Source organism: Copadichromis virginalis, linkage group LG10 (assembly GCF_057382275.1).
Source record: "Copadichromis virginalis isolate Kocher_CV1m ecotype Utaka linkage group LG10, C_Virginalis_male_GT1.1, whole genome shotgun sequence".
Classification (NCBI taxonomy): Eukaryota; Metazoa; Chordata; class Actinopteri; order Cichliformes; family Cichlidae; genus Copadichromis; species Copadichromis virginalis.
Window position 1 is genome coordinate 11,786,499 of NC_140627.1, and position 144,179 is coordinate 11,930,677.

Sequence of the window (144,179 nt, forward strand, 5' to 3'; positions counted from 1 at the left end):
CTGATGAGTCTGGATTTCTGCTGCTACACTTGGATTGTAGCATCTGAATTTGGTGTGAAACAATGTGGATCCACTCTGGTGGGGGGGTTCATAGCACACAGCCTCCCTGGGTATTGTTGCCGACCATGTCCATCCCTTTATGACCGCAGTGGACCAATCTTCTGAAGGCTACTTCTATGCTGCAACGTCACAGAGCTAAGATCAGGTCATACTGGTTTCTTGAATGTGGCAATGAGTTCACCGTGCTTGAACAGCCTTCACAATTACCAAACTCAGGCCAATACAGAACCTTTGGGATGTGGTGGAAACCCACTAAAGGGATGTGTCCACTGAGTGTATGAGTCACATTTTCACAAAAGAATGGGCTTGACTTCTGCATACATAATGCAACGATGTAAAACATCATCACGTTTTATCTTCATATTATAATATAATTATTTTATTTCAATAACACTTTCGAATACTTGGTGTTTTGTAGTTGTTTATTTCCAATGTAGTTTACTGTGGCACCACATTTTAAAAAACAACAACAACAACAACAACAACAAAACAAGACACTGTAAAAAACGCTTTTACGCAGACATTCTTTGAACAAAGGCACTGATATTTATGGATTTGTTTCTGCCGTCCAATCAGTATTTAAGTCATATTTGTTTTTCCAAAGAGATGTGGAGCGCAGACGCTAGTCATCTTTGTTTCACTGAAAATAGATTTACATGAAATTATTGCTAGGTTTGTGTTCAATAAGTTGTACGGCAGTTCAGATCCCTCTCCTCCACATCTTCTTTTCTTCTTAGTATATATAAGGGAAAATCCTGTAAGGCACACGTCGGCAGTATGTGTCCCAAGCCAGCCCGTATTTGGCTCTACACTGTCTTTCATCACGGGCCTCTCGGTGAATCAGTAAAACGGTGAAGTATATGACGTAGAAATAAGGCAGAAGATATGAGAATCCTATAAATAAAGAGGCACATATGACAAAAAACACAAGACAGTATTATATGATTCAGTAATGAATGGTGAAAAAAAACTAGTACCTTCTTTTGCTACTGACATCAGCATTTGTGATTTGTATAAAACAAGCTGCAATCAAGTGTACATCCTCCTCTGCAAATAGCAGTTTACTTTCTATTCAGTCTTTACTGTACAAAAGCCCTGCAGTGAATACCAGTCTAATTAAGCTCTTAATATTCAGTGTTGAGTCATCACAGTAATCAGAGCAGTACCCCTTGTCCCTTTAGTCAGCGCTTCCTCAGTCCAGGTTTACAGGGGACCACTGAGCTCGTTTGTTAGGGCAGCTTTCATCTGTCATCACTTTTTTTTTGGAGTGCATATTTTTGCAGTTTGTGCTACAGCGATAAAAAAGGATAAAAAGCAGAAACTAAAGAATGCGTCTCAATTACAAAAGCAGAGAGACAAATGAGTCACATAATGTTGAATACCAATGAGAGTGTCAGCTATACAAAAGTCTGACAGTCACTATTTCAGGAAGTGGGTTTTTGAGAGAACAGGGCAATTTACAGAAGAACAAAGAGAACAGTTTCCTGCTGCCTTTGTTGGAAGCACACCAGTTGCAAATGTAATGCAAATATTTCATAAGGACATGGAGGTAGTCTGAAAAAAAATATCACAGTGCACAAGGCCATTAATACCTTATATAACCAAAACCACATCAAACTGTACTGAGAGCACACAAAATGTGGCATTAAATGCTTAGTTAGATTGAGGCTGTTTTCCATCCGGTATTTACCACAATGCAAAAAAAAAAAGAAAAAAGAAAAACAATAGTGGCTCGGTGAGGAGGGGTAAAACAGGTCTTAACTGCTGTTTGTTCCTTAAGTGCTGAGCAACAGTTCAGGGTACCCCTGCCATTAAGACTCCACCGTGGGCACCGAACATGTCATGGTCCCCGTATCTGCCTGGCTGACTCAGGTTGGCTACATATGTTTCTTGTTTACATCTACCTCTCTCACGCTTGCCGTGTCTCGCCGGGGCAGAGCTTATTGCGGGCTCCCGCCCCTGGCCCTCGCACCTGAGGTTAATCACACACCTGTGGCTCATCGCCTAAACTCATCCACTACTTAAGGCAGTGGCTGGAAGCATCTCGTCGCTGGACTACTGAGTAACCTTGGTAGTAAGCTCCGGAGTACTAGTCTCTTGTTGCCTTTTCGTATCGCTGACCCTTTGGATTAATCACTGTTGGACTTCTGTGCTAAGTACAGTTTGTCAAAAACAAACACCATGTTCAAGAAGAAGGGTGTTCGTAAGCAGGGTCCTGGACAGGTGTCGTGTACCCAAATGTACAGTGAGGACCATTTTGCAGAGCCCCCAGTCTGTGAGTGAGATTTTCATCCCAACCTCCAGCACAACTTCTGAAGCACTCAAAGGAAGGTTGGGTTAAAAAGAGGAACATGCTGCACGAATCTGCAGCTGCAAAGTGGCTGGTGTCTGTTCTGCCAGCAAAGAGTTCAGCCCTGTTAGTAGCTGAAGGAAGGTCAGGGAGGACTGGGTGAGAGCAAGAAACAAGACTTTTGGACAGCCTTGAAACGATTCAGGGATACTGTCGTGTGACAGAATGGGAAAGCAGCTGACCTCAACTTAATATAATCAAGCAGTGGACGGAATACTTCCACTGAGGACCCCCTCAATCTTATTATCAAACCCAGAGGAAGAGAAGAAGTGAGGGGGATGACCAACCCATCACTGGGGGTGAGGTCACTGAGGTAGTTTAACAGCTCCTTGGTCACAGAGCCCCTGGGGTGGATCAGATTCTCTAGAAGCATCTTAAGGCTCTTGATGTCCTCCAGGACCAATTACACAAGGATCACACTTTTAAGCCTCGCTGGAAATATTAAGCTACTAGATGTACTAGAGAAGAAGTTTGTCCACATTGGTCCTCCTGAAGCTCAGTTAAAGAAGTTGTATGTAGTGTATGTAGTAAAATCTAGTTTTCGTCCTGGTTGTGGAATACTGGACTGCTTCTTTATCCTGCTGAGCATGTTTGAGGGTGTATAGGAAGTTCTTTTACTTATGTATTAATCACATTATTTTATTGTAATGCCTTGGTGCCACTGGATTTTAACATGTCTTAAGACAAATGGTAGGGGGTGTAGTAAGGATCTTGGGGGAAACAGGAACTCCACAGGAAGAGTCTTTTGTCTCTTCGAGGACTCTGGGAGGTAGCAAGGGAGTGTGAACCTTAAGGTGTGAAACAGCTGTGTACTGCCTTTTGTTCCTGGAGAAGGTATTTAACTGAGAGCCATGTTAGACTCAGGGAGAACTCTGCTGACCGTCTGTCCCGCGGACATGCAGGGGCTCCATCAAGCTTGGTTGTCTGTTCTTTGTGTGCTTTGATTAAAGAATGTTAGCTACCGCTCATCTGCAGGCTTTATTTAAATGGAAAACTTCCACAACAAGGGTGTGTGGGAGTTTGCACAACCAGTCATGTTCTTTGTGGACTTGAAGAAGGGGTCTAACTGTAACCCTCATGTGTATGTGCTTCAGGAGTGGGGGTATCTGACCCATTGCTATGATCCATTTGGCCCTCATTTTGCAGTGAGAGCTTGGACTTACTGGCAATTATTTGCTCCTGGTGTTGGACTTGGCCAGGTTTTCATGGTTAAGTTTAAAATATTTGAAAATCCTTGGATCAGCACCCCATACAAAACGCTATTTAAATACCAAAAACACATCTTTCCAATCATATTATAAAGGTAGATAAACTCAAAGGAGTTGGAGCACGTCGCAAACACTCCCCTACTGGCCATAGATCTGTAAATCTCTACTTGTGCGGCAGCGACACACCCATTCATTCTCCCTCTCCTGTTTCTTCTGTTGGTCAGTCTTTCTCAAAGCGATCAGTTGTATATGCCAGGCTCACGAGTCACCCCTGATCCGATAAAGGCTTCCTCATACCGCAGCTTGCTGCTTCATTATCAATAAATGCATTTGGGGTTGGGGTCCTTGCAGCTAAATACAAACGTAAAGATTTTCTTAAAACGACCAATTTGAGGTATAATGACAATAAAAATGAAAGATTATGACTTTTGCTATGAGTTACTTTGCTATGAATGTCACTAATCCAGGGATTAGTGACATTCATAATGAGGAGGTCAAAACTTTCGTACATGCATACAAGTAAAGTTTCCGAGAAAAAAAAGAACCTGGATTTCACAGTGGATCATTAACACAACCAGCCATCATTATCCATACTAATAATAAACAAGGCTGAAGATGATTATTACTCAGCCTGACATTAATCTCTTATCCATGACTTCACCCACATATGCTAAAAAAAACTGTTATGTCAGCGTGGCCTTCTTTTCTAGCAAAAAAAAAAAAAAAGGGCAGAGAGCTTTTAAGATGTCTTACCACACGGAAGGGACCAGGCAAGGGCCATGAGGAGGTCCCCAAGGTAATTGGGATGACGAACGAGACCCCACCAGCCGGACACCAGCAGCCGCTTCCCTGTTGCTGTGGCAATGGTCTCCAGTCCTGTAGGGAGTCGTAAAACGCACCGATATTTCTGAATAAGATTTACCAACTCTCTGTCTCCCTCCCCACTTTGATGTGAGGAGGAAATCAATTAAAAAAAAAAAGACTTTATCTGAATGCATTAAAAGATAAAGATAAAAACGGAGGGAAACAAACTGACTAGTGACACTTGGATGAGTGGGGTCCCGCCTGAACTGATTCTTCTGTGAGTTGGATTGTCTGAAAATGTAATATCCAATACCTGACAGCAAAAAAACCCCAAAAAACAAACAAAAAAAAGGTTCATTATTCATTTTCAGCCACTTTTCAGCAGAACAGCAGAAAAGAGCTGACAAGCGATTACCATTCAGTGCTATTATGGCTGCAGCCTTGAGTGAACTTAGGGTCTGGGGGTGCACAACCAGGAAGGCCGCCTGCAGGCCGTACGTGAATGGAACCCAGGCCAGATCACCAAAGACCAGCATGAAACCAAAACCATCGTGTACAATGTCCATGGTGGTCAGGACAGCCTCCTGTTACAGCAAAATGAAGCAGACATTAAATAAAAGCAGTGATCAAATAAAGTACAAAAAAAAAAAAAAGTGTGACTCTCACCTCATTCCACAGAGCGTCCGCCACGTACAGCAGCTGGAAACTGTTGACCAGAATCATGGCAAGGGAGGGGGATCCTCGGAGCTCCACCTCCTTCATCAGCATGCCGAGGTTAATGACCACCTGAGGGGGTCGTGAATAATGATGAACACAAGTGGGGCTGCGTGTGTTCATTTGCACGGGCAGACAAATTCCTTCTGTGATCATGAGATTGCCAACTAAAATAAATGGATGCTGTCATTATTCTACTATTTATTTTGCAATAAATAAAAAGCTTCTTTTGGCTGGTCACTTATTCTCGTGTGGATGGATCCACATATGCGATTTTTACAGATGATGCCCTACCTGATGCTACCCTCCCAGGGATTTTCATCTCCTCCCAAACTCAAACAGGGGCTCTTTCATGTGTTAGGCAAATTAACCACTACACTACAGAGCCACTGTTTTTAGGATTAATAATCTGCCAAATAATGTCTCACTTAATCGAGTCTTTCATTTGTGCGTGAAATATAAGACACATGTCCCATTTTCTGTCTTTCTAAATAAGAAAATTCCTCCTGTGATGAATTGATTATAAACATACAGTAAAAACCTACTCTGTATTTAGGTACATTTAATCTAACATAACATGAAACAGTATAGACTTCATTAAAAGTCAAGTCTTAGCCTTATCCATCCATGAGATCATTTGCAGGTCTTGTTCCAGTTTTCTTGAGTGAAAATTAAGAATGAATCTAACTTTTGGCAAACCGGTCATGTCGTCAAACAAGTCCTTGATATCTTCTTCACCTCCTCTGAATCACCTCAATCTGAATGACAGCTTGCAGTCAACTCTGGGTCACATGTGAGGTCTTTTGCGTAAATGTCCAATTTACATTTGAACTATTTGTGATTCAGGGCGACACGTTTAACCGTATCTTTTCAGTGCTCGAATGAAAGCCCAGACTAGGCGCTGTGATCCATCATTTTATGTCAAATGGAATGAGCTGGAGTGCAAAGTCTAGAGAACAAAAAAATGTGCAAATAATTACAGCATGCACGCCAATCAATTGTCTGCCATTTGGACTAATCGAATAAATGATTAATAAATGCATTATCACACTCCAAATGCTTTCTGAGTGAAGGATATTCTGCAGCTGCATTCATTCCCCAGACTGTTGTCATTTATGTTCCCAGTGGGAAAAAAAATCCATACATCGTGTACATTTTTCCGACTTGATGATACACGAGAATGCAGAAACAAAATAAATATTTCACACTCGAGCTATAAACACTTCCATAACTCAAACTGAGTTATTAAATATGAAGCTGATTTAGATCTAAGAAGCAATATTTGGCACCATTATACCAAAGTCCAAGGAATCCATTAAATTATTAAGAAAGCCCATTGTGCTTTAATATTTGAGACTTTATCAACAACTGTGAAATGCTGAACGTTAAAAGAAAGTAGTTTGGACGTTGAACAGGAAATGAAAATATCCCACACAGTGTCTGTAGCCAGTTGGTGGAGGCTTTTTCTGGGCTCTCCCACGCACATGGCTTTAAAACATTCACATGTGCAAAGGTTTTTCCTTTGTACACTGTAAATACCAAAGGAAAACGGCTGCTCGCATCAGTGCTTTACCGAGACGCTTCAACCTTCTGCAGTCTCGGTGCTGTCGTTTTTGTGACCGGCGATGACACTGAGAACCTCGTGGTCATTTTAGGGATCTTGTTTGAGGTTCTACAGCACATTTAGTCTAATTTAGTCTGATGACTCAGACACGGATAGCTGCGCGCACCCCAGTCCTCCAGCAAATGTCTTACTGTGTCAGGTCAGCAGGGAGAAAAGCTTTTGATTGTGACTGTGTCAAACTCACAGACTGCAAATTATTATGGAAGCTCAGAGGAGAGCAATACCGCCACCTGTTGGTTATGTTGGGCTCTTGGACAGAAATGACCATCAATGTTATTTAATGCAACGTGAATCTGAAGGTGTTTTGCACACTTACAAATACATCCGGGTAAGACTCTATTATCTGGCCGGGTCTTTCTGTGCAGAGTCTGAATGCTCTCTCTGCGGCTGTGTCGATTCTGTCCGAGTACTCTGACTTCCCCCCACAGTCCAAAGACATGCAGTTAATGGGGTTAGCTTAACTGGTGATTCTGGTGTGATGCGAGTGTGAACGGTTGTTTGTCTCTTTGTGTTAACCCTGAGACATAGTGGTGACCTGTCCAGGGTGTACCTTGCCTATAGGGATAGGATAGTGGAGCCACTTGGATAAGTGGAAGAGAATGAATGGATGACGACTAACTTAAAAGGACCTTGTTATCTCATTAGAGACAGTTTTCAAATGTGTCTCTTATAGAGTACTGTATTTATAAATCTTTGAACAGTGTTAAGGTGAGCCAAGTAGTTTGCTACTCTGGGTAAACTCACCCAGCCAATCAGACCCGGTCTGAGCTCGCAGAAATATTTCAGGTCAAAATCTCCAATCCGGGGGTTTAGCTCCCGCCCGATGAAGAAGTCATAGAGCGGGTTTCCTAAATCATATCAAAGAGAAAATCACAAAAATCAAATGCTATAATTACATGCTGACATAAAGGTAGCAGAGTAGCAAGTACAGGAGCGCTATCTCACTTAACAGTTTGCCTCATGCATAATGCCTACAAGCTCCTGTTGAGCGTGGCAGTTAGATAATTACCCACAGGAACACCCAAATCCTCCAGCAAACAATACAACAAGCCTGTGGACGCACTGAATGCTGCCAGCTGCCGGGTTCAAACCGTGTTTTAGCATGGATTCAACCTTTATTAATGATCCTCAACATCTCACCTGTGTTTCCCCCCAAAGCAAGCGCATGGGAAGGAGCCCAGAAGGAGCGGATGTAGAGGTAGATGGAGAACAGGAACGACACTGCTATTGCACATACTGCCAAAGGCAACAGCAGCTCAAACAGATACCCCAGAGGAGCCCCGAGCCCCAGTAACAACATCAGGAACACACCGCTGATGCACAGGCCATGAAAACCTGAGGGAGGGAAACAAACAACACAAAATGTTGTCGCCTGGAGGAGCGAGATAAGCAGGCTGACAGAGGCTTGCATGGAGAAAAAGGTAAAAGTTGGAAGAGCTGAGTATTATGTAACTTCAACTTTTAGATCAGACCTGTGGATTTTAGATTTTCTTTTCTTTTTTTTTCAAATACACTACAGTCAGCAACACAACTGTGAACAACACATTTGCAGTCAAAACATGTATAATACTAAAGAATAGCTGTGAAACATTGCAGATAGTGCAGCAGGATTACAAATTATTTCACACTTAGGTTTAATATTTAAATCTGTTTCTTGAAGGCGCACAGATTCTGTCCTAAACAGAAATGCTTGTAGTTATATCGCGCCCTGCTCAACGATACCATTTATGGGATACTTGAGGCGTGTTCCATCTCTGAGCACCAGCCCCTCAGACACCTGCAGGCAATAAGCAGAATACAACACAAATCATATGCTGCATACCTATTACAGTGTCATAAGGTCAATAATTCAACCCATTCTTTCTCATTTCTTCATAATTGTGCAGCTTAGAAAGTTCCTCTGTAAAAATGCTGGACTCTATAGGCAGAGAGCGCCTATAGCCACAGATGAACTGTATTATACAGGTCGCTGTATTTTATAAACTTCTCAGTATGTAGCAAAGGAGAAGTGTTGAGGCGTGTAGCTCTGAAAGAACTCTAATTGCAGAGTACAGTCATTTAACCAAGAGGATGATCACACCGACTGGAACTTAACAGACAATAATTATCTTCTGATTTATTAGTATTAATTATTACACACAGCATGTTATAAAGCTATGTTTACAGCTTCAGTATACACATAAGCTAGATCACAAACCCACAGCAGATTTCACTGTAAGTTTCACATTGAATTGGGCTGATGAACATGCCGTACCTTTCCTAATGGCATCAAATAGATGACTGCATGCAAAGCAAACCACCCAAGAAGAAGCACGGGGGCCAGCGGGTCCCACAGCTGGTCAGCTGAGGGGAGGGGGGGCGGCCATTGGAACAAACTGGCCTCAGGAGATCGGCTCAAACAGATCAGGAACAGCACCGTTAACGGAAGAAAGATGGGAATGCACACGGCACCTGAAAGATGAATACAATTAAAGAATCAGACAAAAGTATGATGACAGGTTAGGTGCGTGTTAAGACAGCATGGCTGAGACAACATGTAGAGAAGTGAAACAGCATCTGTGGAGATTTGGCATTGCAGCACATTAATAATGCATATGCAGGTAAACTGTGATAACTCTAATAACTGCAGAGTAGCAAAACAATTCAGTCAGCTGACTGTAAACATCAGTAGTGGCGGATGTGAAATCTGTAGTTAGCTTAACTGGAAAAGCACGACATGAAGCATCAAGCACATTTCACTTCAGCAATGATGAATCTGACATAGGAGGCTGCCTTGATTCTTGATTAGAGGTGTAATGACGGAGATGATGCTGTGATGCCAGCGATCATTACTACAGTGCAACATCCTACATCCTATTAGTTTTACTGAGGCATCAATCTTATGGTCCACCAAACAAACTGCTCAATTTAATAAAACAACACATCTCTAGGCAGTGTCAGCATCATAAATAGCGCATTAGTGTAAACGTTCTTTTGTATGTCAGCTAAAATGATCACCACCGCTTATTTCTTCCTTTTATAAAATCAGGATCCTCTTAGCTTCTATCTAATTTGTATATAAAAACAGCATTTAGCTGCAGGGAAATGCAAGTAATGTGATAGCACTGCATTTGCAGACAGCAGCTTGAGCTTCAGAATGCATGAATGAATCAAAGGAAAGAAAAGTTGCTGTTGTTTTTCTAGTTTAGTGCAGCAATGGCACATGCTGCATCAATGCTCAGCACTGTGATCATGGCAACGTGACATCAAACTAAATCAAAGATGTCTACTAGCGCAACATTAAGACACACTGCTGTGACTTACCCAGGGTTCCTCCAAATTCCCTCTCTGAGTCATGTGACAGTTTGTGTTTGAGTGCTTGACTGTTTGGTCTCATTATTGTGCTCCTGTTTAAAAAGAAGACAATAAATACAATAGGTTAAAAGGTTGTAAGAATGACAACACAAACCCCTCAGAGACTGTATTATTATTAAGATCTTGAAGCTTGAACTTTTTCCCTTGAGTATTTCCATTTTATTGGGCACTTTTTACCAACTACCAGCAATCAGTAATGATTATCTAAAACCGGAGATTCAAAGAGCATACACACTGCAATACACTTATAACTGATTTAATAAACCCTGTAAACCCACAGAGGCCCTCCTCAGGTTAGACAAACTGAGATTTCCACCAGACTGTACCAACAAGACTGTCAGCGTTTGAACTCTTTCTGTAACAAAGCTGTCAGGAAAGTGAAGTTGACTTCAAAGGCATCTCTCCTCTTTCAGTAAAATCTAAAGCTGAGGGCTTCCGCTTGCAGTAGAGTAATTTTTAAATGATTCTATTTGTACTTTTACCAGAGTAGATCCAAGTACTTCTTCTACAGGTGCATACTTTTCAGACTATATTTGATGTAAACCCCTCACACTGAATGGCGAGGCCACAATAATGATGCATTCAAATACTCAAAGGGAATTCTAAATGTGGGCTAATAATCAAACTTGACAAAAAGCAAGAGAAATGGTCAACGAGACGATTAAGAGTCATCAAAAAGTCATTATGGTTCGATTTAAAAACCTTTTTCTTATAAAATGTTAAATTGCTGCTTATTTCTGCACACCCGTGCTGGACTGTTGCCATGGGTGCCATAAATAAATAAGGCAAAGTTCAGGTCAAGCTGCTGTCAGTTCCTGAGCAGTTCTGCTGTGGACAGTGAAACACGGGTCGGACCAGTTACCTGTGAACGAACTGAAGGCTTTCCGCAAACACGAAGAGTGCAAATCTGTAGTCCTGTTTAGCTTCTTACCGGTTACTGCAAAATGGGATGTTTGCATCAAGGCAGCTCGTGAGCGTCCATCCAGCAACCTGCACACGGACACGCCCCCACTACGTTACCGCAGCACGAAATCCTCCCCGCGCCAATCAGGAGGCTCCGCGGTCATCAGAAGAGGGTGGGAGAAAAAGGCTTAGCCAATCAAATGCGATCGTCAGGTGGCGACAGTCAGCTGTACCCTCCAGATAGTAGAAAATGTTGTGAAATTCGCCTCAGTCACTCTCATGTTCACAAGTTTAGATCAGTGCAGAGCGCAGTGCTATATCTACAAGCTGATTTCAACAGGGACAGCACAACCTCCGAATCCCACATTCATACACTTTTATTGCAGACAAGCTACATTTAAACATTCCTTTCATGGAAACAAGCCCAGAAAACAGACTCAAACGACCTGAAGGTAGCAGGTAGACACACATGGATTACATAATCAGAAAATTATTATTCAGCAAAGCACTCTTAAAAATTATTTATTAATACATGTGATTTTCACAGGACACAGCTTCTCTCTGTAGTCATTAATATTATGTACTTAAGGTCAATATTTTATCCTTCAAGTGAAACAGGTGCTAAAAGCTTCAGCTTGTACAGTGGATTATTCAACTCTATCTTTGTATAAGGAGGAGATGGAGATGATTTTGTTAGTTTGTAACAGTTACGATATCAAACCAAAGTGGTACAGGCTCATTTGGACTTTAATGACAAGCACTTCGATTTAAATCTGCCACAAATTTGCCGTCAGTTAACAGCTACTACTGTTTGATTTAGTGTTGAAAAAGTAATCATTCCTGACTCGTTCGATCTGGATCAACAGACTGAACAGCAAGTGTTGAACAGAACAGAAGTGTTTAAATTTGGATTCATGATTTCGGTGTAAATCTTTCCATCCCTCGAGCCTTAGCCTCTTTCACAGATAACTTCGATAACACTCTGCTCCATTGGTGCAGGATCCAGGCAGCGGTGGGCGGCGCTTCCAACGATCTCATCTAGCAGGAAGTGCACGAGATTCTCGTCGGAAACAAAGCGCCACAAGTACATCTGCAGGTAGTGGCAGTCCACCTGGATCTGCTGCAGCCCGTATCGGCCAAAAGTGCGCAGGCGGACACACTCCAGGAATGTTTTTAAGCTGATTTTGATAATTCCCGTCATCACGGACACCTGAGGAAGCAGAAAGACGTGCAAGTGAAAATCTAAGATTTTTCCTTTTTCATTTTGTTAAATGAGGACCATCTGCAGATCTGCACCCACCTTGTTGAACTCCACTGAGCTAAAGATGTCGATCCTTTCAGAGAACAGCTTGTGTATGTTGCTCAGCAGATTGGTATCCATGGGAGCACTGAAGGTAAACAGAAGACAAGTGTTCAAGTAAATGCGTTTAAAAATAAAATAAAAAAGTTAAAGTATGATTAAAAATGCCTATGAAACAACTGACATCGTACTTTCAAGGATAATGTAACACTGTATCTGTGCCTTTTATTTATAATATTTTAATAACCACTCAGTGGTTATTAAAATGTCATTACAATGTCATTACTTTATGCTGACATTTCCAAAATCACTCACTGTACTCTACCAAAATAAATAAATAAATGAATCAAAAATCAAAAATAGGGTGTCAAACATAAGGCCCATGGTCCAAAATCGGCCCAACAAAGGTTCCAATCTGGCCCTCTGACTGGCATAGAAAAATGTGAATGCAAGCATCCATTTTGGAATTTTTATTGTGTTTTCAGAAGTTTTAAAACTTTTCTTACTTATAAAGAGCTTCCCTGTGGCCATTCACAGCAAAGTAAAATAATTAAGAAAAGTAAAGTAAGATGGGCAAAGAATTACAGAAAGATTCCTGTTTTTTCACTGTATATTGTAATTTTTACTGTGAGTCAAAAAAGATTTCAGCCTTATAATTATAGGACGGTATGGTAACAAGCTACCAGATCTTTCTCTGTAATTTTACAAATTTATTTCTCACAGTTTAAGCCCAATGAGTCATGCTGACAGTTTTCTTTCATTAACTGCAGCAGCATTTCTTCATCACGTAGAAAAACCGAGATGTAGTGGTGAAATTACACTTCTTTTTCTTATATTGGGATATATTAGGGATTAAATGTTTGGTTAAACTTCCGGGGCTCTTACGGTCAAAATAGGCTGCATGTGGCCCACAATATAAACAAGTTTGACATTCCTGATTTAAAATTTGCTTTCGCCCCATTTATAGGTAGCTCTGCACCACTGCTAGCACTATTATTAACTATTTTAAGGTCAATTGCTGAAAATCCCATTCTGTCCACTTGCACTGGTGTGTTTGCAGTGCACACTGGATCACATGCTCTGTGGTTAAGAGGACAAAGTTACAAGCCAGAGAGCCATAACTTGTAAACAGGTTGAACATGTGCTGCATGCTTACACACCAGTCAGTTAGTTTCTACAGAAATATTTATCTTCAGATACCTCTAGACATAGACCGTTATGACCTTGGAGACAAACTCGCAGCACAAAACTGTGTAAATGTTGCAAGTAAACTACACGAATTATGCATTTTCACCTTTGACCTAATGCACGGCCTCTGAGCTTGAACACTCCAACCTTTTCCACTGAAAACTCCTGTTTGGGAGTTGGTATTTGTTCTCTATGGAAGTTTGAAATCACAGATGTTCAAGAACATCCAAGTGCTGATTGAAAATCTTGACGGGAAACATTGGACAAATTTATAAAGGCCCTTCTATTGTTTCATTTTCTACACATTAGACTCTACTTACTCTACTTTTGCGCAGTGGTGTCCAAACCCAGGCCTCAAGGGCCGGTGTCCTGCAGGTTTTAGATGTGTCCTTGATCCATCACAGCTGATTTAAAAGCTAAATTACCTCCTCAGCATGTCTTGAAGTTCTCCAGAGGCCTGCTAATTAACTAATCATTTGATTCAAATGTGTTGACCCAGGGTGTTATCTAAAACCTGCAGGACACCGACCTTCGAGGCCTGGAGTTGGCCAAGCCTGGTGTGAACAGAACCAAAAAAAACCCCAAAACCACAACTGCCACCAGCTGAGCAGTGTGTGTAGAGCTATGGTACCTTGGGGTGTAGCTGGCAGCATAGCGGGCTTGCTGCCTGGAGCTGCTGTAGACAGAGAAAGTCCTTTTGCTGGAGTCGCTGCTGTGCGCTTTCCTCACGCCCTCTTCATACAAGAGACCAACCTATCATGCAGAAGGTTAATAAAACACCCCGTTCATGTGGGATCATGGGTGCATGAGGACATTGGGACAGTTGCAAAAACTCTCACCTGCACATCAATGGATGTGGTGTCCTCTACTACTCTCTTCATGACAGCGCGGACATTTCTTGGCTCAATAGTGTTAACCCAGTCTCTGGTTTCAACGCTTTTTCTTAACATTTGGGAAATAATCAGACCCTGAACCTGAAGCAAAACAAAAATAAAGCAACTAAATAAAAAGGTTGTTTCGCTTTTGTGACTTTTAAAGGTTGTTGATAAAAAGCCTACCTTGACATAATGGTTGAGTAGTTTCTGTGCTGCCTCCCTGGCTTCTGCACATAAAGTTGTAACAGGTGTTACGGGACTGTGGTGCTGAGACAGAGAGCAAAAAGCACATTCTTGTCATTACCTTTGGCAGAGTGACTGGCTGATAAAAGAGATCAAAAACATAATGAGAGCTAGTTCTCCTTGTTTTGTGATACCTGTACAAGGAACTGTTCATCTGTGAGAGTAAGTATGTAGGAGATGGTTGAGGTTTCGTACTCCAAGCAAAGACGAGACAGCAGCAACAGAAGGGCTGGGGGAGTTGAACCTCCTTTGTCTCCGGCGGTCTCACAAAACTGCCGAGAAGACTGGCATACAAACTTGATAAAGCTCACCACCAGGCTCTCACGTACACCCTGGCTGCAGAATTCACCCTAAAAGGGGGGGGAGACACACACAAACCGGTATCACTCGCACAATGTAGAGACAACACGCAGGGTTACAGTAACACATGATGTCACACATTAGTTCAAACAAATGAAAATTATAAAAGGTAGTTTGGGAGCAGAAAATGTTCACCTTGAAGTACGGCTTGTTAGAGAATGTGATGTCCTTAGCTGTAAAGAGATGCACTGATGCCAGCACCGACTTAATCTGATTGAGAATTGAGGCTGACAGGGAGGAGAGCAGCTCTGGTAGGCTGGTTGGAGCGTCTCTGCCAGAGGCTGGCCCAGCCACAGAAGTGCCAGCCACAGAGAGACGAGGAGTTGCCAGAGCCTGCCTCACGTCTGTCAAGCTGTCCATGTAGAAGCTCTGCAGAGCGGAAAGGTACTGCTTGACTCGCTCCGTCGCCGCCCGTATCACAATCTCCGTCCCCTTGTTTGGCACAGCTGAGCCAGGCAGAAGTTTGGCCACAGCCTGGAGTCTGCGGTGGAAGCGGTCCAGCGCACGTACAAGTAGGGAGTTATCCCCAACCCCTTTCTCCTCTTGTATTCTCCGCTCGACAAGCATGAAATATCGAGCAGCCAAATCATCCACAAAGGCATGCAGCTTGCCATTTGCCATCTGAGGAATATTTTTGGATGCCAGCTCGCCCTTTTGAGCATGGTTGATAAACAGTTCTTGATAGGAAGTGATTACCAAGCATAAGCTGCTCACAAACTCATTGCAGCCTCTGTCAATGAATTCCAGGATGTCAGTATTTGATGCGGGGGAAGGCAGAGAGCTGTTTTTGGGGGAGCCGTCGGTCGGCGATCCGGGGGCTGTTGCAGACGACAACCCGTGCGCGGAAGCATCTTTTGTGGCTGTGGACGGGTACGGCCTTATCTCTGCTTCCAGGCCCTGAAGATCTGACTCAAGGCGAGACCGCGCGTGGCTCAGGAATTTATCACAGAGCTCTTCTGCAGGCTCATCCAACTGCAACAGAAGCTCCACACACTCTGATAAATCTTTGGCACTTGACCCACCATCCCTATGATCACAAGAAGAAAAGACAGAAGCAGAAATGTAATGAAACGTGTGATTTTTTTCCATGAAGTTTGGTCAGTCAACTCAATTTGTGTTTATTTATTTGTAATTTTAATATATATGCAGTTGTGTCAAACATGCTGTTTATCCTAATTAAAATTATTTTTCTTATATATTGTAATAACTAGTCATTGTCACCTGAACTTCTGTCGAAGCTCCTGGGCCAGCTTGTCCATGATGGCGTGACAGTCATCCTGAATTCCCTTGAAGGAGGGCAGGTGGCTGTACTGCTGCAGTACGCAGCGGGCACGGCGGTGGGTGTTCACCGCCTGAGCGTAGGCCTGCAGCTCCAAACATTTATTCAATCTTGCGGGGAGTTCAAACAGAAACTGCAGCTTCCTCAACAGAGTGTGAACACCTGGAGTGAAACATGGTAAGACCCCCAAAATAAATAAATAAAATATGAATCAACCTATTAAAAAGTTTAATCCAAACAAACAGTCAGGTTAGGTCTCACCAGAGAGTTTGGTTATCTGCGCGTGCTGGTCTTGAAGAGTGCCGCTGATCCGAGCGCTGAACTCTGTGATCGCAGCCATGTTAGCAGACAGACAATCCATTTCATCTTCCATTTTCTTGAAGTCATTCTTCATCTTTCTTATGGTGTCTGGCAGAAGGAAAGAAAGAAAGAAGGATATTTCAGCTATCCAGGTTTGCACAATTTAATGTCAGCTTACGTTAGGGCAGCAGTGTGTGTGTTTATGATGTTCCTTCACCTGTAGCAGATATAAACTTGTTGTAGTTTTCATACACCAGGGTTTGCATGTCGCTGTCCAAAGAGCGGATCTGCCTGACCATACAGGTCTCCTGGTCCATCAGCTCCGTGAGAGAGCACTCCCTCCTGAGCTGGATTTGGATATTTAAAATAAAAAAGTTACTGTACGTATGCTCAGTGGTCATTTGTGTTTTCTAGATATAGTGTGATATAGCATTAAAACTGATTCATTCCTCACTGTTTGGCAAAGACAGAAGCAGATTTTTAAAAAGTGTTTTAAAATTCACAGCCATCTACATCTTCACCTGTAGTGACATTACAACTGGGACAAATGAAGGGAGTAACATTACTGCAATCTGCACTGTGTATAGTATTGTCGATTTCAGCATTTCATTTTCTATTATCTGGCATCAAGCTTCTGAAGCAGTCCAGCTTTGTGAGCCACTGAGCGGATTACAATGACAGTAGCAGTTTCGCACCTTGTTGAGATAGAGCTCCGGGTCGAAATGAGGCCCATTGATGTCGCAGGGATCCAGGGACTCCGGCTGCTCCGGGGCCTTTCCTTCCTCATTCAGCCCGTAGTAGATCTTCAACATGCCGTGCACCCTCCGCCTCCTTCCCGGGTCTTCAGCCACCGGCACCGAGCCCTCGTCCATAATGAACGGCGGCCAGCTGTGAAACGTTTAAAGTAAAATAACGATAAACAAAGGCGACGACAAACCAGCTGACAGGAGACAAACGACAGCCACTAGCACTAGCGGCACACAGCTCCTGTGTAATCGCTGTGTGTTTAGCCTCGCTGCCAACTGGAAACAACAAACTCATTCAGGATAAATATTCAGAAAATGTCATATTTTCTCTGAGACAGAAGCAGCTAGGTGGAAGCGCTGTTGTTTCCGGGTTTCTAGCCTATCCGGTGTTACGTCGTCCACCAGTGCACGTAATCTAAACAGCCAATTAGAGCAGTTTCTCTTTGTTTAGCTTTTTATTCACTAAAGGCTTCAAAATTTATGTATTTTATGTAAGAATGTATTTTTTGGCAAAGTATAGACAGAGACAAAGGTCATAATTGTTCAGGTAAGTGTTCTAGTTATGCGCACAACTGCGCATGTCCTAATTGGCACGTAACGCCATATAAAAGTGCTTAGATTGGTTGTAGGGAAAATTAATTGATGACACCAAAATGGATTAAATGTGTATGATAAAATTAACATACAGCCCTGATTATACTGCAATCTGTGATCATAGCAAATCCTACAGTGTTGAAATCAAGAAAAACACAAAAATGTTAATCCCTTGAGTGCTCAGAGGAAAAAAACACTTTTATTATAAGATTTAAAATGTGACAAAAGTCTATATTGTATCATGAACATAAAAATCATAGAGGAATAATAATCTGGGATATAGTTCAGGTATTTGAAAATCATTTGTATAAACAGAAAATCAGAGGTTTTAGGTGCATGTTAAATCATTTCCACAGGAGCACTCACCAAGCTTTCTACAGATATATATCAACTCTTATCATACCTGCCATATATTAAAACATAAACATTTAACAATGAACTTATTTCCTCAAACAATTTGAAATGGATCTAGTTAAGATGGCCACTCAACTAAGAAATTTACATTTACCATTTACAACTGCAAGTGTTAAAGTAAAACAAAATGCCACAGAAATACTGATGAGAAGTTTGCATGAAGTTATGTTATTAAATCATATGCAGAATAACATGTTGGTTAAAATATGGCTTTAGTACACTTAAGCAGCAGCACTGAGGAAGGAATATTTGATGACAGGTATGTTCAGAAAAACGGGGCCACTTTGCATCATCCCATAATTTTAATGAAGGCTGAGCTGACAACCGAGAGGAATTACAGTACACCGTTCAACATCCGCCATCCAGTTACTCAAATATACTCACATCAGATAACATAAAGGAAATACATCATTTTAAACCATAGCAATACCACAACTGTCCATTTTCTGGTTTCAATGCACCAAAACAGTAATTTATATGCCAACTTAGTAGAAACAAAAAAGGCACTTTAATCTTCTGTAAAGTGTTTGAGACTTATTTCTTCATTCACATATACAAACACTGGCAAGTACATGAAAACAAACCAAAAGAAAGTAAAAATGTTCTCTCATAAAAGCTAACAAACAATACAAAACAAATCTCCTGCTGTAAAATGTTTAGAAACAGTGTATTAGTATTAACAAGTGCAGCATCACATGATGTGTAGACTGTCGGAATGCCTATCCTACAACGTGACATGCATAGTGTTTGTTCGCAACAACATACTGTGCTGCTGGCGTTAGTATACAGACAGCAGCTGATACACAAGTCGAAGCATAGAAAAGTAAGAACATTCTGCCGTTTGCGTGCTGAGGAGAGTCGGGAAGAATAGACCGCATGTGCCGCCACATCTCCAACGAGGGCACGTGTTCAAGTGGAAGGTGCTATTACAGAGATGTGGAGACAGAAACTGCCTCCGTTAGCATTAGGGTGGGGTTCAGAGTGACACCCGGGGGACTCTGCCAAGTGCTGGAGGCTAAAATCTGACTCTGCAGCGTTAAGGTAGCATACACTTGGTTGCAGCATGTCAGGCAGGCTTGCTTTGGTGGAAAGACTTAAGATTTTCAACAGTGTGGCCACAACTTGGTCCTTGTTTTGTGTTCAGAACACACAGCCGCTCTCTAGTCACAACTGTGTCAACAGACTGGGTAGCTTTTGGAGATAAAGTGAAGCAGAAATTGTTTTAATGCTATATAAATCTAATAATCTAGTAATGAAATTCTTCGCATTGTCGTAAAGCTGAAAACGAGGCCTTTTCCCCCCCAATGATGTCAACAGTGACCGTGTTTGCAGAAAACAACAGTTAGTTTCTTTAATGTCTACACTTTCAATTTACCTTCTGTCATGTCAGAAGTTGCACAAGAACAGTATTGCATCAGTTTTCTTGCTCATCAGGTCCAACAGTCAGGTTAGACTGTGTGCCGAGAGATCGCTTGTATTAATCGTCCATGCTTTGAAATTTAACATTTGAATACAAGCATGGTGCGGCAGTGCTGGATGATCTTTAGATGAATATATTTTTTCCTACACAGGTTCTACAGTTTTATAGCTTTAATTCGATTCTTTTATTAGTGCAAATCCATTTAAACACTTGATACTGTGACCACAGAGTTGCAGCTTCTTTAACAAGAAGTTTTAAAACTCACATTTTTTAAAGCAGGTCGGTCGTGCCACCTCTTTCAAACTAGCTGCAGATATCGCTTAATATTGACTTTGTCAAAAACTCCTGTACTTACAAAAGTCCTCCACAACACAGCCAATGTGCTCCCATAAGGATTGTTTATGGTCAGGATAGCCGGACGCGAAACGTTTCTACTTTTTCTGAAGTGGCTTCACCCTTTCTAGAGATCAAGGCACTGGCAGTTTGAACAAAGCAGAATAGCGGAAATGCACCCTTAGATAGTCCCCTGAAAAGTGTTTGTCATGCTGACTGTTGCCGTTTGTGGTATCGCTTAAAAGTCTGAAGTGGAGTTACGAAAGCTTTAAATATTCTTAATGCTCAATCCCCGATAAGATGAGTAGAGGTAATGCAGTGGTTATACTCATTTGAGGTGCAACATGTTTGAATAATAGCAGTAAATCCGCTTCCAGAGCGCTGCAGAAAGGTCAAAAACAGTTATTGACTGGAGTCACTGTTTGAAGATTGTTATAAGGCTCGTCTCACACTTATTCATCATATGATCTTTACAGTAGGCTGTTTAAGGAACAGCCACTTCAGTTGAACCTTGGAAGCATAGCTGCTAGATCTTTTTTCACATTACTGTACTCGCTTAATGTACACAACTTCAGAAGATAAATATTGTCACTCACACTTGGATCGCTGTCATTTGGTCCTTTACATGTTCACATATTAGCAGATAAGTGTCTCAAGCTCAAAGTAAGTCTCTCCGTTTTTTTTGTTTTGTTTTAAATCTCAGTGTAAAATGTTCAGATTTGGTCTCTGAGAGGATCGGGTCAGATCTGATGGGCGACTTTAACCCTGCTCCAGACTCTCTGTTTGCACTGCAGAGTACGACACTGCAGACGCCTGTCGGGCGAAGAAAGACGCAGCTCTCTTGGGCTTCAAGCGTTTGATTTCTTTTCCTAAAAAAACAAAACAAAAAACACAAAAATGAACAAAGGCTGAAAAAAAATCTCTGACACTGTGAAACGGCACAGAAGGAGCTACCTCCAGAAAGGATAACGGTGCTGTTAAACAAGTTTGGCCCTCACCGTCATCGACGTAGCTGATGGTGTTGAGCGATTGGACTCGGCTGCACACAACGCTGCCTTGCCTGTGCAGCATCCCGCGCCTTCCGCCGCGCCCATTCTTGCTCCTTTCTTCCTGTCCGCCGGGCTGCTGTGACAAACTCACCTCGCCGTCCATCTCGGCTGCAGCTGCCCCCTCGGACGCAGACTTAAGCTCCACGCAGAACTCGATGAAGCCGCTCATGAGCTCCGCCTTGTTGGAGGCGGGGAAGAAAAAAAATCATAACTGAGTCTGCTGTAGTCTGCTGTTTAATGGCCTATTACAGAACCCAGACATCCTAAGACTGAGGGGTGGGGGATCTAATATCACAATAGAAGTCACTACTTCACCACAATATAGTGCATTTTCTGTAAATTCAGTGAATAGTTTATATAATCGCCACACGTAAAGTACAAATTCTTTTTTACACTTAAATTAATTAATAAAAAATGAACAGTACTCAGTCATACGTGATTATTTTTGTGCTTTTATGTATAACATCTTGACATATGTTTGACATATGACACTTTTCAATATCAAATGACTAAAGACCCAACATAAAATACTCACAAAATATATGAAATGCAAATGCACATTAAAAACGATATAAGGCTATTAAACACTTTAAACAAAAATAAATATGGGTCTTATGTGGCATCATCCTTTGTGGCACATACTAGATGACCCTCACACAGTCCCCATGACTCGAGAGCCTCCCTGAGGGCTCTGGCTAACATTTCCCCTGCATGGTCCTCAGGAAAACAGCACGTCTGCAAACACTGACTGCAGTGTGTCGGTCTCGGATGAAGTGCACTGTGCATACATTTGATGCTGCAGTCTAGCATGACACACTGTAGATTTCCTCCAATGTTTTGGCCCGACACTCATAATATAAATGAGGCAACTGGACTTGTGTGAAGTGTTTTCGGCTGGACATGTCAAGTGTTTTGACCAATTTAGAAATCCCTGTTTCTCGACATTCTAAGTTAGGACCGTGTCTTTACAGATAAAAGTTGCAATAGCTGCAAAAGCAATAATTATCTCCTTCCATCTTTGTGATGTTCTAACACTTGACTCCGTTTTATTTTGAGCACCTAACAGTTCTTTTTTTTTGCTTCTCATTCGTGAACCCTCTCCATACTCTTTCATGTGATCCTTGCGTAGGTGCTAGAACAGGTTTGTTTTGTCGGAGTCTGTGGTGGGGACTGCTTTGTGGTATAATTTTGCAAAGTATAGTTTTCTGGTCCATGTCAGACTTTTTAACAACACAACTATGTATATGCTACAGAAGTAGCCCCTCGTTTAGGAACGAGCTCTTTGATTTGTTTTGCAGTAAACAGTGTGCGTGTGACAGCACAAAATAAACAACAGTATAATATGAAACAACAGGCATTTTAATTCCATCTTCCGATATATTTCGCCATATCCTACAGCCCTACTAAGGCTTAGAGCCTGGTGATTATGGTAATAATGCTTTTACTATTAGGTAACAACTTTTTGGTGCCACGTTCACCGAATGAGGACGATAAACCTGAAGCACAAAAATGACTTGATATTTTTTAGGCTTCAGCACCTATATCAATTGTAACACTCATCTAAACATAAATATGCACAGCTGCTTCATTCAATCCTGGAAATCTCACAAACAGCAGGTGTTCTTGACAAGTGACTGCATCTTTTGTCCAAGTTGAAAACATCTCATTTGAAACTGCGTCAGAGGACTACAGCTGACAGCCATAAGACATGCTTGAATAGAGCAAAGAAAGTGGAGATATTCACACCATATTATTTTTTTAATTTCATAAAAAGTTTTCAAACAGCTGGCGTCAGTAGTTGAGCACAGAGGATAGTGGATAGAGGCTTTCTCCAAATGGGCGTAGGCTTCTCCCTTAAAGATAGGGTGAGGAGTTCAGGGCTCAGAGTTGAGCTGCTACTCCACTGTATTAAAAGGAGCCAGTTGACAAGGATGTCTACTAGAAACTGAGATATTCTGAGCATGTCCTACCAAGAAGATTCCCCAAGGCCTGGGAATGCCTCAGTGTTCCCCTTGGGTGAGCTGAAGGAGGTAGCGAGGGGAACACAAAGGAGGTTTGGACTTCTCTGCTAAGGCTGCTGCCACAATGCCTCAGCCCTGATGGATGGATGGAAAAAGTTTCTTACCTGTTTTGAGTAGATCTTTAACAACTTGTTGACAGGAGTGCCGTCTTCATCTCCGTCAAACTCCAGCCACAGGATGTGTGAATCCCCCTCCTCCTCGGGGTAGCTGTGGTCCCAGGAGAGCTCACTAAAGCGCAGGCCAAGCAGCACGTGCTGCGGGAAAACATTTCCATAACAGGAACAGAAACCGAGTGAGAACCACAGCAAGTGTGGCTGCTGTTTTACAAAAGGTGTGAATCACTGCTCACCTTCTCTTTGACATCCATCACATAAACACCTTCCAGGCAGATCCCGATGTTGACAGCTTTACGTTTTCCCCTTTGCAGGATCCCCTGCGCTGGTTTGTCAATCTCCCCAAAGAAGAAAGCGCACCTGTTTTCACATTTAAAGTTAATCATTTGCCTTCTGTGGAAAATTACAATGCAAAAATGTGTCATTATGCTACATCATACCCATAATAAGGCAGCGTGTGACAAGTGTTGAGGTACTGGTGTAGGAGCTGCGTGGGCTCGGGAGAGCTTCCAGCAGATGTGCAGATCTTACTGTACTCCTTAAAAAGGTTCTGCTCCAGCCCGACCTGACGGCTTGACTTCCCTCGCAAAGTAGAGAACAAGCCTCCACTCCCCATGGTGACATGTGCAGGCAGATAAGAAGACAGCTTCTTCTCCCTGTGGAAAACAGAGGACAGAGGTTTGCATCGGATCTGTGAAGTATTTTCTCTCGTCTGCTCCTCTTTCCTAATTTACCCAACTGTCAATCTTTCTTCCTTTCATGTTGGTCTCATTTAAATGTTCTTCGCAGCGCGTCTTACTGTGACTTTTTGTGAGACCAAAGGACAAAATGCACTCATCTCCCAATTAAATTGTCTAGAGTGTAGCTCTAGTTTTTGACCTTTCCTCCTTAAATGCTACCACTCACATTCTTAGATAAACACGCTCCTTAAGTGCAAGAGGACTACTTCCTTTACAGAATCTATTTCATATAATTATGTAGAAATCTTCTGATAAGAGCATCTAGATTTAAAATAACCCATAAACATGCCTCAAAGAATTGCCCGGCTTTGTCTCGTCATCGGCCATCATAGGAATCTATTTTGTTCTACTTTGGACAGTTAACGAAAATGTTTTATGTAGAGGACAAAGCAAGTATCTCGTCTCATTTTTAAACTGGTTGGGGTGCAGCATTATTGTTTATGTTCATGCAGTAAGAACATCGGATTATCTTTCGAAGTATAAAACCTATGGATCAGTCAGTAAATTGCTTTGAAACAGCAGGCAGGAAGTTCAGACACCAGATAAAAACACACAGTAGGATTTTGCAACTCCATAAGCAAAGACTTCCTTAAAAAGTCTATAAATATGCATGTTTTTGTGTAGCTGTGGGTGCCTGTAAGATGCTTCTAAGAGTAGATAGGTTACACTGATAATAATATACCTAATGCTGTATTGTATGTGCAGTGTCAATTTTTAGTACTTCACTTGCAGTGGCTCTTAGACAACCTGACAGAGAAGAAACCAATGATGAATGTTGTCATTAGAAATGCCTTATCCCACCTGCACACCAACAAGTACTTAGAAAAACACTGCAGTGTTCAGGCAACTGTTAATATAAAAAAAGGCTTCTTAAACAAAAGGACGACTGACCTTATTCACAGTATCTGTGTACCTTTTACAGGACTGCATCACATTGTCATAGACTGTAGTGAAGCACTCAAAGCTACTCAGTCTATCAGATCCCTAATTGAGGAATATGCAGGCTGTGGGAAATGGTTTGGGTGGTGCTTTTTACATTGTTTATTTTTTCTACTACATTAGGCTGTGCAGTAGAAAGGAATCATCTCAGAGTCTGACAGATTTATGAAAGGCAGATCGACCATTTCTTTATAAATAAATGGAAGAGAGATACTGTTTCATTTTGCATAAACTGCAAAGTCTGCGTGAACGTGTATGAGCACATTCTCTAAGTGCAAGAGTAAACATACACAGAGTAGAATACTGGGAAAAACTTAGTCAGATTAAGCAAGGATTACTTTTCTGAAATGGCACGCAACTGGCTCACTTTCACAGGTATGTATTAACCTCACTGACTCTGCAGTTTCCTTCTCTTCCATCTATGCTTTAAGAAATGTGTTTTAAAAAAAATGAATCCCACTAAATTATGAAGGCCTTAAGCAAAAATTATTTTAACTACTTTAGGTGGAGGGTACATAATGTGAATAAGGCAATGACTGAATGTTGCCAGACCACTAACAAAACACATAAAATAAACATCAGTAGGGTCTGGGGACCGATTTCTTCCTTTTCTATTATGTAAAGAGGAAGATATAACTGAAGTAGGAAGAAGCAATTGCTTTCAAATTGTCATTGTCCTGTAGATAAATGACTGAAACTGACAAAATCTAACCATTCCTTAAGCTTGTAGCTCACAACTTACCCCCCCAAAGCTACAATTTCGGACCCAGAAGCACAACTGATATAAGACTTAAGACATATCGGCCAATACTTTTTTCTTTCAGGCACATGAAACATAAACAAATTCCCCCTAGCATCATCATGTGTAGTTATTTATGAGCAGTTGCTTCTCACCTTATAGTTGTAGTAAACTGTTGGCTGTCCAGACTAGTTCCCTCATCGAGAGCAATAGACAAAGCTCCAAGACTAGTCCAATGCTCAGGGTCGCAGGGGTATCGACCGGTGAGGATGTTGCTCCTGGCTTCCTCATAAAGAAGTCGCAACACTCCCTCCTCTTGTATCTGCACCGGAGTGAGACAGTAACTCCCAGTAAGCACATTAAATTTGAAACTGAAAAAGAGTTTTTGTCTAATTAAGTCAAAATTTGTATTTCATTTAGCTTCGTTTGATTTGATTTGACATAATATTATGAGTCGTCAACTTTAATTTGCTGCTATGTTTGTAACACAAGGAAACACTGTTAGTTTTAACAAGCCATGTGAAGTCAATAAATTAGACAAAATCTTCAGAAAAATGAAATGCAGACCTCGGTTACCCCTGGAGTATAACACCGTTTCCACCATTCTAAGATTAGTTTAAGTTGTAGCAGAGTTAAGAATACCTGCAGCTCTTTAGATTTCGGATAAAACACACTGCGCCTGTACTGGAGACATGGTTCATCTGTAAAAAGGCAGAGGACAATCATGCTTTACTGTTTCGCGAAGTATTCAAGTCCACATTGGATGACAATCAGCCTCATCATCCAGTGTGGAGGAGTGAGGGTAGAAAGACAATGTGAGTCCCCTCAAGCCCACTCTGCTGTGGCTCACAGTCCTGTGCCGTGGGTGGAATTTACTCCACAGGAAAAGTAACAGCTTTTAAGGGATTATACAATACCTGTGTGATACTTTTTATGCTTTATTAGTGGAAAGCTGTCACTGTAGACTAAAAGCACCTGCCACACTGCAAATGTGTGGGCTGATCGTCTCTGAGGGGGAGGTTTTAGGACAAAAAAACAAACAGGAAAAGAAACAAAAAACAGCAGACTGAGTCAGTGCTTCTTACCCCACTTGCAACTCTTTTAAAATGTGTTGTACTTAACACAAGCAGTAACTAACTGTAAAAACTTTTGCTATTCTGTTCTGCATAACACATGCTAAGGGATGCTAATGATTTAGCTCATGAGAACTGCTGTAATCCTAAAAGGATCACATAATCTCTCAAAGTGTGGAATATAACGTCTGTTTTTCTCTTCCTCCAAATGCTTGTTCCATATTTACTTTGATTTTCTACCTGTTTCAGTTGTTTCTTTTCCTGTTCAACAAAAGCAGTTCATGTCAATGCCTCCTTTTCCATGTTTCTCTTTTATCACATCCAAGCAAACCTGACAGCCCTTTTATCCATTATTTACCTCAAGTAAGCCAGCAACCACCATTAACGTATAAGTAAGCTAGAAATAAAGAGGAAACAGCTGCAGAAAAAGAAACAAGCTGTTGTCAGCACGTAAAAATGCTTTGTTTGGAGGCAGAAAACCAGGCTGGTGACAGAAGTCAGCTTAAGGCAAACAGAGAGTGCCAATTACTAGACTGGACTGATGTTTACGTGCAGCTCATTGGTAACTACAGTGTATTAGAAACTATAGAATAACATTCTTCAGTCTGTAGAGGATTGCAGCTGTTTAATTGTAAGATTTATGGCAACAAGAGGGCATACTCCGTAAGCAAAAAGCTTTACTTTATCTTATTAGGAAGGATTTACAAGAATAATCTACCACTCAGCAGCAGAAGCCATTATCTTTCCTTTCATCTCTTTGTACACTGCAACACCCTTTTCCCGTACAAAGTTCGAGTCATGCTTTCATTACAGAAACTAGCTTTCTTGCGTTGACAGCTTTTCTTTAGTCCAGTGTTTGGTGGCGCACGCAAGTCAAAACTCTGACCTTGTGAAATGTCTTCCTCTGAAGCCTCGGTGAAGCGATACAGCAAGTCGTGCCACTGCCGACACAACTTGTACGGTTGATGCCTCGTCTTTAACTGCAGTTCTGAAGATAGGGAGTGAGGAAAAAAGTTATGCAGCAGCATGTTTTACTCATATCAAGTGATATCACATAATACAGTTAAGTGATAGAAATATGAGGAGGAGGGTTGGGGTTCTAACCGAGCAGTGGAGAGCAAAGCCAGAAGGCAAAAACATCCTGTACAGACTCAGGAGTATGGAGAGCTTCACGAACGTTGCGGCCCAGCTCTTGCACGGTGACAGTGCCGAGCCCTTCTAGAGTTAAGTGTACTGCACTGTCACCAAACAAGTATATAAGCACATCTTGAGCTGTGTGAACAAACATAATTTTAAAAAAAGCAAAGAGATTAATAACAAAAACAATAATAATAGATTAACTACTTTGGGGGTTTTTTGCACGATAAAATAATCTGGGTGAGACTGTTTGACATCATACCACGAGATAGTGTTGCAGAGGAAGCCACACTTCCTCTTAGCGAGTGATCATCTGATGAATCTGGAGGAAAACTGCACTCATCTCCTTCCATCTCTAACCTGAAATGAAAACACCAAAAATTCAGATGAGTAACAACACAGACTCACGACAAGATTCTTTACAGGGAGGAGCAATGCAACGGGAAGGGATGGCTAGAAATCTACCCAAGTGTCTGATGGGTGAGACAAAACAATCACCAGGAGTGAAAATCAAAACAATACTGTAAACTGCACTTGAGGAACACAAACACGTCGCAGTTGAACACAGAAGTGGCAACAGAGGCAGCACACCTGCAATATATTACAGTCCCACTCCCAACCCAAATGGACTCTCAAGTTATTCATCAACAGTATACTAAAAGGAAATGCCAGCAAAGCGGTGTAGGCGTGTGTGCTGCTTATACTGACATTCTTACACATGTGTGTAATAGCTTGGGAATAGCCACATAATATATCTCTAAACAAAGCATTACAGCTAAGTAACCTCTTCAGAGATAACTAGACCAGCAGGAATTCAATTCAATTTTATTTATATAGCGCCAAATCACAAGAACAGTCGCCTCAAGGAGCTTTATATTGTAAGGTAGACCCTACAATAATAGGGGGTGCATCTTTATCACTTTATTCCATTTGGTGCTCTTTCTATTATATTTTGTTCAAAACAAAAGTCAGGGTTCAATACATAACCCAGCGCCACTTCGTGTTTTTAACCCGAGAATGATCCTATGCGATCACTACATCCCAGTCAGTCGACTGCTGACCTCACCCTGTTCAACTGCAGTGCTCCGTGAGCACCAACATGTAACTGTTACGGTTTTTAACGTGGCTTCGAACATTTCTAGAACAGCCTTCATACCGTTACAGAGAGACAACAAACACGGGCGTCGTTGAAACGGGCAACATCTCGCCGCCCGTGGATAAAATAATAGCTAGCTCCTCAGTTTTAACAGGGCTGCCCCAAACTCAGCCGGGGATTAAATTTGTGTGACATTATAGAGAATAACTCAACACACAAAAAGTGAATTGCGTAGACTATTATCTAAAAGGCAGTTGAAAACACCATGCTAGCTAAATAAGCTAGGCATCGGAAATATTACCAACACTGGACGTCACTGCGATCATTTTAGACGTGTTAATGCGCTTCATTTATCTGCCAGTAGGAAACAATTTAGATGCCGAAGCTACTGGCCCATTGGCTAACTTTGTGTGTGTTTTGTTTAACAGAGTGACCCACTATTAATAGCAAGTGATGAAACTACTATGTTCCAATGTCTCTGTTGTCCACCTACCTGCCAGTTCCTGTAAGTTTCCGTCCACTCGCTTCTCTCGATGGGATCCTGTTGATTTTGTAAATACTGTGGCCAAGTACACCAACTAATTAAAAACCCGCTGTTATTGCCCTCACCACAGCTTCCCAGCTACCCTGAACTAGCTCTTCTAGCAGTTGCAACAGTTTCAAATTGTGCGACTCCCGAACGACTTGATTATTCTAACCCGTTCCTCATTACTTGGGTGTGACAGCCAAGCTAGAAGATTTTTTTAACCACAGCAATTCAAATATTTCTAAATTAAACAGTCGCGGAGGCAATTGGAAGCGAATATCCATACATGTTCCATCTGGAGGTAGTTTGAAAGTTCACTGACTGACATAGAGTGTACACTTTGAAGTCGTTCACATGAGATCGGGTCAAAAATATTTGATCCTCAGAATGACGGGGAAAATGAGGCGAACGTCAGAGAGTGCGTCGTCCCGTCACGTGACTGAAACGTAATCGCAGCTGTACTTCAGCAGGCAGCGGATTAATTCTGTTTATCTGCTGACTGTCATTAAGTTTACCTGCGAAAAACAGATTACAGCCACGGTAATACAATCGATTCCACGCAGTCACAGCTTCAGACGTCCTCATGAATCAACTTTGATCTGATACAGTCTCAACCCGTGTCTCACAAAGTGGTATTTATTGGATTGCATTTACTCACAGTTTAATATCACCCATTGTATTTCCCCATATTTATAGCCTTCTTAAATTGTATGTGTATATATCCTTGGCAGTATATTGACCTGTTATTTAAGTTTAATGCACCATGTCAGGGAGTATTGCCATAATTATGTTATCCTTGCATAATGACAATAAAGAGTCATGAATCTTTTCAACAGATTTAAAAACAGTGACTCTAAATATACACCGACCAGGCATAACATTATGACCACCTGCCTAAAGTTGCGTTTGTCACATGTCACCCTTTTGCTGACCCATGGAGGCATGGACTCCACTAGACCCCTGGAGGTGTGCTGTGGTATCTGGCACCCAGATGTTAGCAACAGATCCTTTAAGTCCTCTAAGGTGCGACATGGGGCCTTCATGGATCGAACTTGTTTGCCCTGAACGTCACACAGATGCTCAACTGGATTGAGACCGGGGAACTGATCAAACCTTATCAAACTCTCTCAAATCCTTACATTCGCATAATTTCCCTGCTTCTAATACATCAACTTTGAGGACAAAATGTTCACTTGCTCCCTAATTTATCCCACACAATAACTCTTGCCAAGATGAATAGATAATCAATTATGCCTGATAGGTGTAAATAACATGATGGAAATACTGCAATTTGTAATGTGCAAAAAAGGCATGTATGTAAACAGTAAAGTGATTTTTTTTTTTTAATAAACTGCCTTGTACAGTTTTAGGGAAATGCATTACATTACATATTGGCATGCCTATATAACTTTGTGTTTGAATGATTATCTCTCAGCTTTACCAGTCTTCCCTTTTACCAGTCTCAGTATTATTATTTTTCACCTTTTCAAATTTGTATAAGGAGACAAAGCCTTCATATGGTTCACCGTTCATCTGCCAGCCACCTGACGCAGGCGTCTAACTGCTAAGGCAGCAGGCTGGGTATTAACTAATGGGATTTGGCAGCTAAGGTGTCAGAACAGAGGACACACTCGATGGCTTTCACTGCATTACTGACAACGATTAATCAGCCTTTGTAATCTGATTCCTTTCACTGAGTGAGAGAAGAGAGGCGAGGAGAAAGTGCTATCTCACAGCCACTGTCATGGAAGGTGACAAGTGAAGTATTTTAATGTCTCTGCGTGCTGTATTTACATCACAAAGAAAATAAGAAAACAACTCCACTCCATGAGACATTTAGTAACCTCAAACTTTAATAAGTCATCTTTTATATATTATCGTCATAATCCTGTTGCGCAGCAGAGCATTGTGCCTCATGTCTCTCTACAGTCAGCTTTACATCTTCCACAAAATATATAATTTTTGTACACTTGCTCTTCGATTAATGTTTATCCTCTGATTGATGGGTGACTGCTTTATTGCGTTTGAGACAAACAAGTCTTGTGAGTGTGTAATTATAATCCAAACCACTTTCAAAAGCAATATTGGTAATTGCATATATTTGTAGGACTGTAAACAAACAATCAAGGATTTGTTAATCTTGTGCAGTGAATAACAGGCAAAATAAAAGTGATAGACAATTAAAAAAAGTTCTCATTATTTTAAGCATCTTATTCATTTTAAGGAGTACAAGTGTCTGAAAACTGGATTAATCATAGCTGCTATGGGTACATTTACTGGCAATAAAGACACCAAGATAGAATTTGACTGGGAATTAGAGTAGATGGGTGGATGGTTATCTGACAATAAAAAAACAAAAACACTATCCCTAAATTTGTGAAATTCACAGAAATTTGTTATTTGTGTTCTTTTTTAAAAATTGAAATCATTCCTTAGATGCCGTCTTGTACAAGTTATTTACACGTGATGTTTGATGTAAAATGTGGTTTAGGTGGGAGTTGTTGTGGCTGCAGCACTCCCTTCTTCGACCTGGTTTTTGAGCAGGAGGAACTTCAGCACAGGGTCGAGATACTCCATGATGGTTTCTTTCACTCCCTTCTCTAGCAAGTACCCTTCTGTCTCGATTTCAGTGTTTTCCTTTCCTGCCACTGCCTCCATGGCGGTCTGCAGGAGGCGCAAACTCACCAGCACAGAGCCCTGCAAAAGTGAGAGCGATTGGGGAGCAAGTTAGACAAGGGTAAGCTCTTTAAAACCCAGTGTTGTATGTCTCACATTTTATAAATTACAAGCTCGCTGTGGCACCACAATCTCTGCCTGAAATCATGGTCGGGCTTACCTGTAAGAGGAAGATTGACAGAACTCCAGCCCCAATTGTGTTCATCAGGCCCATGTAGTAGTTGACCAGAGCCTCTCTGCACCCCCGGAGGTAGATGTTGAGCTCTTCGGTTTGGTAATCATAGTTATAGTGAGCTGAATTGTTGGTAAGCTGATACTGCATGCACGGCCGTGGAGAACTGGGGTTACAGCAACTGAATGGGACTCCGTCTACCAAGTAACGGCCATCCACGTTGCTCTTGATGCGGCTATAGAAACAAATGAGGGATTACTAACACTGTTACCACATGATTGTCTTCTTTAGTCACACTTTTTCAATCCAAACTCTTTCATTTTTTAAGAATATGCACAAATGTGAAACCCACTACCCTCCAGCCCCTTACTCTTTCACTTCCTTAGAGCTGAAATCAAGGTAGCGGTTGCTGATCCACTGGACCTCGAACCAATCCCTGAAGTCATTGTTCCCACAACACTGAAACTCCATCTGCAGACGATCGATGTTCTGCTTCTGGAAGCAGCGGCCTGGTGTGTCTGTATCCTTGTAGAAGCGGATGCCATTCCTCAGGCCAGCCTTTAGAGAAGACTCCAGACTGCCCTTCATTGCGTAGCTCATGATGACAGCTAGCAGCATGAGCACGGTGAAGAAGCAAGAGACGGCAAAGTAGGGCTTCAAGAAGTTCTTCCAGCGAGGGAATCGCCCAGCGTCCAGGGCATCCTGACAGATCTTTGATGCAAAGTAGTTGATGCCCAAGGAGGCGAGACCAACAATCATGAGGGTGTTCGGCACAATATGAATGTCTTGGTTATCCATTACCTGAAAGTGAGTCACACAGCAATGTGTGGAATATTAAACCATTCAAATTCATTTCAATAATTATGCAGAACAAATAAACAAAATTAGTGAAGTATGAAATTCTATGAAAATCGCACTCACCAGCCACTTTGTGAGGTACACCTGTTCAACTACTTGTTAACAAAAATACCTAAGTAGCCAGTCACATGGCAACAACTCAGTTCATTTAGGCATGTAGACATGGTCAAGATGACTTGCTCAAGTTCAAATCGAGCATCAGAAGAAAGGTGAGTTAAGTGACTTGGCTGTTGGTGCCTGGTCTGAGTATTTCAGAAACTGCTGATATACTGGGGGGGGGGGTGTTCTACACAACCATGACTGAAGATTGCTTGTAGCCAGTGAGCTTCAGCTCACACTGAAAATGTCTCTGTGATACTAAAGGTTTAAGTAGAAAGGCCTGGCTACCTCAATCCGATAGGTAAGGAATGGTGACTGAAAAAAGAACACTCGTTACAAACAGGGTATGCAGAAGAGCATCTCTGAGTGCACAACACATTTAAGCAATGGGCTACAGCAGCAAAAGACCACATCAGGTACCACTCCTGTCAGCTAAGAACAGGAAATTGCGGCTACAATTTGCATGGCCTCTGCAAAATTGAACACCAGAAGACTAGAAAAATGTTGGTCGGGTGAGTCTCGTTTTCTGCCTTGTATCAATGATTTACTTTGTTGTTTTGGGGTTGTAATGATGTGGGGATATTTTCTTGGCACACTTTGGGCCCCTCAGTACCAACTGAGCATGGTTTAAACCCCAAAGCTTACATGCTCCTGACCATGTCCATCCCTTTATATTCACAGTGTACCCATCTTCTGACGGCTGTGGCCTTGTACAGGACAACACTCCATGTCACAAAGCTTAGATAATCCCAAACTGGTTTCTTGAACATGATAATGTTCACTGTCCACAAACAGTCTCCACAGCCACCAAATCTTAATCTGGCACCTTTGGGAGTGATGCAACACCAAAATTCAAGTCATGGATGTGCAGCCAAAAAAATTTTGCAATAACTGTGTGATGCTATCATGTCAATATGGACCAAGCTCTCTAAGGAATGTTTCCAGCACCATGTTGAAACTTTGCTATGAATAATTAAGTCAGTTCTTAAAAGCAAAAAGCAGTTGTGTCAGGTGAATGTCTAATAAAATGTCCAGAGAGCTTATGTTCACAGCCATAAATATAATTGCATGTATATGTAAACTTTTTAACCAATTTTTCTCCTCTAATAAGTCAGACTGTTCTTCTCCAATGCCTACTATTTTGAATATATAGACACTAATGCGGAGAGTACAGTCCTGAAATGAAAGTTAACATTTTTGACATCACAACATGCGTTGATGAGGCTTAGAAGGCTTAAAAGGATTCCACCTTTATTTATGAAGAGACGTCAATTTGTAAATGTGCGTAAATATATATAGAAATAAAACATATTGTCAGCATTACTGTCAGATGCTAAATGTCATAATGAAGAACTAGACCAGAATGTATGAGCCACAAGCAGCTGGGGCTTAAAAGTATCGTTCAAGGATACCTGTCGTACATTTAGTAACTCAGAACTCAGTTTGTTATCCACTTCTACCACACAGAACAGACACAAACACCACAACTGCATGAAATTGCAGCCACTTCCCTTTTAAATATGGTAGTGAGGTTCTACTGAATGCTGCACTATTTGTCTTTGGTTTGTCTTTGGTTTACGTATTTGGTAAACCAATGTGATTCCAATGGAACATGTTTGTAGAGCACAGTTCCTGAAGCTATATGTCAAGCAAACTAACATCCTCAGAGATTCATTTTGGTAAAATGGAAATTTAAAAAAATAATTTCATTTTGAAAACACAACAAAGTCTTGTGTTCAGTCAAACGTTCTCTGATGATGGGATTAAACCTTTACTGTAATCTACATAATAAGATAATATTTTCTTTGCATTTTTCAATCATTCCAAGCGTGTGTAACAATAAAACTGATCATACAAAGCTATGGTGACAGCTTTAAGTAGCAGTAGGGATTAGGGTAATTAAGACTGACGAAGCCTAATTTATGAAATGATGAGTCAGGATCCAAAGTGGGTCACAGGTGTGTTGATTGCCGATTAGCACGGAGATTTCATTTATCCTCTAAGACTTTTTCCTTTTGCATTTTCCCTGAAAATCTAGTGTCTACAGTTAAAACCCAACACAGAAGGCATTTGTTGAGTGTACTCAGGAATATTCACACCTGGTATTATAGCGTATAATCAGATTCTTTAGGCAATTAAATATAGCGTCCCTGATATTTGATGCACAACTTGATGTGAGATTAGAAATATTAGCACTTATTAGTGGTTTATTATTTGACATTATTTGTAATAGTTATCATTGCAGACAACAATAATTTTAATGACTTTCTTCCCATTACACACAGTTACAGTAACTATGCATACTCTTAATACTACATTTCATGCAAATAGTAGTTACCCAGTAGTAATTTTCAGGCATCCTACAATGGGTAAATTCAAAAAGTATAAGAAAGTATTCACTCTAGGAGGTCAAATTTTAAGTACCTCTGCCCTCCTGCGGAGCTCCGTCTTGAGGATGCACCCCAGGGTGAAGGTCGTGGCCCCAGCAACCGTGGCACACCATGACAGGATCCACAGTCCCTGGGCTAGCTTCACCCTTTTCTGAAAGGGGAACTTCATCTTCATCACCACCATGGTTGCAGCGGGGGAATCTTACCAGGTCTCACCGGGGGGTAGGGGAAGGAGAGCGACGAGGCCGCGGGGGACGATGCTGTGCTCTGGCTGTGAGAGAGGAGAAGAGATGAGAGGGAGGACTCCAAAGGCTTAAAGATGAAGATGGCAGAACTGAAACACCCCTGTATAAACAGTGTGAGGACAGTTCAGACACAAAACAGTAGTTTTGTGAGAAACAAACAACCAAACTAAGAAGTAGAGAGGTTAGCAGAAAGTCCCTGGAAACTTCTGAGTTTTAGAGCTTTACATCACAAGTGGTGCATCTTCAATTAAACTGATGTTGGTGGGTCAAATTTTACCTTATTTTTTCCTAAAAGATTCTGAAAAAAAGTCCAGTTATCTCCAGCAACCACTGTGTACCGTCCAATGTGCCACACAGTGGATTTGGCACACTGGATTTGGTAAACCTGGATGCAGGGGGGCGTCTTACCACTAATACCTACCTATCCTATTAAACTGGTTTGTGGATCCAGGCCATTGTCTGCTCAGCATCTGTCACTCATACAGAGGGACATGGATGACAAGCCAAATTGAAATTGACAGGGAGGTATTATTAATACACAAGTCATTATCTGTGTAATGCAGACACTTGGGACACATCTACTGGAAAAAATTACAAAGTACAAGAAAATTACATGAGATTTAAAAAAATATTTAGACAAATAGGTCTAAATATTTATTTCCATTTTCAATTTGCCATTATGTAGAAGTCTACAGGTTGAGAAACAGTCAAAGTCCTCTATTGGACCCAGAGTCACTGGCTCTCAACTCTGTGTAGTAATATATGAGGGGAAGAGTAGCCAACTCTCATTACTGCCTGACTGATACTCTGAATCCAAGTAGCATGGTCCCAAGGTGGCAAACATTCTCACCTCCTCATCCATACTGGTACCAATTTTCCATTAATATTTCTGGTCAATATGGTCTCTTTCATTTGCTCTGACTTTGCAGAACTCCTCTTATATGTAAGCAAACAAATCTACAATGAATATTTGTCTCCACCTTCTTAATCAGAACATGTATACAGTGAGATGATGATTTATTACAGTTCACAAAAGGCATCTGAAAGTGTATCACTACTGTTGTACTAATTTTGGTATCAATCCAGGATCAAGTAAATACAGGGTAAGTATTGACATTTTTGCTTTCCACAATTATTAGTCAGTGCAACAAAACACACCTTTCAGCTTTTCTTGTATTTTGAAACTGGAATTTTTGGAGACCTGGAATGTAAAGTGCTTTTCTTTAAAATGTGATATAGGCCATAAATAAAATAGATGTGACAGCAATGCTATAAGTTTCAGACGTTTTTCATGTTTAAGGTGTATCTATAGATTTTTTTCGTTTCCAAAAAATAATTTATTTAACTCAATTCAGTGGATTACATCACTTAGATAATAGAAACAAAGTATCCACGCTGTCATGCTAGTATTGAATTTTTACTGTGGGTGGCTGTAGCTCAGGTGGTAGAGCAGGTCATCTACTGATCGGAAGGTTGGTGGTTCGATTCCCGGCTTCCCCTAGTCTGCATGCCAAATATCCTTGGGCAAGATACTAACCTGAAATTGCTCTCCGATGCATTCATTGGAGTATGAATGTGTGTGAATGTCAGTTGTGCTTGTGTGAATGGGTGAATGCACAAGTTGTGTAAAGCGCTTTGAGTGCTCAGAAGAGTGGAAAAGTGCTATATAAGAACCAGTCCATTTACTTCTTTTTTTTTTTTTTTTTGCTTTGCTCTGGACTACCGTACTGGTCCATGAAAAGCGCTATATAAATCCAATCCATTATTATTATTACTACAGCTATAGCCTGTACATGCTTATAGTTATAGTATATTCATAATATACCTTCATACCGTGTACATTGTAACATACCTATAATAGATCTATATTCTGTAATATATCTATATTATTGCTAAAGCACTTTCTGGATGGATGCAAACTGCATTCCGTTGCCTTGTACTTGTGACATGTACAATGACACTAAAGTTGAATTCTATTCTATTCTATTCTATTCACAGCTGAAACTGTGTCTCACTGTTTTGTTTTGGGTTTGTTTTTTTTTTTCATTTCAGTTAGATGTGACATGGACAGAGACACAACTGTAAAATCTGTTCATTTGCAAGCTTTTATTTTGGCAGGATATTGTAATATGAGGAAAACAGCAAACATAACATAATTTTCACATTTTAAAAGCTATAGCAATACCGTATTTATAAGTATATATATATATTATCAGTAGCATGTAAGGCAAGCCTATCATAATTAAATTGTACTATAAACTGAAAGGAAATCAGGTTCAATATAATCTTTTTAACTGTTTTAAATTGCTTGATGTTGTTTATAGCATTCAAGAGTATCTAACAGTAGCTAGCTATGTAAATAAGTATAACTTATATGATGACTTTTTAAAATTCTGCAATGATGAAAAAAGAAAAGGAACTGCAGTAATCAGCCACAACATTAAAACCACCTGCCTAACATTGTGTATGTCCTCCTTTAGCCACAAAACCACATTTGACCTGTCAGAGTATGAACTGTGGCTATTTTGTTGTTTCAGCAGTGGAACCTTTGGCTCATGTGGGCTCTGTGGTGGAGCCTTGGAGGCCCACCTGTCAGTGGTTTTGGCTGACCATTCTATTTGTATCTATGCAACAAAAATACACATTTACATTTTACAATGAATTAATCAGTTTATCTAAGCTGTACAGGATTTTCCAAGTAGTGGAAAATATATAGTATATAGTATAGTATAATATAGTATTCATCAACCAACAATCACTTTCAGCAAATGCCAGCTATAATAATTTAAAGCTAGAAACTCATCGCTTTTATTGAATACACCAATTGGACAGTAGGAAAGTTTATCAAAGTAAATCCATAAAATCTACTTTTCAAATTCAGAAATTAAATTACATCAAACATCAAATTAATGTGGCTGAATCCATAAACCACTAAAACGAGCTTATTCATTAAACTTGCTACTACAGCTACATTAAATTAGGATTTTAGTGCAGTCATGTTACTGTCACAGCTTTGTTCGCTCTCCTTTCAGCACCTCATCTGGAATCCCTCCTATCCAGCCATGTACTTCAGCCCTGTCCTGCTCTCTTCCCTCTGTAGTGTAAGAATCACATATGAAGTGGTTTAGCATCCGCTCGGCTGACTGCAGGCTGGCCAAGCTGCTTTCTGCCTTTGACATACTGCTATCTATTGGCCTCCCAATAACCCTGTGGTTGCTTGTGTTCCAATGATGAATGATCTCATTATCTAAATCCTCAGTAGCTTCATTCCCTCGATGGCGGAGGTCCATCATGGCCTCTGTGCCTCTCAGCTCTTTTTGCATGTGATGGCATGCCAGAGGAATTTCCTCAAGGCTTGCTGACCGGATAAGAATGGCAGATCCATGATTTGGACTAGAGGACCTGTAACTTCCCTCACCTGTAATGTCATCAGAAAGATTCTTCATGCCAGAAGGGCGAGAACTAGTTTGTGGTGCAGGTAAATTGTCACTGTGGGAGGTGAACTGAAGATGAGGTATTTGCAGTGGGCGTGGAGAGTGTGGTCTGGGAATTTCCTCACTTCCTGACTCGCTGTCTCTGTCCAGGTCTGCTTCCCGGTGTCTCCAGGTCTGACCCCTGTTTGATCCTGTCAGTATAAGCCGTGGGGTCTCTTCTCCCACTTCAGACCAGTCAGATTCCTCCTCCTCTGGGACTGACCCTAGAGGTTGCTCCTGCCCAGCAGCTTTAACCTTTCCATAATTATCGTTGTCCATAAACTGAACTGGAGGGGGAGCGATTGGGAGAACCACCTGATTAATGGTATCATCTGACTGAAAATGATGGTTGTTTTTGTGTATTGCAGAAGTCACCTGAAATGAGAAGAGAAACTGATCAGTTCAATGGAATTTGGAAATAATAAATGTGAAATATGATTGAAAGGAAAACAAAGGTTTTGTATGAACAAAATTATACTAATGCCGAGTGCTATGCTGTCCTCTAAACTATTTAAGACATAGGAAAAACATATTTATACTTCATACTGTATGAAAAGACTAATATAACCTGCATGTCATGTGGACTCTGAAACCTCAAATTTGACATTTTGGTCAATATCATCTTCACAGACATCAGAAATCACAAGGGATGAATGGATCCGACTGAGAAACCAACGACACTCCACATACATATGCATTTTGTCAATCACAAGCTAGAAACACCATAAATCATGTGGTTTGTCATCTATTTAACAAACTTACAACTAGAATATCAAATTATTATTGGGGTATTGAATTCAGTGGGAATTTAGGTATTTTTCCATAAACGGTAAATGGACTGATTCTTATATCTAGCGCTTTTCTACTCTGTCCGAGCACTCAAAGCTCTTTATACAGCTAATCCATTCACCCAATCACACCCATTCACCCAAGCACTTCTAAGCTTAAGCGCTAAGTATCTAACACTCGGATGGATATATCGGAGAGCAACATGGGGTTAGTATCTTGCCCAAGGATATTTGGCATGCAGAATGGAGCAGCCTGGAATCGAACCACCAACCTTCTGGTTAGTGGCTGAGACGCTCTGCCACCTGAGCAATAAGCCATTCCTGATATCAAGAGTGCTGCGGGCCTGCTTAAAAACCAAGAATTCCAGGGCTACCGAATCATAAATCTCACTCTAATCAAAATACAAGAAAGAGTGATGCATTTGAAAACTGTATTCAAAAAACATAAACTACACAGGCTGTTGGTTATAAATTGCTAATCCTACTCAGACACAAGTGTTTAGGCCAGTGTGTGACCCACTTGCCTCTGGGACACAAACTTCAATACCAGAGTGGTACATTTAGGTGAGAGTAATTATTAATATCACAAACTAACCCCCACCCCCTTGTTACCAGTTGAAAGTTATTTTTTATATAATGAAATACATTTATATAAATATCTAACTGTATGTGACTAGAAAGTAATTTCAAAATGAATTTATTTTATTACTGCAGCTCACTTGCAGCACCTAGAGATATTTTCCACACTGATCTAAACAATCAGATTTTTTTTTCTGCAACCTTAGCAGCCGCTACTTTGATATTTGCAAGGAATGCCAGAATTAAATGTTACTAATATTTTCCAGACCTAGAAATGAAAGAATGCCAAAGAGCTTACACTGAACACTTCGCCAGAGTTGCCAAATTTCACATTACCAAGCTGCTGTGTCAGCTCTGAAATACGACAGTTCAATCTTTGTCGTTCTTCTTCCATATTTTGAGTCTGAAACAGAAGGAAAATGGGGGAACAAGATGTAATAGCTCACATATATGTTTATAGTAATGGATGTCTTACATCAGATGTACAGCCATGCTTGCTTTCTCACCACTGAGTGAAGCTTTTGCTCCAGAACATTATTAGTCTGCTGTGTGGACGAGCAGTTATCATGTAGTCTGAAATAAGGCAGAGACAGACTTACTCAGCAAACATTATAACAGTTATCACTATTTGCAGTTAGTCTCTGGAAAAGGCATTCTTCACCTCTTAAACCTCTCTGTGAGGTTGCTGAGCTCTGTGCGTGTCCTCTGAAGTTCCGCCTCCAACAGCTTTTGGCTACTCATGAATTCCTCTCCCAAACACTCCATCCTCACAGCTGTCTTCAGCAAACTGTGGTGCAGACCTTCATTTTGTTCCTGTATTATCCTAAAATACAGACAGACAAAAGCAAGAGTTGTCAAGCTTTGATCCATTTATTTTTAAATCGTTGTTTTTCTTTTTAAATGAACAGTTCCATATTTTCTATGTTACACATCCAAATACCCAAACACCCAAATGAATAACATTGCACTTACATGATTCTACCCAGCTCCTCTTTCTTCTCCTGCGTTGAAGTAATAAATACATGAATTATTTTTTTTAAAAAAAGCATTCAACGGGTACTCAGTTAGGGTTAAAGTGAAAAATGAAATGAAATGAAAGATGAACACATAATATTAGTCTAGGATGTCAAATTGATTGCTATTAGTTTGTATTTAGTAGCTAATCTATTGTTCTGTAACTAATCTATTGTTCTTTAACACGTGAACGTCATTTGCAGATCTATTGTCTGCCATGACGTGTAAGCTGTTGCCCAAATCAATATGAACGGAAATTAGATGAACATCATTACATAACCAGATAATAAAAAACATAAAACACAGGCAGCCATGTGATCCTGGTAGTTACTTGTGTGTATGCACATCATAATAGAAAACATTTTCAGTGAGTATAATAATGCCATACTTGTTGTAATGATGGGCCAATGAAACTTGTTCGTTCCTCTTCGTGGCTGCTGGGGTTGCTTGTTGTTGTCATGGAAGACTCTGGTTTAATGGAAAGAGGCTCCGTCTTCCTGTGTGCCAGTGGACTGCCAGCAGAATGCCCCTTCAAATGAGTGTGGTGGTCATCGTGGTCAAAATCATTGTTTCTTGAGTGGTGCTGGTTGGGATGCGATTCATGGTGGTGATGACCTGATCTGTAGTGGTCTCCATGTTGTACGCAATGGCCTGGATTGTGCTGGTCTCCATGATGCTGATGTTGATGAGATTCCCTATGTTGATCTTCATGGTGATGATGGCCTGAACTATCAACATCATCATGATGATGATCTAGACTGTGGTGGTCATGTTGATGGTGAATGTTCAAAATATGATGGTCACGGTGACGATAGTGATGCTCTGGACTGTGATGGTCTCCATGATGACGATGATGGTCTGAAAAGTGGTGGTCTCTATGATGATGGTGATGATGATCTTGACTGTGGCGGTCTCCATGATGATGATGGGGATGCCCCAGATTGCGGTGGTCTCCATGATGCTGATGCACTGGGCTGTGGTGGTCCCCATGATGAAGTTGGTGTTCTGGGCTATTGTGGTCCCCATGGTGATGGTGATGGTTTGGTCTGTGGTGGCCCCCATGGTGATGGTGATGGTCTTGGCTATGGTGATCTCCGTGATGATGGTGATGGTCTGGCTTGTGATGGTCCCCATGATGATGGTGATGGTCTGGACTATGGTGGTCTTTGTGATGATGGTGATGGTCTGGACTATGGTTGTCTCCATGGTGATGGTGGTGACCTTGGCTATGGTCTTCTTGGTGATGATGGTGATGGTCTGGACTATGGTTGTCTCCATGGTGATGGTGGTGACCTTGGCTATGGTCTTCTTGGTGATGATGGTGATGGTCTGGACTATGGTGGTCTCTGTGATGATGTGGATGGTCTGGACTATGGTGGTCTCTGTGATGATGGTGATGGTCTGGACTATGGTTGTCTTTGTGATAATGGTGATGGTCTGGACTATGGTTGTCTCCATGGTGATGGTGATGGTCTGGACTATGGTCTTCTTGGTGATGATGGTGATGGTCTGGACTATGGTGGTCTCTGTGATGATGTGGATGGTCTGGACTATGGTGGTCTCTGTGATGATGGTGATGGTCTGGACTATGGTGGTCTTTGTGATGATGGTGATGGTCTGGACTATCATGGTCTCCTTGGTGATGGCCTTGGCTATTGTGGTCTACATGATGATGGTGATGGTGATGAACATGACCGTATTGCTTGCCATGGTGGTGATGGTGTGCATTACTATGATGATGGGATGGGCTATAGGGTTCTCTATGTCGATGTTGCCCACGGTAATGGTGATGTGATGCAGAGTGGTGATCTTTGTTGTGGTAGGTATGGCTATGTGACTCTCCATGGGGATAAACAGGACTGTGGTCCTTTCTGTGATGATGGTGAGGACTTGGGCTATTTCCATGGTAATGATGATGGTGATGGTGACTAGAAGTCTCATGGTCTCCTTTGTGGTGGTTATGGTAGTGCTTAAAAGAATGGGAGTGACGCTCAGGAGATTGAGACCATGAGTGACGTCTTCTAAAACAGCTGAATTCTGTGCAGCTTTTTGGCCTATGATGCATGTGATGGGGTGCCTCTTCAAAATAGCGACTTTCACCGTGGAAAGATTTAGACTGAGACAACTGCGAAGAGTGTGAATATTTGCTGGAGCTAATTGAGTCCGCACTGGTGGGCCGGCTTCTTTGCTGTCTAGGTTTGTCAGTCCTGCTGTCCGCCTTCCTGGATCTAAGAGAGGCCTGCCCTGGACTGCAGGGTCGTTGCGCATCTGTCACGCCAAGAGTGGTTAGCCTCATTGGGCTGAGCACCTGCCGAGTAATCTCATTAAGAAAAGCAGAGAACTTCATTTTTTCTTTCATTAAATTCTTCCTGGCTTCATTTTTCCTCTTCTCCGATTCATTTTCATCCTCATTTCCATGTCCTTTGTCTTTGGGTGTGGTGAGAGCCTCCATTGATTTGGCCTTGCGGAAACTTCCATCATTTTCAAAGCTTCTTGCAATTTTCTTAGGGCTTTTTGAGGTTCCCTTTTTGGGGCCACAACGAGAGGACTTGCTTTTCTCTTGTTTCTGTTTGCTGGGCACCTCATTTAGATTAGCTGGTTTATTTATCAAAGGAGCCATATCATCTCCTTCATCAAAGTACTTGTGTTTTCCAGAGATATCGGTCCAGGATTGTGAATGCTGTGGCTTCCTGAAAGGATTGCTATCTGAAGTGTCACTTCTGCTGCTGTTCTCAGAAGACAGACTAGAAGAAGAGGAAGATGTTGTAGAAGAGGAAGAGAAAGAGGAAGGGGAGGAGGAAGAAGAAGAGGAGGACAAAGAGGAAGATGAGGATGTCGATGAAGATGAAGAGGATGAAGAGGATGAAGAAGAATGGCTTGAGGAACTTGAGGAAGTTTGTGAAAGAGAAACATGACGATGGTTTTGCTTGTGGTGGTAATGGTGAGATTCGGACTGATGTTGACGGTTGGTATGATGATCACTCAAAATGCTCTCCTCTGCTGTAGAATGAGTGCTATTTCAAAAAGAAAACATGGGTGTTAAAGGGCACAGTGTCTACAGTAAATTAATTCTGATACTTGGTTAGCCTAACTACCAACCAACCCCAGAGATTCATTCCCCCAAGACAATTTTAAGAAGAAACAAAAATTCTATTCTGATAGCATATGACGTGATTGGTGAAAAGGTTACTTCTCATCACTGATAATGGAAAAGACCTCACATGATTAATGTGAGGTCTAATTAATGTGTGATTAATTTTGTAAAAATAAAAACAAAATCTATATGAAATGCTTAAATAATTACTGTTAACATACAGTTAGAAAAAGGATGGACTTACTCATGACTATCGTTGCCATCTGACCTTTGTTTATTATTGTGACGCTGATGGCCTTGATTTTGATGGTGGTGCTTCACATGTGGACCTTTGGAGCCGGCTGGTCTTCTGTGCTTGTGCTCTTTTTCTTGATGATCACACATTTCTGCCTTGTGACTTATGATCTCCCTGGTGTTCTGATGAGGATGTACAGGTCTGAATTTTTTTCCATCAGCTGGCAATGCAATCAGGAGTCCTCAGAAACTTGCACAAACTCTGTTCCTGGGAAAATATTTGCTTTATTTACAACTTTACAATATAAATCCCTCTGCTTTGATCACATTATTACCTCTGCTAATATAAATGTGAAAGGTTTTTCAATGAATTGTGATAAAACATTGTAGGGGTGTAGAGTAGGATATGTCAGCAGTCCATTAAAATTTGGCTTACATCCACCAATTCTTCAAGGTCAATGTAATGATTTATTAGTCAAGAATTGACTAAAAACCTTATAACTTAGAAACAAAATTGTGGTGTTTATTGTACCATAGAAAGATTTAAAATATTATGTCACATTTAACCTCTAACCTTTGCTTCAATGTGATAATAATGATCTATTTAAACTATATTTCTTATTGTCATTGTTTGTACTGATAAGGTATTGGTATGTAGTGAATGATATATGAGGATTCTAAATATCACATTACTTTGGACCTCTGACTTCTTCAAGGCCAAATAAGGTAAAACTTTGATAAAACTTTCTCTTAGACTATGCTTAAAATTCTGTTGCCTTTGTTTGCGTTGGCAGAATAAAGGAAATGAAACTGGTATATGATGGGGATTCTTACATTACAGTTTGTATCCAAATGTCATGTCACATTTGACCTCCGACCTCACGTTTACATTTCACATCTGCCTGTCTTTGAAGTTGACCCCAAGAGAGTGAGCTGCCTTAGTGGAGGTTTGTGCTTTCAGTCTTGCTTATTTTTCTATCATATTCAAAGTGTGCATAATAACAGGAACACAGCAATACTTCATATTTGCATCTATAAAATCTGAGAATGCCTGTTATAATATACATTCAGTGATTACAAATTCATAGATCTATTCTAGATTACTGCAATCTAGATCCAGAATGAAAACAAATAACATAAACTTACTTAAACTTAATTTAAACTTAAAATTACAGCATTGACATCAGTGTCATTTCTCACATGTAATAAAAACCAACAGGTTTCGAGAGGATGAAAAACTGTTTCAGCTGCTTTTTTGTGACTAACTAAGCTGCCATAGAGACAAGAGCTGTACTCACAGTCTTCCACGGGCCCTGACGTTCACAGAAGCTTCCCTTGTGTGATGAGCCTTCTAATTGAACTGGGAGGCACATGTGAAGCACACACACTCCCATTTCAATTTATACTCCTGCACCGTCCAATGACAGAAAGGAAAGCTGCCACGAGCAGCTACTTTGAACTCTATTAAACTCTATTGAATACTCTGTATGACACCTTTTGAATTTAAAAATAACCAGCTGAATGAGGAATGTATTGGTCTGTGCATGTACAGTATAACTCCAAAATCAATACAAGCCACATGTACACATTTCTGCAGTGTACATAAAAAAAAAGCCTGAAACATAAATTTTCACTGCAGTTTTCATTCACTTTCATTTTTTTTTTAATATTTCTGGATTTTTGTACAAGTTTTGTTCTGCTGAAGCTGCAAGACATCGAAGCAGCGCTGCATTATTTGAACTTTGTCTTCCTGTCTCAATATATCACCAAAGAAGTCTCAAAAATCACAAGAATCTATCTTTATTTTGGAAATGGCCTGAAGACACAGCGATAGAATGAAGCCTTAATGTCACTGATGTGAGCTGCTATGCCAGCCAAAAAAACACAATGGCTTCCAGCATTCATTGCTCAGTGTGCACAGGGGCACGTACAGCTGGGCTCATCAAAAATAGGAACAGCAAAGGGAACAAAATGTGAGGTAAACTGTTTTTGAAGCGAGTCTGTATGACTGCAAGGCATGGTGGTGGGTGGGTATCAGATGTTATCTTCTTGTATCATACATTTCACAAAATGCTCTTTTTTGTCTGTTAATGTGTTAGAGATGGGGAAATGAAAATTCTTCTGTTAAAAAGGCCAAGCTAGCCTATAAAACTCACTCCAGATGTGAGAGTTCATTACAAAGACATTTTTACTGCCTACGATTGGCATCAGGAGTGCAGTGAAGTGCAGGAAAAGTGTGCAGCGTGTTAACAAGAAAGTGTGGACGTATTGATCAGGATGTCCCTATTATGTCAGTGCAATGGACAATCTAATAACTCAGAGTTACTGAGAAATACATTGAACTCCGATAGAGTGACAAAAACCATTAGACTTCACAAAGCAGTCAAGCGGTTATGTTAAACCACCAAAGAAAATTTTCATGTATCGAGTAACATGTTGGAGAATACAATCAAAATATTCTGGTGTATACCACAGAGCTGTGATCCGCTTTGTAATTTTTGCAACATGTGCATGTTGATAACTGCTGGCAGGTCTCCCCTCATCAATGTAACCGTGGCTCAGAACCACAGAAAATCAATAGCATGCACAATGGAAAGCTGGGAGAGTCAGATAATGCTCATGCGCATTGGTGGATATTTATAACACTAATATCTGCACAGGACTCAATAAATCAGGATGTGGCAAAGTTACATCACGCAATAAGTCACTGCAGGCAGAAATGAATGCTGTACTCTCCACGCTAAAAGACTGTGACTGTCCTTTTTCAAATACATTTAATTATTATAGCTTTTAAGTAAACTTTTTATGCAGGGAAAATATGACTGTTGAATGGGTATCTTGCCCTATCATGTGATGCAGGTTCACTTGGTACATCACATGAACAATCCAAAGCATGCCTTAAGGTCACTTCCTGAATCTCAGATCATTTTAATAATAAACAAACAGAAGTAATAAAGAGACTTTAAATGTGGTACAGTTCCTGGTGCCAGGTGTGCTGGTCTGAGTGTAGCTTAGGAACACCAAGCAAGGGAAGGGCCAATCACAAGTGAGTCACACAGGTGATTGCTGCCAGCTGTAGGGCCTGCTTCCTGCCTGACTTCCAGATCTGACTAATACTTTTGCCAGATAAAATGAAATGACAGATATTTTATGAGTAGTTTTAATAATTGTAAAGCTTTACTGTTTCTGTATTGGTGTGTTTTGTATTTATTAATTCATACATTACTTTTAATTGTAGGCAGAAAATGAGCAGAGCACTGGCTGCCTTTTATTTAAGGATTGTTTTAGACGCCATTCACAGAACTGACTTGTTTAGTAATTCTGGCGGCTGTATTTAGTGTAGATTTTTAATTCCTTGTTTGCTTCTAGGACTGCAGCTGGTGGTTGCCTCCAGTCACGGGAGTTGTTGCCATACAAGGAATTCAATGACTTTTGCGGTCATATAATTTCTTTGTATGTTTGTATGTTTCTAATAAATGGCCAGTTGTGGTCTGTTAATTGAAGCTCCTGCATCCTATTGCCATTTTCACATGAATATTTCATTGTTATTCATTTCCACATTGGCATTTCCCCACCCAGCCGTCTCCGGGGTTTACAGAGGATGTTCTGAAAAAAAGGGAGAATATCCAGTGAGTGGCAGCTCTCAGTGTTGTTGCAATGTTGAGACAATGTTGTTGCCAGAACAAAATGCCCAGACTGCTTTAAGTTGATAGGAAGGCAACAGTAACTCAGATAACCATGCATTACAAAGTATGCAGAACAGCATCTCTGAATGGAGAGCACATTGAACCTTGTAGCAGATGGGCTACAGAAGACCACATCAGGTGACACTTCTTTCCGCTAAGAAGAAGAAACTGAAGCTACAATTTGCACAAGTTCACCAAAATTGGATAATAGAAGAGTGGAAAAACATAATAACAGCAATAATAAAAACATTGCCTATTCTAATGTCTTCTGCAACATTTACATGGTAGGGTGAGAATTTTGAAAAATGAAAGCATGGATCCATCCTGCCTTGTATCAACAGTTCAGGGTGATGGATTGTTTAAAGGTCACAGCCTGCATGAGTATTGTTGCTGACATGTCAGTGTCCTTTATGACCACAGTGTCCCCATGTCCTAATGGCTGCATTGTTGCTGATCTATGAAGTAAATATGAGCCAAATATCACAAAACCAGAGGAACGTAGTATTAGCAATGTGTTCCTAACAAAGTGGCCAGTGAGTGCGTGACGAGATGAGACTAAAAGGTTTAGTTAATATGATTCTGGATCTTTAAGCCCCAAATTGTAACTATTATGCTTTTGAGCACTGACTACTGTCATATGTACACAACTATTCAGGAAAACCCTGCATAAAGTATTTAATTAATAATAATACATTTTAAAACAGGGGAACTGGAAGTCTGTTCAGAGGCCAGACTCTGATCTTTAAGAGCAAAGTTAAACCAGCAGGGGGAGTTGAGTTAGAGTTGCTTGCAGTCACATGGTTTAGCACCGTGTATTCATCAGGCTTTGTCTACACCATGTAGGCCTGCCTGTATTTTTTTCCTAATGTATCAAGTCCAAGCATGCAGCTCCTTCAAAACATAATTCTAAAGCCCATGCATACTCCCTGTGGAAGAATTTAAAAAAAAAAAAAAGAAAAAAAAGTATGATTTTAAATATATCCTGATTGAAAAACATGAAAACCTACTGAAATAAGATACAAACTCCAAAACCTTTCAAAGTCACCATTTATTAGAACAGATGTACTCTATATGTAGTGTTTTGTCACAGTGAGATACTGTAGAAGAGAAGACGCACTCCTGCAGGCTGTCTGCCTGCAGTTGTTTTTTCCTTTCTTCCTGCTCTTTGAAGGCTGGAGAAATCATCCAGAAATGTTGTCATTTATGTGGGATCTTATTTACTCTTAAAATCACTGGTCTGCATCGCCAGCAGTCAGCAGGAGGTTCATTAAAACTGGGCAATAAGATAATAAATACGTTTGATATACGACACTATAAAGTGCAATATAACATCCCCGCTGAAGCTATACAAGTGGCATTTCAAACATAGCTCACGCATGATTTTTGTTGCGCACAGCAGAATACATCACCATAAAATAAAATAAAAAATACTGCCTTTCTGGAGCATTTCTATTTAATGGCCAGTCAAAAAAACATCAGGAAAAAATGTACACACGGTATGTATGGAAAATCTAAAAGCAAAGCATTCAGTTTTCAGGAGTAATGCAGACACTTGTAAATAGTTGTGTATTATGTGTGGGGTACAACTCCAGTTATGAGGGCAACATTTTCTCAATGAGAGATTCACAACCCTCAAAAACAAACCTGTAACTGGAATCTGTTTACATCTGGGTAAAGGTGGCTTTTTTTTGTTACATTCTGGCATTTCTGCCAGCTTAAGATGTTCTTTCAACATCAACAGTGTTTAGTTTCTAGTAAACTTGAGGAAAAAGAAAAACAAAAAAGAGAAAATCAAATTATAGAGATCAGTGACAAATATTATACAAATACTGCCCCTCTTTATCAAAGCAACAGTTACCAAATCCTTTGCCAAAACACACCAAGCCTTGGTCACGTCCCCAGGTCCATGGCCCTGTGTAACAGAGAGAAATCAGGGATTGCCTCCACTATAAAGTACAGCCTCTTCCCAGTGGGTAAACAGCACCCTCTGGTGAGCTAACCCTATAATAGTAGTCCAGTTTCAGCTCTTTTTCTACACAGGCATACGTTGTGTAACGCATGAGAAAAAGAAGGGGTCACTGCATGTCATTAGTTTTTCCCCACACGGATGTTGGGGTTAAGAAGAGGATCTAAATTTGGGTCTGAGCCAGCCGACGCGCGTCCAAGTTTAGCCATGATGATTATCAACGTAAAGAATCCCAGAACTCCGACCAGCAGAAGCATGAAGACGCGCTGTTTCCAGGAAAGAGAGCTCCGCTTTCCACCAGTGCGGTTCCTGGAAAGATCACAAGAACATTCCCATATTATTTTCTGTCACAGCAAATAAAGAAGTCTCTGTCCCAAAATGCTGTCATATAATACTAACTTGAGTATTTGAGCAAACCAACTTAACGCTGGTCGCCGCCGATACTTGTCGTCATCAAAGTCGATCTGTGTCACAGAGCTGTGACCACCGTCCCGTGTGTCATAGACCTTTCTCGGTGATGACGCTGGAGGAAAGAAAAGGATCACGTCTCATCAAGAAAGGAAAACTGCTTTCATATTATATTTTGAGCTACTGAGTTCAATAAGGTTCTGGGCTCAAACCGATTAGCCAGCTAAGATCTTTTTATGTGGAATGTGCAGGTTCTCTCCAGGTACACTGGTGATTCTAAACCGGCTGTAGGTGGGAATGCGAGTGTGAATAGTTGGCTGTCTCTCTACTTTAGCGCTGCCATGGACTAGTGACCTGTTCAAGGTGTACCTGCTCATTTCACCCTGACAACCGACACAGGCTTCAGCTCCCCCCATGCAACCCTGAATTGGACAGCTGGAAGAAAATGGATGGATAGAGTTTTGACAGGAGAAATTTATGACACGTCCTCCAGCTGCTATCATGGCTGTCCCTGAGGACGCAGCACAGAGACGAATGGGGGAGAAATAACGGACAGGCATCTTGGCCCAATTTTGTAAATTTCAATTTCTTGGCCCAATTTAGGCATCAAGGTTGACGCACTGCTCCACAGCATTGTGGACTGTCACCACTAGAATCTTAATCATTGTCTGTACAAAGACATTTTAGGACAGCACTTGGGGAAACTTGGGGTTGAAGAGGTTGGGTATGGAAGTCAGATGGTGGTAAAAGGACTTATGTTTCATACCCTGAATGCATTTTGGCATTTATGAGAATGCTTATGAAAAGTTTAGCTTTGTTTGGCAAAAAAGGGTGGAAGGTCTAAGCAGAGAGTGGGAGCAGATTGGGAGGGCTTTCTGAGCACTGTACCTGTGTGTATTGTGATAGTGTCACCGGCGGTGCCAGTAGTAAAGTTGATCATAGAGTGCTCCTGCATGTTTGGATCCCCATTCTTATGAGGACCTCCAATGTCTCCCTGTTGTGGAGGTGAGATGTAATTAGATGGTGCGCTGCTGGTGTAAGAATGGCTGGGGTACATGTTGCTTTGTTCTTGTGCTGTAGAAACACACACACAAAAAAAAGAGAGACAGCTGATCTGATCTGATGTTTGCTACTTTTATTACAAATGAAAACACTTCAAATAGAACGGAGAAGGAAACGGAGTAAGGCTTACAATCAAATGTTGACCAGTCTGCATAATCTGTGACATCATTAGATGCAGTCTCATCAAGGACCTGGACAGGCTCCTCAATCTGAGATAGTCAAACATCACTCGCTTCATTATCTCAGAGCATCACACGTGTAAACTTGATATTTAAATACAACCAGAAAATGCTAAGAATGGCTGTGTATGCTTTTTTACTTTATTGGTTTTCAGGATACAACGACGAAAGGGAGATTACACAACAACGACTTACCAGTGGCAGCCCCAAACCAGCTCTAGCCCAGTTAACAGATGACAACTGTTCCTTCAGCACATCAGCAACTGGGCTGGCCATGTTGGTAGGGGGGAAAACTGGACCCTGGCAGGTGGGACACTGGTATCCTGCTGGGGCCGTATGGAGGGGCAGTCGAGATGCCAGGTTATTAAGACATGCCCAGTGAAACACATCTGTGAGGGAAAAATAAAGTTTCACTTTGCAGAGATAGGATCAGAATCGTATTTATTTAAGCTATGAGCACAATTTTTTTTTTTTTTTTTTTTTAAATATTCCATTAATCTTTGCTGTTCTGCTTACAATGAACTGCTGGAAAAGAAGGAAAAGAAACTTGAATCTCACCATAGCAGATTAGTCTGACAGTGTCCTGTGCAGCGAGCGGATTATTGCACAGAGTACAGTTGGGGTTGTAATCACTGTCCTGAAGCCATTGCAAATATGATTGCACAATACACTGAAGGAGAAAATGTTAAAAACAAAAAAGGTTACTGTGATGCTACAAGTTTTGCACAAATATGCGTGACACCATGCGTTCACCCACTAACCTTGTTGTGATTGGAGACAAGGCAATGCTCGCACACGTTCACACGGTGTTCGAAGCAGAATAAATTGGTCACTTTTCTCTTTGGACACTTGCAGAGACCCATGGCCACCTGCAATCTGCTGAGGACAAACAAGTAGTTTGTGTTGGACTCCAAAAAAAAGCATGAGCTCAGACTGAGGATCACAATTGTCATTTTGTAACTTCAAGGCTATACTCCATTTTACTATGAGCAGAAGCTACAAACATGAAGCATGCCTGTAAAACATGAGACTTTTAAAGGCTCACATTTAATCTAGTTATCCTGAGGTCAGCTGCACTTTAAATACAGCTTAGAGACAAAAAATGACAGAACTTTATTTGTTGATGTTTTCCTGACAGGAAATGTTTGACAAAATTCCTGACATTGAGTGTAGAAATCCTCCTGAATAAAAAAAAAAAAGTAATAAGTCGGGTTTTAACTTATGTTGTGCTCAAGAAAATAAACCTATTCAACATCTGGCATGAAAAATATGTAATGGTTTTAATACAAATTTAATTTATAAAGAGCTAGCTTTGTCTGCTCTCTCAGTCACAAAGAGAAACATATATATTTGGTTTGAACCAAATATATTCCCCAAAGAATCTTTGTTTCCTCCTGGGATCAGGAGTTCCAAAGAACAGATCTTATGTTGATATGTTACAGTACTTCATACATAGTTCCATACAGAGTTACAAACGATGTTAGTATTGCAGGGGCTGAAGTAAACTTGACTTCAGCTTTTCTGAATTTAGAATTCTATTAAATATAAGTGACGTTTGCTGAGTGTTTTGCCCTAGCTAGGTGATAGTAAGTACAAAGGTTGAAGCATGGGTGGTCTTCATAACTACTTCGCTGATGTCATCCTGCTGTCATATCACAGTCAGCAAATGAACTGTCCCAAACAAACCTAACACTCTTTGGATATTATAACGCAGTTTAAAGGTTGGGGTTCTTCTGTCAACGTGCCACAATTTATATATGAGCAATATACCACTCAAACACGGCAACAGATGCTACTCATTGTATTTACTGTCAGTACTTTTCATTTCTTTATCTGTAATAGTTGCACGCAGTGTTTGGACGTGGGAACTTCCCATAAGTAATTCGGAAACCCAGCTGCTCAGCATCTACGTCTTTTTAGATATCAACTAACACGTCTTGACAGCTGTAACACCCGGCCACAGCTTAATTCTAACATTTAACTGAGCTAACAGCGGCTAGCTGCTAGCTCAACTGGAAGTTACCGGGTAAAGCAGCGTTAGCGAGCTAAACTAGCTAGCTGTTTGAGTTGACGAAGTTCAAATATAGACAATAATTACTGACGTTACCTATCAGACAGACATTAATCGAGTCGCTTTCGCTTTAGGTGATGTGGTACGCCTGTCATTTAAGCTTCCTTGCTGAATTCACATGGAAGGCGGCTCCAGAGGTTGTCATCAGTAAAACTGTTTCCTTCCTCCTTCTGTTTATGTGCCACGTCTCTTCCGCTTCTCTTTCTTCTTCGTGTGTTTTTGTAAACAAACCGATTGGCGTATACTGCCATCTGCTGCGTCGAAGCGCACAGGACTACCCTGTTAGAATGATTTGTAAAAAGCTGAATGTTGTCATATCGGTAATTAAATGTACTAAAGTGATAAGTATAAACCTTAGCATGAGCCATGCTTTGTTTTGTAAATCTGTTTCTAATCACAACCCTCTTTGGCGCTTATGCCAAACAGACATAAGTTACAGACCCTGGGCCAAATGTTGGCACTAGCCGACATGTTTTTTTCCTACTTCAAAAATTACTCATGATACAGAATACTTGGAGTATGGCATCTGAGATGTAGATTAAAAGCAGCGTTTTTCATGAAACGATAACACCATTATACCCCCCACCCAACCACCCACCCACACACACACACACACACACACACACACACACACACACACACACACACACACACACACACACACCCCTCCCTTTTGTTTCTCTTTCCCCTTTTCTCCTAGTCTGCTCTCCAGGGGCTTGTGTCTGACTGATGAAATAAATTTGTCTTCCCTTTCTATTTTCATAATACTGACTGTACAATTAAACTAATTATATAATTCAATCAATCGATAGATAGATAGATAGATAGATAGATAGATAGATAGATAGATAGATAGATAGATAGATAGATAGATAGATAGATAGATAGATAGATAGATAGATAGATTTCCTGCATTTTCTATCAATTAGAAATCAGCTATAACGCCAGATAAAGACATTAACCTTTCATCATCAAACCAGGCTGCACAATATAGATTATCGCCCTATGTTTGTGCATGCATTTTTTGAATAGCTGATTAATGATTGTCTGTGCTCATTTACTCTTGTAGATCCCAGCGGTTTGAGCTTCAGTTTGGTTTAGTAATATATCATGAATGCAAATGGGAGTAAAGAAATACAGCAATAACAAACGTGCGTAGAATACTTGATCATTTCAGATGGACATCAGTTGCGAACAAAAAAAACAATAAAAGAAAAGAAAAATCAGAGCTTCTGCTTTAAAAAGTAAAGCGACTTCACATCTTCCACATTGGCCACCATGACGGATCTCAATCCTGCCCTGACAAGCAGCTTTTAAATGCATGGTAATGACATCCCTGCGGGCATGATGCTGCCTGCTCATGCATAATAATGACTTTTTGTCTTTACAGATGCATGTATGCTTGCGTGTGTAAATGGGCATGGATGTATTTGAGAATGAGGATACAAATTGTTTCCTTCACAGTTCACTGCACATGTGAATTGCCTGCAGAGGGAAGCGTTGAGAGTAAAATGAGAAAATGAAAAGTCAAAAATAAAACTCCCCCAAAACAAACACAATGTAAAAAATGTCAAGGAAAGAGACTGGCATGTGCTGTATAAGGCTCAAGCCGCTATTCCTCATAGAATTGAAATGTCTTTTTTCTTTAAATTCTCACTTACAACTTAAGTTCTTCTAATTAATTTTAGTGAAATTGCATCAACAAGGAGATTAAAAAAGTGGAGCAGTTCACTCTCATCCACACACTTGTGTGTCTGGGTGGTTTTCTGAAGCAGCATTATTAAACAACTTTGGATACATGTGGGACTGTATCACCACGAGTGGCAAGCTGCATAATTCCTTCAAAATAAAAATATGAAAATGAGATTTAATGACTTTGTGCAAATGAGTATGGACTTGTAGTGCCCTTGCTGACAACCAGGGACGAGTATAAATCACTGACAGGGGGTATGAGGGCATGTGGAAAGGGCATTTGAAAAGATTGGAGCTATCAGATGGAAGGGAAATCTAAAGACAAATGACAGAGGCACTGGAGGACAAATCACCCCTGGAGCTGATGTAGCTCGGTCTGAAACAGCGAAAGAGCGTTTAGTTGGGCGAGGCTGGGGGACATTGATTGATCGAGTCTGGCAGTTATTGATCAGTTATCAGCCCTATCTTTGAGGGAAAGTGTTAAGACTCAGGCATAGCTTCTTTGATTTATCTGTGTCACTGTGAAGTTTTTGTGTTATTTTAAATATTTCTACATTTACATTACTAAAGAAATACTAATTAAGAAATCCAAACACCATTTAAATGAACAAATAGCTTTGTTTCAGCAGCGTGCATGGCAGGTTCAGGTCTGTAACATGGAAGAGAAGATTTAATCATCAGAGCTCGAGATTTGTCACAGTTTCTTGGACCCTAGACAACAATTTTCTGTACACCAAATTATGACTGAACTATAAATCTAACCTTAATTGTAAGTCTTGCAGCTGCACTGTGGAATAGAAACAAATCCACATATTAAAAATAAACTCTGTGTGTTCCTGCAGATAACACAGAGTTTTTTTTAGATTGTGAATAACACACTGTGTGGCCGATTGCACAGTGGTGCAGTGGTTAGCACTGTCACCTCACAGCAAAAAGGTCTTGGCTTCAAATCCACTGGTGGGCTGGAGCCTCTCTGTGTAGAGTTTTCATGTTTATCCCGAGCCTGCATGGCTCCGACTTCCTCCCACTGCTCAAAGACTTGCATGTTAGGTTAATTGCAGGTTCTGCACCGTCTGTAGGTGTGAGCGTGAATGGTTGTCTGTCTCTGTGTATTAGCCCCATAAATCTTGATCTTTCCAGGATGTACCCCACCTCTTGCCCTATCCTCCTGAGACCCAAGCCAATTTTTGTTTGTTGTTTGCAATGTTAATTTCTCTTCATTCAGTTGTATTTGATAAGTATAAAAACCAAGAATAAGTTTTAAAAAGTAATTTAAAAAATAAAAATGAACCAAAAGTAAAGACACTATGAGTATAAAACACTTTATTGAGCAGAATCAAGTACAGTTCTGTGCAAAAGTTTTGAGCCACCCCTCATTTCTTTATATTTTGCAAAGAAATGGAAAAATATGCAGCTATTTATTAAAGCATGTGAAAAGCACATATGGAAATGTAATATATATGATAAAAACAGAATTTGTACAATTCTAATGAACTTGAAAGTCAATATTTAATATGACCACTCTTCAACACAGTCTGAACTCTCTTAGACAGCTTTCTTGTCATTTCTTTAAGTAGGCTTCAGGATGATTATTGAGCATGCATCAGGATACGAGGCTTCAGGAATACTTTTCCAGGCTTCTTGAGGGGAATTCAAAGCTCTTCTTTGGATGTTGGCTGCCTTTTGTTCTGTTCTCTGTCAGTATGATCCCACGCTGCTTCAGTAAAATTAAGGTCAGACCTCTGGGGAAGTCAGTCCATGACTAATAGTGTTCCAAAGTGTGTTTTTCTATTAAGGTATGTGTTTGGGTTCATTGTCATGCTGGAAAATTAGCCATTCAGGCTTTGCAAACAGACACTTTTCAGATGGCATTGCATGGTGGATCAAAATAAAATGGCACTTTCCTACATTCATAATTCCATCAATTTGTTAAGATTCCCAGTTCCACTGGTTGAACTGCAGCCACAAACCAAGACAGTCTCCAACACGTTTTACAGATGACTGTACACACTCACTGCTGTACATCCAGTCTTCCTGTACAGTCCAGTTCTTGTGTAATTTGGCTACTTAAACTTCTTGACAGACACCCTTCCACTGGGACCATTTCTGTCGAGGCCCACATCCAGGTCTTTGCTTGATCTTTGTCATTTTGTTTCTTATGTGCATGACTTTCAGATACTGTTGATCTGCTGTAGATTAGTTATTTAGACCTGGCTCTCCCACTTTTGTCCTCAGATTTTGTTAAGGACACATTACACAACACGCTGAGATGTGCTAACTGCTGTACCTGTAGAACTATTGCTAAAGGCCACTATAAAACATTACAAGAATGTCTGAAGGAAAAAAAACTATAAAGAAATGAAAGGTGACTCAACACAATGCTGTAATCTTATGTAAAACCTTTTCCATTAGGAAACAATTTCCCACATGCTCTGTTTATGAAAGACATGCAAATGAAATCCTTCCAGTGATGTGAAGTTGGACATTCAGGATATTTAAAGGTAAATGTTTGTACATGTGAATATATGAATATGTTGTATAATAGATGATATAAACCACTGCAAACTACCATCCATTTGAAAACATAGATTTAAGCTTGTGAATAAAAAGAATGCAAACATTATTGGCTGAGCAAATTTAACTTTACTGAATTGAATTCAATTTTGTGTCAATGCGCCGTTGTTTTTGTTCCTCTTGAAGCATTCCAGCAAATCCAAAATAAAAACAATCCTGTTTACCCCATTTCTGAGTTTGAGCTATATGTTTGCATTTCCCAATGCGATGTATCTGTTTGCATGTGCTTGTATTTTCTCTGTGTGCGCGTGATTAGTGAAAATGACGCAAAATCGAATCCATGGTCACATAATCACATCATCTAATTCAGAACATAATTGCACTCTGGATACTGTTACTTTATCAGGACGGCAGCTCAGAAGCAAATCCATCAGGCTTTGCTCTGAATGAAATTGGACTGACTGATTGATTTATGTATGTCAAGTGAAGGGCAAAGAGATGGACACAAAGAAACCGCAGAGTGTGAGGGAGTGGGTCGGGGGAGGGGAGTCGCAGATATATGGATGAAGCACGGGCCCCTGATGAGGGAAGGAGAGGATTGAACCTGACAGAGACAAATGGAGTGTGAGAGACAAAGAAATTTAGACATATGCCTGCTGACCTTAAACCTTTTTTTCCCCCCAAACTAATCAATAAAGGGAAATGCATGTGTTTGAATGTGTGTGTGCTGTTTGGAGGGAGGGGATGGAGGTTCTGTCTGTGCTCTTCTCAATAAAGCAGCAGAGCGACAGTGACATTACTTCAACCCTGCCTGACTCTTCCCCGGCCCTTTAACCTTTGCACATGCCTCTATTTAATTTTGGACCCGGTAATCTTATAAAAGACGGAGAGGTCCCAAGCACTTAGACTGTTCTCATCACTGAGCTGAGTGAGGAAAGTAGGAAATGTAGAACATCACTGCTGCAAAAATGACTCAGGCCAGGCGTGTAATGCATATACTAAGACTGCACAAATCCTTCCCATGTGTTTAATGCAGTTTAGCAAATAGAGCACTTTATTGAGCAAAATCATTGCAAAGAACAAATAAAAATGGACGGTTTAATATTGTGTGATTCTTTCTTTTTCTTTGCCTGGCTGCTCGACATTCTCTCCCACTCACTGACAGTGAAGAAAACACACAGAGGCTGACAGAGAAAAGACATTTTCCAAGGAGTAATCTTTTTTGACAGATGCCTGCTGCATTCTCTATACTGCTCTGAGCAGCAGCAAATTCCTCAGAGTTCCATGTATCAGCTAAAAAAGCAATGTTTTTCACCAAGGAATCTCTCATCAGCACTATTATTACCCCCACCATCACCAGCAGTGTTTAGGAGAAAAAAAAAAACTCATCTTCAACCAATTAAAGGAACACCAGCACTACGCAAATCCAGAGTGCAACATTGGCATATTGCACCACATTATGCAGATCTCTTTAAATAGCAGATAAAAGCAGAGATGTTGGCTCTGCAGGTAAATACAGAGAAACTCTGTGAAATCAAGATAAGACACAAGGAAAGCAGCCTGGATCTGACAAAGTAAAGGCTGATGTTTGGCTTCAGCCGTGAAGACAGAGAGGGTGTAAAGATTAAGTGCCCTGGCTGAAGGGGAGTGGAGGTGTGCAGAGGACCAAGGTACCCTCCCCATCCCGGCTCTCAGCTGTTATTGGTTCTCTGAATAGCCTGTAATCACCATTAAAGTCTCAAAGGGCTCAGCTTTATGAGACAGTAAATTAAATTGACACTCCTCGGTGGGAGATCCTGGTGAGCATGCGATAAAGCTTGAGGCACTTGTGATGGACAAGAAATGCTAGAGACCTTGAGCAGGATGTCACAAAATGTCACAAAGACCTGATTATGGCATGATGATAAATTGGCAGCTCATCACCACACCGATGTCTGTGACACATCAAGCGACTTACCTGGCAAGAATTGACAGTAAGGTACTTGATTTCTAGTATTTTCACACTGGAGTTATACAAGTTGAGGCCCACAAAGAACACAGGGTGTACAGAAGCTTAGAAAAACGGACCAGAGTTCCTACGCCAGGCCAGATGACTTACATATCATATCTCTGTATCCAGCTGTTGACGACTGAAGTTGAAAAGAGTATCTTATGTTGCTAGAACTCTGGTTAAGAAGTCCATCACTTCTTCCAAAGATTTTTTTGCACCATAAAATGTAGTGAATATATCTTTGAAGAACGCCATTAAAAGTTGGCTTTGAAATCCTTTGTTCAGCCATTTTTTCCTTTTCCACTGAGACAGACAGATGGCCGTCCTTTTTACTGAGACAGAATTACTCAGTGATGTCTGATTATACTGTTGCCTAAGGGCTGTGCTGCCTCATTCTCTGGAAACTTGTGTGCTTGACCTGCTATTAGCATCCTCTGCTCACCACTGGGCTGAATGTTTGAACCCAGTCTATCAAATCCTGCACCACAAATGTTGTTTATTCTTGGAGAAGAAGCAGAGTGTTGTTGTTACACTTATCATATTTTGAGATAGGAGGAGAATGCGGGATTTTGATTCATGTTATGACCTAGCATCAACCTCCAGACCTGAAAAATGAAGCCAACACAGAAGTGCCAAAAACATACTGTGGAGGAAATGAATGAAGGAATTCATTATCTGATCCTCAGCTGAAGAGTTTCTCTCTCTTAAAAAGAAATGAATAGTCTCTAATGTTTTATTGTAGTTTTGTTCTAATAGGGAGACACAGAATATCAACCAAAACGTTTGAAAAACTCAATACATAAAATTTATGAATTGATTTGCATTTCATTGAGTGAAATAAGTATTTGATCCCCAGGCTGGAGATGTTTTATATGTTGGTTTGCACACGTCTCAGGACAGATTTTGGTCCACTCCTCTTTACAGAAACTCTCTAAATCCAGCACATTTCCTGGCTGCTGCTTGAAGCTTCACAGATTTTCTATAAGACTGAGGTCTGAAGACTGGCTACCACTTCATGACCTTAATGTGCTTCTTCTTTAGCCACTTCTTTGTGGTCTTGGCTGTATATTTGGTGTCATTGTTATACTGGAAGACCCATCAACAACCGATCTTCAGTGTTCTGGCTGAAGGAAAGGGCTTCAAGTACAGTACATCCAAGATTTCACAGTACCATGTCCGTCCTTTGGCACCTCAATGCGGTGAAGTCATCCTGTACCCTTGGCAGAAAAACAGTCCCAAAGCATAATGTTTCCACCTCTGTGCTAGACTGTGGGGATGATGCTCTTTGGGTCATACTCACAAAGAGCTCGATTTTGATTTCATCTGGCCACAGCACTTTCTCCCAAACCTACTCTGAATCATTTAGATGTTCACTGGCAAACGTAAGACGGGCCTGTGCATCTGCCTGGTTGAGCAGAGTGCTGCATGATTTTAATACATCATGTTACCAGTGTCTGTCTGTGAGCCGATGAGGGATCTGTGACTTACTGTAATCAATATCAAATTGCACTTAACCGTTCAATATGAAAGCACAGTTAACAATCACCAGCCACACCTTCTGTTGATGAGAAAAATAAAGACTAATGGATACGAGTCAAACCTGAGAAGAGAGAGTTTTTCTTTTTTTCTTTTTTTTTTTTGCACAGCTGGTGTCAGTGATTTAATGAGTATAATGGATATGTTCATTCAGAGCAAAATTAAGTGAATCATTAAAGTGATGTGTCAGTATCTTCGAGGTGCTTGATCAGAATGGCTTTGTTGACAATATCAGAGCACCACTCAAGTCTCAAATAATTAAAACTGAACACTCCCCTGGATGTGTCATGGATTGATAATAACTCATGATAAAAAAGGTAAGTAGTCACTGTCAATTTGTCACAACTGTTTCTCTGACTCATGGCCAAAAGATAAAACTGACAGACGGACCTTCCTAAATGTTGGTAAGGCCGTCTACAGAACCAGATAAAGCTTTTCAGCTCCTGAGGCTATTATACTTTCTTCTTACCGCAGCAGAGAAACACCCACTGCCAAAATGTTTCAGCCCACACTACACTCTTTGTTACGGCTGTATCTTTAAATATAAATGTGACAGCCAAACATGAATTATATCTCAGTGTATGAAAATGTATGTAGCAAGAAAGAAAGTAGATATTTACACGTGGTTGTATAATGATGACTTTGATGGTTCAAGGGAACAGAATGGTGTCAAGAGCTGGGCTGACATGGAAATGTCCATCACACTGAAAGCAACTGGGAGGCTGTACTGTAGAAACTGACATTTGATTTAGCAAAAGAGTTACTTCCTGTTTGTGTGACACTATGTGTTGCATCAAAATAACATTTGCCTTTTATTTGAGCTATAAAAGTGTTAAGGGATGAGCTGAATGTCATAAGTCAAGAAAAATAACTATTGATAGCTACTGAGCAAACTGCATCACATGGCCTTTGAGTTCAAATACTAAGGTACTTAGAAGACACCACGACACATCAACTTTATTACAATAGTAGATTATTAATACCAGTTTCAGCCAAGGTACAAGTCACTCATTCAGTATGACAGATGTGCCTCTATGGCCTTCAGTAAAAGCCACGAGGTAACTGCATCTTGATCTCTCTTTCTCCCTTTTCAGCTTCAGAATATCTCATATCCCAGTCCTGGTCTGGGATCAGACCGGGGATTTTAGAGAAACCATCTGCTCTTTAGGGGCGTACAATTGGAGTCCAGCAATTCCCATAAAGCTGGGATGCTGTGTGAAATTTAAATAGAAACAGAATTCAAATCTCTTAAACCAATTTTTAAATTCACCTTAGAACATAGAAAGCATATCAAAAGTTTAAAATAAGACATTTCCCTATTTCATGAAAATAAACTTCAGAGTGACTTTTTTGAACTCACTTTTGTAGAAGTCACTTGGATGTGCAATGAAACGTTTCTCCCACTGAAAACGCTACATCCAGTTGAACAGAATCAACTTTTTTGGGGTCAGTGATACGACTGGGTATAAAAAGAGCATCCCAGAAGTAAAGATAGGCAGGGGTTCATCAAACTGCAAAAAAATGTGTCTACAAATTGTGGAAGAGATTCAGAATAATGTTCCTCAATGTAAAACTGTGAAATTTGATATCTCATCATCTACAGTGCATAATATGATCAAAAGATTCAAAGAATATGGAGAAATCTACATTCACAAGTGACAGAGCCAAAGATCAATAATGGACACCTGTAATCTTCAGGCCTCCGGTGGTACTGCTTTAAAAACAGGAATGATTCTGTCACTGAAATCACTGCATCCCTGTCTGTGAATACAGCTCGCAGTGCCATCCACAAATGAAGGTTAAAGCTCTGTGATGCAAAGAAAAAGCCATATGTGTATGTGATGCAGAAAGGCTGTTGTCTTCCCTGGGCCAAAGCTCGTTTAAAATGGATTGTGGCACAGTGGAAAACTGTTCTGTAGCCATACGGCTCTGGACTAAAGAAGAGAGGGACCATCTGGCTTGTTATCAGCATTCAGCTGAAAACCCAGCATCTTTGATGGTATGGGGGTGCATCAGTGCCTGTGGTACTGGCAGCTGGAAAGGCACCATCAGTGTTTAAAGATACATGAAGGTGTGAAAGGTGTATACAGGTTTCCAAGCAATATATACTCTCATTCAGATTAGGCCTTTTTCAGACAAGTGCTTGCATATTTCAGCAGGACAATGTGAAATCACATACTGCACCTATTACAACAGCACGGCTTAGACTAAGTAGAAGAGTCTGGGGCTGGAATAATGGGCAGAGGTTGGCATGTCTGCAGTCACAACCTTTTCACCAACCGAAAAGTTTTATCACATCATGAAATGAAAAATATGGCATAAGAAGACCCCAGACTGTTGAGCAGCTAGAGTCCTATATCAGACAGGAATGGCACAACATTCCTCTCCGAAATGTCCAGAAGCTGCTCTCCTGAGTTTCCAGACATTTACAGATTGTTGTTGAAAAAGAGAATATTACGTGGTTCCATCACAGGTTTCTTTGATATATATTGATCAAATAGAAAATGTGCTTCTTAAAGTTGTCATCTAATAAATAAAAAATAATTTAAATTATAAAATTGAAAAATAGTTTGTTTTTAATTACATTTTACACAATGTCCTTTTTGTGGAATTTTGTCTGTGCTTACATCCCTGGCATTCATTGGTCATTAATGAAGCAGATTTTAAGTCACATGTCTTAATGAGATTAGCGGAGAAATTAATTATTCTATAGAAGCCAACAAGCAATGTGAAGAAATCACGTAAAACAATGTGAAAGAAATTAGAGATGAAAAAACAATAAATGACTGAACATATAGAAGAGGAAAGCAGCTATCTTTTAACAAGACTAATGCTATACTGTGATGATGGTGGTGGTGAGTCTGAAAGGTCAAAAATTCACTGCTTGTTAGCATCAGTTCAGCTACATTGCAACTTTAAGAAAATTTCACTTTCCCAGCTGTCATTAAGATTAAACAGTGACGTGACCACAATTACCAGTTTGTGGTCACCAGCCAGGAACCTTTGGGCTAAATCCTAACAGCATGCTAACATGCATAAGTACAGTGCTAGCATGCTGATGTATAGCATAACTCAATACAAGCCCTTACTTACAACCTTAGTTTAGCATGTTAGAACAGAAAGAACCACTGAGGATTCTGTAATATTTTAGGTTTTAATTAAACCGACGTATTGGACAGACTGACATTTGGACCTGATGATCCTGAAAGGGACATTGCTAAAGCAGAGTATTGCTGCTAACATGCTACAGATTACTGAAAACTAATAGATGCTAAAATGGCCATCAAACAAGCTAAAACAATGAAAGTGTCATTTACTCACCTTGAATTTCATCAACAATGACCTTTGACTGCTGAGTTTTAAGTGTCATTTTTGAAATAATCGTCATTTTGGGGGGAACAAAGCTCATCCTGTAAAGGAATCGAATAAATTCTATTCTATAGTTAATCTATAGTTAATCACACAATAGCATCCTTGCTACAAAAAAACAAAACAAGCAAAACCCCAGTTTCCTAGAAATATTGAAAAAATATAAAGATTTTCTTCATTAGTGCACTTAAAACAAAATCCAGTGCACTGGCTCACACACTGAGGCAAATATAGTCTGACTGCCTGTCTGCACCTGCCCACATCAGGTCCAGTCCCTATTAAGCAGGATGTTTTTCATAAAGAAAGGCCAAAAACTTAATCTCTCCAAGTTGCACAAATTCTTCAGTATGCACATATACGTTTTTGTAATTGTATTAGTTTTATTAAGTGGCTGCTATAGAATGTATTTACTATCGACCTCAATATAGAACAACTGTGTCAGTGATATCCTCCTGTTCTAATTGTGAAACAGCCACGCTAAATTGGTTGGCAAAATGTAATTTTATTCCATTCTGGAGCAGCACCTCAGTAATTTGAGCCACATCACAGTGATTACTACCACTCCAGAATAAATAGCTCACTTCAAACAGATGTTATGCTAGCTACAGTAGATTTGCTCAGCAGCAAATTTGTCTTTGATAATGCTCCGCTTAAATCCACTCCTGAAGTAAATCTCTCACACCTACGCACAGACATTATGTCTCCATTTATCTCCCACATTAGCTAATTAAAAAGAATGCAAGCTTAATAGTAGCAAGGCAAGGAAATAATGCAGAACGTTTGAGCATCTTGAGCGACTGCCTCTGAAACCTTGAAACAGATGAGAACAACATGAGTGAGTTAATGTAATATTGCTGTAAGATCATCGTGCAGTAATAAAGCATCTAAAGCATTATTACCTAAATAAATTAAAGTCACAGGGTAACTGCAAAAAAGAGCATGCTGTAAGATGTTTAAAACAACAACAAAAACCTTCTTTTTTTGTGCTTTTTTACATAACTTTGGATAAGTATGCAGCTTCAATGATGAACCAGCATTAGAGCTCAGCTGAAGTCAAGACAGGTTCAAGAAGATATAGAGCAATTCCTATAAAGCACTGACATCCTCTTCATTCCACACTCATACCAGTAAGCCCTAGCTAACAAGCTCAGCCACGTCCCTCTGGGACACGGATTATGTCTGGCTCCCAATCTGCAGTTGTCTGTTTGTTTGCTGACACCAAGGCTGCTGGAGCACCATCAGTGTCAAGAGGGAATTGGCAATCCAGGAGTTAGTACTGTAGGGTTTCCTGCGACATTCTTGTCAATGGTCCTTCCTTCTGGGCCATCAAAATTAGGTCCCTGCTGATGCATGTAGTACTACATGTTCCATCTTCCTTTGCTGCTCTTATGTAAAATTTCTACACCAGCTCACAGGGTGAGAGCTGTTTATTATATTGAGTTCTGCTGAGATTTGTAGCTGACAGTGGACATTGTCAAATGTCTTTAACACCACTTCCTTGTCAGTCAACTCTGTCCGTTGCTCCAATTGATAGTCACTTAAATCACTTGCCTCTAAGATGAGGAAAGTTTAATCTACGCACTTCAAATCTCTGTTATTTTGGCTGTCAAACCGTCATACCGCTGAATTTTGTTGACAGTTTGTGATTTCTGGCTGCCACATCGGTGTTAGTGTTAGATTATATTTTGTGAATACGGGCAAAGAAGACAAAGACTGGATATGGGTGTCATCTTTAGTGCAGAGTTGTAGCTACAGCACCGCACTGAAGTCTAGAACTTTTTTTTTTAATAAGAAAAAGAAGACAAAATTAGAAAAGTTTAGGAAAAAGTTTCACCTGCAGAGTCATCAGTACAATTTGTGTCTGCACTGTTCGAATCAACAAGGCCATGCCTCGGGATTTTAGGAGCTTAGACAAGGCGTTCCTTCCAAAATCCCGCAGTATTATATAATGCCTATCTACGATGATCAGACTGATCAACTCTTAACTCTTGAAGTCTTGTGAAAACATTATTAAAGCGTCTGCATTAGAAACCAAGCAAGCCCATCTGCTTTGAGACTCTTCAACAGCTCCCAGCGCCAACATTTCCACTATCTCCACTATTCCCTTGCCATATCCCCCTTTGGCTTCATTTTCAATATTGTATTTCTCATATTTCATTCCCCTCACATTTTTTTGCAAGAACACAATGAGATTTACAGAGACTGGTCTTAAATCGTCTAGAAGTGAGCCAAGAAATAGGTTACGGCCCAACCTTCAGGTCACTGTTATTTGAATTGTGATCCGGCTGACCATGACAATAGGATACTCTTTCATTTCCAGAAGCACAAAAGCTGTTCAAAAGAAGGTTGCACAGTCCGAGATCAGCAGTATAGACATCTGTACTGTTGGCAGTAAAGCCTTTCTGGGTGATATAAGGTGAAGTGATGGCTCTCCTTTAAAGCCTGCAAAGGTTAAGGTATTTCTAAAACAGCTTAATGTGTTAGAGCTCCAGTTTGCTCAGTAGGCCTCCTCTTTCTCTCTCTTGCATTCTTTTATATGCAAGTTTCCAAATCAATCCTTACCCTTAGAATTACCCCTGCTTGAGTTTCTGTGACGCATTGCATTGCATTCCTAGCTTTAAAACTGCATTCTTTTTAATAGCCAGCAGGGGGAAACTGCTCTACTTGCAAGTAGAAGTCCAGCTGTACTGAAGTCTTTCCTCTCCTAATGAGTTTAATGAGCTGGTCTCAGTTGCTAATTCAAGTGGTAGCTAATGGGCCATGGATATCATTGGCTATCTTGTGATTTACAAGGAGCTGCAAAAAGATGCATGGTTTAGAAAAACATGACGATGACAGCTAAAATGCTCGACATAAGTCTTTAAAACAAGACTGCTCTAGTAGCAGCCAATGTAGCTTCAGTCTGTGAGCCTTGGTGGACGTATGGTAAGGCTCACTTATTTCCAAACCCAACTGACATTGAAAACTTGATAGAGTTTCCCTTTAAAACCAGGCTTGCTTTGTGTTCCAAATGCATTTAGCTGTTTTTGATTAATAAAACATGTAAGCTTTACTTTAATTATACCTGTCCAAAGGGAAAAGACAACTGGAGAAGTAAAGTTCAAAAGTGTCATTCAGAATCTAAGAGATGCAGTATGAATAAAACGTATATGTTTAAGCATTAATGATATTTTATTAGGTTGACTCACAGCAACAGCATGTCAAGGAGAGGTGAATCCAATCAACTTCTGTTATTCTGCTTGGAGGATACTGCTCTTCACAATGCTTTGCAACAGCTGTCACTCTGTTCATCTATGGAAACACTCATTAAATCTCTCGCAGACCCTCTGCACTCCCATGGGCATAAACATTAACAAATAGCAGCATACTGCAGTTCTGTGGCAGTCAAATGTGTGTCAGCAAGAAACTGAAGCAGTATAGAAGAAGGCAAAGAAAGCAAATCCCCAAACTGCGACAGCAGAGTAACAAAAGGAGGGTGTCTTCTTTTGGAATATCTGCATATGTCAGGTTCGTGGGGTGTTGTTAGTCCACCAAAGACATTAGAGATAAGCCTTCTTTTGAGAGTCAAACTCCACATGACTGCGGGTATACAAAGGCTGCTAATAGCTTCTCCATTTATACTCAATCGGTGGAGACTGGTTACCTGCAAACGAGGTAAATGTGCACTGTTTTTTCATGGTCTGCAGCTTGAAACAATAGAACTAGCAAACACTGTGCTTTCTGTCATTCACACAAGCACAGAGTGGATGTGGGGATTGTTTTAACGGAAGATTGACACTGTATGTTTTTTTCTCCCTCCCCTAACTCTGGCTTTTCCCAGTACTACTGTAGGGTCTTTGCCTTACAATAAAAGCACCCTGGGGCAACTGCTTTTGTGATATGGCGCTATGTAAAAAAAAGTTGAATTTAATTAGCGATTTGCTTTAAGAACAACTTATCCCTCCTGAGGTTTTGCTGTCCAGTGGTGTATTTTCTCAAGTTTCTGCAGAGATGTGAAAGTGAACAAAGTGTGCTAGTACACCACGGCACCACTGCCTCGTGCTGTAAGGGCACAGGTTCTTGTGATCCTGGGTATTGTTGAATATGCTTTCAACCAAAGGCTCCTTTTCACCCCAGTGTTGCTCTTTAAAGTCGTTATCTTTTAATCATTAATTGACTGACTTAGTAATTTGTATTGCAAATGCAACATCTTTGTTATTCTCGACTAAATTAGCAAGAGGCTGGATCAGGCAGATGAAATCCAGAGGTAAGTGAAGGGCATCCAGCTGATGCTCAAAGTCCTTCAACTGGACTAAAATGTCAGCCCAGCAGAGACTGATTACTCTGTTTCATCTGAAGTGTTTTGATGAAGTTGTTAATTTAGAGTTGAGCACATTCGGTGTTGTGGCGTTCCAGGCTGCATGCAAACATAAAGTCACTGCGGGCAGCAGCTTGTTGATTCCTCTCTGCTCCATTTTATCTCTGCTTTTCTTTTCTCCGAGTGTCTCAAACTCAGGTAGTAGCTGATTATCCCAGGAGTACTCGGCGCCCTCATCCAATGCAAGAAAAATGTAGGTCTAATTCGTGCATAAAAGCCAGCTTGCTCAAATAGAATTTTATTCCCCACCAATGGCTCCCCTGGCATAAGGTAAATGATAGGTTGCAGTAATAACAAGATTATAAAACTTTTATTGATCCCCTCTGAAGATGAATTTATAAAGAAAAGTCCACATATTTTTCAGGTTCACATGATTTTTTTTTTTCATTTTTTCTTTACGCAAAGTAATGGCACCATTACTTTTTATTATTTCATCAGAAAAAATATTTATGTGACTGTGGCCATGTTTTGTTTTGTTTTGTTTTATTTATACAAATGATGAGGAAGTATGCATCTTAAATAGACCCACATATAAAATAGCAATTACACTATATCAACATTCCCCGAAACAAAATTTAGCCAGGCCAGTAAGATGTTATTTGTTTAAAGCCGGTGATTCTGGGTGCAAAATAATAATTACATTCCACTGACATATTGTCTGACAACAGTGTAAAACTCTGCCAGACACAATAGTCAAGGAAGCACAATTGGTGTCCCCTTTGAGAGCAACACAGTGGTAAACAACTGATGGACAATATTAAATCCAAGGGTAGAAGCTAATATGCCAAACAGATTTATGCATGGGTGATCCTCACTGTGCCAGAGCCATCAATCCTGCGTCTTCGTCAGCGCATGGAGATGTTTCTTTACCCTCCGTCTCCCCGTGCCTGTCGTTACATTTTTCCCTGTTCCCTGCTAAGTGCTAATACATTTACATTTTTAGTGCTGCTCAGTAATAAACGAGGTGGATCGAGTGGAGGCCTTTTAACGTTGCTAAAACAAACATCAATGATCTCCCATCGCCAAGGAGTCACCCTGCTGCCAGCCCAACCTGTCCATCCACCCACCCACACAGCTTGGCCGCCGCCCCACAGTGTAGGTCAACAGTGTTGCGGTTTAAACTCTCAGTTGCGCTCACAGTTCTTGCCCTCAAATTTTGAAGTTCACTCGCAAGAGTCTGCCTCCCCAAAGAGACTCCACATTAGTATTTTGTTCAGTCTGGGTGCTTTGAAAAAAACAAACCAAAAGCTGTCTTAACTTTAAGAATGTGGAGAAACATTTTACAACCAAAAGCCACCGACTGAAGTCACAGGTGACGCACACAGGCGACGCACACAGGCACAACATCGGAAAAGAAGGACTGAGGTTGATCATTACTGTCTCAGCAGGCTGACATGCTTAGTCTTTGGGCGGAGTCTAATTTTTAAAAATGACATAATGTTAAGAATAGTCACAATCAAGAATTCACTCTGCTGGTTTTAACAGAACATGAACCAGGAGACAGCCATCGGTATATTTTCTGCACTTGTTTAGAAGAAACAAAGCCACAGTCTTCATCAGAAGCTGGGATTCATCAATAATGAAAAACACGGGGGCGAAAAGAAAAAAAAGCTGTTTTAGCAGAGACAAAAACCATCACATTGGGAACAAAATAAATAAATAAAGAGAGCTGTGCAGGATTTCATTACTAAACAAACCACTGATAAAAAATAGCAAAGCATTTTTCAAACACAGCCCAGTCGGTACCAAAGGAAATTATCTACACACTCGTGCTGCATTTTATCCGGTGCAGCACTACAATACTGATCTCAGGTGAATGACCTCAAGAGCTATAACCAAGGCTGACCAGCCCTTATAAGATCTTCACCCTGCCAACTACTTAATAAGGTAATAACAAGCCTATTTTAAGACAAGTGGTTATTGGGTTGTTTGAAATCGAACAATTCACAGCTTTACAAAGCCCTTTCCTTGGATAGCTGGTAGGGCACATCAATATAGTTGAGGCATTTGGAACAATGAGTTGATAAGACTACATACTGTGTATGACCGGTGAGCAGGAAATGAGTACCAAAAATGTCTGTTTCTCACCGGTCCTTGAGCTGACTGGTGTGGCTCCTGTGTGTGAAAGAGGAACTCTACCTGCTAAGTTTGCTAAGTTTGACCTTTCCACAGAGGATACATTCTTTGCTTACATGTCACAGGGAAAGAGCAGAAAAGGAAACATACACAGGCCATTACTAAGATGGTGAAGAAAACACTCAGCTGTGCATTTACACCTGGAGCATTGGCTGCTGCTTCCTGCAGTGAACTGTTCCTGCACAGTTTCAGTTCCAGTTCATCACATATACTACTCTCAGTTGAGCAAACAGCAGGTCATTTGGAATGGGAGACCAGAAGAAGAAGGCACAGAGGGGTGCTTCAGTGTCCATGCGAAGGGATATTGTGCATCTATACAGTTTACCAATAACACTGTGAAGAGAATCAGGTACAGTACATCATGTGTAACAGTAGTCTATATCTGGGATTCCTCCTTCTCTATAGCCACGGTTGGAGCCATGTCCTGCATTAGAAACATTGTTGGTACCTTTATACAAGCCAGTGCCATTGGAGGGGAATATGGTATGAATGATGTAATCCTCTCGTAAGGGTTTTGGCTGCATTGGCTGGCAAGCAGCCATTGGCGTCATCTGGAACCCTGGGCCACGGATTTCTAGGATGGTATTGTCCTTTTTTGTGCCAGACTCGATGTAATCATCATAGGTTTTACTTTTTCTGGAGCTGCTGCGAGTATAGTGGTCACGGGTGCACAAATGTCCAGTCCTATGTCCATACCAACAAAAGACACCAAAAATAAGAGCCAAAGATACAATGGCAGTAGCCCCACCAATGATCCCTGCCAGGGGTAGCGTTGTCATCTGCCGTGAGTCTTGACCTTCCTCCTCCTCCATTGGGCTGATGTCTGACGTTTCAGCTTTTGCACAAACCAGAGCTTCATCGGAGTCAACATCTCCAGGAATCATCCCTTTGCTTTCTGAACTGGCAGGTAGGGGCACCATGCAGATGATGTAGTTAGAACGTGGTTGCAACGAGGTAAGCAGATACTCTCGATGGTCACCCCGGACGAGGGTCTCTGTGATTGATCCCATGGTGTTCCCAGTTCCAAGTCGAAGCCAGCTTAACCTAAAGGAAGAGCTGGGCTGTGCCACACTCCAGGTGACCCGGATGCTATTGTGTGACAGAGGCTTCACGTTCAGGGCCAGGCTCTTCCCGACACCACTGCTGCTAAGAGTGTAGTCTAGCCCGGAGTCAGGAAACCCCAAACCTGGACGCTTTGAACGAAGGGTGAAGAGAGAACCCTGTGGAGGAATGTTGGTGGTCGAGCTCTCAGCTCCACCTATGCCCCCTTTTTCTCTGGACCCTGATCTGACTACCTCACATTCTTCCATCTCACTTGTCAGGTCTGTCAAAGACATGTCTCTCGCCCTGTCAGGCCCATGGCAAGTTAGACCTCTGACAGTGATGGAGTTACCACGGGCACGCAGCCAGTCATACAGCCAGCGCAGGTTGCAGCCACAGTGCCAAGGATTTCCTCGCACCAGCAGCTGACTCAGGTTGTCTAGATCTTTGAACAGTCCTTTTGGCAGTGTGGTCAGGTTATTTCCTGACAGATCCAGCCTCTGCAGCCTACGCATGCCATCCAGTGAACCACGTGGCATATGAGTCAAGGCATTATCCTGTAAAGACAGTCTCTGCAGATGGGCACTGGGTAGGTTGACAGGTGGGGTCTGGAGGGAGTTGCGGACTAGAGATAACTCGGTCAAGTTGGAAAGGCGAGAGAATGTGTCATCAGCAATGCGCTGGTTTGCCAAAAGGTTCCCATCCAGGACAAGACATCTAAGTGAGTTCAGGCCTCGGAAGGCATGGGTTGGGATAGTTGAGATCCGGTTGTCATCTAGACGGAGTTCTTCCAGAGAAGCAGGCAGGCCTGAGGGGATACTGGACAAGTGGTTGCGTGAAAGGAAAAGCAAGCGCAGCCGCGGGTTATCAGCAAAGGCTTGGTCCTCAATAGAGACAGTAGAAATTGAGTTGTCATCCAAGTGGAGCTTCTCTAACAACGGCATCCTAGCCAGTGCGGTACGAGGAATAGTGCGGATGTTGTTGTCCTGCAAATGGAGTTCACGCACAGATGGTGGCAAGTGCATGGGAAATTCATCCAGTTCATTATCGTAGAGGTAGACCACACGGACAGCAAGATGGTGCTCCAAGGATATGGGCAAGCCTGGGTTGTTTATGTGGTTGTTTTGAAGGTACAGGACGGACGCAGAAGGAGGCAGCGATGGAATGGAGTTCAGACCACGATCATTACAGTAAATAAAGTCCTCATCGCACCTGCATACAGACGGGCATGTCATATCTGTGTCTCCAAGGTACCCTTGTATCGTGGCTGCAGCAAACTGAAGCATGCTGGTATGTAGTGTCAACCAAATGAACAGCATGAAGAGCCAAGCCCTTAGTTTGGCTGCACACACAGGTGCCATTATGGTGAACATAAGCACTGTCTCTCTTTCCCAAGGGTGTGGTTAATCCTCAAATCACTGCAGGGAGCTGGAATCCTGTGACCTCCATCCTGCAAGACAAAGAGAAATTAACTGTTAGCACAAATGAACTGGTAGATTGTTCTGGTAAAATTTTAATGAGCTCAGAAATATTAAAAAGCTTCATGCTGTACTTCAATCGTCTAATGTCTAAACATTAATAGAATCTCGGAATATGCTACAATTATTGTGTCTAAACTGAGACATCTTGCACTCAGTAACAACACTTAGGGTTTTTTTTCAACAATTAACAATCATATCATCAGGGGGGATGTGCACACATGGATGGATCTGTGAGGATTCCCAACAGAGCCTCTCACAACATTCTGCCATGGCGCCAAAGCCAACAAGATTTACAAAAAAAAAAAACGACAACTGCACAGCCAACAATCATTTTGTTGAATTAGCAACAATAATCAAAGATTACAGACAGTTATAAAACTACACTTTTGTGTGCGCTGTTTTGAAAGTTCAATGGAGAGTAAATACTTTGTCTCAGGAAAAGCAACAACAGAAGTGACAAATTCAAGCTTAAACCTTGAATTAAACCTTGAGTGTAAATATGAAATCTTGAGACTCCTCTCAAGAGCTGTTGAGAGGCTCCATACTCCAACTCCATTAGGAGTTGCTAGCAGATGGCTGTATTAGCTAGACTGATCTGGAGATACTTTTCATTATCTAGAAGGAAGGGCATGTTTTAGTCTTGAGCTAACGTCATGAAGAAGTCAGGATGGCACTAGGAACTGTATAAAAACTTCTCTGAAAATCATGTCTGCTTAATTGAGTTATGTATCATAGGTGGAATGGAAAGATATACTCTGTAGCTGGATGCAGATGATGTGACAGCTAATTAACTATTTGCAGTCACCATAACTGTGCAATGGGAAGCTGTACTCAGACCTTGACTGGCATCCCAGTTTTTGTTGTTGTTTTTTTTTTTTTTGGGGGGGGGGGGGTTTGTTTTTACTGACACACCACAACAGTCAAGCACAGTATTGACGATGGAGATTTGGAAACCGCTAAATTGCAACACCATCAGTGACAACTTGGGCCAATCACAGTCTTCAATAACCAGAGCCATTAGTCAGAACGTTAAGGCCCACGCAGCAGCATATAGCCAGGCTGTAGTATTGATTTCCTCACAAATCCGAGGTGATCTGCCAGAGCCAGTCGGCTTTCATACAGAGCGTAGGTTAGACGGCACCATAATGAACCAAAACAAATGACACATTTGCTGCAAGCTGAATTTGTTAAACATGTATTTGCAAAGATAACTTTATGCATGCATGTTTCTTACAAAAACAGTGAAAATTGTAAGGACAAACTTCGTTGACATTTCACTCATTTTCAAGTGTAATGAACCACTGTTTGAAAAAAAAAAAAAAAGGACAAGCACATGCCTCTGCAGTTGTTCAGCTGTGGCAGGTCAGGGATCGTTTTAGTAGAGAATTACTGAATGTCTTTCACTTTTCAGTCCAAATGTTGTATATTTGTTTTCTCACAAAGGGAAGATTGCACTTATTCTCCTCTAAGAGTGGCAGATGTTAACAGGTGAGTGCATTAATAATTCACTACTATGTTAGATTTCCAGTTGAACTTCAAGGTCTAGATATCCAGCCTATTTGGACACTTTTATGTTTGTAACCATTTGATACTTTCACTAAAAACATAGAGTGAAGCAGAAAAAAAGTGGATGTCTGAGATTGAACTAGGCTGAAAGCAATTTATATCTTGGCTGCAGCAGAAAGTGTCACACAAAAAAAAATTGAATTTCTATAGATGGGAAGGGTGATATTTTAAAAAAAAACCCGCACACAGTTTCTGGACAGTTTCTCTTAGTTCAGTCTTCATGAGTTGAATAGAAACTTGGAAATACATTTAGACTGTTTTTCCCAACCCTCTCAAATGTGGTTCAAATATTTCTACATTTATAGCCCTTATCAGGGCAGATTATTGCAGAAGCGGAAGGGAAAAAATGCATTTGTCATGCATTATTTAGGACTTATTCTGCTGTACTGTCCTTTAGCATCTCCTCTCATGACACGTTGTCAGATATGAAGTGAGACTAACATCTGTGCTCTGTGTCCCGAGCTCCGCAAAATATTCACATTCAAAGCTAAACTGCTACTCACTAATCCCTTTTTGAGCCTATTTCCTCTTCAGTCCTGTTGACACAGCAAAGTGGTGTCAGTGCACTTTAAGTGGAACCTGAAGAGTGAAATAAAACATTTAAAAAGCTGAATTTTTTTTACTTTATGCACTTTGATATTGATTCATTTTTATGACTATAGTATAATGTATTCTGGTGTTGGGTTTTCCAGCGCGTGCAGGTTGTGTGTTCGAGACAGCGAGAGGCAGAGTAGTGCTAAAGAATGGATGACTTTTGAATCCCAAGAGCTTCAGCAGTGAGTCTCTTCAACACTGGAGTATTTGGGTCAGCCCTATAAAAACAAGATAGATGTGGTGTGGGATTGAAGTGGTGCACAGAGCCAGAGGGATTAATAGAGCATATTGAGCTGTGATTCTCTGGATTAAGCAGGTGCCACAAAGAATAGCAAACACACATTTCAGCATTTTTTTTCTTTTTGCCTCGTGGTTGCTCACTTGTCTGCACCTATTAGAAAATGGCATAAAAACGTAAAGAGCACACAACTGTTATTTGTGTTTGTGCATGTGTGAATGCTTACTGTGTGTTTGTCTAGCCAAGCAGGATCAAATTGCAAAAACATTAACCCACATGTGGACAATCTATATGGTTGTCTAAATTTCAGTTATCTATAGTGGGGAGTAAAGCAGGGATGTGGGGTAATGTGTTAGCCAGACAGCCAGCCGCCTCAGGCACAGTACAGTACACACAACAACCCCCCAATCTAATACTGGAACCCAAGACTAGATCGATTTACATAAAAAATAAATAAATAGAAAAACAGAGACAGAGGGGGCGGGTGAGGGGGAGTGACAGAAAGCAGCTGTGTGCAAGACCTTTAAATCCCATCTCCCCATTAAGACCTCACAGAGGGATAGGACTGAGACATCTGCAAAAGTGGATTTTAGATGACCAAAGTGGCTGCTGACGTATAAGGAAACCCACTTCACTAATGGCGGTGAAACGATAATAGTGGTCCACAGCTTATCTCACATAGAGAACATTTTAGATGTGCAGATTGGACACGGGGAAAGGAAAAGATGACACAAAGCATGATGCTTAGGGCGATGACAAGGAACTCAAAACATCTGATATCATGATAGAAAAACATGGCCTGCTAGGCAAATCCTAAAGGTTGCAGCAGGTTTATATGACTCTGCGTAGAAATAGAGCTAGAGGATTATACACTTATACTCTATTATGTTCTATTATACAAAGCTAAAAGAAAAAATAAATCTCTGTTGTACTCCATGTTCTGCTTCTTTAACATATGCAAGATGTAATTTAGCTATACACCTGGCATATTTTTAAATCAAATGTGTTTGGAGCTTGTAATACAATTTCATTATAAATTAATTAATGAAACCAATGCATTACAATCCTGTTAAATTTCTATCAACCTCCCCTCTCTGAATATGTCATAGAGGCAGGTTGGGCAACACATTAAAGGCTAAGGCAGCATTAATGGATTCGCCCCACACCAACATACTTTTTTCCCCTTTCCTTGTTTATGTTTACCGATTTCCTGGCATGACGGAAGGATTGGATTTGCGTGCAGCCATTTCTTATCTCAGCTGCTGACACAAAGGCCCAGTGTATATAACCTATATAAATGTTAAGCGACACGGTGGCTCATTTAGCACCATTGCCTCGCAGCAGGAGGGTCTAAGCTTTGTAATGACCCTGATTTGGATTTATGTTCAGGAGCTCCAGATTCTTCCAAGACCACTAGAAAATAGATGCTATACTAATATTGTACACTACATCATGTAAAAGAGATAAATAACTGTTAAAAATGCTTAAATAAATCTGGACACTTCGCTAACAAAAAGTCCAGTGCTTTCATTACTCAGCTCTGTGTTTGTGACGCTTTCACAAACTCAGCATTTGGCATCTCATTCCCTTAAATATCTTAAAGGAATAATGAAATACATGTCAATAAATAATTAATACCATGTATTTTACCCCATATATATTTGAGAAAATGCTGCTGCAAAATAATACAAGCTGCAGGGTAGCTACAGAGTGCTTCACTTGATTCATAGCCTGGGATTCATCTCCAGGGTTTTGTTTGCGGGTGGGTATGCAGCTCACGGGACCCTAGAAAGATTTGATATATAGCTTCACAGCACTATAATGTGTTTTATCTTTACAGCACTGTAATACGTTCTGTCGGGCCACCAGTTTAATTCTCTGTCCTCTTCACTGTAGCTACTTCCCCTGAATTATTTTGGCTCAGTGTTTCTTCCTCAAGACAGCCAGATTACAGGTATATCCTTTCAGCATTAACAAAAGGGCCACAGATCCTCGCAGCGATATGCTCTTGCGCTGTGTGACAAGGTAACACCAAATCTCCCGTGATGTTGACAGGATTTCAGGGGGATTTTGGTTCAAATGTAATGCATGCTAACCCTGATCAATGGTATGAACCAGCTTCTTAAGGGTGTTACAGTAATAGAGTCAACTGAATTGAACTTCGTAGCCTTACCAACAACAGTTGCAAAAAATATCCTTGACTTAATAATTGAAGCACTTTATAAAAGAATTGCTGTATCCAAGAGAGCTTAAGATGTTTAGCTATGCTACTGGTGTCTCTCTAGGGACAGCAGTGCTGGTCAGCTTTCAAGTCACAATTAAATTAGCAAAACTGTAGTTCATGACCACAAATTATCAAAATATTTCCTTTGTCAATGAGGTGTCTAATAAACAGGGGAATACCCAGGATTCAAAATATCTAGCTAGTTCTACAGATGGGCAGTGAGTATAAATTATGGGTTGTTTTGTTTGTTTTTTACATTGATTTTTAAGTTTATTGATTTATTTAATTAAAATCGGATTTTTAAACACCTCAATGAATATCAACAAACACAAACTAACACTTACTAAAAGTACATTTGTTTTATTTTGTGAGATATGTTAAAGTGAGGATAGAAGATCAAGATTATTGCTTAAATCTACCAACAGCTCAGCTTGAGTGAGATGCCCTGAGTCTAATATCAGATTAAAGATCTTTAATCTGATATTAGATCTGTACAGGACGTGTTGCTTGTTATTTCATATTATAACATGTTTTTATTGTACAAACTGAAAAATACTAACTATGTTATTCAGCTGCATTATTGTGTAAGAATAATATAAAAGTGTGGGCTCAGCTGGGTAGTGTGCAGTGTGCAGTGTGCTGCGTAGTAAAACTCACAGTAACAGACTATGTTAAAGAGCAAGGTGTAAAGTTCATGGTCACTGTTTGCTAAACTGAGGTGTTTATAGCACCTTTACACTTCCTAGGGCTCGAGAGCAGCAACAATGCAATGGAGTCAGCAGCAGAGGTCAGCTGATCACATCCTGTCCACACAAAAAACAAATCTACTGCTAGATTTCACAGTTAAATTAATTTCGGAGTTACTTTGAGTCAAGTCATTTTTTCAGGTTTCCCACTACACTACTGAAGCTTACATCTTAAGCTTCAGTCAACTGCCAAATCCTTCTTTGTTCATAATCCTATGCTATCATGCTAGCATCCTTGAGTATTTAACATTTTAAAGACTTGAAAAAATGTTAGACCGAACTAAGATAAGGATAATGTAAGAATTTTAACTTTAAAGATGTTAAAATATCAACATCAAAAGCTCAAATGAACAGAATTAAAACCACATGTACAGCCTGCTACAAAAAGCAGCAATGGTTTTTGGATAATATTCCAGTTAATGAGAACTGTTCACCAGTTTGAATTTTCTTGAGACCTAAACTTCTCTCCCTCTGGACCAAAGCTATAGGACAGACTTTGTCACCAATCCTATGACATACCTAGAGCTAATTAGTTGTTGTTGTGGGTGTCCTTGCACCTATAAAGTATTTGGATGCAACTTGCTAACCAACCTTACTGGTTATGGCTGATAACTTTGTGTTCCATCCATTCTCTTCTACTTATCCAACTCACAGTCAAACAGAAGTGGTTCTAGACTATCCTGACTATCACAGGGTGAGAGGTGCTACACCCCAGACAGCTTCCCAGTCTATCACGGAGTCACTAATTAACATAACTCCAATAAGTGCATGTCTTTGGACTCCCAGGACCTTCTTGCTGTGAGACAGCATTGCTGCCATGATGCTAAAATAGCATTTCTCAGCACTTCTTGGATCTAAATATGACAACAGCTGGCTTCAAAAAACAAACATAATAGCAGTAAAAACTTTTAACATTGAGGCTTCAAAGTCTGAGCACCAGAAACCAGTTAGTGATACTAAAGTGGGTACATCCATCTTGTATATGCAGTCTATTGGAAAAAGCCATAACACAACTTCAGTATAAAATAACTAGTCAAACTTAATAAACGTCTTTGCTCCCACCCCCCAAAAAATGTTCAAACAGCTTTTTTTTGCCTGCATTTTATACTTTTAATACACTTTCACAAAGATTTACACCATGGCTTCATTTACAGCTCAATCCAGCGTGCCAATATGATCAATGTCTCTGGCTCATCCCATCACGTAGATATGCCTGACACTGGGAAAAAAAGGGGAAAAAAGCGGTGACGTTCCACTCTGAGGTTCAGTCAATGCATCAACGGGGCCGGGTTATGGGTTTGGTTCGGCTGTTATAAAGTAAATTATTAACTTTTGGAGGGCCATAGATTTTCATTCAGATTGTTTAGGTGGCAGTTATCTGTCTTAAAATGTCTCTAACCCAAGGACAAAACTGCTGGCTTGTCTATTGAGTCTCCTTTTACAGTATAGTTTTTCACAGAAATTTCCTTTCTGATGTGAAATGACTTAAATATTCTCAAACAGAAATTTTCATGGGTTTTTTTTGTGAAAAAAAATGAAATCTACTAAAGTAATCTAGAGTAAACACATCTGATCTACAGTTTTATTTAAAATAAATCTCTTCATATATCTATATTTTAATGCAGATGCAGTTCTGCCACACTGATGTATGAGACACTGAGACAGAGTTGGCTTGGCAGAGTATCTGGGAAATAAACTTTAGATGTGTCACGTCTGTGTCAGTGAGCATAATGCAGTGTTTTATCAAGGCCTCACTGGCTTCTGAAATCATTTGCATTGATTTTAATCTTTCTGCTACATAAAATAGAGGAAAGTCTTTAAGCACGAGAAGGGCCAGCGTCTCCGTTTTGAGAAAACACTCATTTCAAACGGGACTTACAAAGGCAAATTTATCGTCTGCCTTTGAGTCAAGGAGTCAGCCTGTGTTTGTCACGCTTCAGCTAGGACTCTGATTGGATTTTTTTATTTGTGAGAGGTGGAGAGACAGTGAGATTGGTTAGCTTAATTGGTTAAATTTGAATTCAATCCTGATAAGTTGCAATATAAATACAGGGCTGTGGTGGGAGGCCCGGGCAGCTGAGCCACAAAACAACATTGTGCCTTCGGGTGAAAATTAACCTCAGAAATAAGAGAGGAAATAGAAAACGATTACATCAGTTGAAAACCTCTCTGTATCCCTGACACCTTTACAGGACTGTTAGGTTGTGCCTGGCGGCCATGGTGGAGGTCCAACAAGACCTGAACATGCCTGTAAACATAAAAGTCAGCCATCTAAAAACTGCTAAAGTAATGTGACAAATACTGTGTAAACTGACTATTTTACATGAGTCTACACGACTCTGTCTTGTAGCTGATGCATAGTCATGCTGTAATTATTAAAGAGAACAAAAACTACATATTTACATTTTTATCTTTATTAACTAAATGTATGACCGTTCTTCATTTCGTATTCTTCAATTCTGTTTCAATTCTGAATATTTTTTCTGTTTATATAATAATAATATAAACATAATAATTTATATGAAATTCCACAAGACCAGGTTGAAGCCTAAGTGCAGACTGATTTTTAAAACTGTGTCCAAATTATGACTTTAAACACCGTTATGATCTTAGCTAACATGAGCTAGCTAAATTCAGAGACTATTTCACTTATAGTCTTTCACATCCTGCATACTATGTATCAAGATCACATTCAATTGTTAATTAGTGTGCGTAAATCGTTACATTTTTAATGATCTCAAGATTGGTTTAAAACTGATTTTTTTTTTTAACTACCAAGCAAACGTCGGTGATATTGGTATGAGGCTAAGGTCACCAGAGCGGTAACTACACTGGTGTCGGTGAAGAAATGATGATGATCTTGCAGGAACTGTGATTATGTTGTTGCAAAGCTGAAGAAATGCTTGGCAATCTGGTGATTTTCAGCAGCATTTTTACAGCCCTGTGTGGACGTGAATGTTGTATTTAGCCATGTCATAGTAGTGTAACACAAAGAAATGATTCTGGGAAATGTAAATTAGGTGCAATATGCCCTCAGTACAATACATTACTCTAGTGTTGTGGTGTTGAAATAAAGAGGAGAAAACCCAGGCGTGTATGGTTTTACAGCCTGAGAACATTCGTGCATTGAGTACAGTTTGTCCTTGGACTTCTCAACATTTCAAAATAAAAATGCCATCCTACTTCAGATCTATCAAAATAGGAACTCTGAGTCAGAAAGTCTGATGAATAACTCATCTATTATAGTCCTTGGCTGGGTTGATCATAGGTCAGTTTCCAACATGTTGCTGCCATTATCTCATCTTCTTACTTGCCTGTTGACTGTATGACTCATTTCCCTTTCCTTTGCTTAATCATTATATTCTCACCTACACATTGCCACACATTTCACATTCTATTCGTCAGACTCTGTACAATACTTAAAAAAAATAAAGCCGCTCCTGTTTACACGCACGACCTCAAAATATAAGGACTCAATTAGAGGCTGCGCTGGTTTAACCGAACAGCTGTATGTATCGCTTAGAAGACACAGGCGCCGTTTTCGTCCTTGCTCTCCCTGTCGCATTTTTCTGGTGGGAACAATGAAGCGGCTGACTGAGACCCACTTTTCTTTTGCTTCATCATCATGCCTGCCTTTACAGTTGTGTTGTCCTTTCACGTTTGGCTGCCATGTCGGCTGTCTGTGCCGCATTCACAAACGTCATTAAATCCCTTGTCCTAAATTGCCTACATCAACTACATTTCATAATGCTTTCATCTTCCCTTCTGTGACTTTGTTCTTTTTCTGCACAGTTAATTCCTTTGCTTTTGCTTTTTTTCTCTCGCTCTCTTTTTCTTTTTCTCCACGTCGCTTTCTGTTAGTGCACGGTTCGCCTATTAGTCTTTATATCGTCCAAACTGGGATGTGAAGCAAAACAGATGCTTGCCTTTCCTTTAAGTAATATATGTTGGCAAATACCAATCCACTTTTGCCTAATAAAACTTCATCCAAAGAAAATTACAGCAGCCATGCTACGCAGTAAATTTATTACAGAGCCATTAAATGCATCTAACATTGTCTTGTGAGACTAAATTGCAGTGGTGGATTAAAACAACTAGTATAAGTAAGCAGGCTTCTCTTAATAAATACAATTTTGTGTTGTCACACTTGAAGCAGTTTGAGTTTATCCTTCACCATATGAGAAATTAGAGTGGATAAATAGATACAGGCCGCCTCCGGGGCCCGGAAAAGATCCTGTGCAGTGTACACTTTGCTTTGACTTCTCAGTGTGTGTGTGGGTTTCTGCTGCATGAAATATCAGCTGTGGGAGTGTTCGGATCTTAAGCAAAAGTTGCTTTGAATCCCAAGATGCCTTGCACAGTTTTTTCGAAACTTTTCGCTCTTTTATGACTCCACGCGACCTCGTTTTCACCCCCACAAAATCCGGTCAGACTGAGTTAGAAACACAAAGGGTATTGTGTTATTCTTAATTTAGAAGCTATATCCATGAAAATTATATGTTGGCGTTCCACTTTCACGAGAGGCAGCTCACTTCAGAGCATTGACCAAAGGTAGCAAGTTAGTATATTTTGCTAATGGGGGCTGGCTTTTAGAGAGACTTTTACTGATTGCTTTGTTTGGCCTCATGCCCAAAACGAGAAAATGAGTGGGATAATCGAGCTTTATTGCTCACTGTTTAACTGTTGATAAGTGTTAGTTTGTTTAATGGCTGCATTTATGTCTTATTTAATTACTCCCACCATTTGACAAAGAGGTAGTGCAGTAAAGGTGTTCCTCTTGCTCGGTTTGTTGCTGTGGCTTTAAATTCAATAAATATCAACACTTAGTTGAACCACAGTGGGGGGTGGGGTTCCATAGAAGTGCTAAAGGATGAAAGAAAATCACAGTCGGGGACAGTCGCAAGTAATTCTGTTCAATTTATAAAAGTGAGTCTGTTGTAGGCAAATGCTTTTAAAATGTTGCTCCAATACAAAGGTCCATTGAGTTAGAATCACATTAGATGGGGTTAAAATGTATTACATTAAGTTTGAGCCTCAGTGCCAAGCTTCAGTTTCACTGAGAAAAAAGAAAAAACCTAGAACAGCACTTAGCTTAAGGTAGAGCTCCTCTAACCATGGATAAAAAAGTTCTGTTTAATAAAAGAAGAAAAATGTGCCTGTTTCTCATCTGTAATGTATATCTACGTACGTGTCTATCTATCTATCTGTAGATGTTGGTGCCAGACGGACTTCGTGAGGTCAGAGGTCTGAGCAGAAAAGCAACAGTGACTCAAATAACCACTCTTTACAACCAACGAAGGAGCATCTCTGAACAGACACCGTATCGAGTCTTGAAAAAGATGGACTACAGCAGCAGAAGACCACACCGGGTAACACTCCTGTCAGCTGACAACATGAAGCTGAGGCTACAATTTGCATGGATTTTTAAACACAAAATTCATTCGGATGGTATGATCAGAATTTAGAATAAATAACATGAAAACATGGCTCTAGCCTGCCTTGTATCAACAGTTCAGGATGCTGGGAGATATTTTCTAGGCACACCTCATGGCCTCCACAGTCACCGGATCTCAGTCAAATAAAGCACCTTTGGGATGTGGTGGAATGGGAGATTCACATCATGGATTTGCAGCCAAAAGATTTGTAGCAACTGTATGATGCTGTCATGTTAGCGTGGACCAAAATCTCTGAGGAATGTTTCCAGCACCTCGCTGAATCTGTGCATCTAAGAATTAAAGCAGTTCTAAGGGCATTAGCAAGGTATACATGCATAACAAATAATCATCAAATAAAACAGCAGAAGGACAGACAAGTTCAAACACAGAGGGCGATGCTTTAATTCCATTTGAGTACATCAAGAAACAGCTAAAAGCATTATCTAGATTAAAGATAGGGTAAAAGAAAGTCCACACCATAAAGCTTACTTTTTGAAGCGAGGCAGGCAGGGAAGGAGGTGCAGCCGTATCATTTGCACCGTTCTTCCCCACACGATTCCTTCAAAGTCCCCAGGCTGAGTCTCCTTGGGCTCCTGTCGGCATGTGGTCCATAAACTCTGGGAGGCTGAGGCAGGATGTCGGCGTGTAGGAGTGTGTTCTCACTGTTTTTAGGAACAGCTCTTTCCGCCGTGTTTTTATGCTCGGCTTTGACGTGGATCAGTTGTCACCTCTGACTTCAAATCTATGCTCTGCGGAGAATGGGAGCGAGAGGAAAATCATAATGGAGCACATTCGGCCATCAGTGTCATTCAAGTGTCACATCTCTGATTAAACTGGAGCTGCATTACATATCCCGTTATTACTTTTCCTCATCTACACTAGGTTAGCGGAGTGAGTTATCTGGTCTTCATTTACCCAACTTTGATCGCATTTGATAAAAAATATAAAGTCTGTGATCTTAAGCGACTCATTTCCTTTCACTTGATTTTCCATCCAACTGATTGCTTCTTTCAGTTAGGAAGGATGATCGCCTCGGTATGGTGATGGATGAGAAACTGTAGAGAAACTGTTCGATGAATTGTGTGACGTGTTCCACATCTTTGTTTCTAACCTCACTAAATTGTTACTTGTCCCTCCTAAAGCTCTGTCACACCTTCTTTTTGTAAAGGAGTAAATGGCATTTGAAGCTCCCAACTAGCAGCCACCTCTGAAGCTCCACTCTGTTGGCTCTCCGTCTTTGCGTCGCATTGATGCTGATCATGTCTCTTTCTCACGGCTGCGTTGTGACACGAGACAGCACGCCATCTCACTTCAGCTTACTTCTCATGTTGTGAAACCAAATCTAATCTGATCCGACTTGTAAAACGAGAAGGGAAGCACTGCTCCTTCGCTCTTCCTCTTAATAAATGTGCCGACTAAAATTAGTTCTGTGCTACTCTCTTTCACAGTGAACTCTTAAGAGTAGCACAGATGTTTTCAAAGAAATTTAAACTTCAGTGTTTTGCACATGCTTTAGCTCAGAATCAGCACCTGAAATAATCCAACTAAATTCTGATAATTAATAATTACAAATCACTAATCTTCATCACGCTGAGAGAAATACTAAAACATAAACGGTAATAGGAGTGTCATCTTTAACTCCTTCAATAACACGCATATGTTTTTGAAAGTGAGCCCCACTTTCTCTGCCAAGAGCAAACAAACTGTGTCTATTTTATAAAACAAAGAAATGTCTCTACAGAGTAGGAATTTGTTATCCAGGAAATGCTTCAGATGTCTTATGGATACTTTTCAATAAATATCAACCAAGCGTTGGGATTTGTGGTAGAATTTAGAAGTTGCTGCTTGTAATTGGGTTTACAAGTCGGCAAATGACTGTTATGTAAGTCAGAGGGTTCTAACTTTGATCAAAACTGGAGAATAAAAATCTTAAAGTGTTTCGGAGTTATGTGAAAGATCGATTTCTGTGATTTTGAAGCAGATTCATGCTCATTTGTAACGGTCAACCGAGTGACACGATCTGAAAATGTGTTTCTTCTCTTTGTGTTAGAATTTCAGTAAGTTGTGACTTATGAGAGACTGATTTCGACAATAATTAAAGCTAGTGGGAGTTTTAGCTTCCAAGTGTCTTAATTGGTTCTGTGAGCTGTGTGTCACAGTCACTGCTACAACCCCAACTGATACTGATGCCAGGCTAAATTTGGCCACACTGCAATGCCACATGCTCTTTCATTTCTTATACATTCTCAGTTTTGTTGTGTCTGGTAGAATTGTACAAGTGGCATCATCATTAGACCCTAATCTTTTGTATCATTAAGCACAGACATGCTCGTGCTGTTAACAAAAGAGGGACTAAAATCTTTGCCATCTTTCTAAAGATAAGTGAAAATATGAATCTAATATTTTTAGTTTGTCTAACTACTTTTTGCCCACTTTTTGCCAAAAAACTAAAAGCTGGGCATTCTTCTAAGTCTGTTAGCAGTCTTTCTCTGGCTGGTAAAGAAGAGGGAAAATAGATGAGGAAAAACACATGAAAAAATAACAACAGCTGTTACAACTGTGCTGCATCGACACTACAACGGTATCCCAGCTAATTTGTCCAATTATGCGGTTCCTATTATGTTAATGATTTTGCACATTAGAACAAGAGCAGGTCAACCATAATAAAATATTTTACCTGTCAATAACCAAGGTTAACATAGTTAACTAAAACTAAACTAAAAAAATTAAGCTAGATATAAAAAACAACAACACTTTAGTTAATAAAAAAAAATCAAAATTAGAACTTTTTAGAAAATTTAAACTAACTGAAATTATTTTGTGAGAAAAACATATAGAGGAATTATTTTTGGTATTTGTTAATTTGGTGAAATTTGTTATCACAAACTGGCTGATGAGATGTGTTTATTGAGGCTTTGGATGTCTACAAAACTGTGAGTCAACCTCTTTCAAAGAGTTGTGTTTATATTGTAATATTCATGCTGATTTTCCTAAATCTTGCCTCTGACACATGCCCTTCATACAATAGCAATTATAAAGTCTTAAACTAACACTGAAACTAATAAAAACTAAACAAAAACTAAACATTTTCAAGCAATGAAAACTAAACTGAAACTAGCAAACCCACTCAGGAAATTAACGGAAACTAAAATAATTCAAAACAAAATAAAATAAAAATAATCACAATGGGATAAAAGTCAGAGAACAGTTGCATTACAGAAAAAACACTGAAATGTACACTACAATGGGAAAGTACAAGAGAAAAAAAGAGACCTCTACTCTGGGCTGGGCTATAGGAGGACAGCATGAGAACAGGAAGCAAAAAAAACTCCTCTGCACAGAAAGCACATAAACGTCCACAGTACAACATTATAGAGCATGTGACCAGCAACACGGTTGGGTAGGGGATGAGGAGTAATCCCAGGCAACACAGCAGCCATCCTGCCACTGCGCCGACTCTCCAGCACGGGCCCAGACCCGCCTCGTGTTCCCAGGAGGCAACAAGTATCGAAGGCATTGGAAGGGAGGGGAAGGGGGATGTGTGAGTGCTTATCAGTGTAAATGTATGTGTGTGCGTGTTCATAGTTCAGCTGAGACAGTGTCCTTCACCCTATCAGGCTAAGTAAACAGTCTACCAGCCCACCCAGGTGGCCTTCCATAGAGTGGGAAGAACAGTCAACACACAGTCGTTATCAGGGAGTTTTTGTTCGGCTCCAGCCTTGAGCCCACAGCTGGCGCCGAGGGGATATCCGCATTATGATGTTGATGTTGTTGATGTTGTTGATTTTTCTTTTATGCAAGCAGCTCATGAGAATTTCAAAGCTGTTCTTTAACACTCCGACACTGGTCTCTCAATCTCCCGTTGGAGAACCGCGAGCTTCTCCATGATGTTATCAAACTTGCACTCCGTGGTGTTGTCATTCTTGTGCTCAGAGAGCCGATTCTGAGAACTCACGACTGCAGTGAGCTGTTCCACAATGTAATCCAACTTTCGCTCAGAGGTGTTATTCTGAGCAGACCTCTCCTTGATGTAACCCAATATATGCTCATCCAAGGTCTTAACCATGCTGCACTCAGTGAGCCCATTCTGAGAAGTCACGCCTCGTCCCATCGTTTCAATCCCAGCGGGCAGCCTTGGGGGGGTTTGAACAGTCGGTTCCGCTTTCTTAATTCTCCGATAAGCCAGGGCCAAGCCAGCTCCGATCAGCAGGAACCCTGTTATCATTGTTCCGAATAGGTAGATGTCTGCAGCGTCCTCGATCGACAGTTCCGCCAGGCACAAGACCCTCCATTTCTGCCACCCGTCCATCATGTATCTGGCAGGGAAAGTCCCTCCAGGGCACTCGGGCTCTCTCGTTGAGAAAAGGGGTCAATAGCATTCAGAGACCAGTTGATCAAATCCATAATTCTGTTTTAGGTTTAGAGAACAGACTGTGAGAGAGTGTTCCAGGGAAAGTAATACACACGAGACAAGACAAGGACACAAGGATGACTTAATTCCAGTATATCATTATTATATGGTTTGGCTGAAAACTAACAACCTTCCATGCCAGGTGGCACCGGTGCCTACAGAGTCAAATCAAACGGACACGCAGAGGCTTGTTCAGCTTACATCACAGAACGTAACCAACATTTGACAGCTACAAATGAACTCATGAGGACAGCAATCGTTTAATCATAATAACTGTTGTGATTTATTGCTGGGAGACACGACTCCAGCAGAAATTGTGCAGCAGCACAGACAATAAAGTTAATTTGTTCAATTTAGAAGTCTTTTTTTTTTTAAGAAAAGGAAAATTGAGACAGGTCTTAGTCGAGTCTTTAAAGCTTTTATCAAATTTACGGAAAGCAAGATTTATTGTTCAAAACGGGGAAGGCCAGGTTTATATCCATTTTTTCCTAAGCTTTTAGCAAACACTGTTACAGGTATCCCATAAGAGTGTGCATCCTGCTCTCCAAGGAGGCCTGACACAGATAAACCATCCTCCTGCACTAAACCTCTTGGCACTGTCACCACATCTTGTCATTCCTCCTATCATTGGTATGACACTTAACTGACCTTTTGAGTCCCAGCTCTGACACACAGGTTGGGTTGCATATCTCCAATTTTCAAGCTGAAATCTCCAATTGGATTCCTGCCAGACACCTCCCGATTGACCTTGAGCAAGCCTGAGCTGCTGTTCCCCCCTCAGAAATCCTGCTCTTAACAAGAGCCGTCAATCACGATGACACCGGTGCAGTTGCTCCATCCCAGACCAATGTTCAGTTTGATCTTAGACAACCAACTGCTACAGCTGCTATTGCAGATTTGCCCAGTGTAAAATTTGCTGACTCAGGCCCAATTGCTTGTACAAACACTCTTTGTCTCCCATCTGGACTGCTGCAGCTTCGATCTGGCTGAGCAATCTGAAAAGAACTGCACCATAGATGTCAAAGTAAAATCCAACATATACTTGGGCTTGTTTTTCATTACTGTAATAAAAATCTGTAATATACTGTTTGCAGGTTGCACCGTTTGGAATTGCAGTCCTTGGGTCTTCCTATTTATTTTATATTGCTCACCTCTACTTATCTCAAAGAACTACTTTTGGACCATTCTCAAATAAGGAGCCAGAGGAATCAAACAGTGAACATAAAACATGATTAAAATGTATAGTTTAACTTTTCTACTGATTCCATTGTAGTTTGTTCTATTTGATTTAATCCAAACAAATTATGCTAATGAAATTAAATAAAGCAATATTCCAACATTTTAGGAAACTATTTTTTGCTTGGTTTCTAAATCGTACTGTAGCTCAAAACCCCTTATGACTTAGTGCTACATGTGACCATCAACATATTGAATAGAAGCAACATGAAGAAAGATTCACGGTTCTTTCCAAAGGTAACAACGTCGTTCTACCAGAACTTCTAAAGCTCACTGATTTCCATTGTTAAGCTAGCCAATAATATATAATAATATAATATAAAACGTTTGAAGGACAGTTTTAAGTTTATGCGCACAGGCTTCGTTAGCCTAGCGAGGTTAGAAATTGTTCTATTTCTGTGCTTTATGCTAAGTTAACTTTTTACCAGCTGTAGCTTAATAAACATCATACATTCTCATATTCTCTTAGATTTTTATTAAAGGTTATCGTGACTGGGTGGGGCCACACTAACTGACACATGGATGCGGCCCAGAAAGTATCTGCTCAGCTAGGCTAGGCTAGGCTAAGTCAAGTCAAAGAACACGACACCTCGACTGTGTTTGTGGTTTTGGTGTAATTTTGAGCACTAAAAAAGTTAAATATACTGAGACACCATCAAGGAAGCCTAAACTCTAGTTTTGATGAGCAAAGTTCTCGTGTTTTCTTGCACCAAGTCTTTAGGTGTAGCTTGTAGGTATTAGCTGATAATTGAGCTCTCCTCTCTCTAATCAAAGTATGATCATTTCTGGCTCCAAAAGCATAGCATGGTGAGAGGCAGTGCGCTACAACTTAAGCTTCAAAACATGCTTTCGTAAACTAAAATGTAACATTACTAAAAAGAACACAATAATTCACGTCGTACACTGTAGCGGGCTGCTAGTCCAGCTCTGATGTGTGAAGCGTTAACATACGGTGTTTCTCTAGACTTGTCTTATAAAAGATAAGAAACACACATCATGCTCAAATATTCATTTAAGAGCATAATTCAAAAAGAAATTAAAGCTTCATTTTTTTCTTTTTAAAACACAGATGTGAGATTATTACAACTGTCATCAAGAGAAAGAAAGCAAATAACTACATTGAACAAATTATTAAACGTTGCAATCTCATTTCATGCTCTGGAAGCCGACGTCTAGTCTTATTATCACTAGATTTGCTTACAAATCAGTGCCTGTGTTGAAGTTAGGGTTTGTTTTTTATCTCTGTTGCTATAGTGCGTCCATCCTGTCACAGGGATAAAAATAAATGATTCAAATGAGCGCGTGTATTTGTTTGAAATTGCTTCTGCCTCGCAGTGGTTCGGTGGTGATAGACAGCAAAGGTGCAGAACCTGAAGCTGAAGTGATTTGACACACTCACACACATACACACTTCGCTCTCACACAGATACCCTGCGATGTGATCAGACTTTTAACGCGGCTGCACATAATGTGTATTCACTGACGGGGAAGGGGGTGGAGAGCAGCGTGGACCGGGATGACGAAGATGACAGATAATTGAGACAAAACATACTACAGCAAGATTTCTTTATCATTATCTTGAAGTTGTTTTTCGCTCATTTGGTGTGGCATTGTTTCACTTCTTCCCTGCAGGCTCTCAATGACAACTAAAAGAGCATTCTCTCTTTCCTTATTAACTGAGGAGTGCATCAGTCCTAATAAGAAAGCTTTTACACGGTTAATTAAGAGACACTGTAATGCAGTATGTAATGCTCAATTTACTCGATCTCATTCTCCCCCTCGTCCTCTTTAATTTCATTCAGAATCAATCTGTCGGACTGTTTTTTTCTTTTTCTTCCCCCTTATTATGTGGACTTTTCTACATCAAGGCCCGCTACGACTCTCCAATTTGCTTGTGTGGGTTCCATTTTGAGCCTTTCCAATAGCTTCCTCTTCCACTGCACTCTCTGATCGGCCATTTCTTTTAATTCTCAGCCTTGATGCTGCTAATTCAGGGCAGAAGAGTGGGGGTGGACAAGGACAAAAAGAAAAAAAAAAGAGAAAAACGGATATAAGGAAATAAATGAGCTGGTTTGAAGGGAAATTAAGATGATAAAATGCTGGAAATAGGGGGCAGCATTCACCAAAACACAAACATTGGCAGGGAGCGAGCTGCGAGGACTTGCCAGTGAAACTAATGTAAACATGGAGGGAATATAGAGTGGAGAGGAAAAGAGAAGCTGTGAAAATAGAGTGGGGCAGTGTTGGAGTGAAAGCGGATGAGTAAATAGACCAATCACACTTTGAGGGCAAGGAGGGAAAAAGAAGAAGAACAGGTGTAGATTTAAGGGGAAGGAAACAAACGGAGCAGACAACTCGAGAGGAGTGAGCTGAGGGTGGCGTTTTAAAGGTCCGCGCGTTTGAACATTAATTAAAAGTTATCCACTGATGAACTGCCCTGTGATGAATTGTTTCCCTTCCCATAAAAACTGTGTATGCATCCCAGAGAGATGAGGGCAGGCCACTAAATCTGCCATCCATGTTTTTCATGCTCTCTGCTTTTGACAGTAATGAGCCAGGCCGGTATGATTGGCTGTTCAGAGGCTGATTAAAAGTAGTTCCTCCTAATACATGGATTTACTTTGACATTTCCTATGCGGGAAATCTGATAGCTCCTTCAGCAGTGGTGAGTGTAATAATTATTTTCATTAGCGCATCATTGCGCAGTTGTTGATTCTTCTCAAATGAAAATCTGAAAACAATGTGACAGAAATAGGCTGGGTGAGGAACCTGCAGAAAATTGGCCCCTCAAGTCTGCAGATCCCCTTGGATTCAGAGAGCTTTAAAGAGGACCTGTTAAGCTCATTCCCTGCTGTTTTTATTCTTGGACTCTAGTAGGGTAGCTTTGCATGATTTGCAGTTCAAATAGTCCTTATTTATCCTATTCTGGGCATTGGTGCAGTCTCTCAATCTGAAACAAGTAGTTTTAGGTACTCTATCCCATTAAAGGCAGCTCTCTTGTGACTGGCTGCCCCTCACAAATAAAAAGGTTTAAACAGCTGGTGGGTGCATCAGGTATTTCTTGAGAAAAAGCTCTAAAAACACTGTCTGCTAAACATCAAACAGAAGTTAAGTATGGCCAGGTAAACATGCTGTCGTAATTGCTGCAAACTACCAACTCCCTCAAGAGTTGTTAGAGACTATAAATAGAGTTTAAAAAATAATGATGATTTTAAAAAAAGGCAATAATGAACTTTCAGTTTTTAGATAAAAACATCACAGCAGATGAATGCTAATGTTGCTCATTAACTACTGGATCTGTAAATAAGCATTGTTTTGCAACGTTAATGTCCAGTAGCAACACATGTAAGCTTCATAAACCACACTGTACACTACTCTAAAATTCAATTCAATTCAATTTTATTTATATAGCGCCAAATCACAACAACAGTCGCCTCAAAGCGCTTTATATTGAAAAAACTCAACAATCTAATGACCTCCTATGAGTAAGCGCTTTGGCGACAGTGGAAAGGAAAAACTCCCTTTTAACAGGAAGACACCTCCGGCAAAACCAGGCTCAGGGAGGGGCGGGGCCATCTGCTGCGACCGGTTGTGGTGAGAGAAGGAAGACAGGATGGAGGACATGCTGTGGAAGAGAGCCACGAGAGCTCTACAAGTACAAGGGCTGCAGGGCTTGAGATTTTTAAAGACAGCTAACAGATCTGATGTGAGCAATAAAGAAAAGTGTTGAGAAGTTTTCCAGTGAGCTACTAATGAATCAAATTACTTTCCAATATGTAATATTTAAATAGTAACTTACAGAGAGGGACAAACCAGCAGCTAAACAGACTGAGGCAACATTTCAGGGATATTTACACAATAATGTGCTGCAGCAGTCAACAAGTTCAAATGCAGTAAATCATGTTCACGTATGAAAATTAGATTGAGAGGAAAACCAAAGCATAAGAAATATAAGAGTTAATGTGGGTTGCTTTCAGAGTGCGAATCTTGTATAACCGCACGTGTCTGTCTGAGTGATCTTTGGCCTAAGACAGAACAAGTGGGTGCTGTAAGTACTTTAGTCAAAGGCATAAACAGTTAAAGTGTAGTTTGTAATTTTGCTCAGTTTCACTAATTGAATTCATTTTTGTTCTTCATAATATCTTTGCTGGAGGAGCCAAACCTGAGAAGTTTTTTTTTTCCTTAACAAGCGTTGACTTCAAACAATATTTACTCTCATATTAGCTAAAGTAAGCTGTAATTGTAGTGTATTCAAATCATTATGTTTCCTTCCTGTGAAAAAAAGCCTTATCGTGCAAACGTAATTTGGTAGCATCTCACCAATCAGTGCTTCAAATCGACCTCGCCACAGGAGGCCCAAAAAGAAATGCAAGGCGAGACAATCGGGAGCGTTTCAAACGCGCATGCAGCAGCCACATTGAGGCTGTTATATGATGCAAAGTGGGAGACAAATTGCAGAGTTGCAGGCCGAAATGGTTCATGGAGTCGGCTGAGTCTGACATATTCTGCCCGCTGAGCTCCACTAATCACTGCAGCCTGTCACAGGCACGCCCCTCTTCTCCAGAGAGCAGACGATCACGCACCCGATCTCAGGGCAGCCACAGGCTGACCCCACATAACACACACATGCAGACACACCCAGGCAGCCCTCTTCACGCGCATGCAATTAGATGTCAAAAAGATCACAAGTGAAATGTAGTTTCCACTCCTTTACTGCCTGGTAACAAAACATAAATTCTTTTCTCTGTCCCCTTGTGTGTTTCTGTGACTCGCACAAAGCATAAAACTGCATACTACAGCATAAAAAAATCTCCATATCTATCATTCCTAATTGTTTTTCTATTCCATCCCCCATCTCCCACATACACACAAACACAGGGGCCCATTTTTAAGCTGTATCAGTGTAATTGATGCAATGACTGGAAATAAACAGGCAATTTAAGTGCTGGACACCTCACTGCTCTCTCTCTTCCTCCTTCTCTCTTCACTGCTCTCTCTCTCACCACTGTGTTTCTTCTTTGGCCCTCCTCTCACACAGACACTCACACACACAGTCACACACACTACTTTGTGGAGTATCTCCCGATCGAATAAGGTGGAATAGGGGACAAGGTCAACATGCTGGGGGACAAAAAAAAGAACGTGTGAGACAGAGAGGAAATTAGGCAGGATAAGAATAGAGAGGGACAAAGGGCATCCAGAAAACATAGACCAATCTTGCAGATGACTCACGTCTGGATAATTCTGGTTTTGTTGTTCTTGCTTTTTAACGACAAATTTACAACTCCCCGAGAAAGCAAGAGATCGCGATATCGCTGTCCAAACTGCATTATTAACGTTTCTCGGTCCTTGTAGCATTGACCAATATACCAGCTTATTCTCTCTGTTTGGAGGCCTGCAGCTCAGATGAGGTGCAGTTCACTGAAAGCTTTAACTCCCCCCAACTAAAAAAAATGTTTGTTCTAAAAAGTCTTTTCTGTGTGCGTGACGGGTCGCCTTCACTCGACCACTCAGCCGAGCGGACAGTGTTCCAACCTCTCCTCCCTGCAGCGAGTTTGGACCCAAAAAAAGACAGAAATAGCTCAAGCTGATCTAATCTAACGGGCCACGTCAATCTGACCACAGTGCTGCACCGAACATCTTCAGCTCTAAAGATCCTTCATGTGTGCATTTCCATTAGTTACACCTAGATAAGTGAACTGATTATTAAAAGCTATATGTCCAATTATGTACCCGATTGTCATAGTCCGCCTGCATGTGTGCGTGTGTGTGTGCCTGCATTAATCTGATCCCGCTCGGTCCTCTTAGCATCATTAGGGAACAGTCAAGCTGTATGAATATTAAAAGGTTGCTGCCAGTTGTGTACGCTACAGAGTTAATAATAAACGAGGTCTAATATTTTAATGGCTCTGCATGTTGACATATCCCATGGGCCGCCATACTGTCTGTTCATGAGGTAATAGGAAAAGAAAATCAAGCATAAAATGATACAGGAGGACTTGGCAGTACATGGTGAGAGGCAGAAGGCATAGTTTCCTCCTCTGGGAAAAAAGCCTCTATTGTATCCTCACATGGTCCCAGATACGCAGATTGTTAGGAGCCAAAAAAAAACTAAACTATTTTGTAAAATTCGAAATACCCATTTGTTATATTGGACGTTTTTATAATTGTTTGCTTAACTGTCACAGTCATCTAGGCATCGGTTGATCAGAAACATCTTAGAAATGTTTTCCTCGGTCAGTGAGTCACAGGAAGATATTATTATTCACACAGCTGGTCCTGGCAGTGTAATAATAATGTATGCCAGGCAGGAAAATCAAAGTGTGGGATCATTTTGAGAGACAAACAGGCAAACACTCAATTAGCATTTGTCAGCCTCAAACATGGCTTATTATTTGAAACATGTAAGGAGCCTCCTGTTAGCATGACTGCTCATTCTAGCGTTAGATAGGAAATTGTCTCGCCGGCTCATGAGACTAAATCATCTTTAACTTCATTTACTGTGTTTTGTTTCTTTACTGCACCCCAAACAGGCATATAAGAAGGTGGATGGAGTGTGGAAACCTGTATAAAGAGGACAGTTGTTTACATAATTATTCACAACATTATTTATTCACTCCTGACACAGAAACAGTGTTACTGTCAGAACTGGTATTTTCCCCCTAATTTACAATCAAGGCTGCTTTAGTTGTTGTCATTAGCAGCTGTCTTGCTACATGTGTGCACTTTCATATTTATTTTTTAAAATAACCTCTTATATTATATTTAGCGATTACAAATTTTTATTGAGTTTAACAATTTCTCTTCACGCATTCTCTCTCAGTCAAAGACTCAAAGTCCAGCACCAAAGAATACATTTTCTAAGATTAAATGAATACGATAAACATGCAATAGCTGACTAACTAACTGACTGAACTTACATCTACTAGTTACCTGGGACAATCTTTGACTGAGGGGAGACTGAAACTCTGATGGCATAATCTGCAGTGTATTGAAACTCAATGAATTCAGATTTGAATGACATCAGCAGCAGCTGTGGCGGTGACTGAAGCCACAAAATTTCATATTTCTCCATGTGGCTTTTGGGAGGCCAACCAGGTTTTTATCTCTGTCAGTGAACCTGCTGGCATCCATGGCTATCATTAAATTTCGGGAAAAACTCTATTTTTGAACTCTGTCCATTTTGACCTTTGACCACAGCACTGCTGCTGCCATATTTTTAGGACTGATGACATTTATTGTCCTGGTGGGGAAAATATAGCTGTCATCTCTCAAACCACACGCCCTTGACTTGGGCCCATAGAGCAGCTCAACCTTGACTTGTATCTGGACATTACACTGACCACATTTTACAGAACTAATTACACACGTCCTCATCAAGACATCTTACTTGAGCAATACGTTTTTAAATTACTGAACTGCTAATCGTGCTCGTTTACAGTAATAGTTATAAAACATTCACTTTTCTTTTGCTTAAAGCAAATAAATTTAATGTGAACAATTCAAATATGACTGTACTGTTAAACTATAGATTACAGCAGGCTGAAATTTAAGCCATCAGTCTAAGAACAGGTACAGTATACCAAATAGAAAACACACCCATCTAATTCATGCTTAATGTTTTATACTGATGTTCTGCATAACCTGAACTCTCCAAACAAGTCTGCAACTCTGACTGTTAATAGAAGTAATTGAAAATCAGACTATAGTTCAATGAATTCACTATGTTGATGTTCATTTTCTATGAAGTGGTTTGTATTAACCTGGTTTTTGTTATGAAAATTACAGTTTGCTCATTGTTCTCAGGTTATGGTAATATGTGAAGTACAGAAAAAGTGATGATCTCTCTTGTCATTGGTCGGCTGTGTTGCACAGGCTAATGAGACTTAAAAACAGTCATATCCAGGACAAATGAATCTTGTTTGAGTTCAGGAGGATTATGACTACATGGTCAGTGGTAACAATGGCCCCAAAAAAGCATTAAAGAGAATAAACACTTCAACAGTATTACTGATGTTACCATAATGGTGATTACGGCACACCTTTCTAATGTAGGAGCCACTCCCTCCATTATCATGAAAATTAAAATCCTGATTGATCTAATAGGTTACAAGGTATTTCAAGGTATCACATCATTTGGAAGTTCTTTATGTTTTTGTGCAGGTTGGTCTTACGCATTGAGAATCTTGTGTTAGCTTTTCTAAATGATCTAAATTGAATACTGTTCAGTACATGAGGAGGAGGAATTGGAGAAAGTGGAAGTAATGAGCATGAAGGCTACGCAGAGAAAATGGAAAAGTGCCTGTAAAGCCTTGAGAACAGTTTGGGTTAGGACCCATTAGGTAATCATTGATGAAGTTTGATTAAACTCGGACCAATCCTGTAGCAATCCTTTTGAATTGTAGAAGGACGGACAATCAGTGGATGCCTTTGCTGTGGCATGAGCCCATGTGTCCTTCAACCTGACGAGCTAAAAACTGCACTCGGGCCTCTTTCTCTTCACTTCAGGCACAAACACGCTGTAAACCCAACATAATATATTATCACCTGAAAGCTGATATAGCAAAAACATGCAAGTTGCAGTTCAACTCAATTATTTATCTAGGATCCTATTTAAAGCCCAATATGTACCCTACCTCCTTTTTGGTCTCCACTAACTCTTGAGGTAAAAAACACATGAACACATTACTATATAAGATTAGTCTACATTTGTATGTTGCTCACTATATATATAGTATAAATATCATTGCAGTTTTCAAATACTGTCATCATATAATTTATGTTACTTGCATTGCATAAGTATTTAAAATGTCAGCAGAGGGCCAGATTGGGGGGTGGAAAAAGATTAAATGTTCATTTTCACACACGATCGCACAACGTTTACCCAAATTCTGTTTGTGTGGTTTGCGATAATACAAAAACTGGCAGAGCGGTCCACAACATTTGAGCAGTAAAGATAAGCACACCACGTGAAAGGACGAGAACGTGGCGGGGTAAAGTGCAAAGCGTTTATTGTCACAACTCAAGCAAAAGTGAGCAAAAAGAACCCCCTAACAATTTTTTTTCGCATACATGTATTCCTGTTTCCCTGAGGAGAAATTGTAATAACTTTGATTAAAAGTCCAGCTTTGTTAGCTCCAAGTGCATAAATACAGCCTCCCAGAGCTGCTGTTAGTTCTACTGTGTGGAAAGTCCTGGAAGTAGACGTTACTCTCTCTTGCCCTTACACCCTAACGTTGCTCAATCTCCCTTGAAAGACTTCACGTCTTGATGATGCCAACATTATCACTGCAACCCCCTGACAAACAAACCCCCACTCATATAACAAAGCGCACTCACACAGCGTGCATACACACATGCATGCACGCTGTGTGTGCTCACTGCAGTGCCTCTACCTCATTGACCCCAGTATAATACTTCATTAGGTTTAAAGCTGATTTTACCCTTCTAAGTGAGATTAGCTTTCTTTGTCTTCTTTTGGCCTCTGAGAAAGCTCCCTGCCATAAACCTTCTCTGCAGTCACAAAACCAATAACCTAAATGTCAAGAAAGTTTATGTTTTCCTGGTATTTTTTAATCTCCAATCCAATTCCTTTATTCTCAGAAAGTGTGTGTACTGGAAGAAATCCATGGCCACATGACCAACTGTGACGCTGTTAAAATACATGCATAGGACTTCTGTTTTATTAGTTTAAAAAAAACCCCAGAGAAACCAGATAGTTTCATAAAAAAGATATGATCAAATTTACCACAAAGATCATAAATCACAAAATGTTATGTTTTTGTATATTTAACAACTCTCCTCTTTAATATTAAACTCCTACAGTATAATAATCAGACTGCTTAAGGCAGTTCCATAAAGGGTAGTCATTTGTCTTTGTGCACAGTGCACAAGTTAAAAAATTCAGCAGGCAGGCCGGGGCCACGGAACTCCATTTTAAACCTTCTGAGAAATTTTCAGCGCAATTGATCATCGCACTTCATTTCACAAAGCACAAAGCCTGAAGCAGAGGGAGAGGACTGTTCAGTGGCAGGAGGAGGGAAGGAAATCAGAAACAGTAAACCTGTCCATCTGGGCACCGTCTGTGTGGGCTGGCAGTTATTGCACTCTGACAGTGCGTCCACACCGCGAGCGACTGATGTGTCGCTGTAATCTGACCTAGTGTGGGCGGTGCAACAGGCTCTGATTCTGCATTTGTGCCGCAAAGTATAGAACAGACGGATGCTGCATGTGACTGGCATAGGCTGGCTGCATGCAAGAGCTAAATGAGAGGCATTAATCTGAAACAGGAAACTGGGGGGAAACAAAGCTATTGGCATAAATTTGCACTTGCAAATGTGGTAGTTTATCATGTAAAAAATATACGTAATACAGCCCAGTGATGTAATGCATTTGTCATTTGTCATGTTAAAGAGATGAAATTGTGAAACTCTGACTTTTATAATACACCAGTCCCAGTAATTACATGCAATGTGATATATTAAACTGCTAAATGCACTGCACCAACTCGTACTACTGTTGTACAATCAAGTACCATTACAGAGGCTTATTATTCTATATTTAAATATAATTTTATCCAACTAATCCTCCTCCTCTTTTAATTATCTTCCTGCCCTAAATTTGTGTGTTTAACACAAAGCCCCTGAAAATCTGGCTTAATTTCTCCATACACTAAAACTGAATACTAAAAATGACAACGAGCACTTTTTAAGAGGTTATATTTAATATTTATAGGAACTCGAGAATGCAGATGATTCATCTAAATCGTGAGCGTCACTTTAGAGTTGCATGAGCGACTCAAATCTCAAACGTGTCCATGTCGCGGTGCACAGAATCTGTTATAATTTTGCACATCAATGAATCAAAAATGGTGAAGAAGAAAAAAACAAATACAAACAACTATCAATATATAAATAAAAAAATTTGATAACGATTTTTACAGGTAAAAACTCAGGAACAATTTGAGAACTTTAATAGTTCGATTTCACAGACTGTAATCAAAAGGTTGCCTTTATTTTGAAACTCCACAGCAGAGATACAGCGGCGGAGTGTGGGCAACACTCGGGCTCTGTGAGCATTTACGCTTGAAAGTTTAGAAAGCTGAGAGGAAACAGCTTTTCATCCATAAAATTCACAGAGGTGAAAGTTCAAACCCACAGCAGCACCCAGCTAGACGGGCATTTTCATGTTATCTGGTTTTCCTTTGGACTTATTGCATTCACGTCTCCCCGCTATTAAAGGGCAGCGTCCTACTTGTGAGCCAGTTCACCGAGCTTTCTGTGATGGTTTGTGAATTATTCATATAAACACGATTGACCGGGGGGAGATTGAATTACGACACTGATTGATCAGTGGGCTTGTAAAAAGGAATCCCAATGACCACTGAAACCCAAGTGTGACTTAAATGATTTGAGTGTGGAGCAGCATTAGCAGGCCACCATGCTACACCAGTATAGCCTCTCTGCTTTTAGTGCACACCACAACTGACCAAAAAAACTACATATAATTTATCTGTGAAGGTTCTCAGTTATCCAGGTCATCGTAGTCAAAGGAGCTTGCAAAGAAAAGCGTCTGGACTTCTTTAAGTTACTTGAAGACGTTTCACCTCTCATCCGAGAAGCTTCCTCAGTTCTAAGGTCAAATGGTGGAGAGTCCCAGATATAAACCTAGTGGGAGTAACCCCCCACAGAGGGACAAAAGGACCCCCTGATGATCCTCTAATCGCCTGACCCAAGGTGTGAAACTGGGTGTGGGTCCCAATCAGCCAGAGTTTCGGGTGAGTTCATTGTGAAACCTGGCCCCACCTTACCATGCGAATTCCTGAGATCAGATGGCCCAGGATGTGAGTGGGCGTTAAGGCGTCTGGGAAGGGATCTCAAACATATAATTTAAGTGAAGAGAATAAGGATCAAGGCTGGAACTCGCAAACATGTATTCTTCTGTGTTAGATGAGATTAATTAGTCTTGTTTTGGCTGCCCATTGAGCTAAACCCCAAAGTTTTTCATTTTAGTTATTTACAAAATGGGAAGAAAATGTTCCTGTGTGTATTTTTTTTTATTAGATCTACGCTCTTTCTCCATTATCAAAATTGATGCTGATTAATTACCAAGATGTCTCCACCATAAAGAGCAGCAGTCTCTCCCTGTTCTGCTCCACCATTCGCCACCAGCCTCTCTTTTATATGTCATAAAGCAGCCTCTTTTCCACCAGCTTTCACTGCGCTGCAAAGCCACATAATGCCATGTAGTGTAAAGGCTTCCTGTCTGTTTGGATAATTATACAAATGTCCCAACTGTTATTGGAGCAATCAGTGTTATGATGCTGGATGTTGAACTCGTGCTAATGGCACCAATAGAACATTCGTGCAGAAATCAGATGTATACTGAAACGTCTGTGAAGTGTCTCTTGCCTCCAGCGGATTATTGTTGCTGTTGTTTCGGGGGCTCAGAATTGGATTCTCCCTCTCCCTCTATCTGTCTGTCTCGCCCATCAAAGCAAAACAACAAATCTCTGCATCACTGATTTTTCATTACCGTCTGTCTTGCTTTATCCCTCAAGGTTCAGATTTGTGTTTTGTCTTTTTTTTGTCTTTTTTGTGCATTTTGTGTATTCCCACATAGTATAAAGTGCTGGAAATGCCCTCCTTCTGTACTAGAATAATCCCAGATTACAGATTGATATTCGCCGTGGGCATGTGGTGTGTGTGTGTGTGTGTGTGTGTGTGTGTGTGTGTGTGTGTGTGTGTGTGTGTGTGTGTGTGTGTGTGTGTGTGAGTGTCCGCGTGTGTGTTTCCCTTTCTCTTGTATGCTTTGATTTTCTTGTACTCTCTATGTAGGCAATCGTTTTTTTCCTGTAATTCCCTGTTTGCAATCACTGACCTGTGCACCTCCATAAACTGCTGTAAAATTCATCAATCAGGCCTCCATGCAACACTAATCTTGGATTTTCAGAACCTCTGTTCGCTCTTCATCACCCAGAGAACCTGACCCAAATGTCAATTCCCATTTAGGGCAAAGGAATGAAAAGAAAGCAGCCTGCCGTTAGGGAATTCTGTGAAAATTATTAAAGAATAATCCTCCTTTTTCATGGCAGCTCCTCGTGTTTTTCAACACCACTTACAACTCAGCATGTCACATATGGCATGCTGAGTGATAAGATATAAGACTCGGCTAAGCTGAAGCTGTGCTGTTTGGAGTGTGAAGCTCTGTAAATGTGCAGGAGTCACAGCATTAGAGGTCAATTACTCTTTAATTTGAGTCAAATTCTAAGCGAGTAGTCTTCCTCCATCACGAATGAATGTGTTTCCAACAAAATTCAAAATTTTAAAATCAATACACGTGCAACTGTTTTTTTTTAATCATTTCTTGTCCACATGCTGCGCTTTCAAAGCTCAATTTTATGGCAGCTGCCTTCGCGGCCTCTGCTTCAAGACCGTCCCAACGGATTCATTTACAAGCCTTCTGCGGACGTACATGTTTTAATGACCACAAAGATCCGTGGGCAGCCGAGGAGTGTAATGCGCACCGCACACGCTGTTTGAGCTATCCGAAAAGAAATAAAAGAGCAGCAAAAGGAGGATCCACAGCATGCATGAGTCAGTCACGTTCAAATGTGTATTTTCTCAAGTCACTTGGCAAATATCTGCACTTGGTTTGGCATGCCCACTGTACCCTACTGGCTGCCAGCTGTCACTCAGGAAGACGGAAAGATGGAGGCTAGAGAAGGAGAAGGAGTGCGGGGAGAGATAAAGGGGGTGGCGATGATGTGAGGACACGAGCCCCGAGGCTCTCTTTCTTTCTTGTTTCTCATTTGTCTCTCTGATGACAAAAAAAAACACAGCAGCTCAAAAGAAGAGGGGTCGACATCACAGAGAAAAGGAGAAAACGACATTGAAGGAAAAAGGAGCGAGAAGGCGAGCGTGATGTGGAAGGGAAATATGACTAACCATTTTTCATGTTGATGGCAAAGTTGCTAAATATGCAGGCCACAACACAGTGATTCCTAATACATTAGTCCAAATGAGTGCACCCTAGGGTTTCCTGTGACATTAACCGTATACAGCAACGTGGTATTTTATGCATACTTTGAATTGCTTTGTTTGCAGAGGACTACACATTTACCCATCGCCTGTTGCAGTATTCATTACAGTGCTCCTCCGACTAATTAGCACAGACTGGGGAAAAATAAAGCTCCACTGTAGAAAGAGAAGCTCCTTGGGAGGGGAAAAAAAGGCTCATTTTAGCCAGAACAAAAACAGTCATCCCTTTGGGTTCGGATTCACTTTTCCTCCTCTAATTAAGCAGGCGCAATGACAAACAGGTTCCAAAATATGATGGAAATACAAATTCATCAATGCGAGTGAAAAATGGGATGCAAAAGGTCTCATCTTGATGGCCTCATCTTCATGAGCACAGGAAGTAAATGGTGGAGGGAGGGGTGCAATGGGTTGTTCCCTCAAACTACAACGACTAGTAAACAGCAGGAAAATGACGCATCCGTTTTTTTGTGTGTGTGTATGTGCGTTTTTTGTTTTTAGCAAAAGCTTGTTTTCCACTTGCGTGTGATGAATGAAGATTGTTGTGAAGCCTTAAAGGAGCACCGCTGCACTAAAAACATACTGTATAAAATCTGATGTCATGATTGCTCTCTCTGACTTGGAGGCCATCAATCAACAGCCACAGAGTAAATTACTATAAGGGGAAAAAAAAAGGTCAGCAGCATGTCTGCTGTTATTTTGGAAAACACTGTATCTCAGCACACTGGATTTGATGTGAAGTTGTTCCATATATTCTTTGCTCAGCTGCGGCAGATTTACAGATTAGTAGAGTTCTTTAAACCTTTCATGTTACACGAGTGGACAAGACACATGCGGCTTCACCCGCCAATCACGTTTCATCTCATGGGAAACGTTTAATATTTAATTCATTTTTGCTCATTCTATAGTTCACATCTGAGCAGCCTTTTGAAGCTTGGGTGGCTCTGCCATTTCTTTTTTTGTGTATATTTTGTCAGGAGATGTGGGATCAAGCTTGATTACTGACAAACAAAACTAAGCCCACAAGCTTAGGCTTTTCATAAGATACTTGTTTCTTTGATTTAAAGCAAACAAGAAGGTTTAAAAGATACATTCAGAGACTAGCGTTGGATTCAGCGGTGTCAATACTTTGGGGCCTCAGAAAGCCTACTTCATGTCTCATTTAGCACCGCAGCGTATTTGAGAAAAACACCATTAACGGCTGCTGTTTTTGCATTTTAGACTCGAAAGGTCTTAGCCTTTTTAAATCGACTTTGAAAATCACTCACTCAGATAATAATTATCAGTATGCGAGCTTCACCTTAGACCTCAAATCCCAACAATTTTGCCTGAGATACACTATAAAAAATCTAGGATAGCATGAACATGTACAAAACTGCACCATCATCCTAACATAAGCAGTGTTTTCCTGTGCAGCAGTGGCGCTCTGTGTTGTATAACAGCAGTTATGAGCTACATATTGTTCATAAGATATCAGTATCAGTGTGCCTTTCTTCTATTTCACTAGCGTTTCTTCCAGGCAGAAGTTTGGATTTTTTTTCATTACTTCTTCCAGACTTTATCTACACTAGATCTCCTTCATCATGTGTACCCTGAGCCTGTTACTAAAATGAAGAATGAATGAAAATTGAAAGAATTTGCTTTTTCACTCTCTCAACATGGCAATACAATGTATGAAGGAGGAAATAATATTGCCTGTGGATGAGCAACACAGGCTCTTTTGAGACCGACAAATTGTGATTTTATTCCAGCTCAGTACGCTCACACGAGCAGCTTCAAGCCATTGATGTCTGTTCCCACAACTACTGTTATTCGACATTCAATTCAGGAGACTCTAGAATATCGCTTATTCCGAAAGTAAAGCCAGCTATTGGGCGGTGACAGCGCGGTGATGACCCCACATCCTCGCGCAGCTTTCATCTGCGCCGAGCTTTCATCTGTCCGTGAACTGGTCGCTCTGCATGCGCGGCCAAAGTAGCACTGTTCTGAACGTCACCGTGTTAAACCTGCTTCCTGTTTTTTCAAAGACCGAAACATCAAGAGGCTTTTTTTCCCTGTGAAAATGGTAGATGTACAAACAACTGAAATGGACAAAATTAATGCAGGAAGCTTTGTTTGTGTAGCCTCCAACCACAGTAAATGGTTATATCACCAACACAGCTGATGTAATCAGAAAAAGATATGCAGTGCACACGCAGTAAGACTAGACTGAGGCATAGCAGGAGAGGAAGAACAGTTCCTGTCTGGTCTTTTCTAATGATATCATTAAATTGCCAATTTCTCATTTTTGCACCTAGAATCCATTTTAGAAGACGAGCTGAAGCCTTTTCCACATTTAGCAAAAGGACTGGTTGTTAAGAGTAACAGCAGTGGTGGATTACGCCACCCCCCCAAGTCCCCCACCCAATCTGCACCACCCGTCATGTTCCAAGTGTCTTCATTAGTTTGTTTTTCAAATGTGTATTGAGATTGAGCCTCCCCAACTCCTCAACGTCACCATCACTCTCCACGAAAGGCTGACCACTTCAAGGGGGGGGGACTATTAGTGACGGTTTAAGACAAAAAGAAGAAAACAAGCACTTTGGTTGCATTCCTGAGAGCTCCGTCCCCATTTAGAAGTTCAGCACAGCAATCTTCCTCTCATTGTTTAGCTGGGAGAATCCATTTTGCCCTAGTTCAGTGTGCCTAAATAAACGTTGGGTTTTTCTCACTTCAGTCAGACAACTCACGTTTAAATGAAGGATTGATTAGATCAGCAGAATAAAGGCTCCCAGCTCACTGCTCCCTGCAAATATGTGAATCATGTGGAAAACGGGAGGTTATGAGTAAATATCCCTCAGAGCCTGCAGGTGGATGTTGGGGTGGTGAAGGGGTTGAAACAGGAGTTGGAGGTGCAGGGCATGCAGCATTGACAATGACACGTCAGATGGAGAGATGGCAAACTCTGCAGCTCAAAATCTGATGTGATGAGAGCGAGGCGTGTTAACCTGGCTGAACTGGCTCGCAGGCTTCACTCCTTTTTTGACAGGAGAGATTTCTGGTTCCCCTCGTGTGAGGATAGACCACCATGAATTATGTCATGAATATAATCATTTGTGGTTGTTCCACTTTGATTCTTGGAGCCAAAATATTTTTAAAAATGTCACATTTGAATGTTTTTTCACAGCACCTGAAAAGAATTATTTCGTCTCAGCTGGCATTTCAATTGATGTTGATGTTGAACAAAAATCTCTTTTCTGTTCTTTTTTTCAGAAGTAAAGACTGCAAGCTGTTAATAAAGCATTTATAATTTTCTGCTGGCTAATACAGAGTCATTAGAATATCGTATAGCTAGCTGTTTTGCAATCAACATTACAACAATCGACGGCAATTAGTGAACAATCTGAAATGTTTTTCTGTCCTTTTATATTTTATTTGCCTTGGAAGGAATTCGGTTTGCAGTGCATGTGCTGATATCGCCGTTCGCGCTCTGCCAAATAAATAGCACTCATAAAACTCAGGCGTCTGCTGCACAGGATGGCAGGAAGTTTACAATAAATGTCTGGGTAAATCCACAAAAGACGGTGTTGCCAACTCTTCTCCAATGAAATACGCTAATGGCTGCTCAAAAAGTCACACAAAGACGGTGAGGTAACGCCTTCATTTACATGAAAATTATTAAGATAATGGGTGTTTATCATTTGAGTGAAAGAATTTAAGACATGAATGCAACATAGATGAATGTTTAAAACTGTAACATGGAGATGTCACAAACTGGAGGCAGAAAGAGGCACATCCTGTCAGAAGCTGTCCTTCTCTTGTCTCTCAGCCAGCTGACTAACACTAATCCAATGAACCTCAGTTTTGTCAGCAGTAGTTCAACGTGCTGTTTACCCTGCAAATGTACCACTAATTAATTTCTGGTCATGGCCAAAGATAGAGGATGTCCAGCTCAGCGCAGGCCTGTGGCAAGGGTACTGACACTGAAAGCCACGCTGGTTCCAGAAAGCTCTGCCTACACCTCCTTTACTTCCCTTCCTCCCCTCTAAATGTGTTCCCTGAAGAAGAGAGGGACTGTGTTTGTGCTCGTGCTGCTGCAAATGGCATGTGGTTCACCAACGGCTTTCATTAGAGCGGGGGGGCAAAAATGCATTTTAACTATGACGGATCCCTAAACCACCATGTCCTTATGGATATTTTAAGTCTTTACAAAGGAGCTGAAAAACTAGTTTTTTAACAATGCGCTGATTACTGAAAGAGAGCATGCATGAAAGAATCAGAATCAGAATCAGAATACTTTATTGATCCCTGGGGGAAATTATTTTTTGTTACAGTGCTCCATTTTAAACCAACATTAAGACAAGACAGACAATACGCTAACTAAGAATAGTACAATATATACATATATATACATACATACATACATAAGTCACTTATAAATAAATATTTGGAAAAGCACAAAGGATGCCACAATGCCTGTAACACTACAGATGACAAACACTCACTGCTTTGTCGTGTTAAGGCCTCGCAAGAAACTGAAGTGCGCTCAGTTTCATCAAAAATAATAACGATTAGTACTCGAGCATGTCCCTAATCAGCGTTCTTTTACCACTATGACACTGAAAATAACACAGTGAGATTCTCGGAATGACTTACCTTGCAATTAGCAGCACGAGTCAATAGCGAGTATAGGTGCTTTCCGTCAAAATCAATTTGAACTTATTTTGATGAGCTGTTTTAATCCTGGTTTTCAGTCCACCTCCAGTGTGTTCTGACAGGTTTCAATACACTGCAAACCATCAATTTTTCAGCTCTAATGGCAACAATGGGTAGCGGGAAGGCTGTCATTCCTATAATGACTGTGCTGTCATGAATATAATGGCTGTGCTGTTATGTTTTATGGACGGGAAGTTCGTGCATTCCCACTGTGAGCAGGAAGCACTGTAGCTGAGGCCAGCTAGCTAGGATGTGCTGGAATTGCATCTCTCCTGTGTGATTTTGTTGCTTTGCAGCGAGACTGAGTTGTCTCTGACGGTAAAAACAAAATACAAATATAAGAAGAAGAAGAAGCAAGGTCTCAGTTAAAGCTGCGATGTTGCAGACGTGTGGCCAGCTGCCCTTTACCTGAAGTCTTCTATGTACTATTTTCTTGCCTTTTTTTGCACGATTTTGGTGTCAAACAAATCCTGTAAGGAACCAGGACAAAATAATTGCATGCTCAGTCACACTTCAATAGCATCAATAAGCCATATGTCAGCGGGTAATGTTACCTTCCATTTACAGCCAATTGAAATGAGCCCTAATGATTCGGGACCGGCTTATCACTGGCAGCAGCAGCACGACTTTGTGATCTGCCACAGGTTGCCAAGTAAGGCACTCTTACAGCAAGCTGATCATTACAGAAAGTAAGCCCTGAGGCCAAATGGAATAATGAATGGCCTCCCATACATTATTACATATCTCACCAAAGACATTAATCATCCTACAATGTATTCTGTTCTTAAATATCTTTTTTCCTTTTAATGCAGTGAAGTAATTAACACAGCAGCTCCGACAAATGTCTGTATACACTGTTTTCACAGTGTTACAACAGGCGACAGTGGGCCACTCTTTGGACACTCCTGGCTATAAAAGGTATTGTGCCTTCCAAATAAACTTTTGTATCCTTGCGCTCCACTCTGGGTTTTGTAGTAGCAGAGGATCACTTCGCCAAATAACACTGGAAACATCACACAAAGACTCTCATGCTACAAAGCAGTCGTACTACAATATATCGTGCCTCCTCCACCGTCCACAAAAGAATGAATTAGAAAGCCGCACTATTCAATAACCATGTTAATGACCGGGCATCTAATAGCACAGGAAAAGGCCGCATTGTGCCCGAGCTCATCGTGCAATTGCAAATCTCAATTGCTTGCCTCTATTGATGTATGATGAGGAAATGCAAATCAATTCAGCAACGCTGTGCAGCATCAGCATCACAGCTACGGAGCAACCACCGTGGACTCTTAAGGCTTTAAAAAATTACCAAAAAAAAAGGTGTGGAGAAGTCACAAGAGTGAGCGATGTAATCAGTGAGGCCATTCAACATGCCTGCCATCATCACTGCCAGTCGCAAGCTTCGGTGCCAGCAAGTCAGAGGGTAACCTATCCAGGAATACCTCTTCCAACTTTTTGTCTATCGCTCGAGTGCCATGTGCACAGGTTAGATTAAGTTATTGCAGCAGGCATGTCTCAGGCCTGTGCAGTTCCTTTTTCGTGTGTGTCCTTTTTTTTCTATTTCTGCTCATCAAGTGCCCCTCTGTGGACTTTTGTCAAAGGTTGCTTGTAAAGTTCACTAGGCTATTCAATAAGCTGCAGGCGAAATTTGGTCAAAGTAAGATGGGGTTGCTCAACCTCATCAAATCCTTCCATGGAGAGAGACTAATACTTGAAAATGGTTTTCCTCAGAGTTGCTAAAGACACAGTTTGGCGCAACGCAATCTGAGAATCCAACAGACAGATAGGCAGTGTTTTTTGCAGGAGCCAGTGGATATCCGGCTCTCCATTTCCATTTACAAATACAGAAACATTTTTAAAACATGAAGCTGGCATAGCAAATGTTTATCTGATACATTTGGGGGAGGGGAATGCCGGCCCTCTTTTGAGAGAGTCCGAAACTGAGTCAGTCAGTAGCACTGTTCCTCAAACACGTGAGCCTCAGAGCCCAAAGACTTGTCACAGGTTCTGCATATTCATGTGTAAAAATCTATTGACGACTGGAACCTGTGCAAATACAGGACATTTATATTCTGATGGTGCAGAAAGACCCTGCAAAATTAGAATCTCTCCCATTCTGTCCACTTTTTTGTTCATCAAATCAGTAAGTTGAAAAAAGCTATTAATGCACAAGCAACTGTTTCTCTTCTTGTTGGCTTCAGTTTGTTACATCTTGTGCTGATTCCATCTCTTTCCCCCAACTTAATGACATTTTAACCGGCATACATGGCCTGAGAGTGGCTGCTGCGTTTGGAATATGTGCACCAATTCTGTCCACAAGCCTTTATCACACAAGTCAGTCAAAATTTAGCAAATGGGTGGGGCTTTTACAACTCACCTGACCAACTTTACAGTCTTGATTCATCCAAGGAGTTGGGTTGAGGAGTATACAGGATTTCAGTAAACTGACTGTTTTGCAGCAAGACTCAGTTGCACATTTAAAAAGCACACAGTTCCTCCACATCCACATTACACATGTAAATATGAAATAGCTCAGCTATGTACCTGATGTGCCTGTCTGCTTCACTAAGCTGGTTTTTCTTTGCATGTAGATGTGCGCCAATCACCACCTAATCCCCGTAGATTTTATGGTGTGCCTTCCCTTTTGTTTGAATATATATCCAAGCGGGGCCTCCGAATCGAAAACCACTGCTTAGATATATATGTGTGTGTATAACTGCCAGCTATCCACTGAAACCTGCATCCTCAATCAAGTGGTTTGGCATTTGCAAAGAGCCGATTGCATTGTTTCCCAGACAGACCTAATTGCTTCTTGAACCGTGGCACAAACACAAAACCAATATATGCATAGTAAAAAATAAATAAATAAAATAAATAAATAAATAAATGTGTGTGTGTGTGTGTGTGTGTGTGTGTGTGTGTGTGTGTGTGTGTGTGTGTGTGTGTGTCAGGTACTTGTTGGGCTATAACGCGCCATAAAACAGATTTCTTTTTCTCTTTTCCAGATCGGATGATGACAAGCATATTGGCAGTCCGCGCACATCAATCAAGGCTCACCTACCGGATGATGCTGCTTTCGGATGCCACGCTTTTCTCTCGACTGTTTGATGCAAAGTCCCCGAGATTTGGCCGCCTCTGTCCCCGCACGGGTCCTCCGGTGTCCTCCAGAACCAGGTGTGACCACAATCTCGCCTTGTTGTATTCCCATATGTTGTCGCCAGCGTAATTATGAACGCTCCAGTTGATCAGTGACTGGATACCCAGTGTGATCATGTGCTGCCAGCTCCCCTCTCTCTCTCTCTCTCCCTCTGTCTACTCTCTGTAACTGCTCCCTCCGCCCGATTATCTCCCCGCTGCGGCACTGGCTACATGGAAATACGGAGAAATAAAACGTGCCTGACTCGCCGGCGAACTTGTGCGCGTTATTATGGTAATTAGTCACCGGACCGGTCTGTGCCCGCTCACCCGTGCATCTTTCCAAAATACCCTGGCTCTCAGCTGTATCTGCTATTTGCACTCAATAAATTGCCCCCGAGACGCTGTTTTATTTTTTTATTTTTTTCCTGAAAGAGGGAGAGAAAAAAAGAAATCCACTCCAATGTGCCGACTGAGACTGAAGAAGAGGAGCAGAGGAGAGAAAGACTGAGGCGTAAAAGGATGGATAGGATTAAAGGAGAAGGAGGAGCAAGCTGAAACATTTGTGAACGCTTTTCCTCTATTTGCCATTAGAATGAGACTGAATCATACCGTGCATATTTCACAAATCTATCTATCTTGCAGCTCTGAGTCATTCTCCCTTTCTCTCTTTAACTAATGCAGGTCCCTTTTTTGTCTTTCCTTGTTCTCTATGATTAGATGATCATACTGTAATTAGAGCTCCACTCTGATCTGGGAAGCATGTTTGCCAGTTAATGATTCTGTCCAACCAGGCACTGTTAGTCCAACCCTTGACAAAGAACATTTTTAAAGTGGCCCTCAAATCTGTTCCAGTCCCCAGAGTGATGTGGACCACAGCTCTCTGTGGGAGGAACTGAGTTGCGTGAGCACTGTGTAGTGTGGAGCTCGCTGGCAAGGCTGAAATCAGAGCAGCTGCTTGCATCTCAGTCTAAAACCAATACAGCTACAGAGCTGTCCACGAATCAGCTGGCGTGTTTAGGTTTGGCATGCCCTCACCTTCCCTTTCATTATACGTACATAAAGTATGCTGCTTCCACAGCTTTAATATTGTTTCACGCCCCTAATTTATATTCTGTGGGAGGCAGATTTTTATACGTAAAAGGCAAACCTGTATGCAAAAATCAGTGGCTCTCATAAGAGCAGAGCAGCAGTCTGTTGCATTATTGTAATGATTCAGCAGTACCTTGAGAAATGAAAAATTCAGCTCTTCATAGTTTTCAATGCCATCACACACTCCTGTGCTCACAGCGCATCAAATTTATGTCAGTGCTTCTCGGGGAAACAATTACTGTAACATCCGAGTGGCAAATAAAGCCTGACAGAAAGGCAACGAGAGCCGCAACCTAAACAAAAACTGAGTCGTGTCGTTCCTCAGCTCCGTGCCATTCCTCATCACTTCACTTGATGCATATCTGCTGTGTTTGGAAATGTGCCGCTTAATAATCCTAATCTGAATGATGCCCACGGTGGAGTCACAGAGCTCCAACCGAAGCTGCCACGCTTTCATAAAAATGCTGTGACATGTGCTTTGAGTAAGAAAGCTTGTTTGTAGCTGTCAGAGTTGTTTATCAAAGGCGCATGCCCCTGGCAAACAGTGTCAGTGCTGAGCTGAATGCGCTCGCTGCCCTTAGACATGTGTCACAAGAAACATTACCCCATCATCAACTGAGCTATCTGAGATTATGTGCATGTAAGTCATCGATGGGTGCAGTCACTGCTGTGGCTGCTCTGGCAGGTCCAGAAAGTAGCTCTGCACTTGATTTCTTTTTTTCTTTTTTTTTACACACCTACTGTACAGTCAATTGGTAAGACGAGTAAAGCTTTATGGACTATGTTCTTCAATTATGTGGTTGTCTGTGCTGCACGCTGAGGCGCTCATAGCTCTACCACAACAGTGATGTTTCACTGTAATGTCTGCTGTCTTGTTTTAGTGATGTTGGTGTGCCGTAGTTAGCACTTTTTAAATGTGTTTTGGCTGCCAGGCTACATTTAATTATGTGCATTAAATATGCTTAGTTGTCATAATACAGCTCCATAGTTTCTTATGTGTTTAGGTCGATAGTGTTGCTGTCCTTGAAGACAGTGTTTATTTGCTTCTCATCATTGCTAGCTTTTCAGTTTCAGTTTTTCTAATGAACTGCTGAATAGCTAAATGTGACTTTCTATTAACAGGGCTACATTGTAATCATACTGCAGATTTAGTGAGAGCTCGGGTGTTATGTAATGCTCTTTTGGTGAATCTTAATAAGGACCTTATATTGCTCATTTAAAGCTCAGTGATTTTGTTCTGGGGCTCTGCAGGATTCACAGTTCAAAATAATCTTTATTCATTTTCTGCTATACATCAGTTCATATTGGGTCTGACACTCCCTTTATGCCAACTCTCTTCTCATTGGCTGTCCCTGGTAAACAGAAGGTTTGAACAGCAGGTGGGCAGGACTTCTGTGCTCACAGCCAGAGCTGTGTGCCAGCGATGATCATATTAGAAGTATCCACTCTCGCTGATTCCACACTGATCGAAGAGTCTGAACCTTTTTGGCTCACAGGAAATAGCTGCAGGTACTCTGTGTTTAATATGATTATCCACTCTTGTAAAAGTATATACAACAGTATATTTGACAGAAAAAAATGTAAGGAATAACAAGTCACCTTAAACACCACTGAAACGTAGAGCAGTTTGCATTAGCTTTTATTATTCTAGTTGGTTGCAGCATTCTGCTTTGTATCATTAAGATGTGATGAAAAATATGGTGATTGAGATCATAATCCTCAAAGTCACCTTTCCCCCTAATCTGTAGGAGTGCCCAGCCAGCATCCACGATTCAGCAAAGGAGTGAATCTAATGTCTGACCCCCTTGTGACATTCACTTCATCTTTTTTTGTTCCTCCTCTCCCACCGCCGTTTCCCTGCATCAACGCCGCGTTTCTTCCCTTATCCTCCCTCTCCATGGCGTCTCAGTGGGAGTGGGAGTGTAATTACGCAGTCAGACGGTGTTTACAGACGCAAAAGCGCCTTAATTTATTCCAACAGTTAGCAGTAATTCCCTAGTTTAATTTATAGCTCCTCCACCCAGTGGGAAAACGAGAGAAGCAGATAGTGAGAACGAGGGGGAGAGAGACGGAGCATATGGACGTTATATTACAGAATACAGTCGGCTACAACTTCTACAAGGCGCGCGCACACATAAAAGCCATCACTGGCGATTTTACTGCACATTTAGGTTGTGCTTTTTCCAATCTGCGCCGGGGCTTAGATTGCTGTCACAGTGGAGGGAATGCAAACAAAAGATTTTCATGGTTGTGTTACTGGTAGCTGCAAGCTGTTTGCAGTGTTACTGTTTGCAACCATTATGCATTAAGCTTAAGCGGACGGCAAACTGCTATTCTTGTCAGTTCTGTCTATACAGCTTGTAAAACATGGAGGGAAACTTGGTTTAGTTTGTCTTGACTGTCATTTATTTCACACCGTGAGTGAGTAACAATTTAGTATTACCAGTGTGTCACGTTTCTCTTCTTGTAAACAGATTTGCAGCTTGTTTCAGACACGCGTTCCCGTGAACATGGGCTCTTTTCAGATCAGACGAGTATTTTAGTGTGTTTTCTTAACGTAACCCCCCGTCTAAAGCTCTGAAGGCGGTTAGAAAACTGGCATTGATTACATTCATACTGCCGCCTCACAACAGCTACAATGGCTCTTATTGACTTTTTGGAAAGTATGTGAGGCAAGGTACAAAACCTTAATGACCGCACCAAAAGACTTATGTCAAGATACCCAAGAAAAACAGCCTGCTGAACTGTAGCAAGTGGCGCGGAAACACGGCTCTCCATCCTCAGCATGAAAGTGCGGTATTGATGTGGTAGTTGAGTGCAATTTAAACAAGTAGAAAGGAAAAGGAACAAGTTGGAGAGAAACAAGAAAGCATGAACCAAACCTTTCTCGAATCTCAAAGCCACCGTCAAGGCTTAAAAACATATTTGAAGTTGTGAAATCTTTAAAACTTGCAGCAAATCATGTAGGTAGATTGAGGCTGCTTAAAGAGCCTTTACATTGATGCAGACTCTAAGAGAAGCCTTGCTTCCTGGACTCTTTGCTCTCCTCCGCTTTCATATGTTCTGTTACCATGCAGGGGGAAAACACTGAGAAAACCCTGGCTTCTACAAACTGGACAGCCTGGGTTTGTGCTTAAATCCTCACACATGGGCTAATATAATTCTAGAATATACTTAACTTTCTGGATAGCCAAAATAAAGCTTAAATAATAAAGCTATTAATAGGAGCGTCAGAGTCAAAGCCACAGGGGGCTGATGATGAATGTAATCGATTTTATTTCTAACAGAGAAAAACACATTAAGGAAACAATGGCAAATGAAGGCAGAAACATGGTTCTTTTTTGTGCAGATTTTTGGTGAAAACAGAGATACTGACTGCTGTGCTGACCGGTTACATGTGGCTGACTTCTCTAGTGATGAACCACCAATGAGGAGTTGATGTGGTGCTGGGTGGAGCCACTGTTCTGTCACCACAAGGAAAAACGAATCAGCTACAGAGCGGATATACACACAAGCACGCTGAGTTCAGCAAGGGAAAAAAAAGATCATGCACACTTCAGCAAATACGCTGCATCTGTCACGAGTCACACATGTCAGCAACAAAACCACATGAGTATGGCAAAGAGTTGGCTTGTCGGGACGGGCTGCAAAATAATCATGCCAGAGTCGGTGATGTTACTGAGGCGTCCTGATGAGTCAGTAGTCAGCACACAGCTTGGAACTGTTCATGAGAAATCTTTGAGGAAGCTTCTGTATGGGTAAAATATTTGGAACCCTTTCAAAGGCTTAGCTACCAACAGAAAACAATCACAGTGGCAAAATAAATAGTTCGTAATTAACTAGTATAAAAGAGAACATATGAAGAATCTCAGACTAATCCCACCTGTTTTTAACTTGACACTCCCAGATGTTTTTCATTTTCGCAGTTGTAGTTTTCAGCAACACTGACTCGACTGTTTCCTCAGATCTTGAGCAGCACCTTCTGGAGCCATGAAGGGCTTTATACAATTTTGTTTTCTCACAATAGTACTTTCCAACAAACTGAAAACAGGCTTTGATGTTCAAAATCAGAGGCATTCCCTTTTTACACTTTTTCTCGCTTCGGCATTGCTTCGGCACGTTCTGCGCAACATTTTTGAAGTTCTCAGCTCTGAAGATGCGTTTCCCAAAAGAATGTCACACAGCAAAACGCTAGAGAAACTGCAAAGCAGCTCCACTCACCACTTAAAACCAATTTTTATCAAGATTTGTGGGCCGTGAAGATTTTTTTGCCACCGTAACAGCAAGTTCTTTTGACACCGTGTGAAACCGTGTTTATAAAATGTTTGGATGCGTTTTTCAGAAGGGACATTTAAATTTGCACGAGTTTTAAGGGAGAGAAAAACATTTTCTCCAAAGATCACACAGCAAAGTAAACTATAGTTACAGTATGGTAGAAAAAATAAATAAGTAGAAATAAAATGTATAGCAAACACTTGCAAAACAGAGCTTGGAATCGGTGGACTAGATTCTCAACAACATCACAGCTGATGGGGAACCATTGATGCTGCACGCTTACCTATTTTTCCTTTTCTTCTCTTCGCTACAGATGCTTGCTCCGCTTCCACGTCGGTGGGGAAGACTGTTGCCCCCATGAAATGTTTATTTGAGCGGGCTCCTCCAGGTTTGTAACTGTTGCTTTACAGGGCTCAAGCTCTGTAAAAATGCTTTACAATACTTGTACGACTTATATCTATAGGCTTGGGAGATTCTCACAATTAGAAGGACTTTTATGCATATGATGAACTGCACAGTGAAATGGTTCAAGCATATATGGAGAGTAAAACTATTCATCTGATTTATACCACAAAGACTTATAAATCAGTACCAGTTCAGATTGTAAACACAGCATTTGCCTAAATGTGTTAGAACATTTTCAAATTCTAATAGAAGAAGAGAAATGCTCTTTCTGATTTGTACAAGTGTCAAGTGTCAGCAATTTCACACATTGCTTTCACAACTTCAGCTGCTGAGTAATTGAGCCAAACTAAACGAGACAATCTAGTGGAACAATATTGTGGCCACTTTTGTGAAGCAAAAGTGAAATCTGGGCTCTTGAACTGGGTGCAGAAGAGAATGCAAAAATTAAAATGCAACAAAATTTGAAGAGGCTTCCCTGCTTTATCCAACCTCCCATTACACAGAAAAAAACTCATAGCCCACCCCCACTAACCATTGTCACTTATACAGTCCTTTCAGTACAGTTCTATGGTAGTGTTCACGTCACCCCTTATTAGTTTATATTTCATTTCTAAGGAGACAGACTTTCATGTCATTTTTTAAAGTGACCTGGAGAAGTATTTCTCTGGGACTTGTGAAGGTTTTTCCACAACTTTTCTTTGGACATTAGCTGCTTTTTCACTCATTTTCCGTCCAATACTTGTACCTGGTCATTTTCAGATAAATGTTAGTTTGTTTTCCTAGCCATTTAAAACTGACCTATGAATCCTTCAAGTCTAAAAAAAAGCACCTAGCAGAAGGAATGAACCAGTGTTGTGTCTACACATATAGGAAAACTTAGCAAGAACCTATTTTAAACTGTATCTTCAGGCATTTTACTACCAGCCTGTCACAAAACACAAGTTGTTCCCATTTCTTTAGTTAAAGTCATGAAAAATGCCAAAGATAAAACTGATTGAAAGGTGTTAAGGTTCACAATTGAGGAGGGAGAGTACAAACCACTCTTGGTCCAGAAGGTCTTGGTCAAACAATGATTTTAATGAACACACGTGTGGGAAGACACTCTGTACGCAGACAGCCAGTAGTCCTCGACTTAATCAAAGCATGAACAGATATTTTATAGCATCAGGGTTTGATTTACTGACGCCCCTTCATGCGTCACAGATACATTTTATACATAGATTTATACAAGATGATCTTCTGGCTTTTACCCCAGAAGATCATCTTCTATTTTCATGGCTGGCCCTTCCTGTCTACCTTTCAGTTCTTGTCTTGTTCCTCTTTCTTGCCGAGACAACAAGGAACGGTTCCTCTTTTACCGAGACACTTTTGCAGTTACAGCCAGACATGAGTAACCTCTTCTCTAAATAAATTTAACTCATGTGTGTGTGTGTCACGACCTCACATGCTCTTTGTGTCACCTCTTCACCTACTGTCTGTGTCTCGTCCTCAAATGCTCTTTCTCAATTCACCTGTTGCACTTCTGACCTTTTACCAGACCAGAAGCTCACTGAGACTATGTGTATGTCTTCTACTAAATAAATGTTTTAACCAAGAACCTCTACTTAAAAGCTTAATATAAAATGATCTGATATATAAGTGTTTTGTAAGCATGTATTGCAATTCCTTCTATGGCTCCAAGTCACTTGCACAATAGATTGTCCGAACATCGCGCCGAACAAAGCTTCCGACCCCCAATTAATTGACCGAGCTCCAACTCTTTAATAAGCACAGATATGCATTGTGTATAAAATAGTCATAACTGCTTAAGGCCTTCTTAAAGCTATCTGTTACATTGTTAAAGCCTCGTCTTAGCCTGCTGCTCAAAATAACTATCTGCTTTCACTTCTGCATACAACTTCCTGTCAGCCTGCAACTCAGTCTTTCTGAAAGAGACACTGTTTAACCCCTGAATGCAATATAAACTCCAGATTATATTATTAATGCAATGGTAATGATGACAATTATTTAACAATAGCAGTAAAATAATTTCCCTGCTCCACAAAGGCATAAAATAATATTTTTGCACCACAAAGATGATTCCCAAAGAGATATTAGCCAGACACCTGGCATATCTCAGCATGGTGTGCAGTATGTCTTTAAAACATTTGAGGGAGCTTAAGAAATAGAAGAAAATCTGACAAAGACCTGACACGGGACCTGGGAGATGCACCTGACCGTGCAGGTGATCCATCTGCTGTTCACCAAAGCCTCAGAGTTATACCAAATTACACTAGAACTGGACTGAAAGTCAGTGGCAACAGGTCTGATGGAGTGATGTTTTGATTCATATCACTGTCGGTGCCTACAGCCATCTGGAAGACACACAGTAAAAGCATACCTGGATAGAGAAATCCCAAGTGGAACGCTATCAATCATGGATTGGCCTCTCCAGAGCCCGGACCTCAACATTACTGAAGCAGTGTGAGAAAAAAAGCAGCCAACATCTAAAAAGACTGAATGTCCTTCAAAAAGCCTGGAGAACTATTCACAAAGACTACTTCAAGAAATTACAGGAAAGCTTGCACAAGAGAGTTCAGAATGTGTTAAAGAACAAAGGCGGTCATACCAAATAATGACTTTCAGGCTCGTGAGAATTGCACAAACTCTGTTTTTGTGTGATGCCGTTTCTTGTTTTATTCAATTCCTGCACCTATTACATGTTTCCCTAGAAGCATATAAAGAAATGAGCAGTGGCTGAAGACTTTAGCACAGTACGGTAAATTCAGTTTCCAAGCCTATAAATAACCTGCAAACATTTTGTGTAATGGGGCTCATCTGATGAAGAATTGCTTGACTAAAGTCAGTGTTTTGTGAGCATGCATCAAATGGTCCACTTTCTGTAGAGAAGATGTGCGATTGGGTTCGTGGTGTCCAGGAGTTAGGCTGGGTGTGTATTATGTGAAACACAACACGTGATAAGTTTTTAAATGCTGCGTTTCTTCTTATTTACCCCCTTCGGGTAAATTTAAAAAAAAAAAAAAGGTGTAAATCATTTAGTTGCACAAAAAACCCGAAGACCCAATAACACTTCCTCATAAAACACAATCACAGAATAATTTGTGGATAATACATTTAGTGTACAGCCTGTGAAGCTTGAAACAGTGGGCCATTTCACAGCCAGTTTTACTATAAATGGCTCAAAGCCTTCCTCGTCTTAAACACATTTACATATTCAGAATTGCTACAGCACAAAGATTAAAGAACTAAAGGTGCAATTTTCCTACCTGTCACATCATCCAGTTTTAAACAGCGAGATAAAACTGGGGAAAGTATGTAACAGTCAAGAGTCTCATTCATTTGAAAGTAAATAGGTTTGTGAGAACCATAACAATGTCAGCTTTTCAACCATATCACTTCTTTATGGGGCCTCAGACTATAAAAACTATCACCATCTCCTCTTTGTCATTTACATTTCACTGTTCATTCTCCACTGAAATCACTCATCTGGCTTCAGTTTCTCTTCAGAGACGTGTAAAACAAGCAATGGATGGGCGAAGCATGTCGTTACTTAAACAGGATGGAAAAGATATATTGTGGATGGGAAATGTGATAAGCAGGCATGTAGGGAAGGAAAGTGTTAAAATGTTCGTTTTAATGTTCAATTTAGACTTTAATTTGTCTTTTTTCTGTATATGCGATCAACAAGCCACCTCACTGTGCTACAAAGGGTAGTGATCCATTACTACATGATAACAGTCATTCTGACTGGATGAGTTGAGTCAGACCACTCAACTAAACACAAAGCAGCTGTCAAATTCAACTCAAATGACACGAACTGCCAACTAACAAATGCAAATCCTAACTGCTTCCTATATTTTGTTTGTCCTTGGGGGCAATTTAATTATATTTATAAAACTTGTGTCGGCCTCATCTATTACGCCTGTCCTTGTTTCCCCTACTTCCCTAAATGCTCCTTCCTGCCGGGCTTGCCGAGAGAGAGGAATTACAGTCGCACCACACTCCTTTAGACTGCAGTGGGGGGGTTACTGTCAACACTCTGCGCTACTCTTATTTTGCCGTAGAGCGCGGCATTTTCTCCCCCGGGACTCACCTAAGCGCCACCTATTTACAGAGGCGCGCATTCTTAAATCCACATTGTAGTTATCATTTGTACCCCGCAGAGGCAGATGTGAAACATTCTGGGCACAATCGAGGTTGACACAGCAGGAATAGCGAGCTTGAGATAAAGTGAGAAGATGGGTGAGAAATATTCAAGGTTTAGGCAGAGCTTCCACACATGCTGGAGGGCCAGTGGACAGCAAGAAGCCCGCTGATATCATGTATATTATTATTTTCAGTAATTCCAAGTTTTATTTTTAACCATTAGAGACAAAAAATTATTCATTGTCATCTCACAGATGTACCGAGTTGCAACAAAAGTTTAATAGGCAGGTCTCAAACTCATGATTCAAATATATTCAGGCTTTGCTTGCCAATCCCCCTCTCTCTCAGTTTCGTTGCTGTTTTAACTGGAAACCCTCAGCCCGATATCTCCATTTAAAAGAGCAAAATTATTATTATTATTATTATTTGAAAACTACCCACAAGATGCCCCAAGAGGCCACCTATTGGGGTTGTGTATTTTACTGATAACAGCCATGGGTTAATGGGTCGGCGACTATGATTTTAATATACTGTTTGATAGTATCCAGTCGCTATGCTATAAAGCTACATTGTCATGTGAACTTGTTAAAAATGCATCAGAGGAACTGTTGCACTGGGCGCTCTTATTCTCAAACACATCCCACACTTGAAGACAATCAAGCTCACCGGTGTGCCAACTGTGTATTAATCAGCTCCTGTAAATATTCACCCAGAAATAGAGATGCTGCATGTTTTGGCATTGATCCGATACCAACTAAATCCAAGTGGAAGCGATACCAATACCAGCGATACTATCAATGTTTGCATCGATCTGCCTACCTCTCCCACTATGTCCAGCTGTTTAAGGAAATCATTTAGCTTTTTTAGAAGTGACGCAGACATCATCATGCATCCAGGGACAGAGTGACCCAGGCTGGATTTGTTTTATTTTTAATGCAATGTTCTTACAATAATTAAAATCTTAAATACATCCTTTAATAGTAAATAGAGGGGGAGTTATTCTCAGCCTAAATCTCACTCCCCACAAAAACTATAATCAATGTTGGTTTTCAAGCTAAATTACTTATCAAAGATTCCTTGTTGATGATTTCCAATTAATGAGCTAATTTTCCACACCGCTGGGCCGACTTACCCTGTCCCACAGCATACGGGACAGAAATACTGGAGGCAGGGAAGGGAGATTTACCTCACAAGTATTTTGACAGGGTGTGCGCCAGCGTCAACGGGAAATCCTCTCTCATTACACACTAGCTGCAGCCCACTCACATAGCCTACAGTACACATACAAACACAACATAGCCTGAATAATTATTCAAAGACTAGGATGTTAGCTTGAGTTCAGTTCAGTTAAAACCAGTTCTTTGAGTCTCTGGTTTATGTGTTCAGTAGAAGAAAATTTGGTGTTAGTGCTGAAACCAGGACTCTATTAGTTGATAAGTAATCTCTATAAACATGCAGATTTGTGCCAGAAGCTTTCAGGATTCGATTTAGCTGCCTGTAGTCTGAACAATAATAATAATAATTTAAGAAATTAACTTTGAATAGAAAGTGAAATTTAAGTTAAGACATCCTCACTACACTAGAAGTGTCAAAAATGTTGCCCACCACTCCCAGATCTGATTCTATCATCCATCTGTCAGTTTTCCTAACTGCTTGTCCGGTTCAGGCTCACTGGGATTGTGGAGCTTATCCCAGGAGTCACGAGGTAAAAGGGGGGATACAACCTATAGAGTTCACCAGCCTAATCGATTGCTACCACATTCATCTGTTTGAATAAAAATGTAATTGATCCAATACTGATGAACTTAAGCCATTTTTAAGAGTTACTTAATATTAGCCTTATCATCAGGAAGTTATTGCTTCGTGCATGCCAAGAATTTCACGCTTTTTTGTTTTCTGTCATTGAAAATTGCTTCGACCTGTCTCAGTGTTTGGTCTTAGCGGTTGAGTAGGACAGGTCGAAGTCTCTTTCTATACCTTTTTTAACCTGTGATGAGCATTTGTTAAAATTCCTGCCATAAATGGTCCAATAAACCATGTGAAAGAGGGGATACTCATCAGCACTTCTTCAGTCACTGTCTCACTAGCTACACATGCTGCATAAATATAAACACGTGTTCAGGAAAAGGTCCTTGTTTCTGATATGATGTCACTCTGAGAAAATTCGGGTTGACCCCAAGTATTAAACTACTACTACACTGTTACACCCGTCTCCCTCTCATTCACACAAATGTATACGTGCTTCTGCTGATTTTCATTCCTCGTCTCTAGAGTGGATACCTTCATCTCTCCATGTGTGCCTTACTCTCACTACAGATTAGTCCATGAAGCCTGACCTCATCTGTCAACCCGACCACCACTGAAAACAAGAAACCATCCCTGATCTAATCCCACCTCCACCTTGTTGTACCCATGCATGTCCTGCACTAGTTTCTCAATGACTCCTGACTCGCTCATGTAATGTCACATTTCCTCTCTTGGCACTCTTTCATATGCTTTGTCTAGATCCACACTGTGCACTTTCAAAGCAAACATCACGTCTCTAGTGCTCTGTCTTGGCATGAAACTATACTGCTGCTCACTGATCGTCACCTCTCTTATTAGCCTAGCTTCAGTAACTCTTTCCCATAGCTTCATGGTGTGCCTCATCAACTTTACCCCTCTGTAGTTGCTACAGTGCTGCACATCAGCCTTGTTCCCAAAAATGAGCGCCAGTACACTTCTCCATTCCTCAGGCATCCTCTCACTCATCATTTTAAATTGCATAGCCAAGAAGTCCACTGTCCTCTCTCCTAAACATCTCCATGCTGGACTGATCTCCCTTCTGTTCTTCATTCTCTTCATAGCTGTCCTTAATTCCTCCTTACTAATCAGCACTTCTTGAGTTACTAACTTTCTTCCATCCCTCCTCCTCCTCGCTCTCATCTCCTTCATTCATGAGCTCCTCAGAATACTCCTTTCACCTTCTCAACACGCTCTCTTCACTCATTAGCACATTTCAATCTCTTGATCAGCGTAGATCAGGCGATCTCTCTGCCTGTCCAATTGATGCAAGTCTTTTTCTCCTTCCTTAGGGTCGTCATTTCCTTTTCCTTTGCCACCTCTCTCTTTGCTGTATGCCTAACCTCCGAGTACTCCCGTCTACTTTCTTCATCCTCCTGACTGTCCCGCTTTTTCTTTGCTAACTTCTTGTATGCTTTTTGTACTTCTTTATTCCACCCCCAAGTCTCCTTGTCCTCTTTCCTCTCTCCAGAGTATTCACCAAACATTGTTTTGGCAGTCTCCCTCAGTCATCTAGAGGCTCTTCCCTACCATCCAGAGCCTGTCTCAGCTCCTCCCTGAACTTTCAGTCATTCTTCCATCTTCATCTTCCACCATTTAATCCTCACCTCTACTTCTATTCACATCCTTTTCTTTATTTCCAAAGGCACCCTCCCTTAATTGAACCTATGTTCCTCCCTCTTCTTTGAAAAATGTCTTCACCACAGCCATTTCCATCCTTTTTGCAAAATCCGCTATTATCTGTCCTTCTGTATTTCTCTCCTTAACACCGTACCTACCCCACATGTTCTTCTCACCTCTTTTTCTTTCACCTGCATGTGTATTAAAGTCCAATCACCACTCTCTCCCCCTCGGGGACACTCTCTACCATCATCCAGCTTTCCTCAAGAGTTCCTCTTTCCCTTCCTACTGTGGGCATTCACACTGACAACATTCAACATCATCTCAGCTTTGAACTCATGATCCTGTTGGACACTCTCTCCACCCCCACAACACCATTTACATGCTACTTCTCCAAGATTACCTCTACTCCGTTTTTCTTCCCATCTACATCGTAGTGAAGCAGTTTGGATCCACCTCCAGTGCTCATGGCCTTGTTTCCCTTCCACCTGGTCTCCTGCACACAGAATGCATCTCTCTCCCACATTTAGAGACCCTACTCTCACCTCCTTTCCTTCTCTCTCGCTACATCTAAGCATCCCTTCTCCTTCCTTTCAGGTACCAGAGGTTGTCATTGTTGACCTAGATCCTGACCAATCCAGTAAAAAAATCTCATTCTTAATTATCTGCCTGTTTGATTTGGCAAAAATATTATGCCAGATGCTCTCCCTGACACAAACCTTCCCATGTGTGCAGACTCTGGACCAGCACTAGGAGTACACTGGCTTGTGGTCACCCTTTCATTGCTGGGTTCTGAGAAACTGTAATTAATAAGCACAAGCATTGATGTTTTACACTAAAAACTAAAAAAAATGCTTTCCTTTCTTCCTGACTTTTTAGCAGCAGACAGATTAGTTCCCATTTTTACATCTTTAACTTTGTTGTCCTTTTTGCGTCCCATCTCTTTAAGCTAAGTGCTCTACTTTTCCTCATTAATCTGCAGCCTTAAATAATAAGAAGCAGAGGAGAACTATCCGGGCTATTTGCAGAAGACTTAATAAATGACGTTGAGGCTGATAAATCATGAAACTGGCCCAGCCTTAAACAAAGTGGATGACGCTAACTGAACAGCAGATAGTGACTACTTATTGAGTTAACAAACAAAAGGATCGGGTACAGCAAGGTGCTAAGCTCTAAGTTAACAGCGGAAAAATTCTTCTTGGGTAGCGGGAGACAGTAATGTGAGACGCCTTTAAAAGTCTTTTATGTGAAGAAACAGTTTCAGTACTACAGCAAGAACCAGCAGTGAGAGAAACTAAGCGTAGCTATTGATCCAGTCATCTCCTCTGCATGTGGGCAAGGAGTCATGAGTGCAATGCAGTCCTTTATTTCCACTAACCTACATGAAACAGTTTTATGGCAGAAGGAGGCAGAAAGGCCTTGGAGTTAGCAAGGAGGTCAGCGCTGCGTTCAGCTCCCTGGTGCAGTAAATGGCTTCATGCCAAGCTGTGAGCACAGCTCTGGATGTTGCCGTTGTTGATTTTCTGTCACACCTTTCTCATCGGTCCCTCCCAGTGCAACATTTGCCAGAACTTTAACAGCTTCAAAAAGGTCATCGGGGAACGCCGTCCAGCCTTTTATACCTGAATGTTTACAGTAAATGACCTCAGTGTTGGCTTAACTAACTGGACTTTTTAAATTCAATTAAGCGTGACTCAGTTTAAGCCAGAGAGGCTGGCCACTGTTCCTGCAGAGTTTAAGATAAGGGCTGCTCTATTTGGTTTTCTCTTGTATTATCACTGAAACCCATGCAAAGACCAAAGCCAGCAGTGTGTTTAGATGCATTCACATTGCACCTCATTGGTTTGGGAAAATGACCTAAAGGCAAATGTGCCGACCTCAGTGTACTGTGTAGATTTATATGCTGTTTTAGAATAACAGTTAAACTATGAAATAAATCAACCTGCCGTAGTGCTCTTATTATTTAAACCATAGCCTGTTGTTTTGAATCCATTATGTGCTTTGTCAATTCATTAATTCCATTAAAAGACAGAGCATATGTTTCCTTAGGAAGCCTGCTTTTTATCCTGTCTCCACCTATAATTCATAACATACGGCCCACCGGCAGCCTATTTTAGTAACCTACAAATCATTGAGCTCGTCGTGCCACCAGAGAATGTGAATATGCACATAAGAAGCATTAAAATGCAGACGGACCTACAGTAAGTCACAGGGATTACTTACAATGATGTGTCCTGATGACACAGGATGAGATCACTGAAACAGTCCAAACAGTGGTCTGATGTTACACAGACATGATTTGTTTGCACAAAGTCAGTGTGAACATGAGCCGCACCTGAATATAAACCAACAAATGTCTGGCTTGTATTCTGGTTTATATTTCTATTTACATTCATGCTGAATATGAAAGATTTGATTCTGTTCCTCACGCATGATGTCACATCTCAAAAAGAGGCTTACATGTGTGAGATGAGGAAATTCTTGTATGGGCTCAGGAACGCAAAGATCGTCTAGTTTGTTAGAAGCGCAAAGCACATTAGTGGACACGGCACCAGTTATTTGTCAGTAACTTAACACAGAACAATATAAACAGGTTTTGGAGCAACATATGCAGCCGTGCAGACAACATTTTGTTTATTTCACCAATAAAATTTTGCTCACATTCCAGCAGCTCTGCAGTAGAAGAGTCCAGGGGCCAGAAACGGCCTCTAGCAGCACCAGACCTGTCACCCACTGAAACCGTTTAGAGAACAAAAAATATGACTAAAGAGGCCTCCAAACTGTTGAGCTGCTGAAATCCTTTCAAAACTACAGCAGCTGAACTCCTCAGTTCCCCAAAGCTTGTAGTGATGTTAAAAGAAGGGGTGATGCAACTTAGTGGTAAACAAGCTACGGCCCCAAGTTTGCTGAAATGTCCTGCGGGACTTTAATGCTAAATGAGAATATATTTCTCACTAAATAATAGATATTCTTGGTTTGAACATTGTATATAAGGTTGTAGTACTGTTGCTGGAACACAACGCATGTCTGATAAGACACTTCTCTTAGTTCCAGTGATTTATTAGCTTGTGTTTACTGACACCAGAGCCCGTATGTGTTCCCTTAAGTTATTTCTTTAAAACAGGTCACAGATGCTCTAAAACAGCCGATATCACTCAAACAGGTGCACGTGGATTTGCCTAATGCACGTTTTGCGCCTCAAATTTTATTTTTGTTATACATACATTACTTTTTGTATTTCTGGGAGCAGAATGATGCTTGTGGAAAAGACTCTGACTGTGCCTGAGTCATTGCAAACAAGCAACATGTGCAACTGAGTGCAGCAGCACGGCTTGTGTAAGGGTGCCACATTGCACACAGCCATAGAGCATGTGTGTGTTTTTTTCCCCCTACTGAATATTAAACATATCATTGTTCCTTAATTTAGAAAAGTCAGTGCACACAAAGAGCCTGCCCTCTGTGCAGACAAGGCTAAGAATGATGCATTCCACAAGTTAAGCAATCCATGAGGAAGAGATAAATTAATAATGAAGCTACCACAACAGAGATTTCTTCGTTTATTGTGCCGTCAACCCCTCTTCCACCTCAGTCGCTCACAACACATACACACAGATGCACACATACACACTGGCAACCACAATTCTCCTGTATGCAGCAGAGGAAGCATCACAAGGGTAATTATTATGCTTCGTTGTTTGTGCAGGAATGCATTTCATGTCTCCTTCCGCAGCTTGTGCCACTTTCAGCAAATATGGGGTTCCTGGATGTGTTACTGCTGCGAGGCTTGACTGATAGCTGCAGGCGCTTCTGAGAGCAGCTGCACACATATGCATCAACTAAGAGCAATTTGGAGTCAGTTAATAAGAGCAGGGAAGATTCCACAAAAGACTGGGCTGTGTTTCATGCGAAACGGTGGGTCCTGCGTGCTGCATGTTGGCCTTGTGTGTGCCTATAAAAGCACTCATGCATTACAAGGGCTTGACCCAGATCACAGACAGACATAATAATGCATGACAGGTTGTCCTTTTGAAAGCCACGTGTCCTGAAAGGCAGACTGGCCATTCACAGCCTTCATGTCTGATACTAAAGGAACAGACTACCATGAACTGCTGAGCTTCCCTTTAAAATTCAGCTGTTTTTATTCTGTGTCTTTTCTCGTACACATACTGTGCAAAAGTCTCGAGTCAGCCTTCATTTCTATATATTTTGCAAAGAAAAATCAAAATAGGTGTTGGAGCATGACACAGAAAAGAGACAGAAAGGGAAAAAACAGTGTTTGTATAATTATAACCAGCTTGAAAGTCAATGTTTGGTATGACAACCTTTATTCTTCCACGCAGCCTGAACTCTCTTGCCAAGCTTTTCTTGAAATAATCTTCGGGATTCATTTTTCAGGCTTCTTGAAAGACAAAGTCTTCTTTGGATGTTCTCTATTAAGACTGTCCCATCTATGCTTCAACAATGTTGAGGTTCAGGCTCTGGGGAGGTTGATCCATGACTGATAGTGTTCCCCTGTGTGTTTGTCTTACCAGGTATGCTTTTATTGGAGATAAAGTATCTGAATTTCACAAGCGGGACCACACCTCCAAACACGCTGCTTCCAGTTCTTATCTATACCTGTTCCCCCAGTTCTGCAAGTTGTTCGTTCTGCTCTACATGCCTCACCCTCCCTCCCCTTTTCAATTCTTTCACTTATTCACTTCTATTTAGTACATGGGGATCTGCCAGGCCCAGGAGCCGCCGCCAGTCCCTTTTGAGGCCTTCCCCAAACCGCACCTCAATCCATGTCTAAGCCACTCACCTTTATCTACTAAAACGCTGTCAAACATAAAATGAGGATGTTGGCCCAGCAAATTGCTATTGAAGTGTGTTTGGGATCATTGTCATGTTAAAAGTAATAATAATAATAATAATAATAACAACAATAATAATAATAATAATAATAATAATAATGATACATTTTATTTCATTTTACTTTCTAAAACCCAAGGTCACCTTACAAAGAGAAAAAGATATCAATAAAACAGTAGATTAAAATAGATTCTAATAAATTAAAATACAGAAACCAGCAAAATACTAATGCCAGCATTCTGGCATCACGCCAGAATGCTGTTTATAGACTTCAGTTCAGCATTCAATACAATCCACCTCTCACAACTCATCAGGAAACTGACAGACCTGGGCATCAGTTCCCTCATCTGCAAATGGTTACTGGACTTCCTGACCAACCGCCCCCAACATGTCCGGCTGGATAACCGCTGCTCATCTACCATCACGGTGTACCACAAGGCTGTGTGATGAGCCCTTTCCTCTACTCCCTCTTCACCCACGACTGCAGACCTGCTGATGGTTCCAACACCATCATTAAGTTTGCAGATGACACCACGGTGATTGGCCTCATCAGTGACAACGATGAGGCCGCCTACAGGGAGGAGGTGGATCGTCTGGCTGAGTGGTGCGACACAAACAACCTGCTGCTTAACACTGAGAAGACCAAGGAGCTCATCGTGGACTACAGGAGGAATGCTGACCCACATCCACCCATCCACATTAAGGGGACGGCTGTGGAGCGTGTGAGCAGCTTCAAGTTCCTGGGAGTCCACATCTCCGAGGATCTCACCTGGACGACCAACTGCTCCAAGCTGGTCAAGAAGGCTCACCAGCGCCTCTTCTTCTTGAGGACTCTGAGGAAGAACCACCTGTCCTGAGACATCCTGGTGAACTTCTATCGTTGCACCATCGAGAGCATCCTGACCAACTGTATAACAGTCTGGTACGGGAACTGCTCTGCCTCGGACCGGAAGGCGTTGCAGAGGGTCGTGAAAACTGCCCAGCGCAACGCCGGAGCACCACTTCCTGCCATGAAAGACATCTACAGGAAGCGGTGTCTGAAAAGGGCTGGGAAAATCATCAAAGACCCCAGTCACCCATCACACGGACTCTTCACCCTCCTTCCCTCTTGGAGGCGCTACAGGAGCCTCCGGACTAAGACCACCAGGTACCGGAACAGCTTCTTCCCCACAGCTGTCAGACTCCTGAACTCTGCCTCCTGACATCTGACCCACGTTAACACATGGACTGAACATACACACACCCACAATGGACAATTGTACCCTCAAACACACAATAATAACATGGACTGAACCACCACTCACAACCACTAGCACTTTATATAGCCTCTGTAGAAACTATCTACACCCTCACTTATCTTAACGGCACTACTGTATAGCTCTGTAAATAATCGTTCTGTACATACGATCATTTTTAACCCTACAACTGTTTACAACTTGCATAGTTCCCATTTCAAACCAGACACAATTTCAGTCTGGTTTCCAAATTTCAGTCTGGAAACCAATTTCAGTCTGGAAACCAGACTGAAATTGTTCATAGAGATTATGGTCATTGAGGTATGAGTGAAGCTGGGAGGCAACAACTTTCTCAAGGATTTTCAAAATAAAGGGGAGATTATCAAAATTATTGGGATCTGCACCAGGCTTTTTGAGATTTGGAGTGACAGACGCAGTATTCAGGGATGGAGGAATAATTCCAGTGTTAAGGGAAGAGTGGATACTAGTTATGAGAGGAGCCAATGAAGGAAGACAAGCTTTAACTAACCCAGTGGGAAGAGGGTTGAGCTGACAAGTGGATGATTTTTGATACATCAGCTATGGAGGGAAGAGTAAAACACGAAAATGTCTGTGAGGAAAACAGAAAGTCTGCTTCACAGCTGCAAAAGTCATCAGAGTCCATATGAGAGGAGAACGAGTCCAGAGGTTTTGTAACTTTACTAAACAATGAAAAGAGAGGCCTGGAGTTACCTTCACAAGAACTGATTAAACGAGAATAGTACACAGATTTGACTGAAGCAATGCAGTCCTTATACAACAAGATATGACTGTTATGCATTTCTTTGTGTATGGTAACAAGTAACATATGGTAACAAGTAACATAGTAAAGTAACATAAAATCATGAAAATCATGTTAATAATGAAATGATTTCCAGTTTTGCAGTATTTCATGGTAGTTTAAACTGTACTTTTATGTGTTCATAACTCAATCAGTTTTAAAGATCCCCAGTGCAACTGAAGTGGAGCCTCAAACCATTGCACAGCCTCCACTGTCTGTACACACTCACTGCTGCACCTCTCTCCTGACCTCCTCCCTACATACTGGTGAGGATTTGAACCAAAAATGTCAAATTTGGATTCATCACTTCATTGAGACCCGTTGCCACTGATTTTTAGTCCAATTCTTCTGTAATTTGCTCAGCCTCGTCTTGCTGTTCCCTTCCACTGAGACCACCTCTGATGCGGCTTCAGTGAACAGTAGAGGGGTCAGAGGCATCTCTGTGCCAGGTCTTTGCTGGACTTTCAGACAGATTTTATCAGCTGTAGATAGTTTTTGTGTCTGAAGATACAATTTAAAAATGGTTCTCTGCAAAGTTGTCTGTCGTGTGTAGACACAACACCGGTTCATTCCTTGAGTTAGCCTTTCTTAGGCTTGAATGACTCACAGGTCAGTGTTAAGTGGCTTAGCAAGGACTGGACCAAAAAAAAGCAGAAAAGCAGCCAGCCTCAACAAAGCTTTCTGTTAGGCTTTTATGGCATAGTGAATACATTAAACAAAAGGAATTGACCTCATATTGAGAGTTTGTCTTGTGGCTTTAACATAATATATTATATTAACAAAAAGCCCAGCTAAGATCTTAGCTCTAAAAGAGAAGCTCTAAAAATACTCCGAGGATGTGCTAACACACACCAGGATGTCAACTTAAGCACAGTTTCCATGGCATCTGTGAGCATATTCAGATTATATTTATTCATTATAAATGGGGACGTGTGAGCACGACATTAAAGATGCATACGAACAGCCTATTCCAAAGACTTTAAAGGCACTCCTCGCCAAACAAACACAGATAATGTTTTATTCAGACAATCTCGTGTCATCAAACTGTAACAAAAATTCCTCTGCTTTCAGCTATTCCGACTTAATGAGGCTGAATTTATCCTCTGAGTGGTGTCAGCACAAGGACATACTTCATGTGGAGAGGCACATCATCCTGGTAAAACATTTACATTTTATGGTTCACATATGTGACCTTGTGAACAGCCGCTCAACGGTTTGGCTTCCCTTTTAAACATTAGTCAACAGGCATTTATTTCTCTTCATTTCCTGTGCTTAACGTTGGGCTTTTGTGACGGTGAAACATCAGCGGACTGCTTCTCAACTTCTCTACAGCTACAGCGAGCAGAGGAAGAAGCGTTCCGCTAAATTCGAGTTATTTCAAACGCAGCTCCCCTGCTTCCTGGAGCTCGGCGGCACGGTGGCCCTGAGACTACTGCATAAATATAGGCATGCAAACAGAGAAAAAACACACGGAAATCAAGAAAACATCTTTATCAGTATGACAGCGCACACTCAGCATTTAGGGGGAAAAAAATACTGCAAGGTGAAGAAAACCCCAGGAAATAGAGAAAAAAGCAGACAGCCCAACCAAACAGAAACAACACATCAAAATACAGAAACAAGCTGCAGATACAGGACGTGCATGCAAATGTGGAAAAGCACAGAATACACAGACACAATGCAAGCTGTGCAGACGATGAGAGGTGGAGTTCACTTCAGTGAAGCTTCTGTGAGTCTGATTTCATGATTCGGATATCATGTAGAATTATCTGCAGTGTGCAGCAGATAAAACACAATGAAAAATCAATAGTATGGAGGCTACAGATATATGAGGTCTATGTGAGGGTTCCACATGTGTGCTGCACTCAGTGGGTGAATCTATGACGCTTCCCAATGATCCAGTTGAATCCACAGTGCACGCTTGTTGGTATTCATCTCTCCATAATCTCGACCGTTAACGTTTCTGGCTGTCTCCGCAAGCATTTAACCTTGTCAGAGATAGGCTGGGATCCATTAAGATTTTCCTGAAAGGGTTGAGCATTACTGGCTCATTTAGAATGACTTCCATTTTAAATAAACTGCTCACAGCCCCGCAGATCAAATACCGAGGAGGTGCACTTAACAATGCCGGGGAGATAGATATGCCTCATAATTTATATTACACAAAAGCTGAAGAAATCATACCAGCGCAACATCAACGATTCCTCCCCTGTTGGTTTTGTTCTCTTCCTTCCTCCTCTTTGTGAAACCTCTTTTCACTCCGCGTGCTTTCAGCTGGAGGTATTCAACATGTTTAAAAGCTGCCTCGTCATCCTTTCAGGTTTGCCCCCGCTGAAGCTCCAGTGTGATTTTTTTTTTAATACATCGCAGTAATGTTTACCTTTCACTTTCTTTCTTTCTTTTTTCTTTTACAGACTTGGATTATTTGTTTGTACATGGCATCCCTGCTGCCAGCTGAATCTGTTAACAACCTGAGCGGGCTTGTTAAAGGGTATCACTGAGGAGGGAAGATATCTTGTGATGTTAGGTTTTTACAGCGAGCTTAATATTGCGGCGGGCAGGCGTGTGGCAGCACAATCGTGCCTAAAGATGGACGTGTGCAGGGAGGTAATGATAGTATCTCATCTGAACCAGAAATGATGAGATGAGAATAAAGCCGGGCAGGGTTAACAGCGAGTGAGAGGGCTGAGGGGTGGGTGAGGTTAATGGAATTGGTGGAGTAAAAAGTGAAGGGAAGGCTGTTTGAATGGTTGGCGAATTGAAAATGCCTCTTTAGCTGCTGAATCAATACAAAGTTATTCTGTTCCGAGAAGTTGTCAGCTAGTAAAGGCTCTTTTACAACAGAGGTGAAAGGGTATAGGGCAAGAAGAAACGCGAGGTAAAGATCTTCCCATCAGCTCTGTGTGTCTTATACGCCCATAACAGACATACCATTGTATCGACAGGCATTTCAAGTTCCTCGGTAATGTAATTCCTAACAAAAAAAGAACGGAAGTCTTTATCCTTACAATATTGCGTTGACCTGTTTCATTAAGTGACAGCACCTTTGTGCTCGGCACTTGAATCAGTTTTCTATCAGCCATTCACAGATGCAGCTACTCCAAAATTAAAGTAGCTCGTGTAAATGTCACTGAGTCAGAGGAGGACAAAGCAAAGAGGGAGGAAGTCCTGCAGATTTATGCAACAAAAAAAGAGAAAAGCATCTATTTCAAAAGGCGCCGTGGCTCTTTCACCTGCAATCCAGAGGAAAGGAAGCGCTGGCTCATTAGCCGAAAAGTGTTCATCCACACATACTGCTGTTAATTTAACAAACTGTCGCTCCTCGACAAAAGCTCTTAACGTGCAATTTTTAATTTCCAATGTCAATTACAAGATTCTGTAAGCGGTTAAAATATGTTGACCCTCGGGTTAATGAAGTTTCTTCTATACAAATGACACAAACTCCAGTAAAAATAATCAAGGTCCACATAGTTCAAAACTTAGCTGCTGACATTTTGGAGCTCAGTTCGAAATAATCTTTAAATAAAAGTGGTGTCGTGGAACATGGTTCGGTTTTTCTGAGAGCATTGATGTATCTTTAAAAAAGCAAACTGTTACGAAATGTTTAAGTAAAGCAAAGAGGTGACGGTAGGAAAAAAAGAGAGGGAATGCAGACCTTACGATCATAAGTGTAGCTCAGGTTTCAAAAGCTCTGGACTGTACAGTTGCTGCTATATAACACATTAGTCAGTCTTTCACTCGGTGCTACCTAACACTGAAAGGGGTTAAATGACTTCAGCCCAGTAAGAGGAACCTCTCTGACACTGGTGCAGGTGCAGAGGATGCAACTGCTACATCTAGAAGGTCCTAAAACACATGTGTGAATCTTATTTGTTGACTTCTCACCTGCTTTCAGTAACAACTATCTGTCATTTTTTTTTTGCATTTAAACTCTTTTCACCGTGATCATATTATTATTGGTTAGATTGCTGAACTGTGGCTCTCTCCTAGGAGCTGCAATCTGTCTCTGCTGCATTTCATTTTGTATATGAACGGATGTAGAAGTCAGTGCAGAGATAAAGATATTTCAAAGTATTCAGATGATGCAGTTGTTCTGAGTTTCCTTCCTTTTAGCAGTGGTGCAATTTCCTCTTATATCCTCAAACCATCATTAAAGATCAGAAGATTGATACCTACAAGTATCTAGGCACCATTATTAGTAATAATATGAATTTCAATGCCAGGACAGAGTCCGTCTGTAAAAAGATCTGCCAAAGGTTTTGGTTTTTTTGCCAAGATTGCACGTCTTCAGTGTTGACAGGGGAATGATAGCAATGTTTTCTAAATGTTTGGTTTAGATCTTAAGTGTGACCTGTCTCAACAACAAGCACTTCACTATCCAGATACATTATGGACAATAAGAACCATCATGTATAAGAAAAGTCTCAAGATGGAAGTTAAAACTTCCAAACATTAAAAATTAAAAAAATAGTCTTTTAACTAACTTTGTAAAGTGAAGTTTAAAGCACAAATATCCAATATCTGGAAACGAGTTAATATACTCATTTCCAGACCCATATTTTCATTATTAATATTATTATTGGGCTTTGCAGGAGAACATTTGCATGTCATGCAGTTCAGAATAATCCTGAGCCTCGGTGCAGCTCGCTGATCACTGACAGTCTGAAAGAAACCACTCTAATTCTCTTCTCCTCCCTTTAGGCCAGTGTTTTTATAATTGGCTGCCTGTAGACAGCAGGTTTGAGGGGAGGCCAGACGAGTGTGAATGAGATGACCACAATTATTTTATTTATTATTTGAAAGTGGACCAGTGAAGGTGGACAGGAAAGTAGGGAGAAAGAAGGGGAAGAGATGCAGCAAAGGGCCACAGGTTTGACTCAAACTCTGGATCAATGCACTTCTTTAAAATGAATCATTATAATAATGTGTATAGTTTTATAACATTTATTTCCATGCATAGATACATGCGTATATTACAAGGAAAGAAACCCCAGACAAAGCCCCCTTTATTGTGTTTTGCTCCTTTACCAAAGACAAACACCACTGGCTGTGTAAACAGGCTTTTACATGTTATATTAGTGGTGTGGTGTCAGCTCACTTCTCACACAAATTTTGTATTGGAAGCATTTCATTGGGTCTCACAGTGATCTCATAACACACCGCTGGTGTTCAATAGAAGAAACTGGGCTCATGTCTGTATCTGCGTTCTGTTCTGAAAACATATCAATAAGCGATTTCTTGCAGTATGACGGTGCCACTCCTTAAATGTTTTCTCCTTTTGTGCTGCTGACTAAAGGAAGTGCACTTTGTTCTTGGGCCTTGTCCAAGTCATGCGGAGCGTAATTGATGATTTCGAGCAAGTGTTCCATTCAGATCTGTCTTTGTCGTTGCTCAATATATTACATTTATTCTGTGCAAATCATCCGCCCAGGGACTGATTTGATTAATGGCTCAATGGCACATTATTTTCACGGTATCCATCGTTTCTGAGACGCTCATTGTGGCCTTTGTGTTCTCAGTGCCAAGCATCCTAGTGACCCCCGGTGGTGAGGAGTTTATGCTGCAGCGTTCAGGACCATGGACAGTGTCAGAGTTTATGAAACTTAACGGTGAACTAATAGAGCGTCGTGGCTCCTTGATGGGCAATATTTCTGACATATATATTATCATGAACCACATATTTTAATAGGCTGTTAAATATTTCATTAAGCTCTCTGATCAGTTAAATAGCTTGATGAACAAAACGAAGCTTAAACTGAGCCGTGGAGCATAAACCAGCTGCAGCACGGAGGAGTTTTAAGTTTTAGTGCAGCAGCACACTTCACTCATTAAAGCTGTGAGGTTTCACACAGCAGCATGAAGAAAAATCTGAACAAACAATACACCTTGAAAAGGACTTTTAATTTTTGGTATGCCACAAATTGTTAAAGCGAAGTTAATAGCAGCTTTGATGGCATCTTCACAGGCGTCTGTACGGCTGTTGATATGCCTAAGCTGACAAAAAAACATAAAAAAACACCCAAAAAACCCAGTAACTGGTGTTTAATTCATGGCTTGTCTGTGCGAAAGTGCGATGTTTATGAGGAAACACACATTTCTTCCTGCAGATACAAAAGTCTTGCCCTTCCGATTGTGGAGCTGCTTGCAGGACACGCTCTGCCAATAAAAGCAGCCTTTGCTGCGGCACACAGTCAGTAGAATATGTGAAACGGTGAGTTTGATTAGCCCCGAGGCTCAGCAGGGGATTCATCTGCTGCCAGCGATCAATAAGGGGGCTGCAAAGCATGCCAATCAGTTTTATTGGTTTCTCCTTGCTTTTGTGTTACCACATGCATCACTGCCGCCAATATGATATTCCCCTGTGTGAGAGTCTACAGATCTGATCCAGAGCAGAAGAAATATCTGAAACTACTGGATGGATTACAATGAAATCTGCCTTTCAGCTAACAAATTACTGCTGCGAACATCTAATACTTATTTAACGCTTCCTGGTGTGAGGCATAAACGCAACATTGAATCCAACTTTTTGGCTTTAACCTGCAATGATCGTAGAGCACTTCAGAAAATATACAACAACATCCCACCAATCCCAAAGGTGCAATGTTGTAGCAAACATCGAGACTCATCAGACCACATGTTTTTCTCATCTTCTGTTATCCAATTTTGGTGAGGCTGTTTTTAGCTAACCGTAGCACCCAGTGCAGTCTTCTGCTGCTCTAGACCATCTGCTACACAATTCAAAATGTTCTACATTCAGAGATGCTCTTCGACATACTTTGGATGTTACAAGCTGTTATTTGGGTTACTGTTGCCTTCCTATCAGCTCGAACCAGTCTGGCCATTCTCCCTGACCTCTGGCATCAACTGCTGCTCACTGGAGTTTTCTCTTTTTCTTTGTATAGAGAGAGTCCCAGCACAGCAGCAGTTTCTGAAATACTCTGACCAGTCTGTCTGGCACCAGGTTGTCTTGACCATGTCTCCTTGCCTAATTGTAAGCATTTGCTTCCATTTGCACTGAAATTTACATTAATAAGTAGTTGTCAGTAGAAGATGTCAAATGTACATCATTGTACATTGTTTGATGGACATTGTCTGGCTTCCTCTTGATATCCTGTGGGACCCCTGAAAACAAAAAGTTACTTATTTTATTCAAATATCTTATCTTGTTATAATAAATGTATGCTTTATCCACCATGAGGTAACAAAAAATGCAATTAATCTCATATGATGATACCTGATAACTAATTACTTCAGTTTTGCTCTATTTTACATTTGTGTGTAGTGCTAAATTAAGAGGTAAACTCTACACCCACTAAACAGCTGTTTGCTTCTCCTTTCATCAGTGCTTCTGTGAGTGCTACAAACGCTTTACTGCAGTGTTTTTTCACAGGATTGTTGGTACATGGCACAAGGTGTCTTTTAGTGCCTTGCCCTAAGTAATTAAGGCCTTGCATCAATCAGTGGACATTGTGTCCTTTATTATCCTGATCCTCACGTCCTCTGCTGCTAATTGCTGCTTTGTCCTGAGCATTGTTTCAAACATCCACGTAGCCTAATGGCCATATGTAGCACATAAACGCTCTAAACCCGGTGCTGCTCCCCATCAAGCATCAAATGATGCAGATGAATGATGCAAGGGTCAAATTAATATGAGGTCAGGCATTTTTAAGTATCTAACAGCTGATTCTTTTAAGCACAGGGACAAATTAATATGTTTCATGGCAGGAGCCAAATGTTAGAGCTGACACGGCAGAAAAAAACTGAACACAAAGGACACTGGGCAGCACGCAGCAGCCACCTAATGGTACAGTAAACTCATTACATAGACATGGAAACTGGGAACAAAGAGAGAGAATAATAAATGTTCAGACAGGAAATTGGATATAAAGAAAATTATTTTTTGCTTTGTTACACCAGCAGTACAGTGAAGTATATGGCAATCAGAAGTGTCCTCATGCAGGGATCAGCACTGTTAAGCAGCTCAGCTGTACTGGAGGCTCAGTAGGAACAGAAGTAAAAGGCTTTGAGGGATAGTTTGAGTGAAAGGGAACAGCCCGCCAATATTTACAGAGGCTCAATTCCCACTGCTGCCTTTCTTCTTACTGCCACTTAACACACCCATACTAAAAATAGAGCTAATGTTCACAGGTTCAGCAGTAGATGTGAACAGTTCCAGGACACCAAGATCAAGACCAAGTACATGAATAAATATGCAGTCATTAAAAGACCAATTCTGTGTTCAGATCAGCTCGTAGACTATAGGAAGCACACGTGCAGACGCAATCACGCGGCCAAACATCCGTTGTCAACATGTTTTGATTCACTAAGAAGCAGCGGCAGAGGAGATTCTGAACATCTAGCCCACATTTGTATGGAATATTTAACCTTGGAGGAGGATTTACTGTTGTGGTACGGCATAAAAGAGCAAATGGAGAATAATGAAAATAATGAATAATGAGGCACATAACATTAAACCGCAATTTTAATATGTGCGGCCAAGTGTGAAGCAGTGGAATAAAAAAAATATGTGGAATTAAAAAGTGTGAAGCAAAGAATAAGCAGCTCCAAGTCCGAGACCATGATTCTCAGCTGGAAAGGTGATGTCGATTTAAAAGTCAGTCTACACTCGTGGTCACGAGCTATGGGAGGTCTTGGATACAAGCAACAGAAATGAAAGGGTGGCTGGCCTCTCCCTTAGAGACAGGGTGAGGAGCTCAGTCATTTGAGAGCCGCTGCTCCTCCACATTGATATGACCCAGTTGAGTTTGTTTGGAAATCACCTAGGTGAGGTGTTCCAGGCATGTCCTAATGTTCGGAAGCCCCGGGGCAGACCCAGGACTCATCCCCACCTCCCAACCCCCCGGATGAGCTGGAGGAGGTGGCCAGGGGAGTCTTGGCTTCTCTCCTTAGACTGCTGCCCACACAATCCAAATCCAGATAGCACATTTTCATTTGTTTGCACGCAAAAACAGGTATTCTAGTTTAACAAATGCACTTCTCATACAGTAAGTAATTATTGCCTTAACAATATAATAGGCATGTTGTATGTTTCCCAGAATTTTATATGAAGGTGAAATTGATTGTAGAGAATATACACTGCTCAGAAAAACAAGGGAATACTGAAATCACACATTATTCTCACATCAGTGATAGATTCATCTTTATCATCCAAGAACTGCCTTCACACTCTGGTATCCAACAGCAGTCAGCACATAGGGGTCTGTACGATCCTCAAAAGCCTTACTTCTCCAGACCGTCACTGACTAACTTCCAAACCTGTCTTACCAGATGATGTTCCAGGCAGCATCGCACATCGTCTCCAGATTCTTTCATGTTGTAACCTGCTCTCATCTGTGAAGAGAATGGGGTGCTAGTGGCAGATCTGCAAGTTCTAGTATTCTCTGGTGAACCATAATTAAATTGCACATTGCAAGACTGTGAGCCCACTAAGACACATCAGGCTTACATGCCACCCTCATGCAGTCCATTTCTGATAGTTTTGTCAGAAACTGCAAGAGTAGCTGACTGGAGGTCACATCATAACGCTCTGACAGGAGCAGGTACCAATCCTGCTGCTGAGTCGATGGCTCTCTAAAGCCCTGTGCAGCTCTCGTAGAGTAATTACCTGTCTCCTGGTATCTCCTCCACACATTTGAGACTCCGTTAAGAGACACAGAAAACTGAGTTTTTCCATTTTTCTTTCTTTTATTAAGAATTCTGTTTTTTTAAACATGTATTGCTAAAAAGAAATTAAACAAACACTTTTTAATCAAAGTGTAGCATCAGGTGAGTAAAACTACATTGATATTGACCTTGTTAGTAAAGTAGTAGAGGGGGTTGTTAATCATGGCCGTAGAAGGTGTTTAACATCAACAGGAGGTGAATCTGCTCCTTTGTGCAAGGAAGAGCAGGATAAGCACTGCCAGGTCCCCCACTGCTGCCGTGTGCTTTTCACAGATAAGATCATACAAGTACATGGAGACCATAGAAACTCTCGAGTACCATTTTGGGTTGCTGCAATGAAATTTCAACAAAAATGGACTAGCCTGCCTTATCATTTTTTCACATTGATTTTTATGGTGTCTTTGAGTTTAGCCCTTCTGTAGGTTGATGACTTTAATTCGCACTGAGCGATGTGGCATCCTTTCATTGCTATGTGCAACGCACAATGAATATAATGAAAATAAACTGTGAAACGTGTATTATAGAGTGCAATACAAGCTAATGCTTAAATATAACTTTCCTTTTAATTGGATGACACAAAGTATTCATGTATTTGTGTCACTGCATTTAGATTATTTTAATGTTCTGCTAACCAACTTGGACAAATCATCTCTTTCACACCTCCAAGCTTTACAAAATGCTGCGACTATTAACACCACAGTGAGTACCCTCACATCACTCCTATTTTATATTCTTTATATCAGCTCCCAGTAGATTTTAGGATTCATTTTAAATTCTTGTGTTAACACACAGAGAACTAAGCAGCCAAGCTGCAGATTATATATCCCAGCTTCTTACAAAATACATTACTGCTCGCTGTGACAAGAATTTGCGAGGCGTTCACTGTACACGTCTAAAGACTAGTGGTGTACAGAGCCTTTCAGTTTGTGGCACCAAGGCTGCAGAAAAGTCCACCACTACAACTATGGATAGTTGACTCTGTGGACTGTGTTCAGCACTTTGTGACTGTCCTAATTCAATTTGTGACTATCTTTACTTAATTACTTCTATAACAGGATATCAGCAATACGATTTAAGCGTGTGAAATGTCATTTCACCCTAGAAGAATCAGTGCTCTGTATCTTAAATACATGCAAGCTCTTGTTTTGCAAAAACTAAAAATGTGTATCAAAAGAAATTCTACACAAGAAACTATTTTAACTTCCTAAGACCCGAACTCTTCCACAGCATGCATTTTTAATTTCTCTTTGATATTTGGGCATATTGGGGCCCAATGAATGTAAAAACAAAGAATTACCAGATTCTTTTAACCTTATTTTTGTTTTTAAGAAAAATGAG

General features: G+C 40.9%; 7 protein-coding genes across 9 annotated transcripts; all 7 read right to left on the reverse strand.

Annotated features, from left to right (window-relative positions):
• Positions 1-468: 468 nt before the first annotated feature.
• On the reverse strand, positions 469-11,134 carry tm7sf2 (transmembrane 7 superfamily member 2). Of its 2 annotated transcripts, none has more exons than XM_085469822.1 (11): positions 11,046-11,134; positions 10,064-10,146; positions 9,015-9,211; positions 8,483-8,537; positions 7,901-8,095; positions 7,505-7,608; positions 5,089-5,208; positions 4,838-5,006; positions 4,655-4,735; positions 4,372-4,494; positions 469-954 (listed from the first exon to the last, which is right to left on the reverse strand). In XM_085469822.1, exons 2-11 carry the CDS (start codon positions 10,134-10,136, stop codon positions 794-796), a joined length of 1,278 nt encoding a protein of 425 aa, XP_085325948.1. In that variant the 5' UTR covers positions 10,137-10,146; positions 11,046-11,134; the 3' UTR covers positions 469-793. The 2 variants fall into 2 exon arrangements, with proteins under 2 accessions (XP_085325948.1, XP_085325947.1); XM_085469821.1 differs by having other exon boundaries at positions 10,977-11,134.
• A 244-nt stretch (positions 11,135-11,378) lies between these two features.
• vps51 (VPS51 subunit of GARP complex) lies at positions 11,379-17,698 on the reverse strand. Its single transcript, XM_085469823.1, has 11 exons — positions 17,258-17,698; positions 16,780-16,909; positions 16,524-16,670; positions 16,205-16,424; positions 15,119-16,010; positions 14,758-14,973; positions 14,564-14,647; positions 14,345-14,479; positions 14,137-14,258; positions 12,318-12,405; positions 11,379-12,227 (listed from the first exon to the last, which is right to left on the reverse strand). Exons 1-11 carry the CDS (start codon positions 17,432-17,434, stop codon positions 11,967-11,969), a joined length of 2,472 nt encoding a protein of 823 aa, XP_085325949.1. The 5' UTR covers positions 17,435-17,698; the 3' UTR covers positions 11,379-11,966.
• A 384-nt stretch (positions 17,699-18,082) lies between these two features.
• Positions 18,083-29,890, reverse strand: frmd8 (FERM domain containing 8). The gene is made up of 11 exons (XM_085469824.1): positions 29,470-29,890; positions 28,143-28,240; positions 27,848-28,015; positions 27,630-27,731; positions 26,313-26,371; positions 25,826-25,992; positions 23,693-23,908; positions 23,489-23,612; positions 23,244-23,393; positions 21,068-21,296; positions 18,083-20,938 (listed from the first exon to the last, which is right to left on the reverse strand). Exons 2-11 carry the CDS (start codon positions 28,231-28,233, stop codon positions 20,829-20,831), a joined length of 1,416 nt encoding a protein of 471 aa, XP_085325950.1. The 5' UTR covers positions 28,234-28,240; positions 29,470-29,890; the 3' UTR covers positions 18,083-20,828.
• A 1,874-nt stretch (positions 29,891-31,764) lies between these two features.
• Positions 31,765-35,960, reverse strand: rom1a (retinal outer segment membrane protein 1a). Its single transcript, XM_085471367.1, has 4 exons — positions 35,732-35,960; positions 32,721-33,151; positions 32,339-32,585; positions 31,765-32,199 (listed from the first exon to the last, which is right to left on the reverse strand). The coding sequence occupies exons 1-4, from the start codon at positions 35,879-35,881 to the stop codon at positions 31,990-31,992; spliced, it is 1,038 nt and encodes a 345-aa protein (XP_085327493.1). The 5' UTR covers positions 35,882-35,960; the 3' UTR covers positions 31,765-31,989.
• Positions 35,961-38,895: 2,935 nt separating this feature from the next.
• Positions 38,896-47,143, reverse strand: LOC146699896 (uncharacterized). The gene is made up of 8 exons (XM_085471471.1): positions 47,056-47,143; positions 45,135-45,345; positions 42,185-44,810; positions 41,755-41,783; positions 41,444-41,605; positions 41,289-41,355; positions 41,081-41,185; positions 38,896-39,790 (listed from the first exon to the last, which is right to left on the reverse strand). The coding sequence occupies exons 1-8, from the start codon at positions 47,141-47,143 to the stop codon at positions 38,948-38,950; spliced, it is 4,131 nt and encodes a 1,376-aa protein (XP_085327597.1). The 3' UTR covers positions 38,896-38,947.
• Positions 47,144-49,839: 2,696 nt separating this feature from the next.
• Positions 49,840-54,719, reverse strand: zfpl1 (zinc finger protein-like 1). 2 transcript variants are annotated; one of them, XM_085469825.1, is made up of 8 exons: positions 54,533-54,719; positions 53,187-53,301; positions 52,984-53,095; positions 52,621-52,814; positions 52,377-52,455; positions 52,073-52,258; positions 51,176-51,299; positions 49,840-51,085 (listed from the first exon to the last, which is right to left on the reverse strand). In XM_085469825.1, exons 2-8 carry the CDS (start codon positions 53,286-53,288, stop codon positions 50,899-50,901), a joined length of 984 nt encoding a protein of 327 aa, XP_085325951.1. In that variant the 5' UTR covers positions 53,289-53,301; positions 54,533-54,719; the 3' UTR covers positions 49,840-50,898. The 2 variants fall into 2 exon arrangements, with proteins under 2 accessions (XP_085325951.1, XP_085325952.1); XM_085469826.1 differs by having other exon boundaries at positions 53,187-53,304.
• Positions 54,720-70,245: 15,526 nt separating this feature from the next.
• flrt1a (fibronectin leucine rich transmembrane protein 1a) lies at positions 70,246-112,922 on the reverse strand. Its single transcript, XM_085469827.1, has 3 exons — positions 112,858-112,922; positions 85,905-86,164; positions 70,246-74,581 (listed from the first exon to the last, which is right to left on the reverse strand). Exon 3 carries the CDS (start codon positions 74,502-74,504, stop codon positions 72,450-72,452), a length of 2,055 nt encoding a protein of 684 aa, XP_085325953.1. The 5' UTR covers positions 74,505-74,581; positions 85,905-86,164; positions 112,858-112,922; the 3' UTR covers positions 70,246-72,449.
• Between the last annotated feature and the right edge of the window lie 31,257 nt (positions 112,923-144,179).

Coding starts and splice junctions, on each gene's coding strand:
- frmd8 (XM_085469824.1), bottom strand. CDS start 28,233: ATGGAAGGAGATGAGTGCAGTTTTCCTCCAGATTCATCAGATGATCAC. Junction 26,372..27,629: donor AGAGGAAGACATTTCACAAG/GTCAGAGTTTTG, acceptor GCCTTTTTACAG/ATGAACCATGTCTCCAGTAC. Junction 25,993..26,312: donor CGAAATCTAAAGAGCTGCAG/GTATTCTTAACT, acceptor ACTCCGGTGCAG/ATACAAGAGGAGGGAGTGTT.
- LOC146699896 (XM_085471471.1), bottom strand. CDS start 47,143: ATGCCTTGCAGTCATACAGACTCGCTTCAAAAACAGTTTACCTCACAT. Junction 45,346..47,055: donor TATTTTTGATGAGCCCAGCT/GTACGTGCCCCT, acceptor TTGCATTGCCAG/CTGATGGAAAAAAATTCAGA. Junction 41,356..41,443: donor CTCACAGAGAGGTTTAAGAG/GTGAAGAATGCC, acceptor GCCTTATTTCAG/ACTACATGATAACTGCTCGT.
- flrt1a (XM_085469827.1), bottom strand. CDS start 74,504: ATGTTCACCATAATGGCACCTGTGTGTGCAGCCAAACTAAGGGCTTGG.
- rom1a (XM_085471367.1), bottom strand. CDS start 35,881: ATGGTGGTGATGAAGATGAAGTTCCCCTTTCAGAAAAGGGTGAAGCTA. Junction 33,152..35,731: donor AGCTCCGCAGGAGGGCAGAG/GTACTTAAAATT, acceptor ACTCACTTTCAG/GTAATGGATAACCAAGACAT. Junction 32,586..32,720: donor AGCTCTAAGGAAGTGAAAGA/GTAAGGGGCTGG, acceptor TTGTTTCTATAG/CCGCATCAAGAGCAACGTGG.
- tm7sf2 (XM_085469822.1), bottom strand. CDS start 10,136: ATGAGACCAAACAGTCAAGCACTCAAACACAAACTGTCACATGACTCA. Junction 9,212..10,063: donor GGAATTTGGAGGAACCCTGG/GTAAGTCACAGC, acceptor TTCATCTTTCAG/GTGCCGTGTGCATTCCCATC. Junction 7,609..7,900: donor TGCTTTGGGGGGAAACACAG/GTGAGATGTTGA, acceptor GATATGATTTAG/GAAACCCGCTCTATGACTTC.
- vps51 (XM_085469823.1), bottom strand. CDS start 17,434: ATGGACGAGGGCTCGGTGCCGGTGGCTGAAGACCCGGGAAGGAGGCGG. Junction 16,910..17,257: donor CGGAGCTCTATCTCAACAAG/GTGCGAAACTGC, acceptor ATCCAAATCCAG/CTCAGGAGGGAGTGCTCTCT. Junction 12,228..12,317: donor GCTCAGTGGAGTTCAACAAG/GTGGGTGCAGAT, acceptor CTGCTTCCTCAG/GTGTCCGTGATGACGGGAAT.
- zfpl1 (XM_085469825.1), bottom strand. CDS start 53,288: ATGGGTCTCTGCAAGTGTCCAAAGAGAAAAGTGACCAATTTATTCTGC. Junction 52,456..52,620: donor CTGGTTTGGGGCTGCCACTG/GTAAGTCGTTGT, acceptor TGACTATCTCAG/ATTGAGGAGCCTGTCCAGGT. Junction 51,086..51,175: donor TGGTTTGCTCAAATACTCAA/GTTAGTATTATA, acceptor TGATCTTTCCAG/GAACCGCACTGGTGGAAAGC.